Genomic DNA, 143,605 nt, shown 5'->3' with positions numbered 1-143,605 from the left:
CGGCAGCCTCGCCTGGGAGGGAGAGAGAGAGAGAGAGAGAGGTGGGGAGTCATGCGGGCGCCTCGCCGCCGCCGGCCTCCGCTGGCTCCGCTGGCCCTGCTGCTGGGCTTCGTCCTCGGCGTCGTGGCCGAGAGACAGCAGCACTACGGCGGCGACGGCGAGCACCGCCCGGACTACGACCGCGAGGCGCTGCTGGGAGGCCAGGTGGGTCGCCGAGGGGAGGCCTGGCAGGAGGGGAGGCAGGCCGGGGGGGGGGCAGGCCGGGCGAGGCCGGGGGGGGGGGGGGGGGGCGCCCGGTGCCAGAGGGCCTCCCTCGCCGCACAGATGGCGAGGAGGAGGAAGGGGGGGCGGGAAGGAAGGCGCGCTTGCTCCGGGACCGGCCATTCCGCCCCCTCTGCCATCTAGAAGCCCGGGGGGAAGCTGCTAAGCATTTCTAGAGAATCCTCTCCATCATGGGCGCCCGCGGAGAATCAGCCAAGCGAGCGCGCAGCCACAAGGCGCCAGAGCATCCCTTCAGCAGTTGCGAGGCGACTTCCTAAGACATAGATTGCCATGCGTGGTCTTACCTTTTGGAGCGAAGTAGGCAAGCACAGGAGTGCATTCTTAGTCTTTGTCAGCATGCGCTTGCATCATCTAGAGGTGCCGCTGTGTTAAATTTTTGTGGCAAGCCGCCTCCCCTCTACACCCAAAGAAAAACACCCAGACTTGTGGCATAAAGACTATTGACGGTGGCGGCGGGAAGGGTTTGTGGACCAGAGAGCCTCGCTTTCATCAGGTGCACTGGCATCCATGTGCACTACAGAATTGTGCATTCCTTCACAATGTCACCAAAGTCCCTCTGAGTTCAGTGGGGTTTACTTCTAGGTGAGTGGGAATGTGACCCCACATACAAAGATGATGCACCAATCCTCCCCCCCCCCACTCACAAAAGGCAAAAATGAGGACAGTGACCTCCCTCCTTTTGGGATAGGTAACACAAAGAATTGGGACATAGTTGTATATGCTATGGAAAAAGAAACAACCCAGGTACTGTTTGGGGCTTCAAGTTGCTTTTGGAACTCAGCAACACTGTGTTTTCTGTGTGAAGAAATGGATGTTTAGAACGGCTGAAATGAATGCTAGTTATAAACCAGTCTTTCTAGATTGATTAATAAGAAGTCAATAATGTGAATCATTATGATAGTATATAGCATGTCTAAAGTGTTCAAAGTGCTCTTCTTGATATGTTTGCATCAACCTTATAAGGAAGGTGAACATTGTGCTCATGCACAGTTCCTATTCATGACAATGGAGCTTATTCCAGAAAACTTTCCCTTGGGGTCAGATTTGCCTACCTGAGGTGGCTCCTGCATTTTGCCTTGTGGTGGGTCTGCCTCTGCATAAAGATCACTTCACAAATAAATTTAAGTTGCCACCAAATATCCTGTAAGGCACCTATCACTCACACTCCAGATGTTGCTAAATTACATCTCTGATCATCTCTGCCCATTACCCATGCTGGTGGGGGCTGATGGGAATGGGAGTCCTGCAATATCTGGAGGTTCACAGATTCCCCACCCTTGTGGAACAACTCCTTCCCCCTGCAACACACAAACTCCTCATTCAAGTTCACAAATGCATATCAGTTACCTCGGCTGCCATTCAAAATCAGGATGGCAGGGCAATCAAAATATTGCTTTCCCCACACTGCACTGTTTCAGTGTACTGTATGGTTTTATGCAAAGAAGGATTTCTGATATGTGATATGCAGGACCAAGGCATTGGCAATTGCCTATTAATTTGGAATATCCCTGCTGCTCTCTTTCCTTTCTTTTCCATACATGCTGTTTTGGTGATGCTCTTGTTCCAAGCCTTAGTATCTGCTTGATCCTGAAGCACGAAAGAGATTGGTAGTGGCAGGGTGGCAGTTGCCATTGCTGGAGAGCAAAGATTTTTGGACTGCCCCTTATCTGGCACCTCAAAATCAGACCTTCAGATGATGATGATAAAAGAGGGCATGTTTGTGTAACTGTTACTGGTAAGATTTCAGATGGTGAAACAGTTATTTAAACTATTTCTAACCAGTTTGTTGCCTACTTGCTAGAATCTCTCATCTTCTCCCTGTGCAATTATTAGGCTGGATTCTGAGTCTTACAGCAGCTGTAATTTTAGATGAACCAACTGGAATAGAGTGATTTATACCACAGTTTTACTCATGTTTACTGAGAACAGACACCCACGAGATGTGGTGGACTCTCCTTCCTTGGAGGCTTTTAAACAGAGGTTGAATGGCCAGCTGCCATGGATGCTTCAGCTGAGATTCCTGCAGGGGGTTGGACTAGATGACCCTTGGTCCCCTTCTAACTCCAAAGTCTCACTGAGAGCATGGGAGTAGCCAAGCCCCCCTCCCCCATCAAGTAAAACAATAGAAATACTTAACTGACCAATCATGGTGGTTCTGCCCCCCCCCCAACAAAAGCCCTGTCCTTCCTAACAAAAATCATGGCTACGCCCATGGCTGAGAGTCATTCTTACTCCCAAGCACAGGGTTGCAGCCTTAGCAGTCAGGCAACTTTCACCAGTTTTGGAAGGGGCTCAGCTGCCACACAGTTCCTTTTGGTGAGCAGTAGCCGGTCATTTGATGGTAGGAGAGAAGGATCCAAAAATCTAAGATGTTTTGTCTGCTGAAAATACCTGTTTGACAGCACGATAAAAGTGATAAACCCACCCAGATTATGTGCTCGTTTTTAATGATTTCTTGTTCCCTCCAAAGGAAGAAGTGGAAGAGTTTGCCAGACTGAGTCCAGATGAGCAGCAGAAAAGACTGAAGGGTATTATAAAAAAAATTGATGTGGATGCTGATGGCTTTCTCACAGAAGGTATGATGTTATGAAAAGAGTATTTACCAATAATTCATGAGAAAATATAGACATTGTACTGTATATAAATATCTTTATGTCAGCTTGCAGCGGATAGGAATCATAACCAAACCACATAATTCAGCTTATGGGTATCCCAAGGGTGGGCTTCTTTGTGGGCCTGCAGTCTAAGCACAAATGGCAGGTGGACCACTTCACTCTGGCCGGTTAGAATATTTCCCGAACTTCAACAACTGCTCAGCAAACGGCTGAAGGATGAGAAGGGAGAGGACAAACTGGTGGGTGACCTGTGCAATACAGGTGCCTCTGTATGAATGCACTACATAAGTTTGAGTTGGCCCAAATAATATATATGGGGTGGGGGTTTCAAGATGCTCACCGAACTCTGAATCTAATGCATTCACACTAACTGCAACTTACCAGATGAGAAAATCCAGTTGAGAAACCATTGAGAAAACTGCTGGGATACGAGAAGTGCTGGGCTGAGAGAAACGCTGGGTGAGTCAGTGTTTTACCAATAAGGTGAGGAAGAAAAGAAACGAAAGAATTAACTCCCCTCCATTTCGTTGGATGTAACTCTTTGTGGGACGCTGCGCAAGATTAAGACTTGAGGCTTTGGTCCATTCTCTCCCTGAGTGGTTGTACACAAGGAAGGCATGTAAAGGCCTGGGAATCACACCAAACTTTACAAGTAGCTCTCCTGAACCTCGGAGAAGACAAAGTAAAATCACAGTTTTTCCTTCAGGAGAGTAAAAAAGAGTCGAGCAAGCTGATACAAGATGAAGTATCCCCTATACTTCCTGCGTTGGACTGGTCAATAAATCTTAAAGGGGACATGCAGGAACCTAGGAACATAAGTCCCTCAATAAATTTGGGCCCAGAATTGGCATCAGCAGAGAACATAAACAAGGCCAGTTTGAGAAATAAATTGGGGCTAACCAATGAACTTGGGACGCGGGTGGCACTGTGGTCTAAACCACTGAGCCTAGGTTTGAATCCCCACGATGGGGTGAGCTGCCGTTGCTCGGTCCCTGCTCCTGCCTACCTAGCAGTTTGAAAGCACGTCAAAGTGCAAGTAGATAAATAGATACTGCTCTGGCGGGAAGGTAAAAGGTGTTTCTGTGCGCTGCTCTGGTTCGCCAGAAGCGGCTTAGTCATGCTGGCCACATGACCCGGAACCCTCGGCCTATAGAGCGAGATGAGCACCACAACCCCAGAGTCGTCCGCGGCTGGACCTAACGGTCAGGGGTACCTTTACCTTTACCTTTTAACCTACGAACTTATACAGAGGCATTCTTTTGAACTAAGCAAAAGCCCACCCAGACAACAAGCCATTTCTAAATGCACACAGAGGAGAGAGACACTGATTTCCAAGATCAGCTTCGTATGGTTTGCTTAGAATTAACTCTCACGAAAAACTTTCTTACAGTAAGCAATGGGCTGCTTACAACATTGGTGGAAAATATTACAAGAGCTTTAGAGCCAAAAGATACTGAAAGGACATCTAGACAAGGTAATCACTGAATTGACAAAGGAAAATACTAAAGAAATCACCAAAAGACTGTGTAACAAAAAATCTAAAGCACTGAAGAAAAGTAAAAATATTAAAGACTTAAAGAAGAAGAATAAAACTTATTGTGCACGTAAAGATCAATTACCGAAGCTTTACATGTTGATACCAACAGATTCCACTTTGGATACAAATAAGCCTGCATCAAAAGCCCATAGGAAAAAAGGGGAAAGGTAGAAGATAGTAGCAAATCCTGCTAAATCACAGCAAATGCTAGAGAAGGAAAATCCGACAGAGGGAAATAAAACAGATGTCTCAGTTGAGGTCGCTGCTTTAACTCCAGGAGGGAAACAGAGGATACTATCCACAAAATTGAACTTGACCCAACAACCAATTATCCAGAGGCCCAACGTGACTTTTCACCAGGAAAAGGGGTGGGATTTGGTGATGATCCCACAAAAACTAGTCATTGCAAATTATCCAAAACCGAAAGGCCTCCTTACCCAGGCAGAATGTATAACACATCTCCTGCTTATTCTAGATAAGACCTTACCAGGAGCAATGAGGTCCAATGATACTGTCTTCATAGAATATCTATACTATGACAGTGTTAGGGCACAGGCAGTGGTTACTTTCAAGGACCCAGATCTAGCCAACTTTATTTATAAAATCAGGGAGTTTTTTTAAAATAATACGCTAGAAATGATAAGATTTTTCTAAAAAACAGGCACCAGTGGCCTCTTTTCTTGGTGATAATAGCTGTTGAGTGCAAAGACAAGATTCTCCGAAACGAAACAGTGATGAAAACCTTATGGATTTGAATTGGACCCAAGAATCTTTGCTCCTTTATTATAAACAAGAGACATAAAAACCAGAATGGAAGACTCCACCCACAATACTCCGTGATCAAGTGGATAGAAAATTTTACTTCAGAAGAGAAAGCCTTAATGCGTCAATATTGGACCTTGCCAACTATGGCCCAAATAGAAATCTTGGAAAGGCTAGACTTACTGAGGAGCTGTTTAACAGGATCTAAATTGTGCAACACAGAAGAAGAAATGGGCTTACAATTAAAGGAATTTAAGTTGCAAGTGACAAAGGAGATAAAAAATGGGAAAGGGAGAACAAGTCCTGGGAAAGTCAAGCCCAGAGATGTGCTGGACGATGGTACAGTGAACGGACAGATCACTCCCCAAAATGACCCCACATTACAATGGGTTATGGCAGAGATAAATCTGTTGTCAAATAATAATGTACAGAGTAAAATGGAGGAATACTTATTTCCTCCTGCAAAAAAAACAACTCGTAAGATGTCAAATCCTGGGCTCTGGACAGAAATGAGATACCTAGAGGAGGAGGAAATGGGATCAACACAAAAGGAAATTACTCCATTGGCCAATTTAGAAAGGAAAGGCCCAGTGATTACAGATGTGAGTATAATATGTCCAGTGACCAAAACCATTGAATATCCAGATGCTACCTTGAGTAAAGAAACAACGAAAAATAATGATATTGAGCTGCAACAAAAATGGGCAAACCTTAAAAACTCATCGCCCTGGGACTGACAAGGATTAAATCGTCACAAAACTAAAGCTAAATTAAATTGCCTGAAAGATTGTGAGGACTGCATCCTTTCTGCTGCTAAACAGCTAAGAAATGAAGACTTTTACTCACCACAGACTACTATTTTCAACCAGATGACCTAGGCCTGGGTATAAACATGCCATTGGAAAATGAGACCCTGGAAGAAAATGTAAAAAAATCTTCACAGACCCCTTCTGAGCAAGAGCAGCAGAGAATCACAGCAAAACACGACCTGCACAAGGTCACTCTTCTAACTTGGAATGTGGCTGGGTGGTTTGCATCCACCAGAGATCCTTGCTTTAAAGACTTCCTCTCCTATCATGACATCCTAATGATCCAGGAAACACGGACTGTGGATGAACTACTAGGTATCTGAAGAAGTGTGCATGCACACGAAAGCTCATACCAAGAACAAACTTAGTTGGTCTCTAAGGTGCTACTGGAAGGAATTTTTTATTTTATTTTGTTTTGACTATGTCAGACCAACACAGCTACCTACCTGTAACTACTACTCAATGGATTTCATTCATTCTCAGTCGGGGCAGAACCAGGGGTAAAGCACGGAAGAGCAAAAGGGGTCCTGGGGGTCCTAGTCTCCACTATTCTACGTGCCATTTCAAGCCCCCCTCCCCCCCCATTCAAGCCATATGCCATGGCAGTGTTAATCCAAATCGTCCATCATGCCCTGTTGGTAATAAATGCTTATATGCCACCAATGAGGCAGAATCCTCAGATTAGAGTCTTGTGGACTGATCTGGAAACTTATATCACTGACATTATCCTGCTCAACACAAATGCAATTGTAATTCTGGGAGGGGACCTCAACGCCAGATTGGGCCATAATGACCACTCTCTCTATGCACAGCACAAATGTCCTCCTCCCAGCCTTGAAGCCGATGGATTCCTTCTCACTTGCTGCTCAAAAGATCAGAAATTAAACTTCACAGTCCTCTGCTTGGCTCAAACAGCATTTAGGCTAAACCTCTACATTTTAAATGGTGCCCTTGAAAGTGACTACCCAGCTGAATTCACCTACCTATCTGGCTCCATAATGAGTGCTATACACTATATGTTTCTAGGGACCTCCTTCCTTATGTTAAGACCCTAGACGTTATGCCTAAATTTGACAGTGATCACTTCCCAATTCTCCTTCAGTTAACACCCTTCACCCAAGTGATACATACCGAGGACTGCTACCAACCCTTCCTAATGCCAGCAGGAAGAACTTAACGCCAAGCCAAGTGGACCCCTCATCTAAACCAAATGATAACTGAACTACTGGCCTCAGATTGCCTGCAGTGCCTTCAGTCTGCCCTGACATCTGCTGAGGCCCCTGATTCACTCCTGAAGAACTGTAACACCCTTATGCAAGAGCTCCACCAGCACCTAACCTGGAATAATAGCGCACCCTTGAGACAACAACAGCACCACTCCAAGCCATGATTTGACAAGGACTGTGTTAATGCCAAAATGTTATTGCTGCCACTTACAAGGCTTATGTATCCAAGACCAAATCAACAGCTGCAATGGTCCTCCTCCAGCAGGAGAGATACTACAAGCATCTGCTGGCATGCAAGAAAAGGGATGCCATGAAGAACACAACTTATCCAAGCAGCCACAACCAATGATTCAGCCACATTTTGGCATATTACATCCAGCCCACAAAGCAATGGCCCAACCATGGTGGACTGTCACATCCTCCCAGGGACCTGGGAGGCTCACTTTCAGGAACTCTACTCAGACACCTCTGCTAAACGTGGAGGCTCTAATCAAACTATAGAGAATCTGCCTATGTGGGCACCAGTGACGGTGACAAGAGATTAAGAACCTGGAAGCTCAGCTAAGACTGGGGAAGGCCCCAGGGGAAGACCTAATTCCTCCAGAGGCCATTAAAAACAATATTGACTTCTGGGCCCCTATTCTGGCCTCACTCTTCACCTGCATTGACACCCATGGCCGAGCCCCCAAGGACTGGGGGTTTGTAATCATTTCCCTTATATATAAAAAAGGACAAAAGGGTGATCCTGCAAACTACAGACCAATTAGCCTCCTTAACATCATTAGCAAACTTTACGCAAGACACCTAACAATGGAAATTACACGACTGGATGGAACAAGAAAATATACTTGCAGAGGAGCAAGCTGGCTTTAGGGAAGGTCAATCCACTATTGACCAGTGCCTAGTACTCCATCATCTCATTGAGAAGTACTCCTCCCGCAACACAACCTCCCTCTATGCTGCTTCTATAGATTTCAAAGCAGCATTTGATTCCATACCCAGAGCTAAACTGGGGGGGGGGGGGAGAGACTGGAGGCCATCTCAATAGATCCACATCTACTCCATTTAATTTGTATGTTACATGAAGGGACCTCAAAAAGTAAGATGCTGTTGAAACTGAGCAAGGTGTCAAGCAAGACTGCTGTAAGGTTCGCGTGATGGTGCTTCACGAGTAACGGAGCAGGAGCCCAAACAGTCTTTTGCAGTTTTATTGTGCAAACTATTAACAGTGCAGAGCTACAAAAAGCATGTCTGTCTCAGTCACTGGCAGAATCTGGGAGTGGCCCCTTCTGGCTTCTCCCCCAGCATAATAACTTTGTCACCCCAAGTCTCCTCCTACCCTCCTTGCGTTTCACCCCTCTGCACAACTGATGTGCTGGAAATGGCATGCCTCCCTCCTCACCAGCCGGGCGAGGTGAGCGCAGGGTCTCAGCAACATCCCCAAGCCGTCTCCCCGCCAGGCTCCCTGCTTGTGGCTCCTGGCTAGAAGAGGCTCTGGGGCTCTCAGTGGCATCCCTAAGCCCCCTCCCCGCCTGGCTGGTTCCTTTCCTCTCCTCCCCACTGGAGGTGTGGCGGCTTTCCCCGCTGGAAGAGGTGCTGCTACTGAATTGGCGTTGGGGCTCTTTGCATGCTAACGGACCCTCCGTTCCCCTCAGTGGGCCAGGTGGCAGTTTAATTTCTACATCAACTCCATGGTGGGTCACCTCCATAGCTCAAACGTTCACTCCCCAAAACTTGCTGGAAGACACATCCCTGTTCTGCTCTATGCAGACAATGCAGCAATGCTTTCAAGAACACCTATTGACCTCAAAAGAGCACTGAGAGCACGAACACAGTATTGCAAGGAGGACCAGCTAGAACTCAACAACCAGAAAACTAAAATCATGACATTTGCCAAAAGACCAATGAGCCACTCTTGGAGCATAGATGGCCACAAGATTGAGCAGACCTCCTGTTTCAAATACCTGAGGGTAGTTTTTCATTCTGTCGGCAGTAGGAAAGCCCATGGGGATTATGTTGCTGAAATTGCTCAGAGAAACTCATCTGCAATCCTTATTTTTTTTTAAACAAGGTGGTCACTATATACCTGCAGCACTCAAACTATTTGAAGCCAAGCCAATAGCACAACTTCTTTATGGTGCCCAGCCGGGCCCCTTCTCCAATTTTGCACCACTAGAACTTGTACAATCCAAATTTCTAAGATCAGTCTTCAAGTCCCAAAATGCGTCTAATGCCACTCTGAGACTAGAGACAGGCTTCACAAAAGTGGAGGCTAGACTGTGGGTGACCATACTCAACTATTGGCTCAGACTGTCTTTATTTCCCCTTCGCCTTGCCCTGCTAACTATGAATGATGATTTTTAATCCACATGGAAACAGGCAGTGGCAACTAAAATCTCAACCCTGGGCTTCTCTCCAGGTCTTCTACTCAGTATGGGATATGATCAGGCCAAAGCACTCATTAAACAACATGTAGCAGACGCAGAGCGCCAATTGGATCTAGCCAGGACCCCAACTTTTATTGCCAGCGAATCCACCAGGTACTCTGCCTCCCCCATGGCATTTCTAACTAACATCCCTAAGCATCAGAGGACTTTTACCCTGGCATCATGTCACGCCCTCCCCTCGGCTGTCATTGAAGGGCGATATAGGAGGATTGCTTACTCGGAGAGACAATGCCCCTGTGAATAGAAACAATAGGGCATGTGCTTCTCCAGTGCCTATATTATAGAGACATTTGTATTAGCCTCCTCTCCCCACTACTCCATAAGTACCCAGGGTGCACAGGGCAATTCTATACCTCCCTGCTGCTTTCAGATACCAACCCTGCTACAACATACAATGTTTCCAGGTTCTGCATAGCAGTGCTCAAAATTCGTTGGATGAAGACATGTGCAACAAACTAGATTTAATGAACACTCACATCAGAGTGCTCTGTAAATTGATAGCCATAGCCTTTTATATACTAACCTTTTATGCTCTTCTTCCACATCCATTTAATGCTCCCACCCTTCTTTTAGATTCTTTAAGCCTCTTACAGTCTTTTATATATACCTTCCGTTTTAATAATTTTAGTTTTCCAAAACGTTTTACAGATTTTAAATGATTGTTCCGCACCCTACTTATGCTGCTCTATGACTGTAATAAAGATTTGATTCATACATATGGGGTGAAATAGTCTTGCAATATTTATTCAGCAAACTCTGTGTGTGTGCGTTGTCTTTTTTCAGTCCAAGGGCTCATCTGCACCATAATTTAGAGCACTGTTACCACTTCAAACAAAGTTTGTTAAGGGTATTGAGAGTTGTTAGGGTGCCCCTATTCCCCTCACAGAACTACAGTTCACATCTCTGGGATGAGGAATTGATTGTAGAGCCACACTGGGAATTGTAGCTTTGTGTGGGGAATAGGGGCACCCTAACAACTGTCAGCACACTTGGCAAACCGCAGCTCCCAGGATTCTTTGGGGGAAGCCATAGTGGTTGATTCCCTGCCTATTAAGAGCAAGCAGGGGCCTTCCCTGTACTCTTTTCAGCACCTGCTATAACCATTCTTGTTTAGACAAGCCTGCTTAGAAAGTTGAGGCAATTTGAATCTGTTTGTACGTTTTAAAGTATGGTTGTGAATTTTTCTTGAGTTCACTGTTTTACCTTTTTAAAACTGCTTTGAGGGTTTCCCCCTACAATCAAGCAGTGTATAAATTTTATTTTGCCCAATAGTTTTTATTAGTTTTCCAATTTTTTGGTGTATAAATGTTATGAAATTAAAATGAAACATGCTATAATAGTATTTTAAATGTTTACTGCAGGTGGGGCACCATTTGTTATGGAGGTAGCATGAGGGTTGCATCTGTGTTTAAAGCAGTCTAGAAAATGCTGGCTTCCTCTTAATATTTATCCGTTTACCTCCTTATGTTATGGGGAATCTCCACAGGTGAGCTAAGTTCATGGATCCAGCAATCTTTTAAGCATTACGTTGTAGAAGACGCAAAGCAACAGTTTGGTGAATATGACAAAGATGGAGATGGATACGTATCCTGGGAAGAATACAATATTCAGATGTATGATCGTGTAATAGACTTTGAGGATGATACGACTTTGGAAGATGCCGAAGAAGAATCTTTCCGGCAGGTGAGACACCATGTGCTCTCCTGTAGCTCCAGCTTGGAACATCTTTGCTTTGCTTTCTGTTGCCTCCCTTGGTCAAGGCCAGCCCTGTGCATGAGAATGCCACAAGTTCAGAGTATGAGAGGTCCTCTCTAAATTTTCTGGCCATTGCACTAATTCCCCCTTCCTTGCCAGTCAGCTTGACACAAGGAAAGAATAATAATAATAACTTGCATGGAAACATTCGGGTAGATTAATTAATTTTTTAAAAGGTGGTCATTGGTTAATCAAGAGCACCTTTTGATTCAGGCAGCATTTAACACATTTATTTGTAATAGAAACTTGCAGATGGCAAGTGCCATCTTAGAAGAAATATTTCGTCCTTTGTGTAAAAGTACCTCTTCTGAAATGTATGCATCATCTAAAAACATTTTTTCTTTAGGATTGTTGTTGTTCTTTAACAAATGTATGCAGATTTAATCAAGTTTAGAGTTCTTCAGCCAGTTGCAAACCCAGTTTACAACTGATATATGGCCAAAGGGTCAGGCACCACAGCTTATCTTAAAAATGTGGCTAACATAAAATATTTTAATACATGATCAAATTGACATGATATCTCCTTATTTTATATCAATCAGGGTAGTAAAACTTCAGTTCGCCAAGAGGTGGCATATGCAGTCTGTTCTTTGAGTCATACAGTCCCATAAACACGTTGCATTTGTAGCAATTCATAAAGGACCGCAACAACTTGTGTTTTTAAATACTATTATTCTTTATGAGAGTAAGTCACCCATTGTTGGGGATGATTTCTTTCTGAAACTTAGCAACTATGCCCTCAAATTTTTAATGTATTATGCAGGAATACATATAGTTGAAATAATATTTTGAAATAATATTGGGATCCAGGAAAGTACAGCTGATGTGAGCAAACCCAAGAGTTTTCTGACTTGTTTCATTCTCAGCTGCTCACTTCAATTAATTCCCAACATGCTTTTTCAAATCCTAATTTGACATGAAAACTGACTACTTTTGCAGCCATCTAGATAAGTTGTTAATATGTACAGTACTGCAAGCGGCGGCAAAAATAGCTTAATTCTATTTCAAAAAAGGAATCATCATCTGAAATTTGGATTGCTGCTCTCCTGATAGAAGGCTATTTTTTCCTTTTCTATCTTCCAAACTGTTGTCTTTTTAAAGACATTCACAGTACAGTGGTGCCCCGCTAGACGAATGCCTCGCTAGACGAAAAACTCGCTAGACGAAGGCATTCGTCTAGCGGAAGGCTGCCCCGCAAGACAAATTTGTCAATGGGGCTGCCCCGCAAGACGAATTTTTTTTTTTGTCTAGCGAAAACCGCGGTTTGCATTGCCGCTTCGCTTGACGAAAATATTCACAGAACGAATTATTTTCGTCTAGCGGGGCACCACTGTATTTCTGGTTTTAACTCATCTTACAGTCAAAACAAAACAAAAAATAAAAAATTCCTTCCAGTAGCACCTTGTTTTTTATTTTTTATTTTGTTTTGACTATGGCAGACCAACACAGCTACCTACCTGTAACTGCATCTTACAGTATAAACCTACCTGGATCATACCTTTATCACCTGAGGCTCAGTGTGCACCCACAGCCTGACCCACTCATGGGGGGTGGCAGCGGGGGGTGGGGCTGGTGCTGCCTGGCATCGGCTGTGAGACCAGCTTGTGATCCAGCAGATCCTGGGATGGCTCAACCCTGCCTTTGGAAAACCCCATTGGGGGCTTACCTGCCTGGTGTGTGGAACACGGCTGGGCTGCCCATTGAAACATCTGGCAGGCAAGATGGAGAGTTCTTACATGACAAGGGGTCCATAAAAGGTTTTGCCACAATAAATCTGTTAGCCTTTAAAGTGCCTCAGGATTCTTTTGCTGCAACAGACTTGACTTATTTACTCTGGGGAAACAGTTTTTTGTAAAGTTACTCATCTGTGTGAAGCTTTTAAAAAAATTAAGCACTACCGGTATGTATACTAATATGACACATTGCACTTCATTTGTTTCCATGACAGATGTGGCATTTTCTTACATAATTTTGTAGTTTCTGTATTTGCTCATTTTACACCACTAATCACACTCTGACTAGAGCCTTTATCAACCCTCTTTTAGCAAGATTGAAGTTATGATGAACTTATGACTCCTCTCAGTGTATATAAGATTGATCTTGTAATGTGTATTTAAAATAAAAGGAAAAGCAGGTTAAGTTTATGTAGCTTGAAACTAATGAATACAATATGGCTTCTGTTCATGTAACTGTTATTCCCCAAACTGTTTTCTAAGCTCCATTTAAAGGACAAGAAGAGGTTTGAAAAGGCTAATAGGGATGGAAGTTCTGGCCTGAATCTGGATGAATTCATTGCATTTGAACACCCTGAAGAAGCAGAATACATGAAGGCAAGTTTTGAGAGAAAGTGGCTACCACAGGGAATGCTGTTTGTTCATTCTTCAGGTCCTCAGGGAAGCATTTTTGTACATCACTATAGGGATGTATAACATACAGATTTTTCTGAGTGTAAAACAAGCTTCTCCGTAGCATTGAATACACAGGAAAGGTGTTGGCTATGATGTTTCTTAAGACTGCAGTCCAGTGCTCAGCCACTGGGGGGGGGGGGGTTCCACTGAAGCCAGTGAGACTGCTCTCTCTACAGGGGCTGGTGCCCTGCAATGCTGTGTAACAGCTGAGGGCAAGCAATCCTGCATATACCACATTGAAATGAATGGGAGAAATGGAAGAACCCTCATTTCAGTATTTATTTCTGATGCTGTCAAATTAGAAACCCTTATAGCTGCTTCACGTAAAAAAAAAAAGTGTGTGTTCTTGAGTGGCCCTTCCTTTCCCCTCACCTCAACAACTTTTAGCATGGGAGAATATTCAGTATCTTCCACAACATTTGAGCACCTTTTAGTTCTATCTAATGTGCTCTCACACTTGTTTAGGACAAGTTATGCCTACTATGGTTGAACTTCACTAACAAAATTATTTACCTGAGTACACAAGTTCAAACTGTTGTCTTAGTGCAACTTGCTCAGTTATTTGGATGATGATGAAACAAGTTCTAAGGAAAATGCAAATAGCAGCATGAGCCTTGACTGCGTTCCTTCTTGTCTCTTGTATTTGTACTTGGAACTTAGTGCACCTCATCTAAATTAAGAATCCTGTGAATTTCTGCAGGTGCTTTTGCCTATTAAACACTGTTGGTTACCCGACCTTTTCTCTCCCTACTAGGAGTTTGTGATTCAGGAGGCTTTGGACGAACATGATAAGAATGGTGATGGATTTGTGAGCCTTGAAGAGTTCCTTGGTGACTACAGAAGAGATTCAAGTGAGTGGGCAGGGAATTCTTTGCATTGCATTTGCAAAGTACGTCTGTCAAGTCCTTAATATTACACAGGTGTTCTCCATACACTTTCCACTCATCTTCCCTTTGGCAGCTGGTTGTTTTCTGAATAGCAGTGACCTTGTGTGCCTTATAAACGTGGGAAGGAGAAAGGAGATTTAGCTTCTGCAGTTCTATGACTATTGCTGTTCAGTTTGTAAACATTTAAATAGGAATCTGTCCCTCTCCTTTTCTATGGTGGTAATGCTCTTTGGCCCTGAATCTTTGGAGTAATGTGGGGAGTTAATAAAAGTTGTCTAGTTTTTGATATAGCAATATCATCTTTTTCAGAACTGAACTGAACTAACAAGAATATAATTTGGGGGGTTGCCATCAGAAGATGTTCATTCATATTTAACAAAAAACACCCTTGTTGATTCAGTGGGTGGTAACCAGCATTGCACAAGCTCAGCTCCCTTCCTCCGCCCTGCAGCCCCTCCATCTCCTATGAAGGTCCCCCAGTTCTCTACCACGTTTTTTTCAGCGGGGTGTGTGATGCACAGGATGTTCTGAGGAAGTGGAAGTCCTGCTGCACAAGCAGAAATCAGAATCTGTTCCATATTGTCCATACTTGGTAGTTTTGCTTGTCTGCTGTGATTCTGGTTGCTATAAATATTTATGTAACCTGTTCTCAGTTTCCAGTAGGTATGCTGTCATCTGCATAGTTGTTTTTTAATTATTTGCAGATTTAGCAAACTAGAGGAGGAAGAGGAAAAAATAATTAAACCAATAAAATAAGGAGTGTGTACAAGCAGTCCCCGTTTACACGGGGGTTATGTTCTGAGGCACCACGCGCGTTGGTGAAATCCTGTGTAATTGAAACCCATTGAAAAAGCCTGCAAACACCCCATTCTGCCCCCACCCTCATCCCGCCTGTTTTGTGACGTTTCAGTGACTTTATGATGTTTTCGGGTCACTTGTGGGTTTGGCGCGATGCACAATGGCACACACACTGAACGTGCGTAAATGGGGTGGGGTGGGGCTGCCTATATCAATCTGTCTATACACCAATAGTAACCAAACAGTCCCTCATCAATTCACATTATGGATACAATAACATACATAAATGTTTCATAAAAGCTCTCCAAATGTCCAGAAAAGTATCCACAAGGTAATGTCAAAATTCATTCAGATACCACAGTCAGACCCGAAAGTGTGTACACTGGACAGCCTCGCGCCATGTCAGGGAGAATTTGGAGGAGCAAGTGGCAGAGCAGGGGCTCGGGGACAGAGGAAGGGGAAGAGCGGGCGGAGATTAGCCATGAGGAGGAAGGGCAGCTCAGACTCGGAAAGGGAGGGGGCTTTCAAACCAGCACAGACAAGCAGGGAAATGAAACGTAAGGGTCAAAGACGTCTCGCGCGAGTCCCACGCCTATGTTCATGCGGAGGGGAGACACCACCTTTACACGCCTTTTGCCTCAACACGCCTTTCCCAGTGTTAAGCCTCCGATATCTATCTGTAGTAGACAGTGCCTTCCTATGCCAGAGTTGCAGAGTTGAAATAATAATTACCTGTAAGAGCATAAGCAAAAGATCCTATGGGATAGTATATATTTTACTGATACATTTTTAGAGACTTTTTAATCAATGAGGATTACGATTTATTGTTACGTTGCTTTGGTTGCAAATCACTTTGGTCCTCACTGGAATGAAATGTAATATATAAATTGTTTATTTTTAAAAAAATAGAAATAATTCAGATATTTTTATTTAATTAAATTTCCCCACAATGCATTATTATTATTATTATTATTATTATTATTATTATTATTATTATTATTATTATTATTATTACATTCTACCAAATGGTAGCCTTTTTGGCACATCCAACATTTGGAACATAGTTTTCATTTTGTTAATAATTGCCGGTACAGCATTTTTAAAGTTTCTTCTGATACTGTTTCAGAAAGCACGGTTGCTTTTCCAGTTCCTTTATTTTAACTGATGTTGTACAAAAGAAAGAGACTTAATCCATGTAACAAATTGTGTTTAGCTGCCAGTGAAGACCCAGAATGGATACTCGTAGAGAAGGATCGATTTGCAAATGATTACGATAAGGATAAGGATGGGAAACTCAACCCTAAAGAGTTATTGAGCTGGGTAGTACCTAATAATGAAGGTATTGCTCAGGAAGAGGTAAGAGTTTTGAAGAACTTTATGAACTTGATAGCCAAACTTCAATCACATAGTCGCATATGTTCTGAGTCCTCCCTGGAATCCATTAGACCTGAACTCAGCATTGTAATAGCCTACTCTAGCAGTAGTGTGGAAGGTCTCCCCCATTTGGCCTGCAATGCCATTTTGGCCAGCCTGTGCTCATCTGGTGTGGAGCAGTATACCTGAAGGTGTATCTCCACCCCCATCGTTCAACCCGGACACTGAGGTCCAGCTGCCTTCTGGCAGTTCCCTCTTTGCGAGAAGCCAAGTTACAGGGAACCAGGCAGAGGGCCTTCTTGGTAGTGGCACCCACCCTGTGGAATGCCCTCCCATCAGTCGTCAAGGAAATAAACAACTATCTGACTTTTAGAAGACATCTGAAGGCAGCCCTGTTTAGGGAAGTTTTTAATGTTTGATGTTTTATCATGTTTTTAATACAGTCAAACTTTGGATCCCGAACACCTCCATTTTGGAACGTTTTGGCTCCTGAAAGCTGAAAACACGGAAGTAAATGCTCCGGTTTTTTAATGTTTTTCGGAAGCTGAACATCTGACGTGGCTTCTGCTTGAGTGCAGGAAATCTCCTGCAGCCAATCGGAAGCTGTGCCTCAGTTGTTGAGCATTTCAGAAGCTGAACAGGCTTCCAGAACAGATTGTGTTCGACAACCAAGGTTTGACTGTATTCTGTTGGGAGCCACCCAGAGTGGATGGGGAAACCCAGCCACGTGGGTGGGGTATAAATATTATTATTATTATTAAGCAGGTAAAGATGCAATTTCCTGCTGAAAGTGGGTTTATCTGATCCTTGGCCCAAGCAGAACCCTGTGCCTTTGCAACTGCCACTGCACAGGCAACCATCAGATTACAGCCCCCGTGCCTGCAAAACCTTGTGTCATAGCTTGAGTGATAGCAACCCACATAGGCAACAGAAAATGCCTCACCTGACATCAGGTGATTGATGGGTAGGCAGCCATACCCACCTGTTAAGATGGCCTGAAGAGATTGGGGGAAACTAAGCATCTGGGTCTCCGGCAAAAAATAACTCCCCAGCTCGGCACTATAGATTTCTTTACTCTCTGCTGCAATATCTGAGCAGCATAGAGAGACTTTTGGAGGATGAGACTTTAATCTGGCTATCCAACCCCTACCCCTGGCAACACGCCAGTGTTATATGGACCGCCTAAAGAGAATGCAGAAACTACTTGGATGTCTCCTTTCCATCACATGCATTTATAGGGCAGTTGTTAAATGTTTTTATCATATTTACACAGCAGATGATATGTTATTTCTATGAAACTCTTTACTGGTACTGTACAGTCTTTTCAAATAAGAAAGACAGGCAGGCAGACAAGAGATGAATTTGTGAACTAAATTAATGCTTGTTAATTTTATTCTCTAGGCTGTCCACCTCATTGAAGAAATGGACTTGGATGGTAACGGAAGGCTGGCAGAGGCAGAGATTCTTGAGAATCCAGATCTGTTTCTCAACAGTGAAGCCACAGATTATGGCAGGCAGCTGCAAGATGAAAGCTTTTACCATGAAGAACTCTAGTTTCCAAGAGACTCTATTCTTTGTTCCAGAGTTGGATGTTTTTTTAATGTGTTCAGCTTTGAACACAGCAACACAAATTGTGTGTGGCAGTAATATACTGGTGTCTGCAGCACTTTTTGCATCCCTGGGTTTCTTTGTACATTGCCTTAGATGTTTTAGCCTCCATAATTTTGGTACTACAAACCTATTGTACTTCTAAAGGGAGCAGAAGCCTCCTCCAGCATTTCATGTTTTAGTACTGCTTTTTGAAACATACTTGAAAAAATGTAAAGATGTGACTGTGTGATAGGGTAGAGAATACCACTAGTTTGTGTTAGATTTTGGGAAAGAGGAAAAACTATTACGGTGTTTGTTTCATCTTCGTGAGAATCTTTGTGTATGAATATCCAGAAGGACTAAAGCCTTACATATTTGTAAGGTTTCTGTGTATATTAACTTCTGTAGATGGTGTTTATAATCTGAGAATCTTATTTTTGCAGCTAGATAGCAATTATTTTTACTGTAATGATAATCGCTTTAGAAAGTGTATTGTATTTAAGTAAGAAACAAACTTTAAACACTAAAGATTAAAAACTCAAAATGTCCTCATTTTTTCTCGTCATTCTTGCTATGACTCCCTTAACTAGGACTAAATGAATACATTAGACCCACTATTCTCCCAAAAGCACACAACGTGGTTTACATGAAATAAATATAATGCAGGGAAAGATACAGATACAAGCTTTCAAAGCCAGCATCAGTTTGAAACAGCAAATCAAAATACTTTAAAGCCCTGTTAACCACATGCCTCCGAAACCCTTGTTTTCTCCAGCTGCCTAAAAGATAGTGGCGAAGGGACCAGGTGAATCTCTAGGGAGCCCGTTCCATGTCCACAGTAGCACACTGCCATGTATTCTGTGTTATTTGTTAGGATCCTAAATGCTTAACTTGAGGGTATATTTGTATCAAGTCAGGATTGCATTTCCCGGTGATTTATGCTAGATGTATATGCCTTTTAGAAAACTCCACCTGCTAAATACCAGGCAGGTGCAATACCTGTCTTTCCAACACCTATCTAAGATCTTCCCTTTTCCATCAAGCCTTTTAAGTGGCAGATTTTATCCCAGTTTGTATGTGTACTGGATTTGAAAATGTTTTTTTGTTAAAATCGCTTTGGATTGCTTTGTGGGAGACAATAAATGAAATAAATAAGTTCAAAAAGAAAACGTGAATCAACATGGAAGTGCTGTGGAAGTCTGGTGGGCACCAGTCACAAAATGGCTGCCATGGGGGACATGGCATAACACAACCTGGCTGCCGCGGAGACATGGCTATCACAACAACATTGGGCTTACTCAGGGAAGGAAGCTCTGTCCTGCCGGTCCTGATTGTGGAGATACTGGTTCTGTTGCTGTACAGGAAAGAGTGTACTCTTATGCACCCAAAGACCACAGGCACGCATGTCTTTCTCACCCATACATTTATCTCTGCGCAAGAGCACAGATGATGCAGGCAGATGTGTTTTCTCTCTCGCCCAGCCACCCGCACCCTCTCACCCACTACAAGTCTGCACTAATTTCTCACCAAAAAATGAGACAAGTGGCACCCTCAATTTGCTTTGTATCTTAGGTTATAAAAACTTTAGAAACTTAACTTTTTTTCAGTGGAATCTGGAGATTATGGTTGTTACTGGGGGCCTCAGATAAGGTCTCTGTGGTCCCCGACAGTGGAAGGGAAGGGAAAATACATATAGGACAGATCCAAGTACTTGGAGAGCTGTTGAAAGAAATATATAACATATTTGCACAAATAACTCTCAAAGCCCTAATGGTGCAGTGAAGCACCCTGACAAGGAAGTAAGGTCCATTAAATAACTGGAATGACTGCAGAGTAAACCTGCATAGGTTTGTGTTGTAAAAGAGCTTCTGCAGTGAGAATTGGAGCTGACGGCTTCAGTCTTTGGCCAGCCTGAAGGGGAAGGGAGTGGAAGAGAGGAGGGCTCAAAAACCAGTGCTAGAATATGGGGCAGGGGGCAGTCTGTTTGGGGTTATGATGGGAATAAGACCGTAGGAGAGAAGAAGGCACCAGCTTGTTTTTTCTTGTCTCAACTGTTGGAAACCAGAAAAAACCAAAGACAAGTTTAGCTTTTTAGAGTAAATGTGAAAACACTTGTAGTAAATAGATTTGTGGTATAAAACCTCACAAACAGTTTATTATACCTTTCACCCTCCTCTACATAGAGGATGATACCTCCAGTATATAGGTCATATGCAACTACTTTCTACTCAGAGGAAGTCCATTGCAATTTTAATTATTATTATTTTAAATATTTTATTCATTTTATAAGATATAAAACATACAAAACAAATACAAAAAAAAGAAACACAACACAAACAACTCTTATATAATTCTCACATTTTTTTCCTTAACATTTTGGGGCGACTTCCCCCGACCTCTCCTTTCTGGCTTTCATTTCCATTCCATTCTTCTTTAACAGTTTCATAATTTAACCAAATATCCCTTATCTTGTTCAATTACTTATTATTTCATTATCCATTATTAATTCCCTAAATCATTTAAATACATCATTTATACCCAATTTTGTACCAGAAACATGTAATTGCTTCCCTATGATTTCAATAATTTAAACATTACAATTTTTTTTTCAAATAAATTTTAAACTTCTTCCAATCTTCCTGCACCGTTTCCTCCCTCTGGTCGCGCAGTCTTGCTGTCAGTTCAGCAAGTTCCATAAAGTCTATCATTTTCATTTGCCATTCTTCTATTGTTGGTATCTCATGGTTCTTCCAGTTCTTTGCAATTAAAATTCTTGCTGTTGTCATGGCATACAAAAAGAAACTATAGTCCTTTTGGGGGGTTTCTTCCCATAGCTGTCAAGTTTCGGATTTGAAAATAAGGGATCAGCAGTCTCACCTATCCCAGGGACAGTCACATGTCAGTGGTGGGCGGAGCCAGAAGCAAAAGTGGGCGGAGCAGCAATGTAAAATCCAAGCGGGCTCGGGCTCGGAGCGGAGAAAAGAGGAGGGCAGCCATGTGCTCCGCGCGATGGAGCCCCATCGTCTTCTTGTCTGATCCCATCAAAACAGGACAGGAAGCAGGAGCTGCTCAAAGGCAGCCAGGCTCCGCCCGCCAGCTAACCCTATTGGCCGGCTGAGGGGCTCGGCGGCAACGGATAGGGGCTGATGCAGGGGGAGGAATACACCCCCTGTAAGCATGGGAAACGGCTCCCACTTGCTTTGAGGGCTGAGGCTTATCTCTCCAAGTAGGCGAGGCCAGCAGGGGAGGAGCTGCTTCCATTAAAAACGGGAAATTTAAGGGAAATAAAAAATAAAGGAAAGCAGCGGGAAACTGCTTAAAATAAGGGAGAATCCCGGGGAAAACGGGATACTTGACAGCACTGTTTCTTCCCCTACGATTCCCAAAAGAAAGGCTTCGGGTTTCTTTAGGAAGGTGTCTTTTAACACCTTTTTCATTTCATTATAAATCCTTTCCCATAAGTTTTGGGGCATGTCCACCACATATGGAAAAAGGTTCCTTCTTTCTCTTTACATTTCCAACATTTGTTATCTGATGTATGATACATTTTAGCAAGTTTTACCGGAGTTATATACCATCTATACATCATTTTCATCATATTTTCTCTCAGAACAGTACATTCAGTAAATTTTAAACCTTTCTTCCACAACCTCTCCCAATCTTTCAACATTATTTCGTGCCCCACATCTTTAGCCCAATCAATCATGACAGATTTTACTTGTTCATCTTTTGTATGCCACTCCAGCAATAGATTATACATTCTGGAAATATTTTTACTCTTAGAATCCAATAAATCCAATAAATTTTACTCTTAGAATCCGTCTCCAGTCTGGATTTTTCTATCTGAAAACCTGTATTTTCATTGTGTGTTTAAACATTTCATTGATTTGATGGTATTGCAGCCAATCTGTCAATTTGTCTTTAAGTTGATCATATGGTTTTAGCTTATATTTATTATCATCTTCCATCAATAGATCACTGTACCTCAACCATTCTGTTTCCATCTTTAACGGAAGTCCATTGCAATTAATGGACTGTGTGTCTACTGTGAGCATGGCTACCTTTGGATTTAACCCTCTATGCCAAGTGTAAGGAACCCTCCAGATGCGTCTCAACTACAACTCCCATCACCCCTGCCTATTTGCCATGCTTGCTTGGGTTGATTGGAGTTGTAGTTCAGCAGCATCTGGAGGACCAATGATTCTTCGCTGCTACTTTATATGACTCTGAGATGAGCCTTTATTTTGGCTGGCTCAGTATAGTGTGGTAAAGGGTCTTCTGCAGAGGAAATCCAACTTTAGAAGGCTGGTTCTTCAGAGTCCAAGCAGGCCTAGCACTAAGACCAGAATTCGACATGCAACTTCCCTTTATACTGGTACAGCAGTGCTGGGCATAGGGGGCACAGGGGGCTTTAGCCCCCTCAATAGTTTGAGGCAGAGGGACCAGCACCCCCCAATATTCAGGGAGCTGACATCCCCAGCCACCACCGGGTGCCCTCCGTCTACCCCCGCCCCTGCCTGGGACCCCAGGAGCCGGGAGGGGGCTGGGACGAGCAGTGCTGTGGCTGGGCGTGAGGAAGATGCTTCAGCAGCTCGTTTGCACCCCAGAGCCAGGATCTGATGGGAGCCTGTAATAGGGTGCCTAGCCACACCCCCTCCAAAAGATGCACCCGGGGGCCCCCATGCTACACCACTGGTCCCGGTGGCCACTCCCATTCCCCAGTCTAGCTGCTGCAGGCTCTTCCTACCTTATTGCCTTGTCTTAGCTGCCATCCTGCACTGAATTAAAAAGCCCAGGGAACAGCAAAGCAGGTGTGGTCTCTTTGGGGAGCCAGTCTATTGCATGGTCTTGGTAAGCACCTGTGAATGTGGCCTGCTTCTAGGCCAGAGTGAGAGAGCAGCGGCAGCAGCAAGAGGATCCTCAGCAGGGAGTTCTGGTGCTCAGCCTGGCCTCTCCGCAGGTGCCCAGCCACATCTGCGGTGGAGAAGGGACGGGGTGGGAGCAGCGGCAGCAGCTGCTGTTTTATGTGGATCCACTTTGTTACAGCTGTAACATGGGAAGAAACAACTCAGTTCCTTATTTCAGGAGTTGCCAGTAGATAAGGCTTGCAGGCACTGCTGAATGGACTCATTGATTTCATTGGAGTGACACTGGAGGAAGTGGGTTTGCATGACTGGCTGCTAGAGGAATAAGCTCTCTTCTCACCCTTCCATTTGCAGGTGAAGCAACAGAACTTTCAGGCTGGTCTGGAATAGAAAAATATTTGCTACGCCCTAGACCAGCCTTTGCCAGTCCACTGTCCTCCAGATATTCTGGACTAGGACTCCCATCAGCCCAAGCCAGCACACGAACTGCAGTCCAGAACATCTCTGGAGGGTGCAAGGTTGGCAGAGGTTCCCCCAGGCCAAAGCAGCCCAGATCCCCCCCCCCCGGCTTTTCCTGCTTAGGGAATGGGATGGACAATAGGACAGAGTGAGATTAGAAGAATATTGAAGCCAAGGCACAACTTTTCCTGCTGCTTCTCCCACTGCAATTGGCACAAGCAATTTGGGGAATGGGATGTGCTGTGGAAAAGGAGGGTGGCCAGACTTCAAGCTTGTGGAATTGACTTGGTTTTCACTCGAAATCACAAGGCCCACAAATTGCAGTCAGTCAAATTGCAAAGTAGTGGTGTGGAGGCAATTCCTTATTGTACCCCATGACTGATACACAGTTCATGCCAGGGTAGTCAATGCAGTGCACTCCAGTTACTGTTAGATTAGAACAGGCATAGGCAAACTCGGCCCTCCAGATGTTTTGGGACTACAACTCCCATCATCCCCAGCTAACAGGACCAGTGGTCAGGGATGATGGGAGTTGTAGTCCCAAAACATCTGGAGGGCCGAGTTTGCCTATGCCTGGATTAGAATTCCAGCCCGCCCGCCCCGACCATTAGGCTTTGCTGACTGAGGCTGATAGAAATTGTGGTCCATCCACCTCTGGAGGGCACCCCTGAGTCAATCCAGCCTCCACTAGTGAAACTGAGCACTTCGATTGAGAGCAATTTATATGCATATACAGTGGTACCTCGGGTTAAGAACTTAATTCGTTCTGGAGGTCTGTTCTTAACCTGAAACTGTTCTTAACCTGAAGCACCACTTTAGTTAATGGGGACTCCTGCTGCCGCCACGACGCAATTTCTGTTCTCATCCTGGGGCAAAGTTCTTAACCTGAAGCGTTATTTCTGGGTTAGTGGAGTCTGTAACCTGAAGCGTCTGTAACCCGAGGTACCACTGTAATGTGCTTACAAATGGGACGGTGGTCTTGTTAAAGTTCATGAGAGGCAGGGAATAATGGGGCAGGTTTATGTTCTGCTTGGGTTCTTCCCGGCTGTCTTGGGCTAGCTTTAAATGCCACGTATCTGTGATAGTGCTGGGGGGCTCAGCAGTCACTCCTGCTTAGTGAGGAATTCTGGGGTGCAACTTGCAGAGCATGTGATGCACCCACTTCTAGTCACTCTGAAGGAAGCACAGGGGTTGTATCCAGCCAGTCCTTCTCTCCAGCATAACCCAGGCATTGCAAAATGAGGTTTCTGCGCAACACCAAGCCATAACGCGGAGCAGGGCCAAAACTAGGATGAAGCATATGGAGCATCCCTTATTGCCTGCTTGCATTTTTGCCAAAATTTGTGCTCCTTTCTGTTCTTCTCAATTGGATAAGGCTTCCATTATCTAAAGGAAGCCTCCTTGCATCTGATAACATTTTTTACTCAGCTCATTAACCATGCAGGCATCCTCATGGACTGAGCAGTACCTTTCTTGATCTATGGTATACATTAAAATAAATATTTAAATAATATATTCTTGTTGTTTGTCATTGTATTACAGCTGCTGTTAATTTTTTACATTGCAAAATGCAGGCTTGGCTTAGGGACGTGTTTCATGTTGTTTGTCCCAGAGGCAAAGATCTCAAGTTCTGACCCTGATTCTCTGATGGAAGCCACTATAGCTATTTTGACATATGCAGGCACTGCATCTAATTTTGTTCCTGCTCAAGCTGTTCTGGTTTCTAGTGCATTTCTGAGCCCAGTTCAAAGCACTGGCTGTTATATATTACAATAATTACATCATTAACTACTTCAAGAGCTGCTTCTTAATGGGCATGTATTTTGTACATTGAATTAAATTTCCCCTTTAAGATGCTTTGGAAGTTTATTTGTTCTACTGAGCAGCTAACTCTCTTCTGTCCTTTGTTTCCAGCTTAGGAGCAATAAAAATGTTTGCCATTTCGTTTGAATAAAGTGTTTTCCAGCTAAATAGCCAGGCAACAAGCAACCTCTGCTACGTTTTATCTGCAAATGGCGTAACAGAGGAAATGATGGTTCTTGGGTCCATTTGCAAACGGCAACTGAAATGTCACATTTTAAAACTTCTTGCCCTGTGATATTGATGGGAGAAGGCTCTCTATTAGTATTCCAGGGGCATTCCTTGTGTGCTACCACTTCATTCATATTCACAGTTGCAATGAATGAACACAGCACATCCAAAAGCTACGTATTGATCCAAATAGGCTAAGCCGAAGCAAGGGCCATCTACCCATTTCCTTAATTTTTATGAGGATTGGAAAATACTTCTGTTATTGCAGCAACTGCTGAGCCTGCAATGTCACAGATCTGCTTCCTGTGGGTATGATTTGAGCCCAGCACAAAAAATTACCAAAAACACACGCAAACTGCCTTGCATCAAGAAATGCAGCCTCCGTGGTCAACAGAATGGGCCTGCTCTCGGTTTTCTTCCCAGAGTTTGTAGCTTTGTCCATTGATCAGACAACACTTTTGCTTTCTGGGGTGTAGCTAATCTTGCCACTACCCCCCCCCCCAGAAAACCTGCCTCATTTGCACACAGATGATAGGGTGGTTTTTTGCTTCCTCATTTCAATGCTCACCATTTGCCAGAACTGAAGTGAGGTTGATAGCAGAGCATAGGGGTGGGTGGGGCAAGGGGAGGGAAAGAGGAAGGGGAGACCTGTGAGGTTTGGGGTGTGCTTTCTCCTTCAGAGTAGCAAGTCATTTCACACTCAGCTTCCTTAAACCGCCCAGTTTTGCAAGCTGCAAAGTAGAGCATTCCTCTTTCGGCTTCCGTGTGCTTGGCAGCCAGAGCCAACTGGGCTCCTCTCCGTCAAAGTTTTGGTGCTGTGGGGCAAGCCTGCCCAAAGGGGACCTTTTCCAGCAGCTCCTCATGACACACCTGCAGTTCAAAGACGCCTTCTGGGTAAGTGCCAACATCTTTATTTTCACCTTCATGGAGATAAAGAAGCAACACTGGCTGGCTGCGTGGTCTGAATTAACCTGGAGCCGCACTGTCACGATTTTGCCTGCACGTTTGGTTCAGTGCATTAGGAATGTTTTTGGGGCTCGTCTGCAAACTGGTTACCACAGGAAACTGCGGAAGGGGCCTGTTTAGGACACCTGAATCCACACAGTCAAAAGGTTAAGCAAGGACTTCTAGGCTAAGCAAGGAAGAGGGTCCACTTGTACTATAGTTAAAAGAATCACTTATTTCAAACTTTTAATTGCTAAATAAAAAAGGGGGGATATGAACTCTTAAATTTTTAATTTTTTTAAAAAATTGAACGACTAAATTCTTTCTTGGGGATGCTGGCAGAACATGGGTCTAATTTTCATTGCAGTCGACAGCTCATGTTTCTATCTTACGTGGTACTTTTTGTGTTAGATATACAACTTTGCTAGTGCAGCTTTTATCTGGGTGGAGGGGAGGCTCATGCAAAATTTGAATGCTATGCAAAGGTTGCAAAGGTTGCCCCACCCTGGTGCTCAGGTGTCACCCTTGAATATCTTGACCTTTCCCGGTTGGTGGTGGTTGTTTCTGAGAATAAGGGCATGAAGAGCCCTCCTCCATCGGACCAAAGGTCCATCAGATGCAGCCCCCTGTGATGTCCAGTGGTCCAGCCAGATGCCTTAGGAAACCAGCAAATGCATCATGGAGGAAACAGCCCTCTGCTCCTGTTGCTTGCCAGTACTGGCATTCAGTGATATACTGCCTCTGAATCTGGAGTGTGAATCCAGCCCATGGTTCTTCAAGCTTGTGTCCCCAGATGTTGTTGGACTACAGCTCCTATTATCCATAACCATTTGGCTAAGCTGGTGGGGATGATGGAAGCTGTAGTCTGAGAATGTCTGGAAACCCAAGTTTGAGGATGTAGGGGGCTTCAGGCTATGTTTCTACTCCACTTTGCCTACGGATTGGCCTTCACACTCTGCCATCAGAGGAGAAGACTTTTGGTTTGCGGGTGTCCCAGAAGCAGGGACATTTTTCAGAATTTTCCTTCTGGGCTATCGTGTCCAGTTAGGAGCTACAGGTCATGGTGTGTGGACGTACCCTGGCAACTTCCTCATCACAGGGCTGCCCCAAGATATGTTGTTGTGTTAGAACAACAAATGGCAAGGCCCTTGCTGCCCCGATAGCACATAGGGTCCCAAGTGTGGTCATGTCGGGAAATCTCACAAGAACCTCTTTCTCTTCCGCACTCTGTGGCAGTAAAAATGCAACATTTGTCACTATTTGCTGCCCTTCCTTTAGATCCAACAATGGCTGCCTGAGGCCAACGTGGTGTGCTTATTAAAAATGTCAGGCCAGAACCTGGGAGACCAGGGTTCAAATTCTTACCCAGCCATGAAACTCACCGGGGTGACCTTGGCCCAGCCACCACCTCTCTGCCTAATTTACATCACAAGGGTTTTTTCTGGGTTAAAATGTGGTGGTGTGGAGAGATCCATGAACACTGCTGTGAGCTCCATGAAAGAAAAGTGGGGCATATATGTAATTTACAATAAATAAAATGGTAGGGCCAGCCCTGGCTCTTGGACTATGGCAGTGCATTGTTTGTGGGGGCTGCACTTGAAGATGGCTCAGAAACTTCCACCAGTACAGAATTCAGCATCCTCTCTCGTCACACCAATGGCGTCTCACATGCAGTGGCTCCCAGTTAGGTCCTGGGATTCTAATCAAAGCTATTGTGTGTTGACTTGCAAGTAAGTCCCACTGACTGCAGTGGGATTTAGACCATTTTCACTCTGTGCATTTAAACCACATTGCCAAAGAAGCCCAGGAACTGTAGTTTACCCACGGTGGAACTATGGATCCCAGCACCCTGAACAAGCCATTATTCTTTGGCGAAGTTGTGTGCTTTAAACAGATGGTGAGTTTGCAGCCATAGATGAATTGGATAGACCTACCAAGCATATATCCCGTTGGACTGGGGGGGGCAGTCCAAGACCCAAGCTGCAGTAGCTGGGTACATGTCCGCAGAAGAACAAGCAGGGGTGTGGGGGGGGGACACGGGACGGGACAGAATTGCCCCACAGCAGCAGCAACAACAAAAACAGAAGCAAAGGTGGGAGGAGGGGGCATGAGAGAGGTGTGTAAAAATGCAGCATGACATGGAGAAAATCGCCAGAGAGTTGTTTCCCTCCCCCTCTCATATTACTAGAACTCCCTGTAGTCCTTCAGTGGGGCTGAATGTTGGGCTGGGGGTGATTAGGCCTGCCAGAGCCCCTTATTTGGCCTGCCAGGCCGCTGAGGCCAAGCCGCTCTCTCCTGCCCTCAGCCTGGCATTATATGTGTGGGGCAGGTAAATACAGACATTTGTAAGCAGATGGCAAAGGAACCAGATCAGGAGGTCCCAGACTGTGGCCTGTGGACTACCAGTGGTCTGAGAGCTTCATTTGGGTGGTCTGTGGCATGTCTGCATTCAAGAAGCATATTGGTTTTTAACTGTACTCTTATTGCTTCTTTCATTTCTTATATTATACTTCATTGTATTACGATTTGAATGAAGCCATAAGAATGCAATTAAAAATCACACAGCATCTGGCACAGCGCATTGCAATTGCCCCCTCAGGCAGGAAAACCTTAAGTGGTTTGCCAAGGCCAGCAGCATTTTCTTGAATCTGTGAACCACTGAGCTAAACTGTGGGAATATACTTTGCAGGTGCGCTCGCACCTGTGGTTATTTATGTTTATTTGTGGTTTTTTGTACTTATTTTTACTGTGTCCTTCCGCCTTGGAAGGAAAGGTAGCAATAGGACTCACTGCTGGGATCCCTCCACGGGGAAAAAGTGGCTCTAACTTTGAATTAAGCAACGGTCAGTTAATCTTCTTCCCGCCCAATTTAGGGCAGCAACAGAATTGTAGTTGGTTGTTGTATTGATTATGACGTTGGTTACTCCCTTAATAAACAGCTGCCGCTCCCTGTTTGTGGTGTGGAGAAAGCCGAGGAGTAAGCGCAAGAACATCGTTGCGTGACAAGCCCAGTTGCAAACAGAAAGCGAAACCAACCACGCAGGGCAGCGGTAGGCTTCTTCACCAGACTGCAGTCTCCGTTGTTTATTTTCACTTTTATTTAAAAAAGTCTTTTATTTGGCCGTTTAGTTTTGGCCACCTTTTAGATTAGTTTTCCTCTCCGGAACCTTTTTGGACCAGACAGATGCTTGCAGACATCCACGAGGCAGAATCATCACGGACTCACAGACTCAACCCTCAGATTGCAGCCAGCGGATCCCTTTCTTCACGGCGCAGTGGGAGCGGGCTCCAGGATTACCGGCCGTCCCGTCCGCAGGCTGCCCCATAGCTGGTGCCCGGTAGGCCCGGCTATCCCCACACTAAACCATCAGCCTCACTCACCCCAGAGAGCCTGGAGTTCAGCTGCTGCCGCCACTCGCTGTAACGTCCTGCTCAGAAATGGTGAATTAGAGGCTGGCCAGGAGTTATCGGGAGTGCGCTGCTCTGGTTCGCCAGAAGCGGCTTAGTCATGCTGGCCACATGACTCGGAAAAACTGCCTGCGGACAAACGTCAGCTCCCTTAGCCAGTAAAACAGGATGAGCGCCGCAACCCCAGAGTCGTCCGCGACTGGACCTAACAGTCAGGGGTAACTTTACCTTTAAGACTAGAAGTAAATACTAATTGGATTTTCTATCTGTCAGTTAATTAGCACCAGAGAATAGGAGGCCGATAGGGGCTGAAAAAACACTGGTTAGCAGGCTAGAAAATAAACCAAAAGAATTACTGGCGACTTTGAAAGAATACAACTGATAAGATAGCTCTGAATTTGCTTTGAATTTTCAATTTATACAGCCTATAAATCTCTGTCTTGTACAGAGCCAACTTGTGTTGGCTGTGGAAATGAAACAGAGGTTCTTATGAGAAAGGAATGTGCAAGCAGAGACAAGTTCCTGGAAGTGGGGGCTCCCAAGGGGGAGCTTAGCAGAACCCAATGTGGCAAAGCCAACACCAAATGCTTCTCCAATCGTTGATATCCTACAAAGCCTCCTGGATGAACAGCTGACAGGGTTAAGATCCGAGGTGCATAGAACTTTAAGAAAAGTTAGATCCAATCTACATCAGACTAAAGAATGCACAGGAGCTGTGGGTGCGGATTGACTTCTGCCTGAGCAGATCAGGAGTTGGAGTGGATGGGAGGATGGAAACAGGAGAAATGAATGGGTTTAAGAGGCAAGCGGAGATGGCAGAGATGAAGCTGAGAGAGAAAGGGCCGAGGGCAGAAACTGAAGCAAACATGGAAGAAAAAGCCTCTAAGCTCTCAGTGATTGGTTTGGAAAAAGAATGGAAGAAGGATTTTTCCTTTTTTCTTTAAATCAGGATAAAGCAGGACCAACAGGAAATGGGACTGGAATATATGGAACTGAGTATGGTTTGAAGACACAGCAAGCAAATAAGTACTGACTATTACACTATTAAGATTTGTTAGAGCCCCTGGGGAGAAATCCATCATATTGGACCACAGAAGGACTATTTTGGTCACATAATAATAATTGAAGAGCTACTTTTGGAGTTTTTGAGTGGAAAAAGGCAAATTTGAGATCCCTGGGGAACTGGAGACTGAGAAAATAACACCTAGCAGACTGAGAAAAAGCCGGATATTAATGCATCTAGATGGTATCCTGGCATACTTTGAATATTTTGCATAATTGTCATATGCATACTCATCAGCAGAGAATCAGAACAGCCTCTTTTTTCTTTTCTTTCTCTTCTTATTTTGTTTTTCTATTTTCTTTAATTCTTGTTTTCTTTCAGTTAAGTCTATCTATATCTATGTTTCGTTTTTTGAAGTTTCCTATCTTGGATTGATGAAGATGCTTCCAGGAAGGTGGTGGGTGATAGAGAGGCTCTCCCAGGTGAGAGTTCGGATGGCTCACTCTTCTGTCTGTGGAATAAGGGTTAAGGTATAATTGTAATAGTGGACCTGGTTTTTATTTTATTTTATTTTTAGTTTTCGTCTCCTCTTCCTTTTTATTTTCCTCTTTTGCTTATTCTTGCTTCTGTCCTATTTATCTTCTTTAGATTAGTTTGGCTTTAATTGTATTGTATGTTGAAAACTCTTAATATAGAATTGATTTTTAAAAAACCAACTAGGGTGGTTTTTCTCCCCCGGTGATTCAGACTGCATTTCTACACTGCTCAGCTGCCTCACACCTGGGTGAAGATGTCTAGCATTCAACCCCCTACTAACTCTAGAAATTATGGGAGGGGGGGATCTGGCATCCAGGAATTATAGGGGAATCTGCCCCCCCTTCATAACAGGGACTTTAACCATCATTAACTGTAATGAAAATCTGTACTGGCCCGCCTTTCTTGTGCTGCAGATTTGGCTTTGAAAAAACTACTAAAAGCAACAGAACCCCCCCCCCCAAAAAAAGCCTAACTGCTTTACTGTGGTCTTTCTAAGATGCAGGCGCCTGTAATTAAATAAATAAAAACATGATTGCAATGTGCAAGAGACACTGTGGACATCCTGTGCACTGTTTCTTACGGTTAGTTGTTTCTGTACCAGCCCAGCCCCACATCAGGTGACTTGCGTAGCAAGTGCAAGCATTTGGTAAGAAGGAAATGCCTTTTCTTTTAAAAAAGGCTGCTAAACAGGAAAGCTAACTTTCCACCTTTATGATGATCTATTTTCCGTGCTGTGTTCTTTGAACTAGGAGAGTAATCTTTCCGTTTTCGCTGTGGTGGTCTGACTTCTCTGACATCCAGCTGGCAGGGGAAGGGCCATGGTTCAGGGGTAGAGCATTTATTTTGTATGCAGAAGGTCCCAGGTTGATTCCCCAGCATCTCCAGGTAGCTCTGGGAGAGACCCGGAAACCCTAGATGACCACTGCCAGTCAGTGGAGAGGAGACCATGCTGTGTCATGTGAACTAGCAGCTCTGTCTTGGTATAGGTGCCTTTCTGCGTTCCTGTATTATGTGGGCCTGTGCCGCTACCGAGTCCTTTCAATACCTGCGCTGACTATCCAGGCATAGGCAAACTCGGCCCTCCAGATGTTTTGAGGCTACAATTCCCATCATCCCTGACCACTGGTCCTGTTAGCTAGGGATGATGGAGGTTGTAGTCCCAAAACATCTGGAGGACCGAGTTTGCCTATGCCTGGGTTAAGGTAAAGGTAAAGGACCCCTGGATGCTTAAGACCAGTGAAAGGTGACTATGGGGTGCGGCGCTCATCTCACTTTCAGGCTGAGGAAGCCAGCGTTTGTCCACAGACAGGTTTCCGGGTCATGTAGCCAGCAGGACTAAACCGCTTCTGGCACAACAGGACACCGTGACGAGTGCCAAAGTGCACAGAAATGCTGTTTACCTTCCTGCCGCAGCAGTACCTATTCATCTACTTGCACTGGTGTGCTTTCAAACGGCTAGGTTGGCAAAAGCTGGGACAGAGCAACAGGAGCTCACCACCATCATGGGAATTCGAACTGCCAACCTTCTGATCGGCAAGCCCAAGTGGCTCAGTTGTTTAGACCACAGCGCCACCCACTTCCTATATGTTCTTATGACCCTGTGCTAATTAGCCAATTATCTGACCTGTTGCAATGCACTTTTTCATCTTCCTGTATTCTAAAATCCAGTGTAATTTCCCTGGGGGGAAAACCTGACAGTGCCTGAGCCCTGTCTTGAATCTGATGATTCAAAGGCAGCCTCAGAAGGGGACGGGCGACAACGGGGCTGTGACCGTTTGGCACACCAGCGCCAGCAGCAGCAGCAGCAGCACCAGCAGCGGCTCCCTCCAGCAGCCTGTTCCAGAAGGCTCAGAGCCCTCGAGGCTGTCCGTCTCCAGCCGTGTGGCAGGACACCTAGGGATGGCGAACACAACTGTAGGTTTGCTTATTCAGTTATTGGGGGGGGGGGGTTGAAAAAAGTTGCTCTGAAAGGCATTTTACACCATGGCGCAATCCACTTTCTTTTTAAATGTTGGCTGGGAAATATCCACTGTGCCAGTGTGGATATCCACTGTGCCACTGTACCAGTGTGTTGTCATTATATCTACAGCACAAAATCTGGAAGTGGCAGCACAAATCCTACGTATATTTATTCAGAAGCAGGCCCTATGAATTCCCTGGCGCTTCCTCTCAGGGAAGTGTGCTTAGTAGAGGATGGTGGCTGCTGGAGACACAGCCTTACCTTCGGTGGCCCCTCTCTAGGGATCTTTTGCACAAGGAAGCCTGGAAGGTGTCTCTCCCCCCCCCCATCCTTTTGGAGACAAGTTAGGATGTATTCCATTTTTTTAAAGAAAGCCTTAAAGGAAGAGTTGTATATGCCTTAGGCAGTTGTTCTCTTCCCCACCCACACCAGTTGCTGATGCTCCACTTGATATGGTTATAACACTTTTTTTTTTCCTTTTTTGCTTTCCTTTCCTTACAGCCAGCTGCCTTATGTGACATACTATCTCTTTCGGCTAATTGGGTCCTTGCGCGACCTGACTTTTCTCCTTGCTTGCTTCAGCCAAGTTGGAAACCTTTGTCTCTGCTTTTAAGAAGAGTCGGCATGTGTGGCATGTCAGACTAGGCTAGGGAGACCCAGGTTCAAATCTCCACTCATCCACAAGACATAGGGCCAAACAAGAAGCGACATTAAAAGTGCTAGGACAATTAATAGGCATTTTTAAAAAATGTATTTTTATTAAAGATTTTCTTGGTTTACAAAAGTATGTGTAATGTCTCTTCTTTTCAAAACAAAATAAAAAATTCTTTCCAGTAGCACCTTAGAGACCAACTAAGTTTGTTCTTGGTATGAGCTTTCGTGTGCATGCACACTTCTTCTTTTCAAGTAACATTTTTTACAGATCAGTTTCATTTGTTGAGACATTAGTGTTACATTAGGAAGAAAAGGGGGAAACAGGGGGAGGGGGCCATGGTGGGTGGGGGTGGGGTCGGGTGGCGATGTTTCTATATTACTTAATGTATGTGTGGGGTTTTGTGGGGTTTGGTGTCAACGTCGCTTGTGAAGGTTCTCTGCTATTCGCTTGAGTCCCTTTGGTGGTGAGAGAGGTTGGGTTTGGCCTAGGGTGTGGTTGTTCATTTGTGATTGGCTGTGGTGAGCTTTGTCTTCGTGTGTGGGGGTGTGTGTTTTGGATCAGGTTAGCCATATTGATTCGTATGCTGTTGATGGATTCTTGTCGTTGTCTTGTTGGGCTGTGTATGTGATAAAGGGGAGCCGTAAGGGGTGAAGGCGTCTTCTTCTATTTGTCCCTGTGTCAGTTTCAGTTTATTTGTTAATTTATACTATTTGGTACCATTGGTCCATGCTTACTCCTGACATGTCCCTCCAGTTTCTGGCTATGGTGTTTCTTTCTGCTGAAAGTAGGTGGGTTATGAGTTCTTTGTGATGTAAATGGGCATTATTTTCTTGGAAGATATTTAGTAGGGCCAGTTCTGGAGTGATTTCTAATACTTGCTCAGTTTCTCGTATGGCTGTTGTCCAGAATAGTTGGATTTTGGGGCATTCCCACCACATGTGGAGGTATGTGCCTGTGGAGGTGCACCCTCTCCAGCATTTTGGTGAGGTTCCTGTGCATATTAGCGCTAATTTTCTTGTTGTTAGGTACCACCTGTAGGTGAGTTTCAGGGTGAGTTCTTTCCTTTTCATTGATATGAATTTAAAGGGGGGTTTAGACCATATTATGTAGTCGCATGAGCACTGTTCCAGAGTATTTTTCATTCTCATGTATATTATATCAATTCGAAAAAAGATTGGTTAATGAAGAAATTACACATCTTTCTACTTACAAGTGTTTGTTGAACTAGTTGGCTGATGAAGAACTGAATGAAACAGTAGTTGCTATCCGGAAACACTGTTCAGCAGAGTTCAGAGTTGGACATCAGAATTGGACATTTGCTGATTATACAAAGCTTTACAAGCTTGATCTCCGCTGGGTAAAGTCTCTCACCGTGACTTATTCAAGGACTTTCAGAGACTTCAGTTTGATAGTTTTTATGTTTTGCATTATTTCATAAAGTTTTCTATACTGTAATTGTTTCTAGCCATCGTGTTGCTTTCGATATTGCTGGATTATTTAAGAGGGCATGTAATTGGTGATATGTTAACCAGGGCATTAGGGGACCCAGGTGGCGCTGTGGGTTAAACCACAGAGTCTAGGGCTTGCCGATCAGAAGGTCGGCGGTTCGAATCCCTGCAACGGAGTGAGCTCCTGTTGTTCGGCCCTAGCTCCTGCCCACCTAGCAGTTCGAAAGCACGTCAAAAGTGCAAGTAGATAAATAGGGGCCGCTCCAGCGGGAAGGTAAACGGCGTTTCCGTGTGCTGCTCTGGTTAGCCAGAAGCGGCTTTGTCATGCTGGCCACATGACCCGGAAGCTGTCTGCGGACAAACGCCGGCTCCCTCGGCCTATAGAGTGAGATGAGCGCCGCAACCCCAGAGTCGGACACGACTGGACCTGATGGTCAGGGGTCCCTTTACCTTTACCTAACCAGGGCATTTAGGTGTCTTCTAGTTTGTCCTGTATTTCTTGTGTTGACAAAGGTTTGTTATTTTTATAGAAGTCTATTAGGCAATATAAGTCTTTGGTTTGTCAGGTTTTTATCTGGACGTTTTGTGCTGTATGGTGGAATAATGGGTGGTACACCAGGGGAATTAGTGGGGATGGGGTTGGGGATAGTTTGCCTATTTCTACTTTCCATGCTTTGAGCATGGTCTGTGTGTAGTACCTGTTAAGTGTTGTGGGAATTTTCCTTAGTTTGTTTGGGAGGAAAGGGTATGCTGTGGTGCAGGTATTTTCAATTGTGTCCCTCTCTAGGTGTATCCATTGTTTTGTCTCTTTAATGTGCATTTTTTTTAAAAAAGGAAATAGGCACCATGGGAGGCCCAAACAGGATTAGGAATAAGGTGGGCAAAGAGGAAGAGTTTCACCTCTCTCCCTACGGTAATCCCAATAAATCCCTTCCATGCTGCTTTTTGCAAATGAAGGAAATCTCCCGCTGGGGGCAGTGGAAAGGGTTGAACTCCTGCTCCTTTTCAACCATACATCCCATCCCATCCCATCCCATCCCATCCCATCCCATCCCATCCCATCCCATGTGTGTTTGTGTCCTGCAGCAGCTGTTTCTGTATTTTAGACCTGTAAGGTCATGTAAGATTGTCTGGGGAAATTTCCTCCCCTGGAAGTGATTATTTGCTTTTGGGTCACCCCAGGAACAGGCGCGTTTTCCCCAAACCCCTTCACCTGCCAATGGTGGTTCGTGGCGGATGGTGGCTGTGGAAGCTCAGGCTCAGTGACCTGGGTCTGCCCTAAGAGACAGGCAAGATGGTCTCTGGCCTCTTTAGCAGCCTCAGCTTTTGCAGCTAGAGTCAGTCAGGGCCCTGCCCTGCAAAGCAGGGAGTAGTTCTGCCAGGACTCACAGCCAAGAGCATCCGTATTCTCTTGCCTGCGCGACACTGCAACCCCCAGGGAAGTGGATGAAACCTAGTGGGATACACGGAGTGCTATACTTGATGAAGCGTAGAACATCAGTTGTGAATTTGCATCATGATACTGATTGATTTTATTTAATTCCTCTGTTTCAAGCCAAAAGAATCCCCTTGGCTGTTTGCATAAAAGAACACAGTGCAACCACATTTGTAGAGATGCTTCCATGCTCTCTTGGCACATGGCGTAGCTCTGGGGTACAGCATGATCACATCTTACATGGGGATTTGGTGCCAAGAATTCTTCAACCCGCCCCCTTAGAACCACCTCTGCTCAAGACCCCCAGCCTCCTCGACCTTTGCTGCCCGCCCAACGGAGGCAGAACACTTAAGCTCTCTGCCTTGCTTGCATTCTATGTATGTATTTTTTTATTTCATGAAATTTAGATACTGCGTGATTGCAGAAGAAACCCTCAAAACGGCTTACGAAAAAGATGAATCAATAAAATGATCATTAAAAAAATTTACAACCATAATTTAAAACCACAATAAGTTAAAACCACAATAAAATAGACCAAAACAAATTAAATTCATCTGAAACTTTTAAACTTGCATTTAACTTGCGGCATTTCAACCAGCTGGCCTTCAACCGCGTATGGCTGGAATTGTACAAGTTAAACATGCATGAGATGTGTTCTTTCTTTGCTCTGTCCTCCTTTCCCCCAGGACGGTGGGTCTTTTCACTGTCCAGAGCAGCAAGGGAGCAACGAAGGGCAGCGCCTGGTGAGCTGCTGAGGGATAGCAACTTACATTGGAAATGTCTGTGCAGCGCTAAGATCCCCCACCTCTAAGTCTGGAAAAGGAGACCTGATTCCTAAAGATGGACTAATCTGGTTGTTTATGTGGTGAGAATGGTTTTAGCTAATTGGAATTCAAACTTTTCATTTCCTAGTGTAAAGAATTCACTGTCCATGCTGGTTATGATGCGCTTCTACAGCGACTACTGGATGGGAGGAAGATGTGCAAGGATGTGGAGGACCTCATCAAGCAAAGGTAACTGAAAAGGGGAATTAAGGAGGAACACTGGCTGCCCTGCCCCCTGTTGGGGCCCTGGGCGCACCGTGGACCAAGATGGAGCAAGCCAATGGACGACCCAAACCAGTAGATTCAAATTGTAAGGAAGGAGATTCCAACTGAACATTAGGAAGAACTTGCCAGTGGTAACCTTCATTCAGTGGTGGGATGGACACCCTCAGAAGGTGGTGGACTCTCCTCCACTGCATTGCAGGGGGTGGACTAGATGACCCTTGGGATCTCTTCCAGCTCAATGGTGGGTAGTAATGGGTGTCTCTCCTGCAGCAGCTCACTTGGTTTCTGGGCTGGCTGCAGAGAGACCTCTTCCTTTCTAGCCAGCTCAGAAGCAGAGCAAGTTGCTGGAGGAAGGACAGACTAAGAAGTTCCTCCTCCACCTGCTGTTCCTTGCTGAATAGGGAGGAAGGAGAGAGAGATTGCAAACAAGCAAAGACACTGAGCTGGAGAGATCTAGTGTGGGGGTAGAGATTAAAAGTGCCAGACTAGGACCTGGGAGGCCAGAGTTCAAATCCCCACTCAGCCAGTGAGAAAACATGCAACAGTAATGGTTAATGATCCAGCTCCCAGTTAGGTTTTTAGCCAGGCCCAGCGGGAGGCCCCCGAAGCAAGCGGCAGCAGCGGCAGGGCCCATCGCCCTCCCGCGCCGCCGGCCATCAATTGGCCGCCGAGCGGCCCGATCCCGGGGGCTCCCGCTGCGCCCCAGGCCCAGCGGGAAGCCCCCACAGCAGCAGCAGCGGCGGCAGGGCCCAGCGCATCGCGCCCCGCCGCCATCCCTTCGGCCGCCACGTGGCCCGATCCTGGGGCTCCCGTAGCCTGCCAGGCCCAGCGGGAGGCCCCTGAAACCAGCAGCGGCGGCGGGAGGGGAGCCGTGCTCCCCCAAGGCAAGCGGCGGGGGAGGGGAGCAGTGCTCTGTGCCCTCCCGTGCCGCCAGCAACGCTTCGGCCGCCAGGCGGCCTGATCCTGGGGCTCTCCCTGTGCCATCAGGCCCGATCCAGGAATACATACCTGAAATGTGGAGCTCCTGGATCCTGGACGTTCCTGAACCTGCGGGAGAGAAACGAAAAGGGGGAAAATCTGGGCGGCTCTGCCGCTTTTACCTGGCCCTTGACCCCGCCCCCGGCCTCTGTCCTTTGTCCCATCCTGGCCAGAGGCAGGTCAAGGGCTGACCTGAGCCGGGGGGAGTGGAACCTGACCAGGTGATCCCGCCCGGTGCCGCAAACACCGCCCACCTGGGAAGGGAGGGCGGGAATTAATTCAAGGTGCTAGTCCTGCTGGTGCAGAGGGCCACAGTGGACCCTCCCTCACAGGGAAGGGAAGAAGGGAAAGAAAATGGGGGAGCGGGGAACCACATATGCCACCTTGCACTCCTCTGAGTGGGGATGAAATTTGGTATCTGTCCTTGCTGAAACAATGCCATCCTTCAAAATGTGCACTTCTTTGAATTATATAGCACAGTTCTTGGCTGAAGTAGTAAGTCCAGGGGCTAAGTGACTGTTATTAAAAAGGAACGTGCAAAGGTGCATTGTATTAGGTGAGAGCTGCTTGGCAGAAATGTGGATATTAGGCAAAATTGCAGAGAAATACTGTCTAAGTATGCATTAGGAAAAAATCACACTAAGATTCTGATGAATTTTCGTGAGGACTTGGAAGAGAAGAGAACAATGGAAGCCTGGTGGACCAGGCCAGTGGCACATCATCGTGTTCTCACAGCGGCTGACCAGATGCGCCAAAGTGAAACCCTCAACCAGGATTGGAGCACAAGAGCCCCATCTCCCCTCCTGCCTCTGACTGTGGAGACAGAGCTGAGCCATCCTGGCTAGCAGCCGTTGGTCACCTTCTCCAGTCTTCTCTAAAGCCATCCAAGCTGGGGCCCTCCCTGCCTCCTGGGGGAGGGAGTTTCATAGTTCAACTATGTGCTGCATGAAGAAGTCTTTCAGCTGCCCTGAAGTTTCCAACATTCAGCTTCAGGAAAGCAGTGTGGTCTCCCCACCCAGCGCTCCCTTCCGTCCCACCCACCACCACTGTGTGGCCCCCATAGGAGCACAGCCCCTGAGAGTAAAATGTGCTCTCCCATTGTCCTGCTAATGAATCATTATACACTCACAAGTGACACAGACCCCTGTCGTCTCTCCAGAGCTATTTTAAAACATGTGAGCAAAGTTTTCTTCCTCCTGATGGAAACAGTGGCTTCGCATAGGCGCCAGAGTGGTTAACCTGCTGTGGGTGGAGGCAGAGTGAGAAGCGCAGGTGGGGTTGAATTGCTCTGGGCCCCTGGAACTAATTTGGGGGGTGGCTGACTTGGGTTGTTTAAGGGATGCCCTCCCCCATCGTCATTCTAGTGCCTCCTGACTGGAGCTGTAATCTAAAATATATGGGAGGCATTCAGTTTGGGGACATGGTTTTTTTTTGGGGGGGTGACCTCCAGGACATGAAGCAGGTCAAATGAGACGACGCTGTGGGATGGTGAAGGGGTGAGGTCAGTCTTCTTAACCTGGTGACCTCCATGTTTTGGACCACAGTTCCCATCAGACTTAGCCAGAATGGCCAGTGGCCAGGGATGATGGGACTTGTAGTCCACTGTACAACATCTGGATGGTGCCAGGTTGGAGAAAGTGAGTAGGGATGGGTCATTTTCAGTCTCTCTCAATTTCTCATTTTCTCAGTTAAATTTGATTCAGATTCTACATTATGTGGCCATAGACCTGAAAAAGCATAACAAACAACCATACAAGTGAAATAAGCAAACTACTGGTTAGCTGGCTTGCTCCTCACCAAGCAGTTACAGTTGTGCAGACACTCTCCTCTGACTGCCATGGCATGCAAAACATACGGTGATTGTTTGGGTTTCCAAGTTCTAAGTCCAGAGGTAGAAAAGAGAGCTGTCACCAGGCAAGGGACATGGCAATTATGGGATGCGGACACGTGACCTTGCTTTGCAGTCTGCCTTCAGTGCTGTTTGGGTTTTGCAGTTCCTGCACACAGCGGACAGTGCAATTGCTTTTGCCATTCTGGGCACAAGAAAAGAAAGAAAGAAAGAAAGAAAGAAAGAAAGAAAGAAAGAAAGAAAGAAATTTATTACGGTCACAAGAAAAGAATGCCACCATGTGGGACTTGGCAGTGCATTGGATTAGGAAACGTTGCAACCAGTGTGGCTTTGCATCTCTATCCTGCCATTGTATCCATGAGGAAAAACTATTTCTTTGAGCATATGAACTGAATTCCTTTGATTTGGGGAAGATTGCTGTTTCTGGGGCTCTCTCTGCAAACTGGGAATATTAGTGACTTGCTTCTTCAGGGTTGCTGTGAAGATGACAACAGAATGTTGCTTGAGCTATTAGAATTGTTTCCGTGGCCTTGGAACTTTTATTATTTTGTACCTCTCTTGCAACAGATTTTGTTCCTCCAGTAGTTCTAACCAGAAATTGCAATTGTCAGAGTAAAGCAAATCAATCAGTGACTGTGGAGCAGGGGTCCCCAAACTAAGGCCCGGGGGCCTGATGCAGCGCAGTCGCCTTCTCAATCTGGCCCGTGGATGACCTGGGAATCAGTGTGTTTTTATATGAGGGGAATGTGTGCTTTGATTTAAAATGCATCTCTGGGTTATTTGTTGGGCATAGGAATTTGTTCATATTTTTTTCCAAAATATAGTCCGCCCCCCATAAGGTCTGAGGGACAGTGGACCGGCCCCCTGCAGAAAAAGTTTGCTGACCCCTGCTGTGGTGTGTCACTTTGCCGTGCAACTGTTGCACAATGCCCACATCACAATGCTTATGTCCACTGCATGTCTTCAACTCTGCAAAGGGTGAGACTTTCGCAGCTGTGCAGCACAAGTGCCCATGTGGCCTTTTTGGAAAATTCCACCTATTCCTCCCTCCCAGCAGCAGTTCTTAATCATTGCAAGAATCCCATTCAGTTTTGTCTTCATTTATGGGGTGTGCACCTGTCCCTTTCCAATACTTGCTTGCACCATCTCCCTTTTCTTACTTTGAGAGGCTTGTTTTCAAATGCACCCCAATAGTGACCAGTTCAAGGCCTGTCAGGGCAAGAGACCCCAAAATATATGGGCGTTGGTACTCTTTCAACTTCAAATAATGAGGTTTTTTCTTCTCTTTTTGCAGGGCACAAGCAGAAGAGCGTTACGGGAAGGAGCTAGTTCAAATTGCTCGGAAGGCAGGAGGCCAAACAGAAATCAAGTAAGTCCTTTTGAATGTAACATGATAGCAATGACTGCAAAGTACCTCTGATTTGAATTAATAGTGGGTGCTACCTACAATCAGTGGTTACACAAACAAGGTGCAAAATTTGGACGATTATGTGACTTTTTCACACCAATGTACAGTCGAACCTCTACTTACCACCGCCTCTTATGGTTGTTCCAAGTCGCGACCACGGCAAACCCAGAAGTAACCGGTGGGTTTGCCGCCGTTCAAGCATGCGCAGAAGCGAGCAATCGCCACCATGCCTGCGCACAACGGCGCCTCTCCCAACGACCCGTTTTGACCTCTGGACGGACCTCCGGAACGGATTATGGTCGCAAATAGAGGTTCTATTGTATTGTCATAGATTTGGGAGGGGGATCCCCTCCCTAAATCCTATAAATTAATAAATGGTAGGATTTGGATCATTTGGGATGTAAAGGGAGAAATAACGGCTGCAGAAGAATTCCTGGACTAGCCTCTGCCAAATGGCCTGGCCAAGCGAGGGCCATTAAGAAACAATAGAGGGCCACTGACTTCCGGCGGCGACGACATCGCGGAGCGGTCGTGGGTTGCCTCGGCTGCGAGGCGACCCAGTCCGTCCCGGGGGTTGGAGCCCCGCTACCGCAAAGCGGGGCTCCGATGGGGTGCGGGAAGAGCGTCCCGCACCCTGGGCTCCCCGGCTATGCCCACTATGGCTCCGAACCCTTCCCTCGCTCCCCCTGTAAAGGGGGAGTGGGGGTGAAGGGAAAACGGAGCCGGGCTTCAGGGGACATGCCCCAACCGGGACGCGAAGCGGCGGTTGCCCCCGCGATGAGCGTTAACGTTCTACCTGTCAAAGTTGGAGTTTAAGAATCCCGGTGTCGTGAGTATTGGATTGGATCTGTTTTTGTGCTTTGTTGACGACCTGGGGGACATTTGGAAAGGGAGCCTGCCTTTTTCCCCTCGGGAGATAGAAAATAACCAGCTTAAGAGACTGCTGTTACAGCGATGGCTACAAAGTATTTAAAATTTGACAAGTGAGACTTTTGGATTTCCCTTTGGGGATTAAACAGGAGGACAGTATCTTTTTTTAAAATTTTCGATTCTTGCGCCCTGGATTCAGGGAAAATGGCCGTGAAAGACTTGGACTGAATGGAAAGTTACTGGCAAGATGGAGAAGTCTGAGAACCGAAACTGCAATTTGACACCTATGCCCGCTTCTGCCATGCTCGGCTTTGTTTTTGACTTGGTTATGAACTGTGAAAGGACCCATGAAGAAAGGACTATTTTATTGAGACTGGAACTGCTCAACCGAAAATTGGAAATATTGAACTGTCATATGTCAAAAAAGCTATATCCCACAGAGGAGACTGTACAGGAAATGGCTGTATTGGAGGAGAGCCTTGGCACAGAACTGAAGGGGCTGATTGAACAACAGGATGAAAAGGTATGGCTACTCCGGATTAATGGATCGTCTTTTGGGGGTGGCAGACCCAGGACGGAGAAAATTGTTATATCTAACTCCCAAGGTGAGAGCTTGGGAGCGAAGGTGAGAACTTTATGTTTATGTCTACAAATAAAAGAAGAATGTGATGATGAACCGGAGAGGCTGGGAGAAAAGGTGCGCACCCTGATGTTCTATGCAAGGACTATTTTGGATTCAGTCTGGATCTGTGGTTATGTAAAGAAAAAGGTTACTTCGAGGAGCAGCCCTGGAGCAAGACGACCAAAGAAAATGGACAGAAGGGGGATAGGGTGAACGATATTAAGGTATAAAGGCAAAGAATGTATTATGGTAACCTGAAACCGGTGTGTCAAGACTTTAAGCTTTTAGAGAAAGAAAAGAGGTATTTTAAATTTTTGTTATTAACAGCAGTTATAGTGAATGAAGATATTTGTTATGATGCATATTGAAAATAAGGGGATAAGAACTAGAATCTTGTGTGGAATTAATATGAAGTTATAACATGTTTTGATTTATGTTAAGTTAAGAATGGGAAAATATTGTTTATTACGAAACAGGATTTGTTAAAAAGAAGCTTTTGAATTTTAATTTTTAGATATTTGGATTTTTTAAGATTATGATGGTATAAGATGTTATTAAAGTAATATTTGGGATTGGAACCGAAGGTGAAAAGGCAGGGGAAGTCTGTACCAAGATTCGATCAAGAATTTTTTTTTTTACAGCATAAGAAGAAGAATTATTGGTATTTGTGTATTTGTTTACTTCTAGTTGGGGGTGGGTTAATGTGGGTGTTATATTTGTATGTTGTTTGTTGTAAAACCAATAAATTCTTATAATAAAAAAAAGAAACAATAGAGGGCCACAGAGGGCCATTGGTAATGCAAGAGAAATGTCCTCCCTTCTTGCCCTGAGGTGTGAACAGAGACTGGGAGCTTGGAAGGTTGCGAGGGTAACTGGGTGTGAGATGTTCAGGGGAAAAGAATGGGAGAAGAAAGAGTGGGATCCATCTTGGGCTGGCTGGCTGGCTGCAGGCTGGCTGGCTGGGAGAGATGCCTTGGGCTGCAGGGCTGCGCTGCTAAGGGGAAAAGCCCCTCTTGAAATGACCCTGCTGTACATGACTTTTGTAACAGTATTTTTTCTCTTTGTTTGCTTGATTCGGTGCATTTTATATATGCTGCTTCCAGTGCAGTTAAGGTGGCTTTGTTTTAAATGGTGGCCTTCATCCCTTCACATTACAAAAGGCCTGGGGCAGAAATAAATAAGCAAAATCGCAGCGGAAAGTTCCCAGAGGGAAGGAGCTAGTTCAAGCTGGCCGGGGCAGGAGGTCTCTCAGCTCACGTCTCCCTGGGAGGAAGGGAACCTGTTTGTTGCCCCTGTGCAGATGGGGGCCTTTTTCTCTGTTGGAGCAGCTGGAGAGAATGCAGATGGCACCTATTGCCTCCCCCCCCCCCCCATGGCATGAAGATAATGGAATGGTTGAGCCGTCAATCCCCTTTCTCAAGGAATTCTGGGAATAGTAGTTCTCCTAGCAACTCTCTGCACCCTTAAGAAACTGCAACTCCCAGAATTGTTTTAGGTGAAGCCGTGGCTGTTTAAAGTGGTCTCATAGAGCTTTAAACTTATGGTGTGAATGTGCCCTAAGTTCTACTCAGGAGACCCGGTGGAATCAATGTGCCTCAGTTAGTCATGTCCATTAAATTCGATGGGTCTCTTCTGAGTAGGACTACCAGTAAAAATCATTTGAAGAATCTAAGAAGAGCTCTGGTGGATCAGACCACGGCACGTGTGAAGGTGATTTTTAAGGGGCAGGAGGAGGTGGGATTCTTCACATGAAAATCCATATGCCTTAGAGTCTCAGGGTGGAATTAATGTCATGCCAAAGACATTGTTCTGTCAGGCGGAAGCATTTTGGCTTGCCTGGTGGGGCCATCTCCCCTCTCCTCCACCCCACATGCTGCTCTGGGGTTTCTTCTGACCCTCCAGTGCAGATTTGGGGGCAGGGGGCACAGGGAGGAGGGAATGGGGTGGGTAGTCCTTGCAAAACACAAAATGAGAAAAGACCAACAGCTGTTGAGAGCAAGGGAGGGGAACTTGGTGGGGGCCAAAGTGGACCGAGCAATAGCTGTATTCCAGCCACAGAAAAAATGAAGGTTTTTATATGCACATACCCACACTCCTCTCCATTGTTATTTCTGTTATATAATGGAATTGTTATACCATTTAACTACAAATTTTATTTTATTGTATTTATTTATTAGATTTATATACTGCCTTTCGTCACAGGGTGATCCACAGAATAAAATACAAGACAAAAACACAAGTAAATAATTAAAACAAAACCATAATGCCCCCTCCCTGCAAACACATTTAAAAGGCTGTAGAATATTAATCAGGAGGAGGAGAACATTCCACAGATGGGGAGCCACTGCAGAAAAGGCCCCGTTCTCGTGCTGCCACCCTCCGGACCTCTCATGGAGGAGGCACACAAAGAAGGGCCTTAGAAGATGAACGCTGAGTCTGGGCAGGTTCATATGGGGAGAGGCGGTCCTTGAGGTATTGTGGTGCTGAGCCATTTAAGGCCAGTGCAGTCAGGGCAGGATCGGTGCAATATGCTCAAACCATCTTGCCCCAGTGAGCAACCTGGCCTCTGAATTCTGCACCAGGTGAAGTTTTTGAACCGTCTTCAGAGGCAGCCCTACGTATAACGCATTGCAGTAATCTAACCTTGAGGTTACCAGAGCATAGACAACAGTAGTTAGGCTATCCCTGTCCAGATAGGGGCATAGCTGGGCCACCAGCAGAAGATGATGGAAGGCACTCCAGGCCACTGAGGCCACCTGAGCCTCGAGCGACAGCAAAGGATACAGGAGGACCCGCAGGCTACGAACCTGCTCCTTCAGAGGGAGCGCAACCCCTTCAAGAGCAGGCCATCTCTCACCCATCTGGTCCAGGGCACCACCCACTAACAGTGCCTCAGTCTGATCTGGATTGAGCTTCAGTTTGTTGGCTCCCATCCAGTCTATTACCGAGGCAAGACACTGGTCCAGCACAGCTGCTATGCCTGCAGATGAAAAGGGGAGGTAGAGCTGTTTGTCATGAGCTGAAATAGTATAGGAGATAAAATTGAGCCCTGAGGAACCCCACACTGAAGGTGCCACAGATCTGAAAAGCACTCCCCAAGCATCACCCCCTGGGAACGCCCATCCCAGTAGGATGAGAACAGTCCTCTAAGTGGGTTACATAAAATATACATTAGAATTGTCAATAAAATGACAGGCGTTAAAAGCCAACTTTAAATATTCATATACAATCAAAGTGAAAAATATATAGGCATTCCCCCACTTATGTGCACAATCACATATATACTGTACGCTGTGCTGAGAAATAAATAAATAATTCGATTCAAACCCAGAATGGCTGAAGAGAGCTGGAAAGTCATTGCAGCTCTCAAGGTGACCCTCCCCAGAGGAGCTCTTGCTGCTGCGCCACCCCACACAATGGCTGATGGGAGGAAGCTGTATGTATTGCAGTGGACACCCCACTTATGTGCATGGGGCCCCGAAATGCTACTCCTGCATACAGTAAGTGGCAAGTCACCTGTACATTATCATTATTAGTTAAATGGCATATTAAATGACATACATGTTTACATATCTGGGTAGGCTTGACTAAATAAGAATGTTTTGCCAAAAACATCCTCAATCCATCCTCAGTTGAGGCAAGGTAGAGGCATGGTCCCAGTTCAAGGACACATGCCAGCTGGGTAAAAGCCTAGGGGTCGGGGCCAGTAGAGGAGAGTGTGGCTTGGGGAGGGGGTATGCCCAGTGGAGAGTCCTGAGGGCCACACAGAAATACCTGGAGGTTCTCCACTGCAGATCCAGGGCCTCCTTTGCTTGTCTTCTGCCCCATTGAAGCAAAGGTGCCTTGGCTCAAACTCACACTGTCAATACAGTGGTACCTTCGTTTGCGAACTTAATCCGTTCCAGAAGTCTGTTCTTAAACCAAAGCGTTCTTAAACCAAGGCGTGCTTCCCCATAGTAGTGGGGGACTCAATTTACAAATGGAACACACTCAACATGTTCTGCTTCCAAGGCAACGTTCACAAACCAAAACACCTACTTTTGGATGTTTTCCAAGTTGTTCATAAACTAAGCTGTTCTTAAACCAAGGTAGCCCTGTAGATGTAGGTCTAAACTTGTAATTACACTTTGTCACAACACGTGTTCATGTATTCCCATGTGCAGAATCAGAAAAGGTAGCCAAGCATATCAGTCTTTGTGGATGTCACAACTGTGCCAAAGTCCTTAAGAAATGCAATCAGAATGCAAAACCCAGTACATGTTAGAAGTTCTGACTCATGTTAGCAGGAAAAATAGCTATGCTTTGTAGAGACTTCCTGTGTTAGGCTTTATATAGAATCATAGTTGCAGATGGAGGAGCAAAAATGTACTCTTGAGCCAGCTAGTGTGTTTCCTGTTTGTTGCAAAGAAATCCTGGGGAGATATCGATTCAGTTTGCACTCAAAGGTGAAGCTACCAAATATGCACTTTCTGGAATAAGAGAAGAGCTGAAACACAGCCATCCCTTGGAATTAGCACACCTCTGAATGTTGCAGTGCAGTTCTCTAGCCAAGGAGTGTGAATGATCATGATAATGATTTTACTTGTACCCCGCCCATCTGACTGGGTTGCTCCAGCCTTTCTGGATGACTTCCAACAAATATTAAAGCATTATACATGCATATACTAGGGTGAAGTGTGTATAAAATGCACATGTTAGAGAAAATGATATACCGAAATGCATTATGTTAGACAAAATTGCATACAAAAAGTATATATTAGGAAAAATTTGTGCTAAAATGTTGATAAATTTTCATATGACTCTTTTTTTTTAATTGCAAACTGGTCTGGAGAACTGAACTTAAATACAGTACAGGAAAAAAAGAAAGTGAAATTGGCAGATTTGGCAATCCCTGGTTGCACATCTGATCCCTGCAATGTCTGGATTAACCATTATCCACTTATGCACGGGAAGCCACAACTAAGTATGCCTGTCCTATTCCCTGTGTTGAGCTTGTTTAATATTCCTGCAGATGAGCATATAAGGTGGGGTGCTTTCACAACACAAGCTGATTTGAATGCAATGCAAAGCCAAAACATAGAAGCAAAGAATTGTAGTGTTGGGAGGGTCATAAAGGGTCATAGAATCATAGAATCATAGAGTTGGAAGAGACCACAAGGGCCATCCAGTCCAACCCCCTGCCAAGCAGGGTCATCTGCTCCTCCCCATGCAATGCAGGAATCGCAGCTAATTTGGCTTAATTTGAATATGCAGAGTGTACAGGTTTCTGGAGATGAGCTTCTTGCTTTTCCTGCTTCAGATTCTTCCTCTCCAGATATTGGTAGAATCTGGTGCTTTTAGAATTTGGCACTTTTTTTCCTTTTGCCCTGCAGCAACAGAAAATAGAGCCAAATTCAAAATGCACTCACTTACAGTTGGAAAGGAAGAATCAAGAGTTGCAGGCACATCTTGAAGGAGAGCCACACCTTCAAAGGAAGAAAGGAAGACTCACCCGACATCATATGACATCAGGTGATTGACAAGTGGGCATTCTGAAAGCCCTTGAGTTAGCTTTATTGCCATTTTTTTTCTGGAGACGAGGCAAAACGTTATATATCAGGACTTAATCTTGTTTTTGCTTGTGGCTGATTGTATAGAAATTGTGCAACACAGGAGATATTATACACTGCATTTCAGGGCTGGTGGAACAGTGTTGGGGCTTTGGCTATACAGAAAAGGTGACTTAGCATATTAGACTGGATAGAGAAGATCTAGGAAATCTTTTACTGTTAGCTGGTACCCTTCCATGTCATATCTAACGCAACAGGAGGGCCAGGTTCCTCTTTCAGACTCTCACTCTTATCTGCCATAATTCCTAACCAATTTTGGCCTTCAGCTTGATTCTCCCATGGTTTCCCTTTTATTGTCCCACTCACTTAGGAGGGACCTTGTGGCCCCCTCTCTCTGGCATCTGCTGCCCCAATTTCAGAAAAGTCAGAGTCAGTTCCTGTTAAGAGATGGGTCTTTAGAGAGAAGTTGATGATATTTCCCCAGGCAACTGGAAAACAAACAGTCCCCAAAGAGTGAGTGACGTTGTTCAACATCTTCAATGTTCACTTCCTGTCTTTCAAATGGGGAGGTTTCAGTATCTATACTCCCCACAATTGCACTCTGCAAAGTATGAAGATTCAGTCTTGCAAGGAGAAATGGCATGGAGAATGCAGAGAGGGCAAGGGTCACAGGGCTCACAGATGTGCTGTAAGACTTGTGCAATCAGTCTGTGGCCTGGGACATCAAGTCTCCTGCAGCTTCTGCTCTGACTCCAAAACAGACGTCCAGAACGTCCAGATCTTTATCATGTTTTAAAAAAAACCCCCCAAAACACCTTCCCCTCCTCTTCACACTTCATGGTTTGGGTAGCTATAGTTCCTTTAACATCCTAGCATAATCTCACTTCTATTTCGTTTGCACACATCTACTGCATTAGCACACTTCTGTTTGTGCTGCATCACATGTAGCAAAAGGAGATTCTTGCAAAACCATTACAGATGGAAGAAATTAGGAATGTCATTCGTAAAACAAGCACTGAGAAAGTGCTGGGGACCAGATTTCTTTTCTGCAGAATGGTATGAGACACATCCAGATCGTTTGACCTCTAAGCTTCTCGGTGTTTATCAAAAGGGCTTTGGATTAGGCACTTTGTCCCTTTCAATGTATGGTGCTTATAGTCCTACTAAATCTAAGCCTGGCCAAGACCGCACCAACTGTGTAAATTATAGATATTGAAATACCTTGGGTTGCAAACACTTTGGGTTACAAACTCCACTATGCTAACCCGGAAGTACTACCTCGGGTTACAAACTTTGCCCCAGGATGAGAACGAAAATCGCACACCGGTGGCGCACTGGTAGTGGGAGGCCCCATTAGCGAAAGCACGCCTCAGGTTAACAATGGTTTCGCGTTAAGAACATGGGAGTACCCAGGGGGGGCAGGGGGCAACTGCCCCTCCCTAAAAGCAAAAAAGAAATTAAATGGTTATCGGCAGCCTAAAAGGGAAAAAAAAGCTCTTCTCCTGAAAAAAAGCTCAACGACTGGTCTTTCTCCCCCTCCCAAAATCTCAATAACAATTGAGCTCTTGCCCTCTTGCCGAGGCACAGTTGGCCACTGTGTGTGTGTGTGTGTGTGTGTGTGTGTTGCGCCAGCTATTTCCCCCTCCCTCATGCCGACAAAGAGCTGGCGTGCCTATCAGAGACCAGATCCTAGCCTGCACCCTGCTTGGTCAAATGGGGATGCAGGCTGAGACTTGGGCAGTGTTAGGGGTAAATCCGAGAGCTGGCCATGGTCTTAGCCTGGGTTCTCATCCTTCCTCGTCTGCCTGCTTTTTGTATCCACGCTACATCGTGCTGGCAAGAAAGGAACAGTTTCAGAATTTGCCGGGATTCATCGTTGCAAGGGAACTTGGGAAACTGAGTTCCCTTGCATGGTTCCTTTGCGAGGACTGAGGATCCTGGGAAACTGAGTTTTTCAGCCATTTAGGGCTTTCTGTTTTGGGGGGAAAATGTTTTCTGTTTTTTGAAGCTGTTTTTGTTTTTGAACTTGAACGACCATGGCTCCCCCCCCCCATTTTTGATCCTGGGTACGCCCCTGGTTGTCTTTGTCCATGGAGTTTTCTTGGCAGGGATACTGGAGTGGCTTGCCAGTACCTTCTCCAGGTGGATCACATTTAGTCTAAACTCTCCGCTATGACCTGTCCATCTTGGGTGGCCCTGCATGGCATAGCTCATAGCTTCCCTGAGTTATTCAAGCCCCTTCGCCGCGACAAGGCAGTGATCCATGAAGGATTGGGAAAGGAGTACAACAAGGCTGTATATTGTCTCCCTGCTTATTTAACTTATATGCAGAATTCATCATGCGAAAGGCTGGACTGGATGAATCCCAAGCCGGAATTAAGATTGCCGGAAGAAATATCAACAACCTCAGATATGCTGATGACACAACCTTGATGGCAGAAAGTGAGGAGGAATTAAAGAACCTTTTAATGAGGGTGAAAGAGGAGAGCGCAAAACATGGTCTGAAGCTCAACATCAAAAAAACTAAGATCATGGCCACTGGTCCCATCACCTCCTGGCAAATAGAAGGGGAAGAAATGGAGGCAGTGAGAGATTTCACTTTCTTGGGCTCCATGATCACTGCAGATGGTGACAGCAGTCAGGAAATTAAAAGACACCCGCTTCTTGGGAGGAAAGCAATGACATACCTAGACAGCATCTTCAAAAGCAGAGACATCACCTTGCCGACAAAGGTCCGTATAATTAAAGCTATGGTTTTTCCAGTAGTGATGTATGGAAGTGAGAGCTGGACCATAAAGAAGGCTGATTGCCGAAGAATTGATGCTTTTCAATTATGGTGCTGGAGGAGACTCTTGAGAGTCCCATGGACTGCAAAAAGATCAAACTTATCCATCCTTAAAGAAATCAGCCCTGAGTGCCCACTGGAAGGACAGATCCTGAAGTTGAGGCTCCAGTACTTTGGCCACCTCATGAGAAGAGAAGACTCCCTAGAAAAGACCCTGATGTTGGGAAAGATGGAGGGCACAAGGAGAAGGGGACAACAGAGGATGAGATGGTTGGACAGTGTTCTCGAAGCTACTAACATGAGTCTGACCAAACTGCGGGAGGCAGTGAAGGATAGGCGTGCCTGGCGTGCTCTGGTCCATGGGGTCATGAAGAGTCGGACACGACTGAACGACTGAACAACAACAACAACAACAACAACAACAACAACAAAGTATGTGGCAGCTTGCTGTGTCCCATAAAACTCAAACATACTACAGATTACATCAAAAGAAGAAAATGAAGTTCCAAGGAGCACAAGCTACAATAATAAGATAACAGAGTTTAGAAGAAGGATTCTTAACTGTCACAATTTTTACGCCTCTTTTATATGGGCTGGCTTTCAGCCAGCCAGGAATACAAGTGATCCAAAACTAATCTAAAGAACAAAATCAGCAATCCCGTCCCCCTGCCCTGGATGAAAATCTACAGAACAGATCATGACAATCCTCAAATGGCATTGCTGTATGATAGCCAATGAAACAACTTTAAAAATTGGCCAGCTCTTTGTGAGTAGATTTTCTCTTGATCAAGATAAACACCACATAATCTGCTGGCTCCTTTGGTAGCTCAGGGAACTCTAAGGAAGCTCCCCAATGAGCTTTGTATCCAACAAAGTGACTGGAAGGACAGATCCTGAAGTTGAGGCTCCAATACTTTGGCCATCTCATGAGAAGAAAAGACTCCCTAGAAAAGACCCTGATGTTGGGAAAGATGGCGGGCACAAGGAGAAGGAGACGACAGAGGATGAGATGGTTGGACAGTGTTCTCGAAGCGACTGGCATGAGTTTGGCCAAACTGCAGGAGGCAGTGGAGGATAGGCGTGCCTGGCGTGCTCTGGTCCATGGGGTCACAAAGAGTCGGACACGACTGAACAACAACAATAACAACAACAACGCCCCTGGTTAAGAATCGACCTCTGGAACGAATTAAGTTCATAACCTGAGGTATCACTGTACTAGCTGTGATTTTGGCTAGTAGAGCTCAGGCAGTAACACACAGGGATCAAGTGGGTTTTATTTAGCATAGTCAGGCACTGATCACCTAACACTGGTAACTGATCTGGTAGCCTTAAACAATAACAGAAAGGATACAGCTGCACCTATTTCCTTAGATGTTGAAAAAACATTTGACAAAGTATATTAGGAGGTTATGTTTATTGCTTTGGGAAAAGGTGGATTTCCTCAAGAATTTATGAAGTTCTCATGGACTGGATGGATGTGGGGAGGAATGAGCTAGGGAACCCCCAAGGGAGGAAGGCTCAGAGCCTGGGGGTGGGATGACAATGAGAGGAAGAAGACTGGGAGGAGGAGGTGTCGGAAGCTGAAAATGTATCAGGGCTTAATGAGCAGGGGGAGTCTGTGGCAGAGGCAGAAGCTGAAGCAGGAGAGGAGGGAGGCCACAAAGCAGAGATGAGTCTGGCTGGGGGAAAGACTCCCTCCCCCCATCTCCCAGAACCAGGAGAGCCATGAAGAGAGCAGAGGAGAAGTTAGTTTCACACAGGCACAATCTCAGAATGCTTGGGGAGAAGTCTCTTGGAGAGGAGGGGACTTGGGCATCTGTGAGGAGGCAGGGACCTTCAGTCTCAGCAACTGTTTCATGGGGACAAGATCTGCTGGAGATGCGTTGTTGTGCTCACTAGGCCTGACACTCCTCTGTAGATCCTGTTTTTGTTAATAAAGAATTAACTTCAACCTGCTTGGTGTGATTTATGGCTGGCTCGCTCCTGTCAGATTATAACTTTGTACCTCTATCCTAAATTGCAAATTAGGACAAATGGGATTCTTTGGTATCTCTTTGGTCTGGAGAGAAATATAAGGTGGGGGCTGTTCTCTGTCTCCATAGATGTTTGGAGCCATTGTCATGTGCAGTCAGACAGAATAGAGAGGTGTATGATTTTGTTTAGAAATTAGAATTTAAAATTAGCTTTGTATGTGGATTTATTATTTATTAGTAGACTTGGAACATCCATATCGGAATTAATCAAAATATTTAATCATGTTGATAGAATTTCAGGGTATACAATTAATTTGTCAAAATCTAAATTAGTGCCAGTGGGCAATTTTAGATCACCTGCGTTGTACACTAATGTTGTAACATATCTAGGCATTTTAGTTCCGCTAGATATTTCTCAAATGATTAAAATGATTTTTAACCAGATGTTTAAGGAGATTAGTAGTGATTTGGAAATATGTGCACTACTTAAATTTAGTATTTGGGATAAGGTTAATACACTGGACTACAGTTCCCAGCGTCCCCTCCTTGGGGCCTCTCCTCTCAGAAATGGTGGGAGACTTTCCTACCTTTCTCTTCCTCTAATCCCCTCTGCCTCCTGGCCACCTTTGCTCAGCAGACCAAGAGTTGCTGGTGCTGCCATTGGTCCAACTCGAGGGGTGGTTGGGCAACCGAGGAGGCACTAGGCAGGCAGCGGTGGCAGACCTCCGCTCCACCTGGAAGTGGTCCAAGGCCCCTTGGTTGGAGAAGTGCTGATCCAGAGGACTTAGGGAACCTTAAGCAGAAGGTGGAATGATGCCACAAGAGGGCGGCCAAGAAACATCGTCATGGACTCTGTTATGGGCTACCTGTTTTCGTTTGAAGGTAGCTGGAGAAGCGAAGGAAAATTAAGATATAGGAGTTCAATGACCAGTAATTGGCTCTGGTTTCTTTTCAGGCACTAAAAAAGGCAGATCAATTATCACAGTTGCTTTTGTAACATTCCAGCACACTGATATGGATCAGAAAATTGCTATGCGCACACACAAATCCCAGTAAACATGATAAGAAATGGAGCTGTTTGGTGATAACAGTAAGTAAGGTTGGATTGATAAGAAAGGCACATAAAGCTCAAAGGAATCTTTAGCTCACTGCTCCACTAAGCATTTAATTGCTTTCACCAACCCTCTCTCTCTCTCTCTCTATAAATGCTAGTGATTTATACTGAATACAGTTAGCTTTTAGGTTAGGACAGTTAGCAGATAGGTAGAATATTTGTTCCTGGGGTTATGAGATATTCTGAGATCGATTTCACACATCTTTTCTCCGTGAGGCGGTCTACAGTATCTGTCTGACTTGTTCTAGTTACAGGTAGGTAGCCGTGTTGGTCTGCCGTAGTCGAAACAAATTTTTTTAAAAAAAAATTCCTTCCAGTAGCACCTTAGAGACCAACTAGGTTTTTTTATTGGTATGAGCTTTCGTGTGCATGCACACTTCTTCAGACTTGTGGTTGCTGCGTGTGTAGAAATTAAGAGGCTTGATCAGGTTGTAGAATCATGGAATTAAAGAGTTGGAAGGGACTCCAAGGGTCATCTAGTGCAAGCCCCTGCAATGCTGGAATCTCAGCTAAAGGTCTCACAAAAGATATGCCTAGCAATGGCTAAATGTAAAGGTAAAGGGACCCCTGACCATTAGGTCCAGTCGCGGACGACACTGGGGTTGCGGCGCTCATCTCGCTTTAATGGCTGAGGGAGCCGGCGTTTGTCCACAGACAGTTTTTCCGGGTCATGTGGCCAGCATGACTAAGCCGATTCTGACAAACCAGAGCAACGCATGGAAACGCCGTTTACCTTCCTGCCGGAGTGGTACCTATTTATCTACTTGCACTTGACATGCTTTCGAACTGCTAGGTTGGCAGAAGCTGGGACCGAGCAACGGGAGCTCGTCCCATCATGGGGATTCAAACCGCCAACCTCCTGTTTGGCAAGCCCTAGGATCTGTGGTTTAGACCACAGCGCCACCCACGTCATGGCTACTAGCCATGGGAAGGATGTTCTACCTCCACTGCTAGATGCAGCAGGCCTCTGAATACCCCACGGAGGCTGGCCAAAGACACTCTGCCTCCAGCCAGCCCTCATCTGCCTGGCCTTGCAGAACTTGGCAGGGAGGAGGAGGAGAGGGCAAAACTAGAGTCGGTTGGCTCTGCTTGCCATAGGCTCTGGCGCCACCTTCTGTTGGGGTCCCAGCTTGCTGCCCGACCAGTCCCAGAGGGCACCAGCCACCACTGTGAGCTCCAGTTGCTGGGAATCGCAAGCGGGGAGAAAGTCAGTCTATTGCGCTCAGGTTCTTCGTTGTGTTCAAGAGGCTCACTTACTTGCTGTGCCTGTGAAGAACTTATATTGTTGATGTATCATGTTGAGTATATAGTATTATGAACTGAAGAAGCTGTAGCGAAACCTGATTAACATCCGGAATACAGGTCTTCTGATCCATTCCGCCAAGGGATGGTGAGGAGGTGCCTGTCTGAGACCCCCACCACGAATGACCCCTGCTGCCTCTACATATGGCTATGTGATGAAGCCTTTCTTGCCACCGTTCCCACTTACATGACTTTGCGCATCCAGTTGAGAACTATCTGCCGCACTTTTTGCGTATTTGCACTGCGCTATGAGACTATTATTATATACATTATTGGCAGTGACTGTTGTGTTGGCAGCCTGGATGATGAAGCAAGGGGCTGTGGACTTCTGTTTTGATATTTCTATCTGTAAGAAAAATAACTGCCCTTTTATCTCTTCCTCCTCAGCACTCTGAAAGCTTCATTTGAAATCCTAAAGCAACGTAAGTATAGTAGGAAACTCCTCTCACTGCCCTTTTCCACTTGGAGAGTAATTTGTGGAAGGGCAAAACATCTCAGGTTTACTCAGGGGAAGAGGCCGGCCAGTCTGCAGGTTAACAGAGCAGGTTTTACACATCTCCCACCAGAAAGAAGTTTACTTTCACTGCACATGGGTGTTTTTATCCCTTTGATTGCAGTATTAGTTTATGTTAACTGTTTTTATTGCAGCTCATATGTTAATGGATTGTTTTGTGGGGGGTCAGTCTGGATGGGGCCCTGGGGACCCTCCCAAACCTGGGATCCTGTATCTGAGAAAGCAGCAGCTTGCCAAACCAGTTCCTTTGTTAAGGTGATGACTTGGGCTGGTTAAAGTTAAAGTCCACAATTTAGCATATCCCTAAGAAGTTGTGCTGTGTCTTTCCCCCAGGCCCCTACCTTGGTTGGCAGGTAGAACAATGGACATAATTGTGGGTGGGGACACAGAGAAGCATGTCTTGCCTTATGCTGAGCCTGTGCTGGACTTGGGGGGCTCCCCTGGAACCCTAATGAGGAAGTAAGATTTTTCAGGGTGTTAACGCTGCAAGCCCCTCCATCCTACGCCCAGGTGGGGTATGTGTTTAAACAAAACCACATAGCCTAAAGACACTGCAGTGTCCCTTGACCCTCTTTCTAAGGAACCTGAAACCTGAAAAAGAGCTTGGAATCCCTAGAGTCTCTCACCACTTGGAGTGTAACAACACACACTACAATTCGCTCAGCAGCGAGAATCTCCAGCCGCAAAGCACTTTCCTAGGCTTGGTTTCTCCTGAAAGAGGTTCCCTGGTGCTTTGTATGTGCTTAGTTACAAATACTTGTGCTTCAAGCTGACCTGTTTACAGATCATCCATCCTGATTCATTTGTGGGGTGATAGGAGGACAATGGCAGCTTTTTAATGAGCATTCACCCCGATTTGTCTGTAGGGAGGTTAGAGAGTGCTGTTGAAGGAAGTATGATTTCACCCTTTCCTGTATTTCCTCATCACTTTTGTTACTGCAAAAAAACTGAATCTGTTTTGGGGAAGAGGGTTTGTTGCGCAAGACCTCTCAATCCACACTAATTGTGTGACTTTTCCAAGATGTGATAGTGGCAGGTTGAAAGTGCCCCACCAGGCACCAGTTTTGAAGTGTGTTTGTGCAGCCTGCTCACTTTTAAAAACTTTACTGACTGGGAATAAAGGATGCTGTCAGTTTGTATGCAAAGACCAGCAATGCTGAGCAGACACACCAACAGTGAGCATCCTCATGCTTGCTAGGGACAGTTGCACTGTAACTGTGAAGGAAAGGTCACCTTCAAAGGTGGGATTGCTCAGCTCCTGTGTAGAAGATTCATCTGGACAAACTCTGCATTCTGATTTTCTGCAGAAATTGAAAGTATTGGGAACTCTCACATCCAGCTGGCCATAATGATGAAGGAGGAACTGAAGGGCCTGGAAGAATTCAGAGAAAGGCAGAAGGAGCAGAGGAGAAAGGTGAGGCAGAAAATAAATGGTCACACCAGGAGGAGTGAAGAGTTGGGTCCCCAACTAGATAGCAAAGGCATAGAGCAGCAGAAAAGACGTTGATGGATTATATTATTGATTATGAAGATGTTTATATCACCATCATTAATAATGAAAATGAATATTAATCATAAATAATATGAATGGTGATAATTACCATAACCATAATGTAGTGGTTAAGAGCGGTTGACTCATAATCTGGTGAACTGGGTTCACTTCCCTGCTCGTCCACATGCAGCTGCTGGGTGAATTTGGGCTAGTCATACTTCTCTGAAGTCTCTCAGCCCCACTCACCCCACAGAGTGTTTGTTGATCAGGGAGGAAGGGAAAGGAGAATGTGAGCCACTTTGAGACTCCATATGGTAGCGATAAAGCAGGATATCAAATCCAAACTCTTCTTCTTCTTCTTAGTTGATTAACTGCATTTCAGTTGATTAAGTCTGCATTATTCTTCAAGTGGGAAAAGGACAATAGTTCTAAAGAGAGAGAATTTTTCTTTGTTTTCAGAGGATGCATCCAGGCATCTCAGGCAGACCTTGTCATTAAAGAAGCCTTCCCCGTTCCCTTCTCTCCAGAATCATTTGTCTCAGAGAACAGAAACTCGAATCAATTGTGGAGCAAGAGAGTTAGCTGCTGTCTGTTTGATGCAGCCAGGCCCAGCTGGGTGGGGTGGCCTTATTTTTCTCCAAGCAAAAGAGACAGGAGCACTTTTCTTGTCCAGCCAGCATGGCTAGTGGCCAGAGGTGCAACCAAGTTTGAAAGGCCAGGTTCCCTATTCCTGCCTGAGATTCATTCTGAGGACCGAGGATGAACGTGGCAGCACAGAGGAAGACGCTGGAGGGCCTCTTTTGAGTCACCTCACAGAATCTCAAGTCTGCTTGGGAAATAGCAAAGGATCTCTTTCTCCTTTGGCTACTCTGTTTTCCACTGACGTCTCAATTAACTTGAAAATATACGTGAGACTTAAGGGACAGATGCATAATTGAAAGGGGCAAAGGCACTAGAAATCTCATTTGTTCCTCTTGCTCATCTATTTTATACGCATCTGTGTATTATTTAAAAGGCTAAACCAGCCCGGGCAATGTAGAAATATATATTTAAAACAAAACAAGAACCCTGCAGGGCCTGATGCACCTAAAATTGTTGCTGCTCAATCCCAGTGAAAGCAGTTTGTCTCTTGTGCTTTCAGTCAGACTGAGAGCCAAACTTCACATGACAGGCACTGCTGTGATTCTTGGAAGGGCAGATCCACCCCATACGTTTGAAGACCTTCAGCATTTACATTTAAAGCATGTGACTTCACCCAAAGAATCCTGGGAACTGTAGTTTAAGGATGCTGGGAATTGTAGCTCTTTCTTCCAAATGAAAAATCTGAAGGAGGCTGTAATCAGAAGTAGAGAAAACAGGCAGAACAGTTTGGCCTCCCCCCTTCCTGTTTCCCTTTGGTTGCTTGCATTCCTCTCTAAGCTGCTTTTCTCATTCAGAAGGAAGAGATATGGAGTTCTCCCCATCTCATTTATTCCTGCAGGTGGAAAAACAGTGATTTGGGACTAGGTGGGGAAATTTTGGCAGAACTGCAGGGAGGGAAATGGTTAAACAATCGCCTCCCCCAACAGTCCGTGCCTTCCAATTCCAGCTTTCTTTGGCTATTTTTCATTTTAAAAGAAAACTTTAGGGAGAAGAAAGAAAGAAAGAATCTGTCCATCGTGTGCACTTTGACCTTCCATGAAGCCTAACTTGCATCAGATATTGAGGGACTTCTTTTCAAAGATGTGCTGCCATTTCTCCAGTTTGTGAATTCCAGGCTGCAGAATAGAGTACGAAGGGACTTAACTTTGCCCAATGACTTAGGGACAGCATCCCTGTCTGCCAAAAGAAGTAGGGATGTAAATGGTTCTCTGAATTATTGATGTTTGAGAGACATTAATATATTGGATGTGATTGACAGACAGGCTGTAGCCTAACTTTCTGCTTTTCCTGAATGGAGGTGTTAAGTGCCGCTGGAGGGAGGGAGGGCTTTCTGAGGATGTTGCAGTATTGGCTCTACTGACAAACAGGCAGCCAGAGCACAGGGAGAAAGAAGCGCTGTGTCGGGTCAGATCCCCAAAGGGAGACGAGACACCTTCAAGGCTTCCTCCCTAATGTTTACTTTGTATGCTTTGGTTTTTTACTTGTTTGGTGGTGGGTCGGGTGTTGCCTGCTTTTTTTTTTACCTGTGTTCTGTTTTGAGGTGTGCATAGGTGTTTTCTGCTGTTTGAGGTGTTGTTTCAAGGTTCACCAGTCACCTGGAATTGTGTGAATGCAGCAAGAATGCACCTGATGTGCGTTTAACTTGCACTATTTCAGCTCTGCACAGTTGAAGGCAGGTTCGTTGAAATCACACAAATTTAATCCAAACAAGGCAGAGAGCTTAAAATTGGGTTGCCCAATTTCAAAAAGTGAAACTCCAAAGTTTTTTTTTATGTGGGGGGGGAGGGGGAGAGACATAGTTGTCGAGCTATTTTTAAGGAATTTTGCCAAAATATAGACTTCCAACATGGGTTGCATACGTCTGGATTTTCCTGGGCATTTCAGCAATTTCTGCCCCAAATCCCAGTTCTGTCCAGGAAGTTCCAGGCGTAGGGCAGCCCTAGCTTAAAAGCTCCTGTGCTGGGGGGTGAGCAGGGGGTCAAGAGTTGTAAATCTTCTGTGTTTCCTGCAGTATGAAAGTACAATGGAGCGAGTGCACAAGAACAAGCTCTCGATGTACAAGAAGACCATGGAGGTAAGAAATGAGTTTAAAGAGCACACATATTTCCCCACAGGCTAAATAATTGCTTTAATCCAGCTGAGGATGGGGCCACGTTACCATGTGGGTCTCCTCTGAGTGAGAGAGTTGCCCTCCAAACATGGGATTGTGGGATTCCCAGAGGCACTTGGTTGGCCACCACGGGAAAGAGGAGGCTGAACTAGATAGGCCCTTGGCAGTGGCAGACTTTAAAATTCCAGTGGTGCCCTGAGTGAGCCCAGAATTGGGCACCCCACCTTCTCCTTCCATTCTGCTCAGTGCACTTCTGCATTATAGTTGTGTTGCCCTGTTGATGCCCAGTGCAGAGATTCCGGTCACCCTGCCCAAAATCCACCTTTGCCCTTGGTATGATCCATTGAGGTGCGTAGATTTTTATGATGCTACTCAGAGTAGACCCTTTGAAGTTAATAGACAGGACTAACTTAGGCTCTGCTCTAAGTAGCACTTGGACCACATTCAGCCCATGCATTCAAAGCACTATTATACCCCTTGAAAGAGGTCTAGCTTCTCGCAAAGAATTCTGGGAGCTGTATTTGTTCAGTGTGCTGAGCATTCTTTGGAGATCCCTATTCCCCTTCCAGGACTTCCGTTCCCAGAGTTCCCTGTGAAGAGCGATTGACTGTTAGACTGCACTATGAATTATAGCTCTGTGAGGGCAATAGGGGTCTCCCTACAACTCTTAGCTCTCTTAACAAACTACACTTCTCATAATCCTTTTGGGGGAAGCCCAGGGGCGGTGGGGGCGGTCTGCCCTGGGTGTCTTTGCTGAAGGGGGTGACATTTGGCAGTCACGGGCGGGCAGTAGACCAAATGTCCACCATTGGTGACTCGCTCCGCCCCCGGCCACAGGGCGCACGCGCCATTCCATGCACCTGAGCGGCTATCCTGCCCCTGGGAGGGCACCCTCCGTGCCCTGCCCCCCTCGGGAGCACACCCGCCCTGGGCAGCGTGGGCATATGCTCTGCCACCGGGGAAGCCATGACTAAAGTGGTATCATAGTGAATCCTAGAATCACAGAGTTGGAAGGGATCCCAAGGGTCATCTGATCCAATCCCCGCAATGCAGGCTTTTAATGTGAATGTCCATAGGAATTAACGAGCCCAAGTTCGTCAGTGAGTCCATTCCGAGTAGGACTAGCCTAGGACGCCACCCTAGAATGGCCTTCAGCTTCTGGGGATTCCCTGCTGTTGTGGCGCCAGCTCCCTCCCTCCCTCTCCCCTCCAATCTAATTTTTTATTCATTTTATTTATTGAATTTATACTGCCGTATACCCATTGCTCTCAAGGGGGTTCACAGCACACCAATGGTATTGATATCTTTGTCTGCAGTCAAAGAAGTCTTATGAGCAGAAGTGCAAAGACACTGATGAGGCTGAACAGACCTTGGAGAGGATAAGTGCCGTGGGCAACCCAAAGCAAACAGAAAAGGTACCCTAAAATCTCAGTGGTCTTTCAAGGGAGGAGCTGGCGGTTGGGCCTGCTTCTCGCTGTGGTGGTCTCCCTGGTTCCTGGGTTGTCCCATTTGACTTAGCTGATGAAATATTCCTACACAGTGGGAAAACTAGGGTGTCCTTTCTCCCTTAGCTAGAGGTGGAGGAGAAATTTGGTTTGGTCTGTATTTTAATGAAACACAGTTATCCTCCAAAATTCACAGTTCCCAAGGATTGCTTTGTTAGAGAAACTTGTGTGCGTGGTCAACAGGAAAATGACCCATTTGTATTTATCTGGTACCCTTTTATTGAATTCACTAACACAAAAAGAATAATAGATCTGTTCCTGTTCAGTGCAGATCGGGTAGGCTATTTTAGTCGGTTGGTTTGTATGCTAAAGATGGTATGATATATTTATTTCTTATATGGGCTGGCTTTTGATAGTGTTGTATATTGTGCTGATGGGGAGAATTTTGGTAACTACTGAGGGTGGCTGGGTGGGGTCTGGAGGTGATTTGAGCTGTAACTCTGATATATGTATTCTGTATGTGTTGCATATTGTTATAGATTTGGGGGACCCCTCCAAACCCTAGAAATTAATAAATGGCAGGATTTGGGTTATTTGGGATGTGAAGGGAGAAATGGCAGCTGCAGAGGAATTCCTGGGCCAGCCTCGGCCAAATGGGCAGGGATGTCCAGCGACCGAGATGGAGGAGGGGTCTCTCAATGGCCGGGAGCCAGGAGGGCTCTGCTCTGTCTCCACAGTTGGAGGCGGCAATGCTAGTTTCTGGAAACCGCAGGAGCGGAGCGGATTGCTCTTGCGCTTGAGTCCTGCTTGCAGGTTTTCCATCTAGGTATTTGGTTGGACATTGTGAGAACAGGACTAGAGAGGCCATTTTGGCTTGATCCCACTGTCCCTTCTTGTGTTGGCAAGGAGATCCAGTATTTACAACGATTAGCACCCCTTCTCTTTCTTCTGCAGAGCCATGACAGTCTTCTCTTTTTATATTTCAGAGTCAGAGCAAAGCAAAGCAGTGCAAAGAGGCAGCAACTGAAGCAGGTACTGTTTTGAATATCCAGAAAACCTTCCGTAGGTCACATGTGCCCCACACTGCTGGGGCAGGCACAGGTCCTGGCAACGCAGCCACCCAGGAGGGTCTTCCTGTTCTTTTAAGTCTTGGGTATTTTGTCCTAGAGGATTCCTAATCATGGGATGGGGCTACACAAAGAGAGACTTGTACCTCATTGGTGAACACCTCTCATTTGTTTTTCTGCTGCTGCTGCAGAAAGAGTGTACAAGCAGAACATAGAATTGTTGGATCAGGCCCGGACTGCCTGGGAGCAGGAGCATATCAGCACTTGCGAGGTAAGATGTTTGCATTTGGAAAGCACTTTATATCCACGGCTCAATATGAGCCGTAGCTTTCGCGGTCCACTGATGCCTATGCATTCTCAGTGTTGACATGTGGGACTTCTGCATGCCATGTTGGAATGGGGAGCAGGGGCGGGTCCGTGTTTTGCAAAGCCCTTCCGTGGGGGCCCTTAGCTGTGGCTCCCCTCCTGAGTGTGGCCCCTTGCCAAATGCCCAAGCTGCCGCCCTTTGACAGAGAACACCATGGAGCCAACGGAGCCCTCCTTTGTCCTTCATGGATATAGGCCTTCCAGCTCCAGGAATGCGACCGAATCACCATTCTCCGGAATTCCCTGTGGGTCCATTGCAACCAGCTCTCCATGCAGTGCGTGAAGGATGATGAGGTAAGGGAAATGCACACCAGCGGTGGTGTAGTGGTTAGAATGTCAGCCTAGGACCTGGGAGGCCAGGGTTCGAATCCCCCCCCCTTTGCCATGAAGCTCTCGTCAGATGTGACTCTTGGGCCAGCGACTTGGGCCAGCTCGCAGCTTAACTGTCAGGGTCGAGTCAGATGAGGAGGAGTGGTGGCAAGTCCCCCCCTGACAAGCCAGCACCCACAGAGGAATCTGAGGAATTCGTACCTGCAGAAGACTGGTGGCGGCATTCCTCAGAAGAGGAGGAATCCGACAGGGAGGAGGAGGAAAGACCAGAGCTAGAGGAAGAAGTGGAGCCAGAAGCAGGTCCCAGTCAGGAGGGGAATCAGCCGATCCCCTCTCCTCCTCCCTTCTCAGCTGTAGAACGCCGAGCTGAGAAGTGAAGGCGGCAATTAGAGACAGCTGGAGCTCATAAGAAGCATGGGAGTGAACCGGCTTCTTAGGAAGGCTGGCTGACCCACTCGGGAGCGTCTGCAACTGCTGTGCTGAGCGCGTGGTTGCTTTTGCTCGCCCTGTTCCTGTGTTCCTGGCTTGTTCCTGACTTGGACTGTTTCTGACTTCGACTTCTCCTGACCCCAGTACTGATACCTGACTTCGGCCGGCTTCTGACCTGGACTCTTTGACCTTGGCTTATCTCACTCTGACTGCTGCGCTTCAGCACGCCAACTTGTTGGTGCCCTAACATTAACCTACCTTACAGGGTTGTGGCTGTGAAGATTCAATGGTGGGGGAGGAGGGCTATCTACCACCACCTTGAGCTCCTTGGAGGAAAGGTGGGATAGAAATGAAATAAATAAAACTGAGGCTAAAGTGGAAGGGAATCCCAGAAAATCAGAGGAGATCCAAGGGGTTCCTAGTAACCATTAAACAACAAAATGGCCCAGAGCACTGAGGAAGAGCGCAACACTTTCAACTGCAGCTTAACTCCTAAAAAACATGTTTTTGTTCTGTTTATTTATGAAGCATCTGAAGGTGCTCGGCAACCTTACCAAAATTATGGCTGCAACAGGCTCTGCCCAGTCTTAGAATCTTAGCCTCGGAAAAATCCATTTTCAAGGAAGGAACTAAGCTGACTGGTGTCAAAGGAGGCAAAACTTTTTGGTTCATAAAATGTGCTGAGCCAACCCACTTCTTCCCTTTCTCGGTCTGCCAGCTGTATGAGGAGGTCCGAGTGAGCCTGGAGAACTGCAACATAGACTCGGATATGAATCACTTCGTTCAGAATAAGATGACTGGGATGGAACCACCAGGTAACCCAGCTGAGGGTTTTTATTTAGCGTTTTTGGTTGTCTAATGGTCACCTCTGAACTCCAGAAAGGAGGGGTGGAAATAAGGATGACTGGAAGGCCCTTCCGAGGCAGCTAGTCCAACCCCCGGCTGCTGCTGCTGCTGCTGCTGCTGCAGGAGACTTGCTTGCAGGTGGTGACCACCCAGCCTCTGCTTATAAGCAGCGTTCAAAATTCACTAGGCGCATGTGGCACCTGGCTGTAATCCACTTGCGACCAAGTGAAGATGCCCGGGTGCTAGAATGTCGCCTCCACCATCTGGAGGTGCATCCCTGGGGCTTTCACACACCAAGACCACAGCCTGTAAAATTATATCCATTATATTTTATCTACGCAATCAGAATGAATTTCAGGAACCAAAAAGTTGTATTGAAAAATATGACTTTCGAGCCGTTGGGGGGTGGGGGGGGGATGGCAACTAGGCATTCCATTTTGGTGACTGTAACTTTGCTTAAGGAGCCATTTGACACCGAGCTTATAGATCGGAATTTCTAACACTGCTTACAAGCCTCTAAAGAGAGTCCACCATCTTTCCTAAGTAGCCTGTTCCACTCTTGAATGGCCCACACGGCCAGGAAGTTCCCATACTTAGCCAAGATCCCTTTTTGTGGAATTTGAACGTGTTTTGTTTGGATTACACATTCTGCTGCAGCAGGAATGGGGAACTTCCTATCTGGCCCTTGGGACTTTTCCAAGCCCCCCCCCCCCGACCCACCTTGTGCCCTTTTCAAAGGGGGGTGTCTGGAAGACCCTTTGCTTCCCATTCCACTCCCTAGCCACCACCAGTAGGATTGTGCTGCCAGACCATTAGAAACGTGCCGTTCTTGACATATTGTGAAAGGTTTTAAATGTGAGCTGCAGAGGAGACCTTGGCAATGACCATGCGGTAGTGGGGGGGGGGGGGAGAGAGAGAGAGAGAGGGAGAGATGGTGCAATGATGCTGAGCTGTTTTTCCCCATGCCTTCCACCCCTTCCCCAATGCAGCTGCCATTGGCTACGAAAACTATTACGACAGAGTCGTGGCGGCTAAGACCTGCAGCAGCCCAGTCCCGACATGCGGGATGATGAAGAGGTAAAGCAGGCCCATTGGGGCAACTTGAATACAGGGGACTGTCCCAAGAGACTTTGGGAAAGCTTTCTCTGCACAGGTGTAGAGTCATGTATTGGGGGGGGGGGCTGCCTTGGGGAATATGCCATCACCAGGCTCCCCTCTGTGAGTTAGGACATCTCTGCTATCTTTAAAAAATAAAATAAAATTGAATAGCAAAATAATGTGAGATTGACACACAGAGCTTTTGTTCAAGTCAAAAGAAAAATAAAAAGTCAGGAGGGAATAAAACAGATACAATTATTATATTATTAAAATTGGGTATGAAAACACAGCAGTTTAAGAGACAGAAGACAGTGAGGAGGGTCTTGTCTGTTTACAAATGCTGCCAAATAAAATCCTATTTCTTTTTGTAAATTGCATTGAGGTTCTTCTGCAATCAAAGCGTATATAAATTTTATTAAATAAATAATAAAGGGAAGGAGTTGGGAAGGAGTTTGCCACCCACCCACGCGGCTGCATTGCCATATGTGTAATAAATAACCCCCAAACAGAAGTGGGAGCAGAGGGATCGGCCTCATCCCTGGCTGCAGGGGAAGTTCCTCTGAAATACCAATGCACATAACTCTCTTGAACCAGTGATCTCGGGTGTCGCATGAGATGTCTCTCCAGGCCTGAGTGATGACACTGTGCCATCCTAATGGCTGGCCATGCACTGGGCCCAATCCACCCAGCAGGAAAGGGCAAGGGGACTGGCTTTTGCCACTGCTTGCACACTTGGGAAGGTCAGGTGTCCAGGCAGCAAGGGTGAGGCGGGGGCAAGAGTTAGCCTGTGGGATTCATTGCCCCTTCAAGCACTGCATTCTGGCTTCGAGAAGCATTGATGTTTTTCATGGAGGATGGGGCTGCCCATTGATACTAACCAGGATGGCAACATGGAGCCACCATGTTCAGCGGCAGTCTACCCCTGCACAGCAGCCTGTTGCCCTTTTGTCCTGCTTCTGGGCTTCCCAGAGGCATCTGGTGAAGCAGGCAGGCCTTGGGTCTGATCTAGCAGGGCTCCTCTCACGTTCCTAAGAGGGGAGCATGGCCAGGAGGCTATGGAAGTCTGCTGTGGGGGCCCTGATGGGGTCTGGGCGCTGGCAGGTGCCCACTGAGGGTGACCCTCAACGGTGGCCATGAGTGCAGGAGCCATGATAAATAAGAGAGGAGGGGGCAAGGGTTAGCACTGGGTGGCTGACGGGGGTTTGGCAAGGCTCTTGCTCTGAAGCTCATCCTGGGTTCTGATGGCTCCACAGATTCTCCGGATTGCTCCACGGAAACAATCGAAACACCTCTGACAGTATTATTCCCACAGCTCCACCAGCTGGTATGTTTGTTCAACTGATGTTCTTTTTAGGAAGTGAGCCCACATCACATTTTTAAAGGGCCATTGGGACCTTCTCAGGATTAAACAAAATCCACCCCCTTCACTCTTTTGGGCATCGCTGTGTTAATCTGTTTAAAGGGATTCAAAGCTTGCAATGGATGGGTGTTTTTTCCCATTCCCCCAAGAGCGCTTGATGGAGAAAGGGGGAGCCCAGCAGGGGAGGGGGGGTCTGCTTGCTGTTCATCTCCCGTCATGCTCTGCTTGCCTCTGTGTAAGATGGGGGGGCAGGGGAGAGGGAGAGGAACAGTGGCACCAGGCGATCTGTTTTTGCCCAAGCAATCAATGGCATCAGCAAAAGCATCACACAGAGCCCATCATCAGCTGGTGGTTGGGGCTTGGGCGCTTTGTGCACAGAGCTATGCAGTCCCTGGAGAGCAGCTGATGATTGCCCCTGGCAAAACCTGGCGCCCCTTTGCAGCTGTGCCTGCAGAGGCCCTTGGGTCCCCCTGCGTGGGACAGTGGGCGTGGCTTGGTCAAACCGTGTTTGTGGGGCACATGGGGAGGCCTGGTGCACAGAGCGCAGTTATTGCAGCTATGCTGTCAGGACTCTGTCTTGCAAAGGAAGTGAAATCTCAAGTCATACCAGCCCCAGAGGAAGCAGGAGCAGGCAGAAAGATTACCTGAGTACTTTGGGTTTGCCACAGAACGAAGAGGCATTTTGCAAAGCTGCCTGCCTCCCTCCCTCCCTCCTGCTGCTGCTGCTCACTGCAGTGTGGTGGTGGTGGTGATGATGATAAATAAACTTTGTGTTTAGTTAATAAGATTTCTACACACTTGAATGTAAAAGAAACCCCTCAACGATAAAAAAATTACAACATACCAAAGTTAACATGCATATTAAAATTACCTCAACTTTCTAAGCATCTGTGTGGGCTTGTCTAAGCAAGAATGTTTTTAGCAGGTGCCGAAATGAATGAGTCCAGTGAAGGCGCCTGCTTGATTTCAATAGGCATGGAGTTCCAAAGTTGAGGTGCTGCCACACTTAGGGCCTCCCCTTCCAAGTTACCCCCACTCAGGCATCCTTCGAGCCCTCCATGCTCTGAGACCTCCCCCAATATCAGCTGCTGTGAACATGGATATTGGTGGAATGCCCTCCCTGCGGAGGGGGATCTCTCTCGCCCACGTCTGGAGGAATTTCAAGACACTTCTGTTCACACTGGCTTTAATGGCTGAAATATAGTTATTGGCGACCATGAAAAAAGTAGCTGTGTGATTCATTGTTTTTGTTTTACAATTTTTGTAGAGTGTTTGCTGCCCTTTGGGAGGATAGAAATAAAATAAATGATCTCTAATAGTTATCCACCCCGGAGAATTAATCTGATTTGGTGTTGCTAGTTTGTTCTGTATAATTTTATGATGTTTTAATGATTTTATTGTACACTGCCATGACAGTCTTTTAATGAGCTGGTGGTTAATAAATACTCATGATAAACAATACCCCCCCCCCTAAAAAAAAAAAAACCCAGCCTTTGAGGTTTCAAAACAGCACAGGTACTTGAAAACAATTGCTGAGGCCAAAATATTTTCTTTGTGCTATGAATGCATCATGGCATTAATGTGGTTATTAAGGTTAAATCTAGACAGACGGCTCCAATTGCATCTGCTGAGGCTGCCGCCTTGGAATGTACTCTCCTTTCTGCGCACATGCGCAGGATCCTTTGCCTCTCAAAGCAGTTAACCCCTTTGTTCCCACAGCTGAGAAAGCAGATGGCGTTTATGCAGCAATTCACGTGGCCCAAGAAGAGGAGTTTTCTACATCCGAGGACTACAGAGTCCTCTATGATTACACAGCCCAGGTAAGCACCAAATCCCTCTAGGTGCAGAGTCTGCTTAAACAAAATCAAACACAAACTCCAGGCGGTAAATGTGGTTTTATTGTTATTGGCTGCAGAGCCGTCTTAAGGGGATCTGCCGCCCTGGCGCGGCTATCCCTCCGGCGCCCCCGCCATGCCGCCTCTCCGCCGCCTCCCTCCCGCGCTTGCCGCCCCTTGGGAGGGGGGTGGGCGAGCGGGGGGTGAGGGGCGTGGCGCTGGAGCGGCGCGGGGCTCTGCGCGCCCTTCCAGCGCTTCCGGGATGGGAGGCGAGGGCGGCCGGCTCTGGACGGCGCGGCGCTGCTGGGCAGCTCGCGCTGCATTGGGCGGGCGGCCGGCTGCGCGCGGGACCGCGAGCCGGCCGCCCTCGCCTCCCAGAGCCCCAGCTGGAGTGCTGGAAGGTCGCGCAAAGCCCCGCGCCGCTCCAGCTGGGGCTCTGGGAGGCGAGGGCGGGCGGCTTACAGCCCGCCCGCCGGTGCGCGAGTGCCCGCCTGCCCGTGGGGGCGGGGGCGGGTTGGGGAGGAGGAGCCCGGTATGCCGGCGGGCTCGCGGGGGCGCCCCTGGGGCGCCCAGCGCCCTGGCGCACCGCGCCACCGGCTTCTATGGATGAGACGGCTCTGATTGGCTGATTGATTGAATGAATTGCCTTTAAGTGGAGGCCATGCACAGCTGACATGCTCCCTCACAGGCCACTTTCGTGATCCCAAAAACAAGGATAAAAACCCTTAAACACAAAGCCACAAAGCAGTTCCAATTAAACAGTCCCAAGAAATGGGAGCTGCACAGAGAGCGCTTCCCCTGATCTCTCTGCATGTAGTAGTAGTAATTTTATTATTTATACCCTGCCCATCTGGCTGGGTTTCCCAAGCCACTCTGGGCGGCTTACAGCACATAAAAATTTGTAAAACATTAGACATTAACAATTTCCTGATACAGGGTTGTCTTTAGATGTCTTCTAAAAGTCAGATAGTTGTTTATCTCCTTGACATCTGGTGGGAGGGATTCCACAGGGCGGGTGCCACTACCGAAAAGGCCCTCTGCCTGGTTCCCTGTAACTTCACATCTCACAGGGAGGGAACAACCAGAAGGCCCTCAGAGCTGGACCTCAGTATCTGGGCTGAACAACACCTTCAGGTATACTGGGCCAAGGCCATTTAGGGCTTTCAAGGGCAACAACAACACTTGGAATTGTGCTCAGAAATGTACCAGGAGCCAATGTAGGCCCTGAAGAAAAATCAGCGACAGCAGACATCAGCTGAAGCCCAGGAGCACAGCAGGACTACCTCTAGAACACTTACTCTACACTCCAAGGCAAAGAGCTGGCAGGTAGGATTTCCTAAAGCCCCACTGCTATCAGAGCTGGTTCCTGGGCAAAGTGACAAGCCCCTGCCCTCATAGGGTTGCACTATTAGACTTGGCTGGGAGCAGGGCTGTTGGGTCCTGCTGTCCTCCACTATGCTGCAGATGGTCTTCATGTTGGGAAGTTGAATGGCAGCTCCATCAGCTGCTAGAGCTCCAGGGTAAGGCAACACTTTGTGGGTGCCAAAGTCACAAGTCAGCAATGAGCTCCGTCTGGATGCCTGGTACCCATAGCAGCTTTGGCTGCTGTGCATGTTCACAATTTGATTTGGGTATGATAACCAGATTATAGAGTTTAGCATACATTAACAAAATGAAGGCCATCACCTGGTTAAAGAAACGTGTTGCTCTATCAACTAAGCTATAACTAATTGGTCAGTCAGTCACTTAATTTTGCTTAAGGTTATGCTTGTTACTAAAACTAGCATTCTGAAAAAGGGGGAAGGGGCTGGAGGGGCTCCTTGGCCCTTTATGGCATGCGGGGCTGGGGTGGCCTTCAAGGCTACAGGCTGATTGGAGGGCGAGGTAAAGAGACCTGGAGGGCCACAAACTCTTCCCAGGCAACACTCCACTTCCCAGCCACTAGCTCTGCTTCAAACCCAGAATGTTTTTGCCTGGCATGAATGTGTCCTTGATATCTGATAACCTACCTTGCTTGTCTGTTTGTGTGTGTGTGTTCATGTGTGCAGAAGCCTGCCTAATGTGCAAAGGAAAACTTTAGTCATGTTACTCCACTCACCAGAGCACCTGTAGCAGCGTCTGGGTGGGACTGGGCAGCTCCACTCCCAACTACAGGTGTGGGAAAAGCATGTACCAACAGCAGCAAAAGGCTGTCTCCACCTGTAGAACTAGGGAGTTGGGCAGAAGGGATTTGGCCTAGCCTTCTAACTGGGATGGTGATGGAGAAGCCTGGGACCTTCCAGCTACTGCTGGAGCAAACCTCTATTCAGTCCTCCATCTGTTCTCTTTTTCTAGAATGAGGATGAACTGGATATCCAAGCAGGTGATGTTATCTCCATCATCGAAGTAGGCGATGATGGCTGGTGGACTGCAGAACAGAACGGAAAGCAAGGATTTGTGCCTGGGTCTTATCTGGAAAAACTTTGATGAGAGGAGCAACCTGGAGCATTTTGATTTTCCCTTCTCCGACCCCCCCCCCTCTAGAAATGCCTTTTAAAAATACATCTTTGTGAATGTCATTAAGTGAAGAGCTATGGGTCTACACTTAAATTTAACAGAGATTGCTGCCTAGTGTCCCATGTTGCTAAAAACAGAACAGCACAACTACAAGATACATCCTTATCTACTTTAGCAGAATTTGGTAACTTGTAGTCTTCCTGCTGTTGCTGAACTGCAACTCTTTGTCATCCCTGATGATTGTTTGGGTCTGATGGGAGTTCGGAGTGGTGCAGGTTAGCAACCACAGGTTTATGATTTCTAAGATGATGGCCCCATAAGGGATCCACAGAGGACCTCTCTAGAAGACCCTTTTGTTGCAACGCAGCCCAACTGGGCAGCAACACAACCGTTTCAAGTGCCGCTTTGGAGGTACGGTATGTCTTGGTGCAGGTGTCGTTCCTTTTCTCTCCAATGGACGGAACTCAAAGCACATAGATCAAACCAGCCATTTCCTGGCTCTGCAGCTGGCCCCTGGAAATGAAGGTGGGGGAGCTGTCATTGGAGCTGCACTCAGCGATCATTCAAATTCTCAGCTGCCTGGGATCAAAAGCTCCTTTGGAAGGGGATGAAATGCACTTGCAGTTGTTCCACTGGGGTGCCAACACTAGCTTCTGCCACAACTAGAGTTTAGGGTTCCAACAGCTGAGAATTTGAATACAATGGTACCTTGGTTTTCGAACGTAATCTGTTCTGGAAGACCTTTCGAGTTCTGAAACGTTCGAAAACTGAAAACTCAACAGTCGACAGCTAGGCCTCAGGATCTTGCACTCAGCGGAAGCCGTGTGGCATGTTCCACTTCCGAGGCGTGTTCAAAAACCAAAGCATCTACTTCCGGGTTTACGATGTTCAAAAACCAAAATGTTTGTCAACGGAGATGTTCAAAAACCGAGGTACCACTGTACAAGTGGCAAGCAGCAAGTGGAAGGCCTGAGAAATACTCCTGTGATCTGTTCCGGGGACCCCTCTTGCAATGACACACCAGACCGTTTCTTTCATTAGAAAGAAACCCATCCTGTAAATTCTTTCAACTTGCTGATCCCTTCAGGCGTCCTAAGGCTACTGGCGTCCCCATCTCCCAATGGAAGCCAACTGAAATGAGAGGCAGCAACTATGTATGTCTCATGAAGTCTACTATGAAGTCTCATGCCCTCCACAAACTTGCTCACGGGTTGGACAGACTGAGCAAGGGCCTTTTTGAGCCCCTTCTGAGCCATCCACACCAAATTATGCCAGCATTTATTTGCCGGCCAGTTGCACCGCATGCAGGAGCTACACGAAGCGAGAGCACAGAAACAAGTCACCTGGGAACTCAATCCCCCTTTGCTCTGGAGGCAGAGGGAGGCGGGGGAGCATCTCCTGTGCTTTGGGGTTGACGCTGAAGGTATAGAAAAGAAGCAGGTGCCTTTAATAAATGAAAAAGGAAGGAGACAAGAATGGTCTTGTAACCTCAGGCTTGTGTGAGATGGCAAGTGATGTGAATACTGAGTTATTTAATATATGATTTAGACAAAAAAGTCATTGGATTTTCCTTGTTTCATTGATGAAAGTTATGTTACAAGTAAAACATTAACAATTCATCAGTGATGTTATATTTTTAATAATGTAGTCTAAAGTATTTAATTGCAGACATCATTTAACAGCATATTCAGAAGTTTAAAAATAATAAAAAATGGATTGGAATGAGCAGAATGGTGTAATTTTCTGTTAAGCTCTCTTAGCTTGTCATTTTACAGACTGAGTTTGGACAAGTCTTTTTGCTGTTCCAAGACCACCTAATACTACCATAGCTGCCTAATTTCCCATTGCTAAATTACCACACCACAACATCCATTTCATGCAAACCATGTATCATGTGTCTTTCAGCTACATTTATCTCTTGTCCATCTGAAGATAGCTGCACAATGCCAAGTGCTCAGATCAGAGGAACAGAAATGTTAGGAGTAACAGGGGCTTCCTTCTCCCTAACGCTGTCTTCAGATTAATGTGTGGAGCAGCACCTTAACAGTGGCAGGCCCCACAGCTGAAACCGTAACCCTCTGGCCAGAGAAAACACAGTTCTGTGGGCACCTTTAAGCCTAGACAAGTTTATCACGGCATATTCTGTGAACCGCCCCGAGACCCCTGGGTATAGGGCGGTATATAAATTCAATTAATAAAATCATCACCATCATCTGAAGTGGCTAATCTTCAAGATGCCACAAGGCTCTGTTGCTTTTGTTACAACAGACTAACAAAGCTCCATCTCTGAAAACCTTATTCCCAGGACTAGACAAGCGCTCATATACTGAATGATGTTCTTGCCCCACATTCCTTGTCCAGATCACTTCATAACTGCTAGTGGAAGAACACACCTGAAGCACTTTTTGTAGAGATGTTTTGCAGGAAATTCCAATAGACTAAATTTCTTCCTCTTCCCGCAGAATTCCATTAGCAGGGATTATAGAGAACGTTATTAAAATGTTAAGAGTCAGTCTTTCTCCTATTTTCTTCTTCCTCGGGTGAGTCTGCCACTGTCTTCACTTGCAGTTATGGGTAAATCTTTTAAGATACATGCACTTCTTTCAATAGAAAAGGACATGACAATAGGCTTATTTCCTTTGAAATAACATGGGTGTTTATTAGCTGATGAGCTTGGAAAGTAAGGTCTGTCACTGGTGCAGCTTAATCCCTCCTTCAGTCAAAACAAAAGCCTCTGGTGAAAGTTCCTTTGCAGCTGGAGAGCTGGACCCAGAGGAAAGCTGGTTCATTTGGCGCCCTTGTCAGGATTAGTAATTTGATTTGACGGATGGTGTGCAGGGGAGGTGCTGCATGACTAAAGGCTTGTGCTCAGGGTGACTTCAGCCAGTGGCATTCAGGAAGGGAGGATTTGGCTGCAGGGAGCAGAGAGAGGCCAGTGGAGGAGCTGCTTGGGAAAGTGGTGATCTTTCACCCTTCTCCCAGTCAGAAGTGGGATCAGACAATGGGGCTGGGAGATGTGAGAAAAGTGTTGCTTTTGAATAGAAAATGGCAGGTGCCTCAGATCTCGGCACTGCAAGTGACACTAAATGGCCACCGTAGGCTTATGATATTCAGTACTAAGCTGAGCAAGGAGGCAGTGGGGGACAGAGGGGGCAAAATGTGGGATCCAAGCGGCACTCAAGAAAGGGACTACCTTTAATCGATACTGGCTCATAGCTGGCTTCTCCTTGAAACTCACTGCTGTTAGGAGTTCCACATTCCAGATATTGAGACGTATTTCTTAATCTAATAATTTGAATGTGTAAACCCCCAATTGCTACAAGCTCAGGGAGGACAGATTAACCCCAAGTGTTCTGGAGAAAAATAAATCAATTAAGTCATTATCAAAGATCCCTTCGCATCTTCCAATCTGATGATGTGTGCCAGCAATATCCTGCTGCTGTTTATATATAATAAGTTGCAGGGGAATAAACAAATCAGACATTAAAAATGTTAATAGTGGGAGCATTTTGGTCTTGTTGGACATTCAGTAACAGAATTGGAAGTTGCCATGCTTTCACTGAAAAGTATCCAATGTGGGACTCCAGAAAGAAGCCGCTGAATTAGAATTCTTAGGAAGACGCCATCATTATCCGTTCTGGGGCTAAATGGAGTCTGGTAGGGACTAGAACAGTTCTTCTTGTTTTGCCTATTCATTTAAGAGCTGGAAGTGGGTCACTACCCCTGCAATCTTCTGCCCTTTCCAGTTGACTCTGTTTATTTGCCTGTAGCTCCTGGCCTGACTTTGCAATAGCAACCCCCATGCTCTACACCTGTCTAAAAAGAGAGAGGCACCTGCCAATCGGAGGTAACACTTCAGACTGAAGTAGGCTCTGGCTACCATAATATTTGGACTGAAAAAATGTGGAAAGGTGAAGAGCACACAGCAAATAGTTTGCTGTAGCCAGATAGACTGTTGTGCTGAACATCCCAAAAAGCACCACCAGTCCCGTTACAAATGCTTAATTATGGTTATACATCAGAGGAGGAGGAGTTTCTTTCTGTCTATCCACAGCCGCGTTCCCTCGGGGGAACCTGTCCAGGGGCCACACAGTGGTGGAGGAGGCGGCTGAAGGAAGCACTGGGTGGGTGGGAGGGTGGGCCAGAGCACAAAGCAGAGCAGCCCACCCCGCTTCTCCAAAGGCTGTAGGGGGAGGGAGGTTTGAGCTGGCAGGATCCAGGGGGCTTTTAATATTATCCCAACAGGTACAAGTTGCTCCATCTTTTACATAAACCAAACGTGTAAATATCTTAAGAGTGAGGCATTGATCAAAAAATGGTTAAGCATGATTTAGTTTGGAGAGGGATGTACAGACAATTTATTTAATCAGGTTTCCTATTTACATTTAACTTTCACATACTATTTTCCTACTCTATGATAACAATTCACTCAACACATCAACAGCCTTTTCATAGAAAAAAATGAAATATTCATTATAGAACAGTAGTGCATACATTATACTCCTGAAAAGCCAGCCTGTACTTTAACACACTAAAAGTTTGGAAGATTTGTTCATTTGAATTTAAGGTCAAGAGATGCACTCGTGTGATTCTAAAATTTTGGTTAGTAGTCATTTTGTAGTGTTCTGGACTTGACGTAATGCTCAACAAACACTGGTGAAAGGCAAGCAGCAGAAAGGGGGGGGTGGGGGTGGGAAAGAAGGGGTGTTGCAAAATGAAGGTACCAGACTTTCCTCATATAAACTCTGGCCAATTGCTCAGTGATTCTTGCATGTGGAGTCCTTCTGATGAAAGACTCCACATGCAAGAATCAAATCAGTACCACTTCTAGCAGTAACTTACCAAGGTTACCTTTAGCTTTTGTGCCAAGCTGCTCTCTTCCCCTAATAAATGGTCTCAAAATAGTGTTTACTTGGTTGCTATGATGTCTAGATATGTGGAAAGCTGGCTAAGGTAGTAGGGGGTCACAGTAATAGGGAGGTACTGAAAGCCAAGCCTTTGCCCATCACCAGTGAATGTTCCTGCCGTCCCAGTTTATGAAAAATGGACTTTCATCCAGTCAAAGCCAGCGAAGGAACTGCTGCAGCTGACTCAAGCAAACCACTGGAGTGGAGAAAATGGTGTTCAAGCTTAGGTTTGCAGCAGCTTCTATGCGTAGGTTCCTCCTGTGATGAGCAACTCGTAAGCAGGGTCCCGACTCCTCCTGCAGAGCACGATGCAGGCACACAGCATACCCAGCAGCTGCAGAGAAGAGGAGAAGGAAACTGAGAACACAGCAGCATTATTTGTACCAGGTATTGGCCTTCTGAAAGCTGCCCAGACACCACACAAACGCAATTCAAGCCATTCTGTTTCAGGAGGGTATTGCCAGCCACCGTATTTTTCACTCCATAAGACGCACTCCCCCCCCCCCCCCCCGCTAAAAAGTAAGGGGAACTGTCTGTGCGTCTTATGGAGCAAATGCATGGTCCCTGGAGCCGAATTGCCCAGGGGCCAAAAGCAGATCGTGCTTTTTTTAATACAAAGAGAGAAGGGGGTGTTGAAAGGAAGCCGCTGATCAGCAAGCGATTGGGAGAGATAAGGGTCACTGGCGCCCTTTCCAGCCCCTCCCCCTTGCCCAGGCCTCCATTGTTGAATGTTCTGCAGAAGGAGGCTGTTTGTTTCCCCAGCGACATGTGACTGGCTGATTAGATTATCTGTCTGGAAACTGTAGCAATGGCTCCCTTTCCTTTGCAAAAAGCTGCAGAACTGTGAGTTGAACCCCATAAAAACAGATTTTTCCCCTTTGCAAAGTAAGCTCAACAACTTTAAGCTGATCCTCAAAAAAGGGGCTTTCCCCCTTTGCAAAAGAAGCTGCACTACTTTGAGCTGATCCCCGCCCCAAAATGGGGCTTTCCCCCTTACCTCCTGTAAAAACTAGGTGCGTCTTATGGTGCGAAAAATAAGGTGCTTTCTGTTGTGCGATCCCTCATTTGTTCTGTGTTTCATTCAGAATCAGAAGTGCTTGCTATTTGCAACTCCCCTTAGCACCAGAGGTTTTAGGAATCACCCCACCATGGGGGCTGCCATGAGGTGAAGAGGCAGGGTGGGTGCCCCCTGGCACATACAGGAAGCTGCACACATATCTGGTTCTGGTACTCAGCAGGAACAGTTCAAATCTGTGGCTGTGACATGCAGAACTTGGCACATGCACACCAGGCATGTTTATCAATCACACAAGTGCCCTGACTCACAACAGGAGAAATGACATGGGGGAAAGCACTGCCCTTGGTTGCCATGTATTCTCTGTAGGGAAAGTTCAAGTGTTTGGCACCCTGACTACAGCTTTTATAAAATCTGACAATTTCGCTGAAGATCAGTTTCCTCTCAAACACAACATGCTAAAAATGATACAATTAAAACACTTGCGGAGATAAAATTATCGCAAAGAGGGTAAAGGTTCAAACAACTGATTTGTGTTGATGCCTTTTCAGCATGAACCACCACCAGGTAAATTTGACTCAAGAAAAGTGCTTATCTAGTTGATAAGCCAGATTCAAAATTCTCCCTCTGGGTCATTTGAACATGTGGGCGGAGCTGCTCACTTGTCAATTACCTGATGTCAGGTAACTCTTCCGTTGCAGCCCCACCTGAATTGAAGCAGAGGCTGCAAAGAAAAATCTTTTAAAGAATCTCTCTTGCAAAGGAAAAATAAAGACTGCAATGTACTTGGTGTGGTTGCGATTCTCCGTGCCCACACCCAGATGTGGTTTAATGAAAACCAGGCCACATGGGAAGGCCTGGTGGGAGGAGAATCACCTGCAAGCACCCTTTCCCTGCCTAGCTTCACCCAGGTGAGAGAATAATCCTCCTTCTGGCATCTTACTCCCCCCAGCCAGCAGGGATGGGACTGTGCCAACAGGCAAAGCCTCTTTGCTTGCCGGCATACCTCAATCTGTTCCAGAATTGGATGTTTAACCAGGAAGGGCACACTGCATAGTCCCATGTGTAATATCACTTATGTCAATACTTCAGGACTAGCTGTTCTGTGCAGATGTTTGCGTGCTTAGTTCAACACACTGCTTAAACAGTCTTTGAGGAAACAGTGTTGGCAATTCTAGAAATGCCCATATTGAGATGAGGCCATTTAAGAACCGTCATGTATGGAGACAGAAGGACATTTGAAGTTTTTTTGCCTGGTAAACCTGGTCAAAACAATACAGAAAAAATGGGAAAGCTTTGTAAAAATCTCTGCAGGAGATGGAGAACACACACATTAAAAGTTACATATTTTAAGTCTTACCTGAATGGCAGCAAATGCCAGAGCTGCCCAGATAACATACATCATGATCTCTTGTAGTTTCTTTACAACCAAAGCCTCACATCCCTTGAGGAAAAAGAACAAGCCAGTGGGGGTGCTGTTAACGGTAGTATTTCTCTTCTAAAATGCTTGTGCTACATTCAGGGACACTCCTCTCCCCAATCCAAACCCTTTGCCGTCTGTTAAATTTATGGAGCTTAGAAAACTGCAGGTTGTGTGTATTGCTCTGCGTCCTCTGTACTCTTGCCAGGCAAAAGGGAACCCTTGGCTGCTCTAAGCATTAACCAGAAAGGCAAGAAACAAACAAACCGCTGTCCTCAAGCCCTTGCTTACAGTTGCTGCCTTAGAAGAGGGCTGAGAGATGCACTGCCTGCAGCAGCAAGTCTTGGCACCTGTGCTTCTCCGTGGAACTCTTTCAACGATGGTGCTCCTGGTGTCATCCTTTTCTACAATGTGATAACCTGGGTTTTATAGCATTTTGTTTTAGCATATGAGGACTCATATACAAAGCACTTGGGTGAAAATACATTTAGGTATTTGCTAGTCGATATGTAATAGTCAGCAGGGTATGGCAGAAAAAATACCAGACTTAGACCAGGGAACCATTTAGGTTCAGAGCCACCTTTGCCTTGCTGGCTGGGTGGCCTTGCATCAGGTCCACCTGCGCTCCCCCCCCCCAGCCTAGCCTCCCTCACAGAGTGGCTCCTTTTCCTTGCAAATTTTGCAGCTTAAGCAAAAGAGCTATTCACCTCGGCATAAAGGTCTGTGGGGTGAGCCAAACTTCCTGTGCAGTTGCTGCTGGTGGCTTTGCAGCAGCTGAGAGGGACACTGTTGTTTTTCGTTTCTTTGAACCAGTTTGTGGTCTCCCAGTCACTGTAGTTGTGGATTCCACAGCAGCGCAGCTACAAAGAGAGAGAGAAAGGGTGAAGAATGCCTGCAGTGAATCAAATTGTGCTCACTAAAAAGAAATACATATTTAGCAAAGCATTAAGGTCTGTGGGGCGAGGCAGCATGTTCCAGGATTCCTCTGCCTACTTTAGAAAGAAAGACTTCTTCCTATCTCAAAAGATGAGCAGCAATTGGGTATCTTCCAACTAACGTATTGGAAGCATGTGTGAACAATACACCTGCACCCTTCTACGTGAGCAACATCATGCACAGAGTGCCTCCAGCTGCTTCTAGGCCAGAGACTTAGGCCACTTCTCACTGAGGCGGTAAGCCTGGGCTTCCCCAAAACAGGCTACAGGCAGGAGCTTGTGATGAAATGCTGCTCCGCACTCAAAATTTCCTTCTGCACAGAAAGCAAAATGCCTGCAAGAACTAATAAAACAGAAGACCCCTTCTGACAGCATCATTCCTAGCATTGTTGGCAAGGGAAAAGAGGAATACTATCTTAAAGAAAGCAACAAGCCAGGAGTGGACTTCTTCCCTTTTCCGTAAGCAGTACAGTGCTTGCCTTGACAGTGTTTACATTGGCTCTCACCTGCCTCTGCACATAATCAATAGCACGGCTCGCAGCATCCGGGTTAGTTCCATTGTATGTGTCATACACCTTCTTAATACTGTGATTGACTTCAGCCTCCACCTATTAAAACAAACAAGTGCAAGTTCTTTTCTAAAGTTATTCCATTTGGAGGCCTGCTGAGCCCCCATTCCCTTTATGAGTCTCTTGATCAGTGTGTTCAGTTACAGTTCCCTGATGTATCGCTTAGAGTGCCTCACCTTCTGAAGCAAGGCAGGTGGTGACTTTGGGCTTTTCTCACTCACAAGACGGCTATTGCCATAGGGAGAGCACAAGCAAGGCTGCTGTACCTTGAATGCAAGACCCAAGCTGGAAGCAACTGCATTTGCTTGTATTGCTCTGGCTCACCATTTGAAAATGGTGGCCTCTCCCAGCCTTGCCCAACCTGGGTATGATCAGATGCTTTGCACAACTCTGACGATCCTGGTCCATTGAGCCATGCCCGGGGGGGGGGAGGGGCTGAATGGATTTCAAAATAGCTGGAGGGCAAGGGCTTCAAACTGATTGGCTGGCTGGTTCTCACTACTTGGTCAAAGCTTGATCTAAATGGGGCCCCCAAATGGGGCAAAGATGGGTTGAAGACTAATGGATGGGGTGAAGGCAAACAGCAGCCTTCTAGTGTGGAAGCTGGTATGTCTGCAACCCTTGTGTATTTTCTGGTCTCCTTCGCTTCTACCCTCCCTCAATCAAGGGAAAAGCTTTGGGAAATTTCTTTTAACTGAAATCTACATATTAACTGAGGTGGTCCCTTTCAACTGAACAACTCCATGATTTTATGATTTACTTAAAAGCATTTATAAACACTTAACATTGAAAAAATATCTAAGTGGTTTAGAATAACAAACAAACAATACCAGCATACAAAAACACAACTGAAACTCATAAAACAGTGCACAAACATATTAAAACTGTAAGCATCTGATGATAAAAAACTGGAGAGACCAGTAAGAGTTTGAGGGCCCGCAACAAGCAACAAATGATGTATGATGTTAAAAAACACATTTTAATACTGTACATTTGTTTAAAATTCATCCAACTATTTGAAATTAGTGAAATTTCTGTGGGTCTAGTTCAGTGTTAACTCTAGGGGTTTTGTTTTTAGAAATTTCTACAAAGGCAGGATAGAATGCCATAAGAACAGCAGCTAGGCATACAGTAGTAACTTCCCGGATAGCTCAGCAGGTTAGAGCGTGGTGCTGATAACACCAAGTTTGCAGGTTCGATCCCCACATGGGACAGCTGCATCCTCAGGGTCCCTTCCAGCTCTACAGTTTTTTGATTCTGTTAGCTACAGTCATCCAACTTCTTTGCTTGCTACCTTATTTTTCTCTAGCTCTTTATCTCTTTGAAATTTTAAAATACTTTTCTTAGCATGTGCCCACTTTATTTTTACATCTATAATCCCATTCCGATAGCCTCCAGCAATTTTATTTATCAGAAATACAATGCTACAGAATCCTAAGCACAATTCACCACAACACTCAGCACTTAAGAAGAGACAACTACCTTTGCTCTGTAGATATAGCCCAGAACAACCACCACAACTTCAGTGATAAAAACCAACAGAAGGATGATCACAAACTGCAAGAAAAAAACATGTTATGTTGGCAGCTTACAGTTTTGTGAAGATATAACTATTCTATTTATAGGTTACACCAAGATATTCTAATAAAGTCCTTCGGTAATGGTGAATGCACTCAATACTCATTGTGTTTAGAGTCTCAACTCTACCGGTAATTTGAGGAAGCAAATGCACCATTTCAAAAAGATCAAAATAGTCGTCAAGTTCAGCATACAGGTTCTTTAGACAAGGTACACTAAGCTTAGGATTGCTGACTCAGCATTCCAAATGGTGCATTTCAAGAAGCAATTATTTTATGATGAAGACAGGTAGCATTTACAGCAACTACTAGGCTCCAAAACACACTGGCAGTTCTGAGGAAACGCTTGCCAGTGTGTCAAAAGAAAACCCTTTCCAAACATCAGACTTACTATAGCGAGTCCACAGCGGCTTTCCCGGATCGTGGCACAACAGCCAATCAAACCAATGATAAAGAGAAGTGTCCCCACCGCTATGATAACCACTGCAGGGATGAGTGTATAAACATCTTCAAAGAAGTGGTCGTAGTCATCGTATGTGATGAAGACATAGGCTCCCACATAGCACAATATGCCAGCTGCCGCCTGCAAAAACAAAGGGAGGGAAATGGCAAGATCAGAATTCCTTTTAGCCTAACACTTGGGTTGTGTGTATTTGTGCAAACACACACAGGTTTTCAGGCTTCTGCTCAACAAATATACAAATATTTTATGGGGTGATTTCTTTATAGGTTATGCTGTAGCTCAGTAATACCAAACTAAATGCAGCATTATGCAAATCTATGGTTGCAATCATCACCACTTAGTACAAGCTACTGGTTAAGCATGAACCGCAGCAAACTTCAGCAGGAGATGCTATTAACTGCCTCACACAAAGCTTCTACTAAGGATTGAGGTGCTAAGCATTTCATCCCTGACAATTAACGACCTACTTTCTAGCAGATGGCAAATGCACCAACTCCTTCCCCTCTCAACTTGAGGAACTGATATTCTTCAATCCCAGGAACCAGAAATGCTACCTTATATATTACTCATTGTGACTGCACCAAAAGTCATTGCCAGCTTAAGCCCCATTGCCCAAACCCAGCAAACTTCCAACTCAAGCTGCTGATTGTGCTAATCGTGCAAAATTATTTCCGCTTCCAACTGTGGGAATGTTCAGGGTGCCAGGAGAGGATATATTGTTTATTAATATCTTTCCTGATTTGCACTAGCAAGTTCCTTTACACAGCAGAAAACTTGTTGTAAACCTGTGTGTTTCTTAAGACAATACACAATTCAACCTGCCTTGTTCAGATTGAAATGTGTTCTAATATTTTCCTGGTAAGACCCCTTGAATCCCTCTTAAAAGAATAAAGACACCACAGTCTTATTCATAAGTAACAAAAAGAAAGTTTACTTATGATCAGGCAGAGTACACGGAATAATAATAATAATAATAATAATAATAATAATAATAATAATAATTCCACAGCAAAAAGGGTGCCTAGACATAGTCTAGGGCTAAAGTTCCTAACAATGAGTGTGGGGAATTCTAAGCAAAAGTGCAAGATGAAGGGCTGTCCCCCAATATGGAGAATGGATGTTCCGCACTGGTGCCCATTTGCAAGGGAGACCATAAGTTCTTGGGACACACATCTGTCTTTACATCTGTCCCATGAACTTAATTCCCTCCACCATCTTGGCTCTCCTGCAAACTACCCTGTAGTCCCCTAGATGCTGGCTTCTCCAGGCCACTGAAAACTCAGCTGTTGCTGATGCTGTTTGCTTCCAAGTGTCAAGTTCTCTGCATTGCCACTACAGATTACTGCAATGCTGCTCCAGAAAAGAAGTACTGGTACAAGGGCTATTGGAACTTCCCAACACTTGCATCCTGCCATCAGAGAGAAGCTGCCCAAGTCTCCCCAAAATGTAAACTAGGCAGGCAAAAGGTTCGTTTAAATCTCCAGTCTAATTTATTAAAACAGATGGGGACACCATTGTGTTGAGTGATAAAAACCAAATGAAACCACAAGCCTGAAATCTTATTATGCTAATGTTTTTATGTGGCAGAAGCACTATAATCTTATTGTAAGACACTACCCTTGCGTCATGCGAAAGGCTGGACTGGATGAATCCCAAACCAGAATTAAGATTGCTGGAAAAAATATCAACAACCTCAGATATGCTGATGATACTACCTTGATGGCAGAAAGTGAGGAGGAATTAAAGAACCTTTTAATGAGGGTGAAAGAGGAGAGCGCAAAATATGGTCTGAAGCTCAGCATCAAAAAAACTAAGATCATGGCCACTGGTCCCATCACCTCCTGGCAAATAGAAGGGGAAGAAATGGAGGCAGTGAGAGACTTCATTTTCTTAGGTTCCATGATCACTGCAGATGGTGACAGCAGTCACGAAATTAGAAGACGCCTGCTTCTTGGGAGGAAAGCAATGACAAACCTAGGCAGCATCTTAAAAAGCAGAGACATCACCTTGCCGACAAAGGTCCGTATAGTTAAAGCTATGGTTTTCCCAGTAGTGATGTACGGAAGTGAGAGCTGGACCATAAAGAAGGGTGATCGCCGAAGAATGGATGCTTTTGAATTATGGTGCTGGAGGAGACTCTTGAGAGTCCCATGGACTGCAAGAAGATCAAACCTATCCATGGTGGATTTGTTTTAAATCAAACTGATTTAAATCATGATTTAAATCACTAGTCAGTAAGGCTCAGGGTGGATTTAAAATAAAAAAAATCTTTTTAAATTAAAAAAACAGATTTTTTAAAATTTAAATCGGATTCTTTTTATTTAAATCCACCCTGAGCCTTACTGACTAGTGATTTAAATCAGTTTGATTTAAATCAAATCCACCCTGAATCTATCCATTCTTAAGGAAATCAGCCCCGAGTGCTCACCTCGAAGGACAGATCCTGAAGCTGAGGCTCCAATACATTGGCCACCTCGAGAAGAGAAGACTCCCTGGAAAAGACCCTAGAATCATAGAATCATAGAGATGGAAGAGACCACAAGGGCCATCCAGTCTAACCCCCTGCCAAGCAGGACCCCGATGTTGGGAAATATGTAGGGCACAAGGAGAAGGGGACGACAGTGGACAAGATGGTTGGACAGTGTTCTTGAAGCTACCAACATGAGTCTGACCAAACTGCGGGAGGCAGTGGGAGACAGGAGTACCTGGCGTGCTCTGGTCCATGGGGTCACGAAGAGTCGGACACGACTGAATGACTGAACGACAACAATCCTTGCATGATGTGAATCTGAATTAACACTGCTCAGTATGTGCTACACCTTAGCTGTACCGAATAGTACTTAATTTCAAAAAACATTGACTAGATGACCTTTGTGGTACCTTCCAATCAGTGACAGAGCGAAACTGAGATATGAAAGCTATGAACTAAATGGCACCTTAAACCGAGGTTATGAGCACAACAACAGAATGTCTAGGTACATTTTTTAAATAACAAGAATACAAAGCTGAAAATGAATGAACTGCAGCTAAAATATTATGTTCCTTTTTCACATGTCTTCCCCTGCCCACCCCCCATATATTCTTAAGAGGGTCTCTTCTCCAGTCTTCAGAGAGTAGCTGGAAGTGGGGAGGCAGAAAAAGGTCCTCCTTTCCTTCCACTCTGCAGCTTTTAATTTGAAATCATAGGCGCAGTACTGCACCCAGAGCTCAGAAACGGCTTGCATCAATGAAATTCCATGTCACAAAACACACCTAGAACAAGGGAGTTTTGAACACTGCTGGTGATTCTATCTCAGCCAGTATGCTTCTGATTTGACACAGGCAGATTTGTACAATTTCACACGAAACATTTTTACCAGGTTGTAATCGCACATCCAGACCGCTTAAAAACAGGAAACTGAGAACCAAATTCACATATAGAGAGGAACATTTTTCAGTTGGACAGCACAGGCTTTGCATTCAAAGATTTCCAGGTTCAATCACCTCCATTTCCCACTTAGAAATCGCAGGTCATGGATGATGGGAAGGACCTCTGCCTCAGACCCTGGAAAGATGCTGCCATGTGGAGCAAATAACAGCTGACTTGGTATAAGGATCTTACTATAAGCTTACGTAAACTAACCCCCCTTTTTTTACTCTCCCACATGAAAGAACTATTTAATAGCAGGCTCTTGGAATGCAGCTGAATTGTCTGGAGAGCCACCCATAGATGCTAATGGGCAGGAGACTCTGCACAGGGAATGGCATGCCAAGGTACGTGGGGCCAAGACCATGTAGGGGTTTGCAGGCAGCAGCCTGCATCTCAAACTGAGCCTGGAAAATGACTGGCAGCCAAAAATATACCAGCGCTAACACTTTTGCGATATTGGCAACAATCCAAATCTTAAAATAGGTAAAGAAGATTATGGCACAGCAGCATCTACGTAGGCCATTTTGGAGCATGTACCAGTTTACAATTCAACCAGCTGCCTCCTTTAAATTTTGCATGAGTAAAACTATCTTCCATCAACATCAACTGTTTTCACACACTAGCAACACATCCTGTAGAATTCTATCCATTACATTTTATCTGCACAATCTGAGTGAATTTTAGGAACAAAAAAAGTTATATTGAAAAATAAAGACTTTCGAGTCATCTGCCCCCAAAATGGCAACTAGGCATTCCATTTTGGCGACTGGTTTAAGGAGCATATATATCTGAGTTTCTAACACTGCCAGGCCCCATGATGCCAATCAGATGGTTGAGTTTGCACAAGAAAGATCAAGCATTTTGAAGACTTCAGAGAACCCACTGAACACTGCAGGGCACACACAGGGCAAGACACTGCCTGTCCCACCAACATACGGCAGCTTCCTATGTGTGGTGTAGCTGTTAAGTGTTGAGCTAGGACTAGGAAGATCCCGGTTGACATTTCCAGGCAGCCATGAAGCTCATCATGGGGGATTGGGGCCACTCATAACTGCAGTTTACTCACAGGATTGTGAGAAAAGAAGGCATGGGAGTGGAGACTAGGAAAGAGAGGGCGAGAACCATGGAGCTATCCTGGGATCCTTGGAGAAAGGGCAGTCATGTTGCCCTCTAGAATAGAGTCAAAATATAAGGTGATATCCAATACTGGTCACCCTCAGAACAGTTCCACTGATTTTGACAAGTCTACTCCATGACAAACACATGGAATATCACCCAAAGACTAGTTTTGAAGCCCAACTGGAATGGATCAAGATAATCCACCTCAGCCTGGAATACCAAGAGCAGAGTGGCAAAGGCAATCTTGAAAACAGAGTCCTGATGAATCTGACCCAAAGGGTGCATCGGCTCCCCCTCTCCCTTTTCATAGCAACCAGCACTTCTGGGACACTCAGAAAACTAAGGAACCAGCTCTCCCCTCCTGTCTAATATTCAGAGGTTCCATTTGGCCATCATAGTTAATGCAGGTGAAACTCGAAAAATTAGAATATTGTGGAAAAGTTCATTCATTTCAGAAATTCAACTTAAAAGATGAAACTAACATATGAGATAGACTCATGACATGCAAAGTGAGATATGCCAAGCCTTTGTTATAATTGTGATGATTATGGCGTACAGCTGATGAAAACCCCAAATTCACAATCTCAGAAAATTAGAATATTAAATGAAATCAACAAAATAAGGATTGCAAATAGAACAATAGTGCACCTCTGAAAAGTAGAAGCATGCATGCATATGTACTCAGTACTTGGTTTGGGCCCCTTTCGCATCAATTACTGCCACAATGCGGTGGGCATGGATGTTATCAGCCTGTGGCACTGCTGAGGTGTTATGGAAGATCAGGATGCTTCAATAGTGGCCTTCAGCTCTTCTGTATTGCTCGGTCTCATGTCTCTCATCTTTCTCTTGGCAATGCCCCATAGATTCTCTATGGGGTTCAGGTCAGGCGAGTTTGCTGGCCAATCAAGCACAGTAATCCCATGGGCACTGAACCAGGTTTTGGTACTTTTGGCAGTGTGGGCAGGTGCCAAGTCCTGCTGGAAAATGAAGTCAGCATCCCCATAAACCTCATCTGCAGAAGGAGGCATGAAGTGTTCCAAAATCTCCTGGTAGACGGCTGCGTTGACCCTGGACTTAATGAAGCACATTGGACCAACACCAGCAGATGACATGGCTCCCCAAGTCAACACAGACTGTGGAAACTTCACACTGGACTTCAAGCATCTGGCATTGTGTGCCTCCCCATTCTTCCTCCAGACTCTGGGTCCTTGGTTTCCAAATGAGATGCAAAAGTTGCTCTCATCAGAGAAGAGGACTTGGGACCACTGAGCAACAGACCAGTTCTTTTTTTCTTTAGCCCAGGTAAGAAGCTTCTGACATTGTTTCTCGATCAGGAGTGACTTGACAAGAGGAATACGACATCTGAAGCCCATCTCCAGGATCCATCTGTGTATGGTGGCTCTTGATGCACTAACTCCAGCCTCAGTCCACTCCTTGTGAAAGTCCCCAACACGTTTGAATGGTCCTTTCCTGACAATCCTCTCCAGGATGAAGTCATCCCTGCTGCTTGTGCACCTTTTTCTTCCACACTTTCCCCTTCTGCATAACTGTCCATTAATGTGCTTTGATACAGCACTTTGGGAACATCCAACTTCTTCTGCAATTACCTTTTGAGGTTTTCCCTCCTTATGGAGGGTCTCAAAGATGGTTTTCTGCACAACTGTCAGGTCAGCAGCCTTTCCCACGATTGTGATTCCTACTGAACCAAACTGAGAGACCATTTAAAGGCTCAGGAACCCTTTGCAGGTGTTATGGATTGAGTACTGCACCTTTTCACAATATTCTAATTTTCTGAGATTGTGAATTTGGCGTTTTCATCAGCTGTATGCCATAACCATCACAATTATAACAAATAAAGGCTTGACATATCTCACTTTGCATGTCATGAGTCTATCTCATATATTAGTTCCACCTTTTAAGTTAAATTCCAGAAATAAATGAACTTTTCCACGATATTCTAATTTTTCGAGTTTTACCTGTAGTTACTGATGTATCCACAGTGTTCTCGAAGCTACTAACATGAGTTTGGCCAAACTGCGAGAGGCAGTGAAGGATAGGCGTGCCTGGCGTGCTCTGGTCCATGGGTTCACGAAGATTCGGACACGACTGAACGACTGAACAACAACTGATGTATCCATGCTTCTTTAATGTGCTCCTAAAAAAACCCCTACATAAACCAGCCTATTCTGTGGCACATTCTATGGCAGCATATGCCACAAGTTATTAAGCAATGTGTAAAGAGCCTAAAGAGCCTATAGGGACCCAGGTGGCGCTGTGGGTTAAACCACAGAGTCTAGGGCTTGCCAATCAGAAGGTCGGCGGTTCAAATCCCTGCGACGGGGTGAGCTCCTGTTGCTTGGTCCCAGCTCCTGCCCACCTAGCAGTTCGAAAGCACATCAAAGTGCAAGTAGATAAATAGGGACCACTCCCGCGGGAAGGTAAACAGCGTTTCCGTGTGCTGCTCTGGTTTGCCAGAAGTGGCTTTGTCATGCTGGCCACATGATCCGGAAGCTGTCTGTGGACAAACACCAGCTCCCTTGGCCTATAGAGCGAGATGAGCACCGCAACCCCAGAGTCGGACACGACTGGACCTAATGGTCAGAGGTCCCTTTACCTTTCAAGAGCCTATAATTGCCTGTGGTTCTCTGAAGTCTAGCAAGTGTTCTAAGAAGAAGCCTAGGTTACAGTCGCAACAACGCAATGTCTAGGCACCCTTTGTTTTTTTTAAAAAAATAAAAACAAGATCACAGAGCTGAAAATGAATTGTGAATATTGCCAGCACAATAAAATTTTAAAAGCGTAAAGTGGTGTTTTCCCACTTTTTTGCTGCTGTTTTGATTCCCTTGGGTTATTTCAGGTATGGCCTTTTGAAAAATGGAAGCAAACAGCCATTCCAAAATCATACAGCACTTCAAGGAAAGTTTAGCAAACATAGCTATTCCTGTCCCAACATCAGGAGCAGAAATAAGCAAAAAGCGACTAGGCCTGTCAAATATCGTACATCAGTCTTTTAAAAAAATAAATACGGTAAAATCCATTCAAATCTGTTTAAGAATAGTTAACACAATCTCTTACAATACTATTTTGCTGGGCGCTACTTCCCAACACTGTACAAACTTCAAATAACTTTTAAGTTTCCTTAGCAGCTGCTCACCCCCCAAGCAAGAACAGCAGCAATAGCAGCCACACACCCAATGCATTTATTTATTTAATTCAGACATGCATATCTAGCTTTTTTAATCCAACGGGTTCATGTTAGTTTACAACTGAAGTGAACCAAAACATCCAGCAAAACTACCAAATAAACAAGTATCAATAAAACCAGGACCACAAAACAGGTGCAGCAAAGCATCTTGTTGTTGATTAAAAACCAAGGTAAAGAATGTCATCTTAGCACAGTGCTAACATATAACACACACACACACACACACACACCCCACATATAGAGAGAAAGAACAAACTTAGTTGGTCTCTAAGGTGCTACTCCCTAGAAAAGACCCTGATGTTGGGAAAGATGGAGGGCACAAGGAGAAGGGGACGACAGAGGATGAGATGGTTGGACAGTGTTCTCGAAGCTACTAACATGAGTTTGGCCAAACTGTGAGAGGCAGTGAAGGATAGGCGTGCCTGGCGTGCTCTGGTCCATGGGGTCACGAAGAGTCGGACACGACTGAACGACTGAACAACAACAACAAGGTGCTACTGGAAGGAATTTTTTATTTTGTTTTGACTATGGCAGACCAACATGGCTACCTACCTGTAAATATAACACATAGCTTAGTCCTGCTGGCCACATGACCCGGAAGCTGTACGCCGGCTCCCTCGGCCACTAAAGCGAGATGAGCGCTGCAACCCCAGAGTCATCCGCAACTGGACCTAACGGTCAGGGGTCCCTTTACCTTTACCATGTTAAAATGAAGGGTGCCAGACAAGCCTTTCTGAGGAGGGAATTCTAAAGATGGGAAGCAACCCATGATAACAACAGAAAGGAAAAGTCGCTCCTTAAGGGAAGAGTATTTATTGTATTCATGGACTATATAACTCCCAGTCACAGAACAGGCAGCCAATTGACTGGTATTCCAACCCTACATTGAGCTACCTGCCAAAGCCCCACCATAGTTATTTTAGATTAGGTCCATACATGGCTATGGAAGTTGTTTAACAAATGCCAGAGTCATAATGCCAGTCAAGTATGTGTAATGCAACTGTGCAATGTATGTGGAAATCATTTAGAATGCATTAATTTTTTAAAATCAGTATGGCAAAATCAGTGTCACACCACACTGTTCTGCTCTATCCCACACCAGCTTAAAGAAATACGTAATCACACTTGCCAGAAATCAGGGAATGAGGCACCCAAACATGCAGAATTAAAGGGCTTTTATTTAAAGAAAAAAAGTAATACCTCTTCCAAGTAGAGCAGATGTTAGAAACAAAGTTGTCAAAAGACATTTGGGGAGTCTTTCACGTTATCTCCTAAGAAGTCAAACGCTAATCTGAAGTCCATTAAAATACTACATACTGCAAAACACAATATATTATTTCCAATCCAAGAGAGAAGACTCATGTCTTCGAAATACAATGGTACCACTGGTTACAAACTTAATTCATTACGGAGGTCCGTTCTTAACCTGAAACTGTTCTTAACCTGAGGTACCACTTTAGCTAATGCCGCCACGCGATTTCTGTTCTCATCCTGGGGCAAAGTTCTTAACCCAGGTACTACTTCCAGGTTAGCAGAGTTCATAACCCGAAATGTTTGTAATCCGAGGTGTTTGTAACCCAAGGTACCACTGTACCACCATTCCTTTTGATTACAGTGGTACCTCTGGTTACATACTTAATTCGTTCCGGAGATCTGTTCTTAAGCTGAGGCACCACTTCAGCTAATGGGACCTCCAGCTGCCGCTGCACCGCCAGAGCATGATTTCTGTTCTTATCCTGAAGCTAAGTTCTTAACCTGAAGCGTTATTTCTGTGTTGGCGGAGTCTGTAACCTGAAGCGTATGTTAACCAAGGTACCACTGTATTAGCAATCATAGGCTAACTATGGCTTGAGCAAAGGAATCTACTTTCTCCCATTCACAGAAACCTCAATGTCCCTGAACTACCAGGAGAGAACTCGATCTCTGCACTCATCGCCCAGAAGCACTCGCCCATCCATCAAACCTGATCATAGTTATTAATGGTTCTTCAAGGGTAACAATGTTAAGTGTGTTTGCATGAGGAAATCCCAAGCGAGTGTTTAGCTGCACCTTCATTAAACATGCAGGGATTCAGTTGCCAGTACAAATACTAGTGTCCACGGAGATTCCCTTAAGTATCTGAAAGAGAGGCCCGCTTCTAGACTGACTGCGCGGAAGGAAAAGAAAGGGCAGCTCACCAGGAGATCACAGAACCATTTGTAAGACAGCTGCAAAACTTGCAGAGCACACAGGGTCTATCCCAGCACAACATCTCTGCTCTTCAGAAAAAAATGCATGCCCAGCATCACTGAAACACAGTTGTGTTAGAGAGAACACAGGGATATTGTCATGCTTTTTAATTTTAAATTTACAAATCAAGTAGGTAATGAAGGTGGCTGCAGTATACAAATATTTGCTTCATTTATGCCACTGTAGCACAAGTCTGACATCTTGTTTTTTATTGTGATGAATCTCTAATAATGGGGTCCCATTAGCTGCATTTACACAAGGAAACACTCTTGAGAGGACATGGCCCCCATGAAGGGGGAGGGTTGTGCTAACATTAATCTTTCAATGTTTTAAGAGATTCTCAAATTGTGGGTATTAAAAGGAAGGTCTGCAAAATGAATTAACATTTACAGAGTTATTTTGCCACAGTAATTGTGGCATCTCAGGTATGCCCAACCTTTCATGTAGCAGGATTTTGAAGACTCAGCTATACAGGCAGACCTGCAAAAAAATGGTATCTTGAGAAAGGAGTGTTCATAAGCATGTTGCTGGAGAGGTACTATTCAAAAATAATGAATTAGGTTGCAATCCCAATCCCATATGCCTGAGAGTAAGCCCTTTTGATTTCAGTAGGATTTATTTCTGTGTAGAAATGGTTAGGATTGTGCTGTTAGGCCTGTTCTGCCAAGAATTTTGATATAATAAGACATTTAACTGTGGCTGCCGTACTTGCTGAAAATGAAACATAACATATTTGGCAGAGAAAGAGAGAGATTGAGATTGTGTGTGTGTGTATATATATACAGCCACACACCCCAGTATTTACAAATACTTATGGTTGGTCACTATTGCTGAGGCTGAACCCCATTTATTTTTGTGGTGTCCAATTAACAATTGCTATTAAATTACTATTACAAATGTGATATTACAAATGTGTCACTGATGTGAACAGAGCCGTCTTAAGGGGATCTGCCGCCCTGGCGCGGCTATCCCTCCGGCGCCCCCGCCATGCCGCCTCTCCGCCGCCTCCCTCCCGCGCTTGCCGCCCCTTGGGAGGGGGGTGGGCGAGCGGGGGGTGAGGGGCGTGGCGCTGGAGCGGCGCGGGGCTCTGCGCGCCCTTCCAGCGCTTCCAGGATGGGAGGCGAGGGCGGCCGGCTCGCGCTCCCGCGCAGCTCGCGCTCCGCGCGCAGCTGGACGGCGCGGCGCTGCTGGGCAGCTCGCGCTGCATCGGGCGGGCGGCCGGCTGCGCGCGGAGCGCGAGCTGCGCGGGAGCGCGAGCCGGCCGCCCTCGCCTCCCATCCCGGAAGCGCTGGAAGGGCGCGCAGAGCCCCGCGCCGCTCCAGCGCCACGCCCCTCACCCCCCGCTCGCCTCACCCCCCGCTCGCCCACCCCCTCCCAGAGCCCCAGCTGGAGTGCTGGAAGGTCGCGCAAAGCCCCGCGCCGCTCCAGCTGGGGCTCTGGGAGGCGAGGGCGGGCGGCTTACAGCCCGCCCGCCGGCGCGCGAGTGCCCGCCTGCCCGTGGGGGCGGGGGCGGGTTGGGGAGGAGGAGCCCGGTATGCCGGCGGGCTCGCGGGGGCGCCCCTGGGGCGCCCAGCGCCCTGGCGCACCGCGCCACCGGCTTCTATGGATGAGACGGCTCTGGATGTGAACTGTGTATTAGTTCACGTGGTTTTTTTAAAAAAAAGACTACTGTAATTGGTAAAATGTGTGACTGAATTGTAAAATATATTAACGTCGACAATATACAAAAAGCATTTTTTTTGCTTTGTAATCTTAAAGGGAAAAAAGACATTTCAATGTTGCGCCTGTAATGTAGGTTTAAGGGGCACCTGGTCAATAGCACTGCTGACCACTGATGGTCCATGGAAAGCAGTTTGGGAATGCCTGTTGAAGGCATTGCAACCACTGATGCAGCCTGGGGTTCAAATTATGTCCACGCATGTACCGTACACTGAATACGTTTCTCATCAAACATATAAAGGTTGTCAGTACTGGGAGACAACCCCCATTCCCATCTCTTGACTGAAATGCAGTTCAAAACTATAGCAGTTGTTGTTTTGTAAAAAGCATCACAAAACAGAGAAATGGCCCTGCTGGAACATTGTCCAGCGTGCCATTTCCACTAATAAGTCAACCAGATGTCATAGGCAGGATATAAAGGCAAAAGCCCTCTTCTGCTATTATGTCCCAATAACTGGTATTCAGGGTCATACAGTCTCTGACCCCAGATTACCAGAATCAGATGCAACAGATTGCCCTCTAAAGAACTGCTTTCTCCACAGACAAAATGTAGCTGGTCAAGGGAGCCAGGAACTCAAAAAGGTTGAAAACCTCTGGCTTAGTACAGTATTGAAAAAACTCCCAATGTGTGGCAACAGGAAATGGGGGGAGGGAGGGAGGGAGAGAGAAAGAGAGACAGAGAGAGAGAGAGAGAGAATATAACGGGGAAAGAAAGGTATGAAGGACAACAATGGCCTCATTCTCTTCTGTGCACTTTGTAACCTGAGCTGGCTCTTCAGCACTACCATCTTCCTTGATCTGTGTAAGAGCAATGAAGCCCACAGCAAGCTTCTTCCAAGATGAAGTTACATGCAATTTGAGGCTGCCGTGAAAGAAAAGGTGCCCAGAGAGATCCCAAGAGAAACAGCATGCTGCTCCAGGTCAACAGAAACCGATGCATGTCTAAGCCACTGTGAGCCACTTGTTCTGCCTTAGGAGCTCACTGCTCTCAAATGGTGTTCACGTTACACTTGTTCGGTTTTGAAGAGGAGGATAGAACATTAGCTGCAGTTCTCAAGTTTCAATCTTAGTAATAATTCATAGGCTCAGGTACTAATCAATCTTATTTGGTGCACCTAGGCATCACTAAGCTGAACCCAGACAGGAGCCAAGCTAAACTAGTATACATCCAACAGCTATTAAGGAATGTGCTGCAATTGTTCTGTACAACGCAACACCTTTGAGAGCTGTATGATAGAAAAGCCGCCAAGAAAACCATTTTTTAAAATCTACAGAGAACTTCCAACTCTCTGTTCTGTAATGCTCTGGTGTGTTTTTACACTTCTTAAATCAAGTTTGTTAAATAGCAAGATCTTAAGAGCTACACATATTAAACCATGGTGAGACAGATATCTAAGGATGCACTGGCTGACCAAGGGTTAGGGGAGTAAATATGTCCCTTGTTGTTGTTGTTGTTCAGTCGTGTCCGACTCTTCGTGACCCCATGGAACAGAGCACGCCAGGCACGCCTATCCTTCACTGCCTCCCGCAGTGTCCCTATTCTGTACTAAATGCGCTCCATGTGAAAATTTAGTAAGAACGTAAAAAGCAGGGTATCTAGCAGGGTATCTAGCTTGATCAGACCAGAAGTCCATCTAGTCCAGCGTCCTCTTTGTCAGATAGGCCAACCACAAACTGGGCATGAAGGCAATCAATCGCCCTTTCTTACTTTTGCCCACCCCTCCTCTGGCAAACTGTATCCTGCACACCTGCCTCTAAACAAGGGGGCTCCATTTGCCTCCAGTGCAGAGTGCTCTCTCCTCCACTCATTTGCCAAATCACCTTCTATCATCATGCTGTGGTAATAAATTCCATATGAATTGTGGGAAGTGTTTTTCTATTGTCTTTACTAACCCAACTCTGCTGCCTGTTAATTTGACAAGCTCCAATTCTTGTATATCCTCATAAAAGAGGCACCTTCTCCAGTTAAAATAGCAGATGAATTTCCTAATTTCCCCTAGCCTGTGATGAAAAAACCTAGCATGTTTCCACTGTCATTTTAAAGAGTACAGTAGTTTCTCCTAGTTGCAGGGAAAAATGGATTTGAATACCAGAAACCCTCCTGAAATATACAGTGACCTTTTTGTCAATATTGGAGCTGTTACTCCAAGGCAGCTCAGGCTCGCCTCTGCCTCCCCGGAGTCTTAGAATACCTGTTGACAACAGCTTTAACTCAAATGCTTTTATACAACAGTAGGTAGTTTGAAATGCAACATTTCCCACTAGCTCTAAATTGATACAGGCCAACTTATTTGCATCCTTTGCTTACAGATTTTCTGAAACTGCCAGAGAACTGAACTATTCCCCCATCTCAGCAGCAATATTGCCTTCAGAGCAACACTAACTTGGAAACAGTGGATGAGCCTTCTCATCTCAGCGCAAAAGAAAAGCTGACCACCATATTATAGTGTTCACTGTATCCCATACATCTTCCACCCTCCTGCCTTCTAGAGAAGCACATTGCTTGGCACTTTAAGCATACAATGGTCTGGCTGAAATCTTTTATAAGGCACTGCTTTTAAAAAGCCTTGCATTTGCTTCAGTGTTCGAAACTAACCAGGCGCCTTTGGCAACTCAGGAAAGCCCCCATGGAACCAAGCGGAGATTTCCTGCTGCAAGGTTTCTGCGGCTGAGCACCTGGCATTCCCTCCCCAGAAGCCTTTTTACATGCTGAAGAGACTCCATTGTGGTACTCTTGTGTAAGTAAGCAAACCGCAAAGCCCTCTGCCACCCCCACCTCTCTCTTGGCCTTTGCTCTGCTGCTAAGGAGGCATGCATGTGTTTTTGTATGGGAGTGCTTTTTAACTGTGACTGCAGTACTTGCTGAAGCTGAGACGTAACACAATTGGCTGTGTGTGTCTGTCTGTGTGTGTGTACATACATATACATATACATACACACACACACACACACCCTCAGCCCAGTATTTATAAACACTTATGGTGGGCTACTATTGCTGAGACTGAGCCCCATTTATGTTTGTGGCGTCCGATTAAGAATTGCTATTAAAGATGTGATATTAACAATGTGTCACTGAATTGTGTATTAGTTCAGGTGTTTCAAAAAAACAGAAAGTGCTCCCACATTTTGGGGGGGGGGGGATGGCAACTAGCCATTCTGTTTTTGCTCCTGTAACCCAGGTTCCAGGAGGCAAATAGCTTTTCTGTTCCAGTTTCTAACACTGGTTTGCTTACTTTTGTAGTCTTTAAATTATAACTTGGTTTATTTTTACTTTTTACTTCTATCTCTTTAATTCTACTTTTCCCTTGTATACAAAATCACCTCTATGATCTAAAAACAGCTGTGGCACAAATGTTTCCATCTGCAGCTATATTTCTGTTGCTGCAAACTACTGTACCCTAATCTTATCTGGGACGTTTGATGAAGGAGGATCATTGCCCAGTGGCAGGGCGCCCAATTTTCATGCACAGTGTCCCAGCAGACACCTAGGAATTATACCAAAGACATGATGGTCAAAAGCAGCACCAGTGCTTATTGAAAATGTTCCAAAGCTAATAACTCTATGCAAATTAGTGCAAATAGCACAGTATATTTTTCTTTGAACTGGAAAATGTTCTGATGTCCTAAAGTGTGATCTAACATAGTATGTTTATTTTACTTTTATTTGGTAAACAAAACTAAAAACTTTGAAACTGCCTAATGTTGTATTTGTAATTGGCATCTATTCATACTGCCATACCAAAACAATTTGAGGAAAATCAAGAGAAGCTTACTGGGAGCTGCCAAACAAACATGCCACATAACACTGAAAGGTCTAGAAGTTAGTAACAACTGAACTGTAGAAGTACTATTTATAGCAATGTTATTTTTGCTTATTAATATAGTATTACTGCATTCCAGAGCCTTTTTTTTTCAAACAGCTGGCATAATGAATCTGGCATTACAGTAATTTGAACTCCAGCCCACTGGCGCTTGAAGGTTATACTGTACATGCCATCATGTTCTTCAATTGTATTCCCTTAAATTAGGTTATGCTGATCTCATGTGTTCCTTCCCATCTCTCCATCTTCTAGAGAATTTTTTTTTCTAAACTGCTGTTCTACTAACCTGCATACATCACCTTAATATTGACAACAGCCCCTCCTCCCCAAAAAAGTCTGAGCTCATCTAGCTATAAATTTAAATATGAGGGGGAATAAAAATTTGGCACAAACCATTTATGTAACACAGGGCCAATCTTGAAAATTGTGCACACTTTGTGCCCGACCCAATCTTAAATACCACCTCTGCCCCCCATGTACATTTTCGTAGTTTGGGGCAGACCCAATTCCCACATTTCCCTGTAGTTGCTAAGAACAGCGCCGGGTTTTATGTTCCCTTCTCTCTCCAAACTATTGGGAAGGATGCCGTTGTGGAGCAAAAGGGGCAGGACCTCAACTGGCTCCACAAAAGCCTCTTCCTCCGGCGCCACGGCCGACGAGGCCCCGGCAGATGCGGCCGCTGGATTTCTTCCCTAATCAAACAACTCTTCTAAGAGCGGAAACCGTGTGAATGTCCTTTGAGGCACAGCGAACCACTCCCGACCCCTAAGGGCAGGACGGGCTCCAAAGCGAAAAGCAGGGGGCCCCCCCGGGGCAGCTCTTTCCCCTTCCCATCCCACAAGGCAGGGAGGGTCCAGGGAGCAGAGATCCCGCCGGCCCTCTCTTCCCACCGGGGGGGGGGGATCCGCTTTCGGATTAAGCCACACGCGACCCCAGAGGCAGGGCGGCCTCCCCCCCCCCCGGGTCAGCGGGAGACGCCGAGGGAGGGTCGCCCTTCACGGGATGAGATCCCCTCCCGCGGAGGCGCCTCCGTTTCCCAGCCCCGCGAGGCCGAGAGAGGCCGCGTCCCCAGGGGAGACCCGTCGCCATTCAGGCCTCGCTTCCTTCTGCTCTTCCTCGGGGCGGGTCTGTCCCGCGTGTGCGGAGTACACACGTGCGGTTTATATCCGTGTCTGAACAGGGAGGGAAGCGGGAGGGGCCCGGGAGGGGCGCCTTCTTCCTCCTCCCCTCCCCCCCCTCCGCTCGCGCGGCGCCTCACCCAGAAAATGAGGTTGAGGAAGACGAGGACCGTCTTGGAGGACGTGATCCCGCACTGCCCCATGGCCGACGCCCCTTCCTCCTCCTCTCCTTCTGCCTCGGCTCTCGCGACTGGAATCCCTCAGCCGCCCTGCGCCTCGTGACACCGCCCCTTTGTGACGCCGCCCCTTTGTGACGCCATAGTGGCGGCGGGAGGGGCGGCGAGGAGGGCGAGGCTGGCCGTGGCTTAAGATGGCGCCGCCCGCGTCACGTGATGCCGGAGGACGCGCTCGGGCGGCGGAAGGGCCTCTAAGATGGCCGCCGGCCTGCTTCGTTCGGGGGCGGGGGGAGAGAGAGAGGAGGAGAGGGATTCCCAGGAGGAGGAGGAGGAGGAGGAGGAGGAGGAGGAAGGCGGCGGCGAGGGGCGGGGGGCCGCGAGAGGATCGCCTGCCCACCCCCTCGCAGCCAGAATTGAGGTTGCAGGGAACCAGGCAGAGGCCTCCTCGGTGGTGGCGCCGCCCTGTGGACCGCCTTCCCATCAGATGTCAAGGAAATAAACAACTACCTGACTTCCAGAAGACATCTGAAGTCAGCCCTGTTTAGGGAAGTGTTTAATGACTGGTGTTTTATCCTGTTTTTAATACAGTATTCTGTTGGGAGCCACCCAGAATGGCTGGGGAGACCCAGCCAGATGGGCGGGGTATAAATAAGTATTATTATTACAGTCATACCTTGGGTTGCGCTCACTGTAGGTTGTACATTTTGGGGATATGGACGCGCCAAACATGGAAGTACCGGAACGGGTTACTTCTGGGTTTCAGTGCATGTGCAGAAGTACTAAATCGCACTTTGCGCAGAAGCAGCACTGTGGGTTGCGAATGTGCCTCCCGCACGGATCACGTTCACATCCCGAGCGTCCGCTGTATTATTATGGCAACGTCCTGACACTTGCAGCCCCACTGTTGATTGACAGGTCAAGTTGAATTACATGGGACCTGTGGAAGTTTTCCTTTGTGGTTTTTTTTTAGGGCCTGTTTTCTGCAGAGGCCTTTATGGAATGCCTCCAAAGTCATACCAAACTCATTCTCTTCCTTATGTGACAAAAAACCGAAAAAGGCATGTATTGTCTAGTCACAAGAGGGAGGTCTGCTTAGGGTGGGGGAAGCCCTTAGGTGTGCAGAATAACATAAAAGTTTTAGGCAAGATTCTGAGGTGGAAGGATGACTGAGCATATGCCAAGGCCACAGGAGCTGCAGCTGGGGAGTGGGGGAAGAAAGTGGTATTTGTGTGCAATAGACTATCCTGGAAAAGGGCATGACTGTCTGGCTGCCCTATACAGGAGTGGTCCATACTACAACATTTTGATGTAGTTAGGCCCCACTTGTATTTCATGAACACATGTCTACCAATTTGTGCCTAAAGCAAGGGTGAAATCATAATGTCTGCAACTAATGAATGTAATTTGTGATGGTCCTTTTTGCTCATTGTTTAGCACAGGGGTCAGCAAACTTTTTCAGCAGGGGGCCAGTCCACTGTCCCTCAGACCTTGTGGGGTGCCCAGACTATATTTTTTTTGGCGGAGAAATGAACAAATTTCTATGCCACACAAATAACCCAGAGATGCATTTTAAATAAAAGCACACATTCTACTCATGTAAAAACACACTAATTCCCGGACTGCCCGTGGGCTGGATTTAGAAGGCGATTGGGCGGGATCTGGCCCCCGGGCCTTAGTTTGCCTACCCATGTTCTAGCATCTCTCAGCCCCAAGAGTATCCCCACCCTGCTTTTGGATTAACTGACCTGGTGGGGTTTACCATCTTAGAACATCTTATCCCATCATCTCATTAGCCCATTAAACTAGCCCCAAATGAACAGGTCTAGAAATACCTAACAATTTCCCCATCTCAATCAAGTTTGCTGTTTCTGGTTAGCTTTGTCCCAGATTTTCTTGGGCAGACTAAATATAGGCACAGTTAGGAACTGATTTGGTCTTTCTGCTGCTCTGCCTCATTTTTCTTGGCTTAGAAGGGTTCAAACTCTTAATGTGGTTCACCACAAAAACAAGGTCAATTAAAAAGGGGAACAGCAGAATGATAAACAGTGCTTGTGAAGTTCATTTTAAAAAAACTAGCTAGTTAAGCTGCAGTTCATCCTTAGCCACCCCACCCCCAGCCCCGGGTTCAGAATGTTATAAGCTGTTGTGCCAAAGTACAGGATCCAAGTGTTATTCAGGGCCACACAAGTAATAAGATGTCTGCCGGAGAGTCTGACAATTTCCCAATAATTGTATTCTTCTAAAAAAAAGTTTTGCTCTCCTTAATTTGTGCTAGCCCACTACTGTTAAAGGTGTAATGCATCACATCCTTTCTTGTACCTGTTGTTCTCACTGCAAGCTGCTTCTGTTGGAAGAGAGTCAATCTCTTCAGCAAGGAAGATAAAGGAAATGCCTCAGATTCCTTCCAATTGCTTAGCAATAGTGATTAAATGACTGAGCAGCCTCAACAACAGTGGTGTCTCTGTATCTCCCTGGGCGGAGCCCCAACATGGAGGCGAGGGACGGGCCAGCTGGCCCGGGGGGGGGTGACACTTGCTGGTCCGCCCCTTGCCTCCACGCCGCATCTCCGAAGGCCAGCTGAGTGGCGGAAAAAGCCGCTGAATGGTTTTTTTTCGCCACTCGGCTCCCTGGGCAGAGCCGGCGCGGCATGGAGGCAAGTGGCGGGCCAGCAAGCGTCAGCCCCCCTGCCCCCTTGCTCCGCCCCTGCATAAAGTTTTGTACTAGGCAAACCTCCCTGGGAAGGGTATCACATGCAGAGTGCCACAATGGAACAGGCTCTCTGATTCTTGGGGATCGCATTGTGTCCATTGTTATATGCTGATGACCTAGTTTTGCTTTCTGTGAACAAAATTGGACTTAGCAGGTCCCAATAATATCAGTAGCCTGCTTCTTAGTAACTTGGAGCAGAGTTTTCAGGGAGGAGGTCCCTGTTTTGTGGAACAGCAGTATTCCTGTTGAGATACGGTGGTCAGGTACTCTGTGTACTTACTGGAAACTGGACCATGACGCCAGCCAAGAACAAGCATCCATTATCACCGCCTGTTGTTCTATTTCATCCCCTCAAATCAAGGACAACAATTCAGGGCCTCGCTACCTTGAGATGCTGGCTTTTCCACAATTACGTTGAGCCCTTGTTGTTGGTCTCTAAGGAATTTTTTTATTTTGTTTAGGTTTCAACAGATGCCCTCAGCATACTTGGAATAGCACACATGGAATGGAAATGCATTTATGGGTGTAATCAGGTTGAGGATGCATTATTTGTAAATTTGCCCTTTACATATGGTGTCCAGAGAAATTTTTAAATCTATTCTCTATTGGTTCTCAGATTGATCTTCCCAGGAAGTGATAGTTGAATTCTTAGCCGATAAATACACATCTGGTACCCGAATTTGCTCTGGTAGCTAAGAAGCTTCATTCAAGTTATGTTAGTGCTTTGTAATTTTCAATTTTTATGCTGTAAATCATAGACTTAGGTTGTGTGATTTTAGATGAATGTTTTGCTTTTTATCCTCTTTGCTCATTGTGAAGGCCTTTGGTGATATACAATAAATGGAAATGAATGATATTGTTACCTGTGAAATGTTGGGGACATGGATTTTGCTCTACACAGCTTTCTGAAAAATATTTAATGTGTTTTTGGATGCTTTCCGAAATGCTTCCTTGTTGGGAAATAATCATTTGAGTATTTTAGGATGCAGTGGTTTGTAAACTGATAAAGAGAGATGCTAGGAAAGTTACACAACATAAGCTTGTGTGGCTGTTTCTTGCCTGTGGATTTGAATAGATGCCTGGTGACCTACTTTTCTAAGAGAGCCTGAAAATACTGAGCCTAGGAATTGCGAGTCTGGTGCCTGCCTGGAATCATATTCAAATCAAAATGGAATTTTGGACTGGTGACTCAGGGCTTCAGTAGGAAGCATGGGAGCCAACTCCTAGGGGCTGATGTCCCTTTGCCCCTCTCCCAATAAAACATTGGAGGGGGCCAGCATCCCCCCCCCCATGTTGATGGGCATTGCCATTAAAATGGTGTGGGTGTGTGCTGTCATATGATCAATTATGCAGGGTGGAGCTTACATGCCCCCCCCCCATTTTTTAAATTCAAGGTGGAACCCCTGGTTGGAAGGCGTTACAGCCTAGGTTTGCTACTACTGTATTTGTGTAACTGGAGAAGTACATTTCTTTTGAGAGTTCCTCATCCTGTTTTATATTGTGTCTGGTTACTGAGCCAGGATTTGGGGGTAGCCCATTCACTTACAGCCCTGGGATGTTGGGCTCTCGTGAGCAGGGCCAGTGGTCAGGGATGGCATGTGAGAATGCATTTCCTTAAGCGCGTGACTGATGCTAAATGAATCTTAGCTCCAGTGAAGAACAAATTATGCTTTTCTCCCCTAAAAAAAGCTATTGGTTTGGTCACGCACAGTCTTAATCAATTGATTGAAACTCCTTTGATTAACTGATATTTTTAAAATCAGATGGCAGTCCTAGTAATAAGTAAAGCTTGGGTAGCTCATTTGGGAACAAATGTGAAGTAAATAGCAGTAATTTCTTGAATTTCTCTCTCTGATTTCCTGCATCACCAGTGATTTTTGACCAGATGGAATTTAAATTCCTTTCCAGCTTTCTGATTTTATTTATTTAAAGTATTTTTACCCTGCTCTTCAGCCAAAAAAGAGGCTCCCAGAGCAGCTTACAAAGATCAGTAAAAAGGTGGGCCCTGTCTCAGGCTTAGACACCCCAGAAAAGGAAGCCAGGAGGGGATAAGAGCAAACTCAGGCATCCACCGTAAATGGTCTTTCTGTCACACTACAAAACTGCACAAGTTCTTCAGTGGTTTGCTTCCTTGGAAATATAAAATGTGTAGCAGCTGTCTTTGTATCCAAAGGTCAAAAAGTCCCCATTTAATTGGCTAACTTTGCAACAGGACTTGCAAGCTCCGGACTCGCATTCCAAATCCCTAAATTCAGGATTCAGGCATTCCTTTCAAGTAAACGGTTTTCCACAAATTTGATCCTAGCTGCAGGCTATGAGAAAACAAGGTCTTGTAGGGAGCTGGTCATCTGTATGTTGTGATGCACAGATCCAGATACAACAGGACAAAAAGGAGCATCGTACTCCTGGAATCTGTTTCTGAGTCATTTTCTGTGGGAGGCACTGACTAATGGCCCAGGTGATCCCCTGGCGCAATGTCCCATCAGGAATGCCTGTGGAGACCAGCTAGTACTACCAGAAAAATGCCCATGGAACTCTCCCCCTTTTTATCTCTGTACATTTATTTTGCGTCACCCTGTGCCCCACATGTCCCCAGGATGCACATAAAATAAGTACATCCTTGTGTTGCCCCAAAGCACCACACGGCACATGCTCCCCAGGGAATGCTCTCTTCCCCCCCCCCCTCGTGTTTGCCTGGTTCTAATGGAGGCATGTACCCCAATCTTCCTTCATCCTTCACGCTAGCATGTTAAAACAAGGAAAACACGTGTTTCCCTATGAAACAGTATAAAATTGTGTTTAAATGTATAATTCTTGCTTTTGAAACTTGTTGGTCATGTGTGCCTCTTTGTGTTGTACATCCCCCACAATCCCCTTTCCTGAGACCATGGAGGCTGCTGCCCAGGTGTGTCGCCTGAAAGGATCTCCAGGTTCATCCAGACGTTCTGATTCCTGCATCAATGAATCCCTAGGAGAACCTATTCCCAACTCTGCCTAACCTCTGTCTGGAACTATGTAAATTTTACTAATCCTGAGGAATGTGATACACCTTGACCTGCCTGAGCAACTGTAATCCCACTTTATGTGTGAGGTATTTCTGACGCTGTACCCTTGTGCCTTGCCAAAATGCTAACCTTTAAAAGTTGTGACAAACTTTGTTCTTCGTCCCTGCCTCCTATGAACCTGTTGCAACACAACAATAAAGAATCTGCCTTGCTTTCACTGGATCCAGCCTCAGTTCATTTGTCTCTGAGCCCCTCAAAAGGGGAGTTAGGCTGTTGCAGGCAGCCCCTCTTTTCTGGCAACACCAGTTACTCAGCCTTGCACTTAGGCACATGTCTGGTCAGCATAGGCAAGAAGGAATTGTGTGCAGGTGAGGGAATGAACAAGGGGGCAGATGAGAGGCTGAGGCTTGTTATCCTGCTCTTTTCAAGCACAGGTCTGTGCTTTAAAGCTCCATGCCTGGGCACTATTTTGGAGGCCCCGGAGCTTTCTCTGCAAAACCCTGCTCTTTAAAGCTGAAGCACAACAAATGGCACTTCAGGTTTTCTGTGGATTGCCATTTTAAAGAGCAGACTTGCACAGGGAAAGCTCTGGAGCAAACCAAAAGGGTGGTTAGGCATGGAGCTTTAAAGTGCAGACTGTGCCTGGAAAGTGTGGAGGATCAGCATTCAGGGCTCCGTCCTCCCTCCCCAGCACCAAACAGAAATGCAGCAGGTGGTGGCAGGAGGGACAGAGCTCTACATCCTGCCTGCCTGCTCCAGCAGGCTTGCCTGTACAGTGGTACCTCGGTTTAAGAACAGCCCTGTTTACGAACTATTCGGTTTACAAACTCTGCAAAACCGGAAGTAGTGAGTGTTCTGCTTAGCAAACTTTACCTCGGTCTGGCGCTGTGGGTTAAACCACAGAGTCTAGGGCTTGCCGATCAGAAAGTCGGCGGTTTGAATCCCTGCCACGGGGTGAGCTCCTGTTGCTCGGTCCCAGCTCCTGCCCACCTAGCAGTTCAAAAGCACATCAAAGTGCGAGTAGATAAATAGGGACCGCTCCAGCGGGAAGGTAAACGGCGTTTCCGTGTGCTGCTCTGGTTCGCCAGAAGTGGCTTTGTCATGCTGGCCACATGACCCGGAAGCTGTCTGCGGACAAACGCCGGCTCCCTCGGCCTATAGAGCGAGATGAGCGCCGCAACCCCAGAGTCGGACACGACTGGACCTGATGGTCAGGGGTCCCTTTACCTTTACCAACGGAGGCCTTGTTAGGGAAAGCTGAATATTCTGCTTTTGCTGCCTCCCCTTCCTCCCTAATTCTGAGAACAATCACCTACTGAGGATAGTGGGGAATGATTGGTGGAATGACCAGTAAGCCATTTTTCTTGGAAGGTTGTTAAAATACTTGCCACGGGTAGAGAATAAAGAACTTTTAGATCTGGAAGGACACAATAACAGATATGGGTGGCATGTCTATTTATGGCAAAATAAAGTGGAAGTACAGAGCATTCCAAAATCATATAATCAGGAAATCACTCTTGAAAGTATGGTAGAAAAATAAAGATTCATTTGAACAAAGATGGAAAATTGAAACTTAAAGATTTTGATGAAATTAGACAATATGTTCACGATTGGCTACAAAATCAACAATTAAATGAGGTGTTCAAAGAAGATGATAAGAAAGGCTTTAGTGATTTGGAGTACCTTCCCGTGTGCTGGGTTTCAGGGTGCAAAGTCCTTATTTTCCCCTGCTTCCAAAATCTTAGTTAATCCAATTGCATTCAGTCCTGATCTTAGTCCTTTATCCATAGCTACAGAGTTCTTGACTTCCATTCGTGCTGAGATATTTAATAAAAAGATTCCCCCCCAAGAGAGTTCTGTATCCCAGGGGTAGGCAACCTAAGGCCCAGGGGCTGGATGTGGCCCATTCGCCTCTCAATCTGGCCCGCGGATGGTCCAGGAATCAGCATGTTTCTACATGTTATTTAAAATGCACCTCTGGGTTATTTGTGGGGTATAGGAATTCATTCATTTTTTCTTCTTCAAAATATAGTCTGGCCCACCACATGGTCTGAGGGACAGTGGACCGGTTCATGGCTGAAAAAGTTTGCTGACCCCTGCTGTATCCTGTGAATTCCCTGTGTGAGATGTTTAGTTTCCCATTTGTTTCTTGATTGTTCTAATCATGTCCTGCAGCAGCATCTCTGCTTCTGCTTTTCCGATCTTTCTCTTCTTCTGCTGAAATGCAAGCTGCGTCATTACGCCATCTTTGTTGGTTGTGACTGAGTAAGGGAGTGATCTGGTGTCCCACCATGGCTCTGGGCGAGTTTCCAGTTCTCCTTCCAATTCCTAGATCCCACCAGATCTTCAAAGGCCATAATCCGAATTGCCGTCCAGTGGAAGTTAGATGCTTTAAATCATTTCAGTGTTCTCACACAGTTCTATTTTCATATTAATCCATAAATATAATTCCATTCTCTTTTTCTCTTCTTGCTTTTTATCAATTTGTTATCGTTTAGGGGAAGGTTTGCCAAATCATTTATGTAGCAAATATAGTATATGTAAAAAAGGGTAAAAGATCCCCTCCCCCCTCATATACCGTATTTTTCAATGAAGGAAATCTTTCCAGTTCGAAATGTTGCAACCCAGTAATGGGATTCACTTGGCAGTTTATAATCTTGTCCCCTTCATCCTGTTGTTGTTGTTCAGTCATTCAGTCGTGTCCGACTCTTCGTGACCCCATGGACCAGAGCACGCCAGGCACCCCTATCCTCCACTGCCTCTCGCAGTTTGGCCAAACTCATGTTAGTCAGAAAAAATACAAAACCGTGTATATCACTGGAAGAATAGCATAAACATGAAACTAAACTGACAATATCTTAATGCAAAGGGCATTTATAAATATTTCATCAGAGGCAAACCTATATATGCTTTGAATCATCAAAGTGCTAATACAAAGTGCAATTACAAAGTGCAAAAATACAAAGTGCCATAAATGTTCAGTATAATGATGAAGATGGTATAGCAAATGTCTATCAGACGCGTAGGTCCATCCTCACAATGTTGGGGAAGGTTATTCAGAGTCCCTCCAACATGTGGGTGTGTTCTCCCGACGGGTGGCTAGCTTCAAACTTCCCGTTTCACCAACGGTTTCTTCAAGGTCTGGACTTTTCTTTGGTAACAACAATACAAACCATCAACTTCACTACAGATATAAATTCAATTATACAATAAAAATTCAATTATACAGTAAAAATTCATGTACTCACCATCAAATCAGAACAAAGAAAGAAAACATAACTCAGCTATTCACAGTGCCTCAGACTCCCATCCTTCCAATACAGCTAATAAGGACTCAAAGTATCTCCAAGTTAAATACTTGCAGGCAGGCTAACATTTAAAGGAACAGATTACTATTTGTGCTTGATGTAAATATTTAAAGATATAGCTCCATTCAAAGATCTAAATTCATTGACAACATCAGTACATGATATACAGACTTTAACCACTTCTTAAGAAGGCTATAAAGAAACTTATAAAAATTCTATAAGAATTCTTATATGGTCCGAGCATCAACATTGCTGTCAGGGACTATATGAATATATGATAGATTTATACAATTGTCAGAAAACTAGTATGCAAAAGTTTCCCCAGCTTATAAATAAGGACTGAAATCAATACTGAGATTTAAACCTGTGGGGGCTAAGGACCCAAACCTGTATATCCAATAGGATTCCTTCTGACTCATGTTAGTAGCTTCGAGAACACTGTCCAACCATCTCATCCTCTTTCGTCCCCTTCTCCTTGTGCCCTCCATCCTTCCCAACACCAGGGTCTTTTCTAGGGAGTCTTCTCTTCTCATGAAGTGGCCAAAGTACCTGTCTATAAATTAGAGCCAATATCATCTTAATAAACAGAAGCACCTCTGCTCTTCATGGCTGCGTTTGGGGGGGCGGGTTACTGAAATGCGAAGCGCTTTTACACTCAGCGTCTCCTGCCTCTCGGGTTCTATACCAGAGTGAGAGCCACTTATCAAGACGATCTGTGAGTGGCACTCACTCTCCCTGGGCCCTGCGGGGAGCTTGCAAGGACAGTTACTCCCAAATCATCCTTGTTTTCCTCCGCAAACAATCTCCACTAGCATGGGAGCAGCATCCATTAAGACAGGAAGCACCAGAAGTGCCCAAGCTGTGTTTTTAGCAGTGTTCCCCAGTGTGGGGCTGGGAGGAAAAGTCAGAAAATGAATAGAAACACGTTGCTCTGGGCAAGGTTTTGGGTCCCGTTTTCTGGATGGCGACTTGCAGCGATCTTTGTAATTTGCAGCAGCCTCCTTGGGCCTGCCCTTTGGCACCAGGCCCACCTCTCTGGAGCCATCCTCAGGAACACCCAACACTATCCAAATTCAGTCCTGTAGAGCTACTGTGAGCACATGTCTTTTATGATGCATTGGGGAATGGTTGTTGGGCACTGGAACAACAACCTTTTCACAGGGGACACTGCCCAGACATGATGCCCAAACAGGAAATACCTATCTCCCAGTGTTGAGACGTTGTGGTCATATGTGCCGGCAGCCCTGACTCCTCTGAACTTGATGTTTCCATTCTCAGCAAGGAGATTAAAAGGGGGTTATTTCATTATTTTGTATTTATTAATATTGTATAACACCCTTCACCCAAAGATCTCAGGGCAGTTCATAGCATATCTACTTTGTGCTTGCTTGAAGGTCTCTGTGCAGTTGGTGACTGTGACAAAGCAATGCCACAGTTCAGTGATTCTATCTAAGGCAATTGGTGCTGCCAAGATGCCAGGAACTGATGAGGCTCACACCAGGCGCCATGTTCCACTTGCGCCTTCCAGTTGAGGAGCAACAGAGCTCTGGCATGACCCTCTCTCTTTTGCTTGGCCCAGTCTTCTGGTTGCTCTTTGATCCTGCCTCCCAGTTTGTCTGTGGTCCTGATTTGCTTCTCAGTCCTCTTCTTGGCAGCTTTGCTCCACGACTCCTGGCTTCCCAGTTCACATCAGACCACTGCCCCAAATCTCACCCAGACACAATGCAACAACAGTCTCCTGCCTGGGATGAATAGCAGCTTGGAGGATGGGGAGGGGGGAAGAGGGGGGTTTGGGCAGGACTGCGATGGAGGGGAGAATTTGGCTCTCTCTCTGCATGCCACAGTCCTGGTTCTGCCCCCTCTCAGCTCCTATTGTGAAAAGAAAATGCTCAAGTGAAATGCACAGATGCCTTCAATGCCCACATCTGTCTTGGCCCTAAGGTGCAGACAGGAAAGAAATAAAATGCAGAGGGGCTGGGGAGTGGGCTCAGCTTCTCTCTGCCCTTGCATAGGATCAGGTTGAAAAAACCGACCTACATTTTTCCTCTCCCTATTGCCGCTCTGATTTGCCCAATAATGGATTTTGCTTTTGCTTTCCCCAAGTCATCTGAGCAGAGGAGGATTTGTGTTCTAGGACGATACAATTTCTCCTCGCCTGCTTTGTTCTTGCAGCATCCATCAGATCAGAAATAAATGAATGAAGACTGTTCCCCCTGCTGGGAGAATTCTCCCCTGCTGGAGAGGGGATGAGGCATCAAGTTAGAGCAGCAAAGGAGAAAATCAGGTCACGCTGTGTTGCAGTGCCAAGATTTCCCTCTTGCTTTGCTTACTGCTTTTTCAGGGCACTTGACTGAATTTGAAATGTCCCAAAGGGAATAATCCACTCTCTGCACTTTGCTGAATTATTCTTCAAGCACAAAGCAATATTTTTAAATGCAATTTTTATGCATGTTGGGAAGCAGCCAGATAGCTATAAGGAAAGAAGGGAGGGAGGAACCAATCTGCTTTGTTATGTAATTAACATCTATCACAAAGAGGAAACACACAAAACAGCCAAACAGGCCAGCCTGTCAAGCTCTCCAACAACCCAAAACCCTTAAATTTGGGCCTGCAAACTAATGAGGGTTTTTGCTTTTACACAAGCAGGTTCTATCCTACGGTACATGGCTAAAACAAAACGAATCAGATCAAATCAGAATTTCCAGGTGAATGAGAAATGGCTATTCTCCAGCCATGCTAGCTAAATAGAACCTCCCTATCCAAAGGCAGTGTATCTCTGAATGCCAGTTGCTAGAGGGGGCAGTATTTATTTATTTATTTATTGAATTTATATACTGCCCTATACCCAGGGGTCTCAATAATGGTACCGGAAACAGGTTGGTGGAGCTCAGCTGACCTGACGTGGCTAATGGTCAGGAAAAAATGGGAGGTGCAGTCCAGCCATGTCTAACTCCAAAATTTGGGACCCTTTGCAAACCTGTGCCAAAGTTTTGCAGGTTATGAAAACTTCCCGCGGGGGCAGGCTGAGAGACTGACCCCCAAGGCGGACGAAGCCTCCGTGCCCTCTGGCTTCAGGAGTCCAGGGGCACGTTTGTAATATGCGGTTGTTCCCAGCTTGAAAACAACACACACAAGCCAGTAAGGCTAAAACCTACTTTATTGTAGATAAAGAGCAGAATGTCTCTGCGTAGCCAGCTCAGATATTCAGAGCTGTCTGTAAAAGCGTCTGCATCTCCTGATGCAGAACTGAAAGTAAAATACATCCGTACATTACAATGACATCACATGTGTGGGAAGATTGGTAGGACCGGTGTCTTTCCCACAGGGTGAAACATGACTCTTAAGTCTTGTGACCTTGCTGCTGCAGCGTTCGCAGCTCGTCATGTCATAATATCACAACATTTTGCAGCAGTTTTGCAGCAACCCCCCTGTGTTTTGCAGTGCCCCACAAACCGAGTAATTGATACTGTACATCAACTCAGGGTTCGTACTTAACATTAACTACAAACCCAAACATTTAGTATCCCCTCTAAACCGATGCCAAATTGTTGCAGTCTTTTTGCAGCGTTTGGCAGCGAAAACCCCACATTTTGAAGCACCCTACCAACTGAGCAATTCTACTCAAACCTGAGGTGATAGCTATCACCCCCAAAATCCCACGTTGTCTGCTTCACTCCAAACCAGTGCCAAAGTGTGGCAACAGTTTAGCAGCATTCTGCAGGGCCCCACCAACTGGGCAACTGCTGCCCAAACTGGGGTCATAGTTATCGCCCCCAAACCCAAAGTTTGGCAGTGAAAATACCAACATAGGTTTGAGTAGCAATTGTTCAGTTGCTGGGACACTGCAAAACGTGGGTTTTTTATTTTTATTTTTGCTGCAAAACACTGCAAAATTGTTGCCACACTTTGGCACTGGTTTGGAGTGAAGCAGACAACATTGGGTTCATAGTTAATTCAACTTCCATGGAGCATAATGTGGGTGGGCTGCAGCTGGACTTGGTGGACCCTTAGTCTGATCTCAGAGGGCTTGTCTTTCAGCTGCTCTTGGGGTGGGTTTTACAAAGGGGAGCCTGGCATGCTGCAACACGCAGCCTTCTGTGCACCATGCTCTTATCATCATTACAAGATCCCTGCTCAGTCGTCTTTTATCACAATGGCACGTGATCTGGCACTTGTTTTATCCATCCTTTAGGGACTTTCCATTTCACATGCAGAAGAATTATTTTATTTTATTATGTTGAAGAAGCTTCTGATTTCCTTTTAAGTTCCCAGTAACAATGCCAGCCTATGTCTGGGATATGGGTTGCTTTGTTAAAGATACTGCTTCTGATTTGATTAATTCATGCAACAATTTGATCTCGAATTTATTTCAGTCCAAGCCTCAGGAATCAAATGATTCATAGTGAAAAGGAATCATATGGTGGCCAGACTTTTATTTTAATCAGTTCTGACTTCTTTGAGCAGGTATTATTGTATAATCTGATTACAGGCAACAGGAAGTTGACATTTAATTAAGGGGCATAGCCTTATTCAAAGGATGTGGGGAGGGGGACACTCTGAGCTTAGCAAAGGTGCAGAGCATCCAAGGAAGACCCTGGGGCTTGTGGTGCCATTAAGACAGGACTTTGGGGCAGAGACCCAGGGCCCCACCCTGCAGAGTGAGCCTGAAGGGGTCCCCAGTGCAACCCGGTCTGCTTGTCACATTTCGAAATCTCTAATGATGGGGTCTCCATCCCCTTTGGGGCCTGGAGGCAGATTTGGGAATCTAAGAAACTGCAGTGGGTACTACAAAACAAGCATTTCAAAGAAGAAAATGTACACCTTCCAAAGCAACAGGCAAACCAGCTATTCCCTCATACAAAAAAATCAGGCAATGCCCCCCACTGCAACCCCCCCCCCCGATTATTATTATTTTAAATCAACTGGGGGGGGCAGAAGGCCTTGGCTGGCGCCAAAAGTGCTGTGCTGTCTGAGGGCACTCTGCCCACAGACACTGTCTTGGGAACCCCAGGTGGAAATACTGACATCAGCTGATGGTTGGGGCAGGCTTATTTATTTAGTTAGTTAGTTGCATTTACATCCCACTTTTGTCTCCAAAGAGCTCATGGTTCTCTCCCTCCTCATCTAATCCCAGCAACCCTGTGAGGTAGGTGAGGCTGAGGGGCAGTGGATGGCCCAAGGTCACCCAAAGAGGTTCAAGGCTGAGTGGGGGTTTGAACCCTGGTCTGACACTCTAACCACTCCACTCCACTGGTGCTGCCAGGGACATGCTGGTGAAACAGAACCCCACAGGGAGCAGGATTGGATCCTCACTCGTCTGCTGGACCCTGGGACTTCTGCAAGCAACACAGATGCTCCGCTGACCCCCTGCCTGACTTGAAGGATGCTAGCTGTGAAGAACAGAGGAACTACATTTTGTCATTACAAAAAGTTGCTGGTCTGCTCCTCCCAGGACGACTTCAAGTCTGAGATGATTCCAACTCTACAATTCTGTGATTCTATGAAGGGTGGAAGAAAAAAATAGCAGACAAAATCCCTCTACTGCTTGAGGAAAAGAACAAGCTGAAAACCTTGGTGCTTAGAGATTCTCTTACCATGAAGCAGTGCATTCATTTTGTTAGAACTAATAATGTCAGGCTCCCTCCTTCCATTGTTATTTATCCTTTCTCTCTCTCCTTTCTCTCTTGGGCACTAGGGACGCTGCTGCTGCAAAGTGAGTCATGCTCCAGTCCCAGGAGAAGCAGACTTTCCCCCTTGCACCAAACCTCCCCCTCCCCTCTCCCCCCTTATGTCCACAAAATGATCTGGCTTCTGGAAGAGCCATAGGGGGATTTATGCCTGTTATTTGGACAGCAGTCTGTACAGATTAAAATATGAAAACATTGCTTTTCTTAAAGTGTCCTCTAGATGGCAAGCTAATGATGCATTTGGAACGGAAGGTGATGATTTTTTTTTGGGGGGGAAACCCACCCACAATGGGTACAATGCAAAACAGTTGGAGTATGCAACCGGCTTTAGCATGTCTATGTCTGTGTTGGATTGTGGCCACAAGGACCGTCATCCTCTACAATGTGGAGAAAATGGATAGCATGTTCTCTCCCCCCCCCTCTTAATGCTAGAATTTGGGGTCACACATTCAAGCATCTGGTCAGCTGCAAGAGAGGATGCTGGACTGGATGGGCCACTTGCCTGATCAAGCTGGGCTCTTTTTGAGCTTCTTTCCGGAAAGGCAGGATAGAACTGTCATAACCTAAGCAGGAAATGTATATCTCAATTGCTGTGGACTACATTTCCTAAACAAAGCCTCTCTGTGTGATGGCAGTAGACCACTCCAAGCTGCTTCATGAGGCCAGCAGAATGGAAGGGGGGCTGTCTTCTTGTCTTGCCTGTGCCTGGCTCCCTACCAGAAAGAGGCTGCTGGACTACATGAACCTGTGGTCTCATCCAGCAAGGCTCCTCTTCAGGCCAGATGCACACAGATGCATGGGACGCTGTCAGTTCCTAGAGAAATAGCACACCAGACCACGTCCCAGACCAAGTAAGCGTTGGCAGTCCATTTTTGGTCCTGTCATTAGTCAAAAAATATATGTTGCCTTCACTGAGTACTGACCCGCCTCTTGCTCCTGAGTGGGGTTTTCCTCCCCTTGTGTAATTGTGTAAAGAACCGGACCACCGTGAATCAAAAGTGGGCACAACCTATTTATGTCAGGACGAAAAGAGATGTTGTTCTGTCTCGGGAACAGGAGATTCTGCACCCTTTCCTTTGATTTCCTTGGCTAATTTCTCATTCAGCACCTTTCATCACTTTTCAGTGCTGTTTTATAGTTTAGAGGTGCCAGGAACATCATCCGGAAGCAAAGGACTCATATTTGGTGTATTAGAATTTGGATGAGGAGATGCATCTTCCACAACTCGTGTTCTAAAGCAAAATAGCATTTGGGCTTCTGCTAGCTAAGCTATCAGGTGGCTATTGCAACATCTTGTGGTACTGAGTTCCACATGCATGCGTGGATCTAGAATATATTCCACTCCTTAACCCTGGGAGGATCTCAGAGCAACTGACAAAAAATATTCTCACAAGAAGGGGGCAGCGCTTCTCTTGCACTTGATCCAAAGGCTGCAGTGAGTGTAGAAGTACCAGTTGCTGGAAGCCACAGGAGGAGGAGCGTGCTCCTGAGCTCAAATCCTGCTTACAGGCTTCCCAACGATGTTTGTGATGCATGTGCAGGCTTCAGGGAAGGCATGTCTAATGTTGGGAGGAGTGTGTGCCCTTTTTCCATACAGGAGCAGAAAATACCTGAACAGAGCTAAACTGGTTTCTCCCTCTATGAAACTGGTGCCTCTCCTGTGAGTAACAAAGCTCGAGAGCTTGCCTGTTATTTCTCCTGCGTGGAATGCTCTAAGCATCACTGCCAGGCTGCATGATCCCATAAAGCAGCCCCCTGCATGGTGCCCGACAGTTTATTTTCTTAGCATCATAGAATGATATAATTGTAGACTTGGAAGGGACTCGAAGGGTCATCTAGTCCATCCCTGCAATGCAGGAATCTCAACTAAAGCATTCATTTCCCCCAGGATGACAAGGAACCATTAATGAGTACTCTTTGATCAGTCAACCAGCTACAAAGCCACTTAACAGCTACCTTGTTCAACCCCAATTTTATCAACAGTTACCTCATTCAACCCATATTTTTTAGGTTTTCCTATTTTATCTATGTTAACTTCCTTGAGTCCTAGAATGGGAAAATGGTGGGATATTAATTAAATAATAATAATAATAATAATAATAATAATAATAATAATAATAATAATAATGCTTTTGTATGGTAGAAGTAACAAAGTGAGACTCGCACTATCCCCCTGGACAGCAACCAAGGAATGCTGGACTCCTTCCCTACCCAAAGTGCCTCCACTAGCAAGAAATTTCTCTTGGCTGCAGAGGAGGGAAAGGGGAGGCTGCCTCTTCACCCACCCACTCTCTCCTGGGTCAAAGGACAAGTTGGCTCCTCTCCTCCCACAGTGTCAATGAAAGTCCGTGAAGTGTTGCACAAGAATTTTTCCTGTCTGCCCATTACTTTCCCCTTGTTTTGTGTCTTTGAGACTGCATGCTATCACTTAAAAGTATTTTCATAGTTAACAAGGGTACATTAAACGTCTCTGCTTTCCATTCATGGAGTCCTTTCTACAGGTCAGTTCCATCTGGTTGTGAGACGCTGCTGCTGTCATGGGCATCTTCTGCAGGGGAAGCACCACAGATGTTGGCATCCGGAGTGCAGCTGGAGAGGGTCATTGGCCTTAAAACTGCTATCCGTTTCTGCCAGGTATCCTCAAGAAAGATCCTTAGATCCTTCCTCCCTCCCTCCCTCCCCCCAAGCTGCACCTGTTTGCATCTGTCACAAAAGAGTCATACTCAGGCCGCTTTATTGTCAGCAACACTCCCAGTAGGGGAAGAAGTGAAGGCTACAGCACACCTGGATTCTCAGTGTAATAAAACTAGTTTATTTACACAGTAACATGTATGCCACAGAGTATACAGCAAAGTACCACAGCAAACCAGAGTGTTATTGCCCTCTGATCACAAAGGTAGCCTAGGAGTTATATCTATAAAAATGTGTAAATATAGATATGAAACAACGGATACAGCGATTCTGTGAACTCCAAACACAGATTACCCAGGAGAATGGAGTCTTTCAACAGAGAAGATTATTTCCCACCTGGAGGTATTTGCAAAGAAATACCACTGCCTTTGTGTAGAACTTTTTATTTTTTTTTAATAAAAACATAGGGATTGTTCCTTAATATTTTACATGCTCTGCATAATTCAATTTAAAAGAAAATATCCCTCGGGGCAAAAGCTATAAAACTTTCTAAGCCTGAGCAAGTTCAGGTTAACTACTTGTATCCTGAAAATTGTATTTTGGAAAAAAAGAATTTTTAAAATTCAAGCACATTGTGTGCGTATAAGCTATGTATATAATATATAGACAGGGCACAGAAAAACAAAAAGGCAAAGTGGGTTGTTCTTGTAGTTAGTAAAATTCATTTATAAAAATATGGATAGATGCATTTCTTCCTTGTTTAAAAATATTTCAATCTTTTCTGAATTAAAGGGATAATCAAGGAGTTGGAAGCAAGGTATTGGTGGGAGTAAAGGGAAGCACTTCCATACAAGTGAGCTGGCAATTTTGGGAACTACCATCTGTCTAGGCTCAGTTGTCTGCTTTGCAGCCAAGAGCTTTCCCACAAGAAACGGGAAGGTGTAGCAACTTCTGTAGAGGTTTTCTCGGGAGGTGAGTGTTTTTAATTGATCTCCCAAGTATAAAGGCTGCAGTTAAGGGGAGCCAAACCCACTGAAACAAATAGTTAGGTGCCGTTAACTTAGTGCAGGGCTGGCACTGTGCATCTAGGCTCTTTCTATTTTGTTGGCTGTCATTTTCAAATTACACATTCCTTTAATCAGAATTCCAAAAACAGCTGGAAAGAGCTACTTTAGCAGTTGCAGCAATTTTACAGAGTGAATATTCTTCAATATGTCCTTTGTAAAATTGATTTTGATTGAATAGCTTTCAAAATGCTTGTCATGATGATGGACCTAGGGCTGCACGTCTAAGCTTGTAAATGGCAAGGAAACCCTGGACAGTGCAATTCTGCAGAATCCTTCCTAGAGAGAGCCAGGGAGACTTTGCCTCCGCTGCAGTATTGTCACCAACTACCTTAGTATTCCCTGGGGTTTGTGAAGGGTGCTTCCTGTGTAAGTTCTAATACTATGAAGCAGTAAGTCAGTAAAACTTCACGAGCTGTATTTATTTGTGAGCAAAGGATGAGCAGTTCAGCGCAGCACCAAAGACTTGCCACACAGGTAAGACTCAAGTTCCAAGTACTTCCAAGCTATGGAGGGATCCCACACCCAACCAGGGCAGGGAGGGGTTTCTGTTACAAACCAAGCATAGAGGTCACACACAAGTGCAACTCTTTTCTTCTTGCCCTGATTAAATGACAACCATTCATTTATATGGAAGAAGGTAAAAGGTGTACTTGGGGACTGTGGCCTGGTTCACACATCACCAGAGAATGACTTATTGTGACCATGCAAACATGTGGCTCCTAGAGAGAAGCTTGCAACCACTTGCTTCCCCCCCCCCCGGGGGGGGGGTCTTTAGTTCAATGCAAGTTTGGCTTAGTGCATTTTCCAAACTTGGAATCATGCATTATCATCCTTAGCCACAAACTGTCACCACAGGGCAAAACTTGGCTACAGATTGTGCTTTTAAGGCGAGACCTTAACCATAATCCTGGGCTTGGACGGCTTACGAAGCCAAACCTAGTTGGTAATGTAAGAGGGGCCAGACTGGATCAAAGCTGCATCTGAAGGCTGCCTGGTGTTCATCTTATATGTTACCTCAGTTCTCTCTCTATGAAGAATCTTATTTATGGGGTACTTTCGATTCCTATTTTGGTGGTTCGGGATTTAAGTAATCATAAAAGTGACATCAGCCCCAAAATCATTGTGCAATCAATTAATGTACAAAACAGGAGAATTCATATTCATGAAACAGGAACATTGAGCCCTTATCAGTGGAATGTGGGCATTCCTTCCCATTAGAGGTACATTTATCTCCCTCTCTGATGGCTTTCTGACACCTGCTAAATACACCTGTTTTGTCTGGCTTTTGAGGACCAAATAGGTGGCTAGCCAGTTTCTGTTCACTTCACTTCTGCATTGAATAAATTTTGTAATTCAATTATTAACTATATTTCTATACTGTCCTTCACTCAATGATCACAGGTAAACAACAAAAACAATACCAGCTCCAGTTTAATTAAATAATAATTAATAATTTTATTGTTGGCTTTATGTTTAATTTACTATATTCTTTGTATACTGCCCTGAGAATTTTGGTTGAAGGGTAGTATAAAATATGAGAACATAAAATGATAACAAGTGAAAAAGATGAGGATGCTTTGATGGGCTCTAGGTGTTCCCTAATAAAAACTTGCCCCAAAGGCAGAATTCCTCTTAACTTTATTGGATAGTTGACCAGATCCTATTCGAATAGTTGTAAAACAGAGTTCAAAAGGGAACAATGTATCACGGTGCTTCCTGGCTTGAATTTGCAGAAAGGAGAGAGGGAGTAAGTTGTAAACTTCAGGCACTGTCCCATTTTGCTCCAGTTATACCAGTTCCCTTAGCAACATTTGTTTCTTCTCTAGCCAAACTCAACATGCAGGATGGTCCTGTAAGAAGTCTGCAACTTTCCCCTTTCTTGTTTCCCATGTGCTCCGAGTTCCACACTACTGTAATGGACAGGTTGGGTATAGTCTTCTTTGATATTACTAACTAGTATTAGATTTTGTAACAAGAGTGCAGGTGGTTTATGTGTACAATTTTGTTGCTGGAGTCTGAAAAATGATTGTCAGAGCAACAGGTTTTCCAATTCCACATTGTCTAAGCTGCTATTTAAAAATCTTCTTTTTTAAATACCCTATACAAATTGCAGACCTGAATAATATGTTTGACTTTTAGTTTGGTTTTTCAATAGTATCAAACGAGTCTGAATCCAAGCCACCAGATAAGAGTTCCCTTCTGGCAGAATTGCCAACTAAACTTTCTTAGACTCCACCCCCTTCAAAATATGGGCAATATTGTTTTTTAAGCTGGTAGGTAGCAGCGGGCGATTCCCACTGCAAAATTCTCTCCCTGTTAGCTTTAATTCTGCGACAAGGCACTGTTGCTAGTGCAATTAATCAATGACACCAAAAGCTCTGAGAAGTACACATTCAAATTCTTTTAACCCACAATTAATTTCCCAGAACTTTTTTGTGGTTAGGTTTATTTTGATAAAATAAGCCTGAGTGTCAGCTTTCTAAAAATATATATATTTACAATAAGTAAATATATACATTTATGCTCAATATGGCTATTTGAGAATCACAATCCTATGAATTGTGGTGAGCTCAACTCAAAAGTCTCTAAAATGCAAACCCTACAAATGTGTGCCTGTGTATTTAAGGTTTCATTCTTGATGCTTGCAGAAGCAAATTATGAGGGCAACAATGGCTTTTGTTTAAATGTTGCGCTGTAACAATATTTTGTTCCAGTGTCTTGGTTTGAAATCTGCTTGGTTTGGGCCCAACTCTTAAATGGCAAACCCTCAACAAATCAATGAGGCTTCGATAGGATGTTTGCAAAGGTACTACCAGGCACAACCAAGAATGGAAATGCTTGCCTGGTTGCACCTCTGTCTCCCTCATGTACCCTCTCTTACACACAATTCCTATTACCATCCTTCATTACCAAATTTACTCAGTGCTACAAAATAAGGAGATGGCAGTGAGTGTATATCCCATGCTCACCTAGAGTACACAATGCTAATACTGGTTGAAATCTGCTATCAAAATGCAAAATAAAATCACAAAGCTACTAAAAGACAAGCTAAAAAGTTTTGGGATCTGCTGCATAAAACACACAAGGTCATGTAACATTCAATAGTCTACTTTGCACATCAACATGAAACTGACACAAAGCACACACCTCTATGCACAAAAGTAGAGCAGTGGTCTAAAGGAATGTGCCCTGCTGCAATGGTCAGTAGTCCATGTTCCACTAGGATGAGCATGCTGGTTAAGCGAGAACTTATGTGCACACAGATATCAGCTAGAAGCATATATCAAACTTGGGAAGGAGGTGTTCTCTACCTGTCCAGTGCACAGGGCAGGTGATTTGCTGTGAGCAACGTGGACTCATACAGGCAAGCATTGTCCCCCTTACCTGTGTGATGTAGGGCTGCATGGGATATTTGTGCAAGGCTCTCTAAAGAATCTGGCCATAGGTCTGTACTAAATGCCCCATTCAGGGGGCATCATGGAGCAAACCACCTCTTACATTCTGGGCTGCATTACATTACATTTGGATCTTTGGCCTTCCAGATATCCTTTTGACTATGCCTCCATGATTCGTGCTCATGATGATATTGTGGTGGTTATGCAGAACCCCACTTTCAATACTGTTTGCAAATGTTTTGTGGTCAGCATTGCTTCATTTCCATTCAGTGCATAGCCCGCAACTTCTTGCTGAAATCCTGTAATCTTTTACACCATGGATGTTCATGTTTATTTTTTGTCTGGCTTTTGTTGTGCTACAGTACAAGAGTGCCCTTCCAGGTGGCAATCAGGCAATAACAGGGAATGACTGCAGAACAGCCAATAAAGTGGAATGAGGTGTGGACAGTGCAGAATAATTCTACCACTAATGCACTATTATTGTGTCAATGACATGCTGCATAATACACTCGCCATTCCCCTCACACCACCCAGTCTGGGGGGGCCTTTTGTGTGCCAGGACAGCTGCCTGCCTACAAATTTTGCACTTTTATTTTAAAGCAATACAGGACACATTCACACACTTTATCCTTAGCTTTGTCTGGTCTTTCTCTGATAATCAGTAAGTACTAAAGCAAGAAGATTCATAGCATTTAAAGAGGCCATCACATATTTTATGCTGGGGTCAGATTTTCATGAACTAGAATTTTGGCATCAGTGAGAAATCCACACCCTGCTCCAAGACCACAGAGCTGACTTTGCTGACATAATTTCTGCAGGTCTGCCTTTCAGTTTCTGGTCCAAACATGCATGCACTGTTCAAAGTGGCTATTTGTCTCTAAGGCTGAAGTAAACAGGTTAGTCACAGTTTAACAATAAAGAAAGGAAACATCAATCTGGAGAAAGAGGACACATAAGTTTGTGCATCTATGTGCCATGAAAAGGAAAGGGGCAGATCTAACATATGGTTAAGTCTGTTAAGCAACGTAAACACTAACACAGCTTTCTCATATAATACATCAAAAAATTGCACATATATCCATAGGAGGAGGAGCAACAGCAGCAGCATGGGCTCAACACAAGAGCTGTCCACATTTCAAAATCCATCCCCAACTGTGGGAATTAAATACTGGGCTGCAGTTCCATCAGTTCAGAGCTACTCAAACAAGTCCAACCAATACTGAGCAGAGAGATCAGGCGCAGCAGGACTGTACTGTAATGCATCCACAGGAAAAGGCCAGTGTGCCAGGGAAGGAGCGCAAACATTTCTACAGGCCACTGGACTTGTTTAACCTTTCCTTAGTAGGCAGCAATTGCTTCTGAGCAAATGATGCTTAAACAGCTAAAATGTCCAAAAACTAGATACTGACAGCAGTTGGATAGCCAGATTCTACATAAACTAAAACTGCTAAACGTAACTGTTTTGTGATAGCTGCACAACATCTTTTGCCCCCAAGAGAACCACACCTGTAGAAAACCCATCTCTATTTACATAGCTTATTTGTTACATAAAGATGAGCTCTGAGCAACTTTATACCCTGCTTCCTTGTTGCTTTGCAAAGAAGACATGGAAGCCTGGCATTTTAACCCTTGGTTTTGGGGTAAAACACCAGCCTGACAGCAGAAGGGGAATAGCTGCTCCTAATACATATTTGCTTCAAACCGTCCCTTTGCTCTTGGTACTGCTCTGTTAACATTATAATTAACAGACCATCAATAATCTCTAGCAAAACTACTGTATCAAATGTGCTGGCAAAAAGAGAAAAACACATCTGCTGCTGCTATTGGAAATATTCTAGATTGATACATCAGAATTCAGGGTTAAGAAGACAAAGGCACGAAAAAGCAACACACAAGAAGGGTAAACTTGCACCTGGAACTCTGTGGGGGGAGGGGAAGCAGTGCAGGCAGGAAATCTGAATGGGAAAATGACCTGTAAGGAGAAGGGATGAGCCCATCTTCCCTGCCACACTTCCACTCAAAATCACTAGTTTGTGTTTTTATTTTTTAAAAACACGCCACAAATATTGGGGCTTTCCATGTAATGTGTCCTTTGACCCCAGCAAGAATAAAAGAAACAGGGAAACTTGTTCAGTCTGCAGCGGACTGTAAGTCACTCAGTGGCCACCTGTTGTGGTCCAGGGTTGTCTCATGGGGAAGGAACAATCAAATAAAAGACTGCATCTGCAGGAAGTATGACTGGTATGGCCAAGTCACCCCTGAGATGGGGCCAGAAGGACAAAGGCGTGGAGCAGAGGCCATGTCTTTGTGAAGAGTGGTGTACATTCTGGTGGCTCATTCACAGCTGACTCAATTCTGTTTGCAGTTATTACTGGATGCTGCCATTTGCAGCACTCACTCCACACTCTTACACCTCCAAACAGCAATGTAATAAATAGTGGTTTCCTTAATAAATTTACACACCTCCTTGTCCAAACAAACCATCAGCTAAACTAGGCTTCAGACCTCTCCCTGGCACCTACGACAGGAAACAGAGCTTCCTGGCAAGATCAGTTTGCTCACTATTGGTGACCTTGAGTTCTAGGTTAGAATTTTAAAACTTGCACATAGATTGAGGCTGGGGATGAAGAGAGGATTGTGGGGCATCCAAGTGAAAGCAGCGGCTACAAACTAATGTTGCTGCATGATTTTCACTATGCGGCTGAGGGAGTCCGTAGTGGCAAAAGCCAGATACTGGCAACAAAGCCAGTCTTCGAGGCTGACTTTGCATTCCCTGTCCAAAGACTTCTCAGCAAACTTGATCATCATCAGCGTCCGTTTGATGTCCAGCCAGTTTTGGAGCACAGTATCTCTTTGTGCTGGTCTGGAAGAGGCATTGAGAGTCTGAAACAAATCATCCCGGGGACCCCACAGCAAACACTGAAGGACTCCCTTGGCCTCAGATATAAGGATTCTCTCCGATGGATTAGGGTTTAGCAGGCAGTTAGCAAGTTGCTGAAGCCCCAGGGAATAAAGGGAACGACAAGGGATACTGGGCAGGTCAGCACAAGTATACTCTTTCTCCTTCAGCTCTGGATTTTCATCAAAGGGATTGCGCAGGTGTAACATTTCATAGATGAGGATGCCGGTTTGGAACTCGTCACATTTCTTATACTGTGTTGCTGTGATGATCTCTGGGGCAAGGCGGGACTGGTCTCTTAGGACTTCGGAGTCCACCAGGTGGCTCTTTTGTTTTGCTTGAGAGAAATTGCTCACTATAAGCCTGGCAGGGCAAGCAGCACTGGGAGAGGGCTCCACACTCTCATCGTTCAGAAGGCTTCCCCCTGCCCTATACTCCACCAACAAAAGGTTCTCCAAACGCAGATCACAATGAGTGATGTGATACGGTTTCAGGTGTTCTAGACCAGAACACAACTGTAAGAGGAGGAGGCATACCTGCCTTTCATACAAGTCTGGGCTGCTGGCATGGCGGTCTGAGGAATCCAGCACAAAATCTGCCACAGTTAGGTAGGGAACCTCTCGAGTGATGACTACAACTCTGCTGCGCTGCTTGCTTGTGGCTCCTGGCAGATTTGAGCTGTCTTTCTGTGAAACGTCCACAGTGTTCTTCTGCCTGTCATCTTCCTGCTCTTCCTCCTCCTCGTCTGGTGAATGGAGATCTTCCCATGGAAGCAGACGAACAGGCACATCAGCTAGGAAATGACCACAGTCCTGCTGTATGTTGAAGTGGATGGCCAAGCTCTGGCGGATGGCCAGGCTGTGGTAATACTGTTGCGATTCTTTAGCTTTGCTCTTACAGATCTGAAGGGATGAAAGAAAAATAGATCAATTATCACCCCTGACTACATCCTCCCATTCCAGATACAGAGCAAGGGGAAGAGCATTCCTGGAATACCTGGCATTCTGATGAGCTTTATGGGGATTGCTGACTTCATTTTCCAGCAGGACTTGGCACCCACCCACACTGCAAAAAGTACCAAAACCTGGTTCAATGCCCATGGGATTACTGTGCTTGATTGGCCAGCAAACTCGCCTGACCTGAACCCCATAGAGAATCTATGGGGCATTGTCAGGAGAAAGATGAGAGATATGAGACCGAGCAATGCAGAAGAGCTGAAGGCCACTATTGAAGCATCCTGGTCCTCCATAACACCTCAGCAGTGCCACAGCCTGATAGCATCCATGCCACGCTGCATTGAGGCAGTAATTGATGCAAAAGGGGCCCAAACCAAGTACTGAGTACATATGCATGCTTCTACTTTTCAGAGGTCCACTATTGTTCTATTTGCAATCCTTGTTTTGATGATTTCATTTAATATTCTAATTTTCTTAGACTGTGAATTTGGGGTTTTCATCAGCTGTACGCCACAGTCATCACAATTATGACACATAAAGGCTTGACATCTCTTGCTTTGCATGTCATGAGTCTATCTCATATGTTAGTTTCACCTTTTAAATTGAATTCCTGAAATAAGAAGAAGAGTTTGGATTTGATAACATTCTCCTTTCCCTTCCTCCCCCACAACAAACACTCTGTGAGGTGAGTGGGGCTGAGAGACTTCAAAGAAGTGTGACTAGGCTTCCGGCGGCTGGCGCCATTATGGACGGTCCTGGGTTGCTTCGGCTGCGAAGCACCCAGTTCATTCCGGGGGTTAGGAGCCCTGCAGCCGCATAGCGGGGCTTCGGTGGGGGCACGGGAAGAGCGTCCCGTGCCCTGGGCTCCCCGGCTGTGCCCGTTGTGCTCCGAACCCTTCCCCCGCTCCCCCTGTAAAGGGGGAGTGGGGGTGAAGGGACCACGGAGCCGGGCTCTAGGGGAAATGCCCCAACCGGGATGTTTACATGCGGCGGCAAAGTCCGTGATGAGCGTCTCTGTTCTACCTGTCATTAAGGAGTTGCTAAGAAACCAGAAGCTGTGAGTAATTAACTGACTCTTTGTATTCCGGGAAAGCTCTGGGATTAAGAAGAAGAAAGGCAGCCCGCCTCTCTCCCTTCGGGTGGTGAAAGAAATTAACTCTTTAAGTGACTGCTGTTACAACAATCAATAGAAAGTATTTGGAATTTGAGAACTGAGTCTGTTGAGATCTCCTTTTGGGGGTTAACTGAGGAAAAAAGATCTCCATTTGAAGTTTTGATCTTTATACTCCGGGATCGGAAGAAATGGCGGCGATTTGGACTTGCGTAGGAAAAAATTGAGACAAAGGAAGGAAAAGACAGGAAACGCAACTTGATACCCACCTCCCCCCCGAAGATGTTGGGCTTCGCGCTTACGTTGGCATTGAGGGACTGGGAGGAGGAGGAAAAACTCACTGTCTTTCAACTGGAACTGCTTGATCGAAAACTACAAGTCTTGAGTGGAATTGTAAATGGAAAGAATATGTTTTCCACAGAGGAGGCTTTTCGAAAGTTTTATTCAATGGAAACAGACTTCTGCAAAGAGTTGGAAGATGTGTTGGAACGATGGTTGGAGATGGCTGAGCAAATCCGAATGGAACAGGGACTGATTTCAGGGGGTGGCAGTAGCCCTGGAACGGAAAGATTTTTAATATCCAGACTCCGAGGTGGCAGCTCGGGGTCGAGGGACATAGAATTAAGATTTCTACAGGAAGAAGAAGCATGGCACAAAGGCACGGAGAAACTCAGAATGGAGAGGACGAACATCTTGGAGCTCGATGCAGGGTTTGTTGTGGTTGCAACCTGGATCTGTGGATATTTAGAAGAATATAATTGGAGATCTGGTTCTGGTGAAGGACAGGAGAAGATAATGGACAGAAGGGGAGTGGGCTGAACTAATTAATGTATAATATAGATGGTCTGCCATGGTATCCGAAATCGGAGTGTGAAGTTTGTTAATTATAAGTCTATGTTAAATAAGTAAGGAGATATTGAGCCTAAGTTAAAAGCAGCATGATAAATGATAGAAGAAATAAGTTTAGCTGTAAGAATATTTGGTTAAGTTTTAGGTTATAATGCAAAGAATAAGACAAAGGTGTTTTTTTTCTTTTTTAAGTAAAGTTAAATTTTCATAGAGAAAAGCTGTTAAGGAAATAGTGTATTGTTTTAAAACCGAAGGTGTACAGGCGGGGGAAGTCAAACGTCAAGATTTGGAACTAGAATTTTTTTTTTTAATAAGGTATACAGATAAGAAGAAGAATCCTGACATTATGTGTATTTGTATTTGTTTTGATATTTGTAGGTGTGGGTTGGGTTTGTGTTATTTTGTGAAAATGTCAATAAATTCTGATAAAAAAAAAACAAAGAAGTGTGACTAGCCCAAGGTCACCCAGCAGCTGCATGTGGAGGAGTGGAGACGCGAACCCGGTTCCCCAGATAACGAGTCTACCGCTCTTAACCACTACACCACACTGGCGTAAATGAACTTTTCCACGATATTCTAATTTTTCGAATATTACCTGTGCAAGTGTTTGAAAACCAAAATTGGAGATCAAAAGCAAAGCCCTTTCTCTCAAATGCTGCTTATGGTTTGAGCTGATTTTCAGATGGAAATATAAGCAGATTGTAAACAGATCTAGTCAATTAGAGACTATTCTTCAGAGTAAGAAATGTGGTGATAGCAGAACTACTATATTATTTGCATATGTGGTACTTCCCTTGCACCTGAAGTTAGTGCTGCAGCACAATTGCTGGAGGGACTGAGGACTTGTCTGCATATCAAACCTGTGCTCAGAGATTAGCTCCACACAGATAACTTCTGAACTGTGAAGAAGTCCCCTGTTAGAATCCCAACAATGTTTATAACCTTTCCCCCGTTCCCCATAAAAACATACAATGAAATCAAATTAACTATAACAAGATGGAAGACAGACTGAATCTGAATCCAAATTCCCATTTCAAGTCTGCATTCAAGACTGAGTCTGGTTCTGCTTTCAATTTAAGAAGCAAGATTTAAGAAACAGTGTGCTTTCAGTGCAAAACCAAATAGACGGGGTGCAGCAGAGGACATGCATTATTACAGACTCCACCAATGCTTTGCTCTGGATCTGCCTGCAGCCAGCACCCCCATCTCCGCCCCACAACAGATCATCCCCAAGGGGCCCCTGGCATCGCATGTGGTACTACCCCAAGCTGATCCTCAGAAGTTCCCCAAAACATTCAGCTTCCTGTCCAAGCTGTCCAGGACTGCTGCTTTTGTGGTTTCTGACTCCTATCAAGTGCAACCTGAGTCTGTAAAAGCAAAGAGTTGGCTTGAAAAACCCACCCTAGCTCTGTTTCAGCTCTAAAGACCAAACTTCTCAACCAGAGAAAGAGGAGCTTTGCACTGAAGAGGCAAAAATGGAATGCTCCATTAAAATAAAAAAGATTCTAGTCCTGATGGTTCTGAACAAAGGGCTGATTTCAATAGGAAGCTGTCTTATGTTTATCATCACCAGCAAACGTTATATGGTCGCAGATAAAAACATGCAAATAAAATAAAGCACATAAAACTTGAAGAGGAAAGGGATAAAAGCGAATAGTTAAAAGTGATTATAACTCACATAAAACAAAAACAAAAGACAAGCAGTTAAAAGTGACCATAAGGGAGGGAACGTGAAGCAGCACAGGTCTTGCATTATGGGCCTCCAGTTTAGGCCTGGTTTGTGTCACAAATGTCCATCATGGCAGCGCAAAATCTTGCAACTGAGTATGTGACGTCTGGGTTTGGGATGTCTTCTGTTGAGTCCTTCTAGCTCAGTATTATCTACACTGACTGGCAGTGGCTCTCTAGGGTTTCAGGAAGGGGGCAATTCCCAGCCCTACATGGAGATGGAACCTGGAAACTTCCGCATGCCAAGCTGATGTTCCACCACTGAGCTATGATCCTTGTCAAAATAGTTGGAAAGAGGGACAACACCCAATACTAGAGCAGCAGTAAAGGCTGTCTGTTTATCTGATGTTTTGATGATTTTAATAGATTGTATCCAGTGTTACTCAAACTCACAGTAGACCATTGAAATGAACAGGGTGGTATCCAAGTAGGTTCCACTCAAAGTAGGCCATGCATCCATTCATTTCAATGGGTCTGCCCCAAGCATGGCTCAGCTTGGATGCAAATTCATGGTTCAGCTCTGAGTAAGTACTTAGTTGGATTCAGCCCATTATATTTACTGTTTTTATTGCTTTTTAACATTTTATACTATGTTATGCACACTGCTTACAAATGTTAATAATACTTCCTAATGTCTCAACAACAAAAACTGATTTGTAAAAATGTTATACGGAAAAATATGAGAGAGACATTGCACTACCTTTGTAAATCAAGAAAATCTTTAATAAAAAATATTTTAAAAAGAAATGTTAATAATAATAATAATAATAATAATAATAATCAGTATGTCAATCTTGTTGAATAAAAATAAGTAAATATTAGCTCCTGCTCCAAAGCAAACACACAATTGAGCTCAAAGGACACAAAAAGTCAAATTTTTGCAGGCTTAGAGCAGTGAGGTTTTGATACTGCAACCAGCTTTTTATTTTAATGGGACGGACACCCATGAGAGGTGGTGGATTCTCCTTTCTTGGAGGTTTTTAAGCAGAGTTTGGCTGGCCATCTGTCATGGATGCTTTAGTTGAGATTCCTGCATTGTAAGGGCTTGGATTAGATGACCCCCAGGGTCCCTTCCAACTCCAAGATTCTATGATATGCATTCTGGCTCCTTGAGCCAAGGCAAACTATCCTGGGGTAAAATCTCTCATTCAGAAGTTAACTGTCTATATAATCCTTCAAACCACAGGTGCAGAAGTGGTAAAATTGGTTGCCTATACTCTTTCTGTATCTGAAAATAGGGCACCATTAATTGAAACAGCTACTGTTTAGTTATTCTTACATCCATAGGGAATTTCTGTCATCACAATTGATAAACTGAGGTGGAGAACGGGTTGTCAGAGGATGGACTGTCTGGGTAATAAAGGAAACATCTTACAGCACCCCTATCTTTTGTATTCCAACACTCCCTCATCATTATAGGATGCAGATTATAATTATGTATAACACAGCAGTGTAGGTTTGTTATAACAACAAATTTTATTATGCAAGTCAGAAGCTTTATGAGAAAAGGATGCTTCCTTTGAGAGTACAGTGGTACCTCTGGTTATGAACTTAATTCGTTCTGTAGGTCTGTTCTTATCCTGAAACTGTTCTTAACATGAGGCACCATTAGTGAAAGTGCGACTCCCGCTCTGCGTGTGCCTTTGGCGCGTGATTTCCACTCACATCCCGGGGCAAAGTTCGCATCCAGGAGCAACAACTTATGGGTTAGCACAGCTCGTAACCCGGCGCGTGCACAACCAGAAGCGTTTGTATCCAGAGTTACCACTGTAGTATTTTAAAGTTTCACATTCTCTCACAAAGTATTACAGTAATTCCTGTGCTATTGTGGCTGAAAAGGAGCTAGGATGTGAGCAATTATAGTTAATCTATACCACCCTACAACTTGACCTACTTAGCAAAAAGAGGGTAAGATGCTGTGGAGATTTATTTTTGCCATACCTGAGAAAAGCTTTGTTATTGTACTTAATCAGAATAAATGGCACACTCACGAACAAATACACTCACGGTGTATTTTGACAGGACATCAATGTGTAATATTTAGGAATGGTTTTAAAACTAATCCATGGTTCATTTTATTTCTATAAAGTAATCATGGTAAGTTAAATAAAAATCACACTATCAGTTTCTCAAGGAGATCAATTAAACTTGTTCTTATCAAGATGAAATGAGAACCATGCCTCCAATTAGTTGAGCTGGGCTCCATGTCATAGAAATAAACCAATACGGCTGCATCTGCTGAATATGCGGCCTATAGGGCATAATTTCTTTATCTTAGTGGGATCCTTTGTACACGCTTTGCCACTTGTGAATATTTGTAAATCTAGTAGGCAGCCCTGTGTAATGGGTTCACAGCAAGATTGGGTAATTTTTGACCTCAATGAATTGGACAATTTAAATAATCTATTTTCAATACAAGTACATTGAATGTGATTTTATATTACAGATGTATGTAATAGAATCTACAGAATAAAATTAACACTTGAACTAAACTAAAGGTCTGTGTTAAACAGTTTTTATTCCCTTTATAAAGTTTATGACAAACCTGATTAACATCTTGTAAAAAAGCACTTGGCATGGAACCAAATATTATGGAACATTTATATGGTACATTCCTTTCTGTATGACTAGCAACTGCTGAACCTTACACGGTGGTGGTTGGCTTGAACAGAGACTTGGGGCTCAACTACACGTCTACTTGTCCCATGATTTCTAGGTGTGGGTCCGAGAGGTTCATCTTTGGTCTCGCTGCTTTTCCCAGGAAAATCTGCTGTATACTGCTGAATTAGAACAAAGGTAAATTGGGTTTTCTGTGGATTAATGCTTGTTCTGAATCAACAGTAAACTACAGATTATCCTGGGGTAAGCAGTGATACAAAAGAAAAGCCTCTTGGACCCATGCCTAAAAATCACGGGACAAATGGAAGTGTGGATGAACCCACAGATAAGAAACTGTATTGGGTCATATGACCTTGCATCTCCAATGATTATCTTAGGCTGCTGTCCAGTTCAGAGCATTTTGGTGCACTAGGCTTTGGTATACTGATATCTTACCCCCACCCCACCCCTAGTACACCGGCAAATATTTGGTAGATGACTTCAAGAGATCTAGCTCACACTGTAATCTGGAGACAAACTCCACAGCTAGCTAATGCCTTGTTTCTAAACTTCTGTTTCTGGCAAAGGCTGTGGAGCAGGAGTACAATTTCTCAATTTGGTTTGGTTTTGAATTCCTGTCAGTCTAGATTTTAGCTTGGGCATAGTACTGAAACCATGGTTGCGGCTTTGTTTGACAGTTATCTTTCAAAGAACAAAGGGTGCCTTTGAAAAGCACTGTCAAAGTCACCTCCATTGGTGAGATCTGCATAATTATTTTGGACAATACTCTTCAACGTGTCAGATCCAATTCCCAGCTTCAACACCTGTAATTCTGCAATGCTTTCTCTTTCTCTCATCCCCTCCCCTTCCTGCTGGTTGCCACATCCTGCACACCCTCTGCAACCAAAACTGCTAATGTGAAAGCACTCAGCAGCAGTCATGTTGGGTACTCCCTCCCACTGTGCACTGTTCCAGAATGTGTATCTGATTAGAGCCTTGCACATGTTTTGTACTGAAAACTGCCCCCACCTGGCTGCTTTTCATTCCTGTAAGTGTTGTTTACTGCAAACAGTGGTATCAGGGAAAACAAAAACCAGGTAGGCAGTGATTTTCAGCAGAAAACCTGTGCAGGGTCCCAACTGAGAGCACATTTTCAGACTGGGACCCTGCGGCTAACTTTTCTTCAAATTAAAAGTGACCAGGAGAAGCACACTTGTTTAAATACCTGACTAATATCAAATGCAATTTGGTCCTTAGGTGGTGAAATCATAGTTCTGTAAGTCCTTGCCATAAAAAGTCTGCATCCAATTGCAATCTGTAATCTATTTTTTACAAATATTATATTTTTCTGTAAAATTATGTATTGTATTATTCTAATTTCTACATTGTAAACCACTTTAACTTTAATAAAATAATGTACACTTTTTAAAATAGAAACAAAGTAATTTAAGTTGCTCCTCTGTATAAATAATGAAAAAGTGTAGCTCCTCATTTAATTCATTATAACAGCAGTATGCTAAATAGGCAAGAATAGTTTTTTTTGTTTTAAAAGTCAGAAGGGTAAAAAAACAAACAAAGGGGAGGCCAATAAATTCACTTTAAAGAAAGAAGGAATTTGGGGCACTAACATCCTCAGGTTTTGTTTACTCAATGCATTTCTGAAGGGTCATTGGAGGGCATTTTCCCAGGACCATCCTGGAAACATATGGAATGGAATGTATGAGAAAGGGCTTAAAGAATGATGCTAAAAATTGCTGTTCTAGCAAATAAAAGTTTATAACAGGATATACAAGCATGTAAACCCAAATATGGCCCTAAGCTAATAATAAAATCCTGTTATTCTGCTGCATTTATTTATTTATTTATTTATTTATTTATTTATTTATTTATTTGATTTATATACAACCCTCCATCAAGAGATCTCAGGCTGGTTCACAAGATAAAAATACAATTATTTAGGATCAGGATGAAATTACTGTTTTGAGGTTGTAGGTGTAGTTTATTGTTTTAACTGTATTGCATTTTTATATGCTGCCATAAATGTAATATTTCACTATTTAAAAATTCACTAGCTATCACAAAAGAGCATGTTTCTTTGTAACCGCTAAGCACAAAGACAGTCAATAGTCATGAAGTGCAATAGACACTAAGGAAAGTTCTGGAATTTGATTAGTGGAGCGACTGTTTTTAATTATCTTCTTACCTTGACTGCATAGTTGTTGAATGGATCTTTTGCATAAGAAGCTGGGTAGTAGACAGCATCACCAGCCTCACAGCATGGCTTGTCACTGGTTAATCTGAAGTCTGACCAGCTGTCTAGCCCAAATCGAAGCTGATCTTTCTGCCCAGACATGAAAAGGTCTTCACATTTGGCAGACAGCTTCTTCAGGGTATCAGTGTGAAGGCTTCTGATTCTGCTCACCACCTCCCCTCGGTTTTCGATTCCTCTATAAAGTGCTTGTCTCTGTGGTTTCTGGACAGTCTTGCCATGTTTGCTGTGGGTAGCAGGTCTACCTGACAGAAACTCCATACTACTGGAACACCTGTCTTTCACACCGATAGCAGTTAGGCTGGAAAAACCATTGGCTGCTGATGAGATTGCCAGTCCCTTTTCTGGAGGCCTGTCCAAGGAATCTCCTGACTCATGGTCCACTGCCTTGAATTCAGAGCTGACAGAAGAGCAGGCACTGTTTGCTTCCCAGTTGGTGTCAATGTCATAAGTGGGATTGGCCATCACACACAGGCCACTTTCAAGGGCCTGATTCTGGTGTTCCTTTGGAAGTGGTTCCGTGTGAGCTCTTATAATGGTTTTCTTTGGCAATGGAGGTGGTGTGGGATGTAAGGTAGCTGTCATGTCTGGGTCAGATATTCCCCCAAAAGCAATGGCATCATCCAAAGCCCCCTTTGGTTGCCGCGGTTGCTTTGGAGGTATCATAGCTGCTCTGGATTGCCCTATGTAACAATAGAAAACAGTCATTATATTTTTTTTACTTAGAAAGATATATATGCACAAGGCATTTTCACTGAGAGAATGAAGAGGAGCATGAGTATCCCAGGTTAAGTCTGGACAGGAAGTAATTCTTTAGTGGGAAGACTAAAACTTCAGAACCTAAACCAGTATCACTATACTGTAACAGAGAATATAGAGAGACTGCAATTATTTGTTAGGTGTTAGTCATTGCCTTGAAGACCTAAATAAAAATCTGTATTTATAAAAACATAGTTGGAATACAGTATATAGAAGGCAAATGTTGTTATCTTCAGTTAGAACTATGTTCAGTAGAACATTTGAAGCCCCATAGCATTGTAGAACAGAGGGATCTTTTAAAAAGTGCAATGACCGAGACTTCCTTAAACCTTTCACATCTCTTTCTACATATACTCATTTGGCACCTATCAAACATGTTCTTAAAGTCATCTACATTTTTATAGTATAACTATTTGCTGAGGTCATCGCACATGGGGTGCTGGAGTTTTCATTAAAATGGGTTTCAAATAAAATTTAACTCAAAGAGTACGTAGAACATTTAAAAATTAAATCTTTACTTCAAATGTTTAGGAGGCACAAAAAGTTAAGCAACAATATTTATTTTTATGAGTTCTGAACACATATAAAGGTCTGTTTGTTCCCGTAAGAACATTAAACCATTGCATATTCTCATAACCAGTTTCTCAAGTAAGCGTGAAAAACTCAAACAACACATAAAGAAAGAAGCAATATATTTCTGTGCTGATGCAAGGTGCTTACCTAAGTTACTATATGTAGCGCTGCAGGCACTCACATCAGAAGAATCTGACATTTCCTCCCTTTCCTCTTGTTCTTGTGGTATTTCGGGAGGGGACAGTGGAACAAGGGACGCATTACTGCCACCACCCTGCTTTTCAATTGCAGATCTTGGAATCCGAGGGGAACCATTTCCCACAGTTTGTTCATCAGGCACTTGACTAAAACAAAAGCAAAAAACAAAGTTCCAAGTGGACACCAGCAATGTAAATTCTTTAGAGGACTTCAGTCTCAGTTTTACTGAACTGACTCATGGTGCCGCAAAAAGCTGTTGTTTTGATTTCTTTTCAGTTTCTAGCTTAAAAGCTCCTGAATATTCAAAGATGTATCCATGTTCACTACCACATTAATGGTGGTTGGATTTAATAGTATATATTGCTACCATTAACCAGTAAAAAAAAAAAAAGGTTAGGCCTAGTATTTAACACTGGAGAGGTAAGCATTCAAAACTCCATAAAATGCATCCTATCACTCAAGGAGAAAAGATAAAACAGTTTCAGATTTCAGCCAAGAAAACGGAAAACACTGGCTCATTGTCATTTAGCACATCTGCAGTATTCAGCACAATGTATTAAACTAAACTAATCATGCAAAACAATAACATCATTTATTCCAATCAGAGAAAGGCTGCAATCTTATTTAAAAATCTATATACCAACGGTTCTAAATTATTGTCCAAAACAGTGCAAAACAGGACATGGAAGTATACAGGGCTTATGCTGTACCTATGTGAAGGAATGATTTCCCATATGAGAACTGGAAGGCAAGGTTTTATCATTAGAGAGTTGTCAATGTCAACATAAAATTGCAGCCTAAAAGTGGTTGATCAAAGCACAAAATGCAGCTCACAAGCAATCAACAAATTAGGGCAACCAAAGTTTACATATTACTGAAACCACCTGTACATGCTGGCATAAATCATCCACTAAAGTTAGCAAACCTAGACAAAAAAGTGTTCCCCCAAAATTGTCAGGTTACTGAGCCTTTCATTACTGATGTCTGTTTTATTAACATGCGAAAACCGGTGTAAAGCACAACATATTAACTGCAAAACAGTGCATACAGCAAAGGGTTAGTCTATGTAACTCCACACATTAGGACACATTCAAAAACCAAATCTGAGAAGCTGTAAATTCACTTTGGGAACTAGAGGCATGGAGGAGACAGTGTTTATCAAACCTTATAACCCCCCCCCCTTTTACTCACCAATAGATAGAACTACCGTAATATTTCAAAACAGCCTTCCTCTGATAGCTGTGCTATTTTGAAACAAGGGTTCCTGTTACAGGATAGTGTCTCTGAAAACTTTTTTTATTGATTGGTGAAGTACAGAACAGGCTCCTTTCTAGCCCCCCAGATATGTGAATTTTTTCTACATATACTTTTGAGAAACATGCTGCCAAAGTAAATCAACAACTAGTAAGGAAGAAAATTAAAAAAGAAAGAAGAGGCACTCACCCACTATATTCACTCACACAGTTCCCCATTAAAGGCAATTCTCTCAGAGCTTTCTTGAGCCTTTTAATCATGTCTCGAAACTCTGGTGAAGCATTTATTCCACTGGGGTCAGGTGAGCTACAAGTTGTGCAAAGCTGTGAGCAACCAGGACTGAACTCTGCATAGGAATGATCTCACCTAGTGCACCTTGATGTTTACCTCCAGGGGATGGTCTGGGGAATGTGCCAGAACACCTCAGGAAAACCAGCAGAAGCCAAGCCAAAGCCGTGCCCTCTTAACCCTCTCCTGACTACAGCACACAGCTTACATTGTTTCAGAATGGTTTCTTTGGCCAAGTCACTTAACAGGCTGACATGGTCACAGAAACTAAACAGGGACACACATCTATTTTAGAACTGCAATCATGAGGCAACAGTCTTGACGGAAGGAGGAAACGTCTTCCATTCCCTGGCCAAAGTTGTAAAAAAAAGGGGAGGGGTTCTGGGAGAGCCTCTGTGGGTAATGTACAGAATGTGAGATTTTCAATTCACCACTCAGCTATATAGACTATACCCTTCGTATCTCAAACTAACATACCTAGTCCAACCCCCGGGCATGCCTGTTATGAGCATGTGTGCGTGTGTCTGAGGGAGAGAGAAATTATGGTTCAAGCCCCACATTGGGCAAAATATTCCTGCATTGCGGGGGGGTTGGACTAAATGATCCTGGTGGTCCCTTCCAACTCGAAAAATTAGAATATTGTGGAAAGGTTCACTTCAGTAATTCAACTTAAAAGGTGAAACTAATATATGAGATAGACTCATGACATGCAAAGTAAGATATGTCAAGCCTTCATTTGTTATAATTGTGATGATTATGGTGTACAGCTGATGAGAACCTCAAATTAACAATCTCAACTTTGGGGTTTTCATCAGCTGAACACCAAAATCATCACAATTATAACAAATAAAGGCTTGAGATATCTCACTTTGCATGTCATGAGTCTATCTCATATATTAAACTCCAGTAGCTAATAAAAACAATTGCTTACATAAATGAACTTTCCCACGATATTCTAATTTTTCGAGTTTCACCTGTAAATCACAAGATTTATACAGGAAGCTGCTTTAGCTACGGGGGTGGGGCTAGCCAGCTTTTTTTGCCCCAGGTAAAGCCTCCAGAGGGGTGCCAGCCTGTGTGTGTGTGTGTGTGTGTACATTCTTAAATCCACCTAGAGATGCCAGAAATTGAACCTAGGCTCTTTGCATGCAAAGCTGGGAAGTGGGAAGCAGCAGGGACTGAAGAAGGAATGAAGAGTCTCCTCTTTCTTTCTTTCAGAAACAAAAAAACCACAATTCTTTATTATTTTCCAGCAACTCAGGACCAACAGTCCAGAACAACAAAGTTTAAGGGCCTCTCATTTATATTCTCTTTCAAACCATAAGAAATGTCAATCTGACATGCAAACTTCTCTCACTAGAAGTAGCAAAGACCTGTATCTACTAAACCTAAACTCAACATAAGACAATGGCAACTGACGGTGACTTGATAAACCACAACCAATGTTCTATCCTGATCTAGAGTGCTTTCCCCCAAATCTGCTACAATGTACAAAGGTTTTGTGACAATTGTCACAGGTTTCTAAGCAGACTAAGCAAAAGGATTTCCAGAAGGGAGAAAGTTTTAAAAGGTCTTTTACAGTCTTAGTACTACATCACTCCAGCCACCCCTGGTCCCAAGTCAAGGACTCTTTTACTATCTGACTGCTAAATTCTAAATTTTCTAGTTCTTGTGCAAAGAGCCAGAACACCTCTGACAAAAGGAAAAATGCATTGAGTAAAGGTCATGAGGTATCTATCACAGGGAGCAACTGTGTGTGGGTACACTGCTGTCCCTCAAAATGAGTTGCTAATTGGTTCAGTTTAGAGGGCATCAATGTTATCAAACATTGTTATCAAACATTTTCTCAAACACCTGGCAGGGCTGCATAAAATGAGTCACCAGTGAATTCTAGCTTGGTGGCTCCAAATTGTTAGGACGTTTTTGATGGGGGGCGGGGCAAGCTGGGTGGTGGTGGTTCTCACATCACCTTTTGTTATAATTCTAGCAGCTTGATGGAAACTTTGTGATATAACTAATGCTAAGCACAGCATGCATTTTGATATTTAATTATTCTAGATTAGGACTAGCCAATGTAGCAGTCTACATTTGTTGTTGGATTACAGTTCCTTTCATTCTTGACCATTGGTCATGCAGGGTGAGACTGATGGGCTTGTAGTCCAAAACTAGCAGGAGGTACCAGTTACCTACCCTTATTCCAGATCTTAAGTGGGATGGCCTTTTCTTTAAAGTTAACTCATGAATGTAAAGTGACCAAGGGCTCTGCTACATCACAATATTTTGCAGCCATATGGGAGCCTTGGGTTTTATTTTATTTTTTTACTTATATGAACATTCACATCTTGTTCCAGGTAAATACAATTGCATTTGGAATAATTATTGAACTTCTTTGGCCCGTTGTTTTCTCCTCATGACCTCAGAATGTTTTCTTTCTTTGCTGTCCCGCTAGTGTTAGTTGTATGTGTGGTTTTGCTTCTTAATGAATTCGTGTTCTATGTTTTTCTATGGTTTTTTTCAGGGTGGTTTTTTGTGTGTGTCTTGATGCCTGTACATGCTATACAATTTTTAAAAAATATATATATATATTTGTGGATGCTAAGCTAACCAGCAAGGTTGAATAGAAGAGAGCAGTGTAAAACACTTTATTTAGGATTGCTCTTTATTGCTATATTTATTGTTGATATTTTTTAAAAGGGCTTCCAAACCTTGAAAATCACCTTTTCCCATGTGCTCCCCTCCTGTATGTTTGCAACAAGAACTTGAAAGCTTTGAATCCCCTTAAAGTAACAGGTCTAATTAGCCATATGGGTTACACAGGCACAGATTTTGCTTAAAACAGAATGGCAAATCCTAAATCACAGTCTAAAACAGAACATGAACACCATCTAAATCTGCATTTTGTTTCCCCAAAATGTAAACATGATTAAAAGGGCACTTTGGGGTATGTGTGTGGATTCTGAGTTCATGGATGAAGGGAGGATGCAAGAGAGATGCAGGGAATTTCTCTTGCAATTGCTCAGAGGAGGGTAGTTGCAAAAACCCTTGAGAAGAAAATACAGTGGTACCTCGGTTAACATACACTTCAGGTTACATACGCTTCAGGTTACAGACTCTGCTAACCCAGAAATAACACTTCAGGTTAAGAACTTTCCTTCAGGATAAGAACAGAAATCGTGCTCTGGCGGTGCAGCGGCAGCTGGAGGTCCCATTAGCTAAAGTAGTGCTTCAGATCAAGAACAGTTTCAGGTTAAGAACGGACCTCCAGAACGAATTAAGTACTTAACCAGAGGTACCACTGTAATATGTGGAAACTGTCTACTCCGCTCTTTAAAAATCCCATCGCAGCAGAAATCTGCATCTTTCCAAACCTTCAATTAACAGTTGAATAGTCTCCAACAGCTTTTGTCCACATCATGTCAGTTGGGGTGCCTTTTCACTTTAGCCCAATTGTCTGAAATCAAAGGAGATCCACAGCAAACATGGTTGCTGACCGAGGCTTTCTCAAGAATGGAGTCGCAATAAAATCCAGCATCCTGACTCTCCTTTCCTGGCAAAGTATTCCATCTACTTAGTACTCCATCTAAGACCAAAGCAGGCATTTAAAGATGTCTGCTGGTTCATACTACCCCCCCAACTTCATCAGAGGGATTAACTGGAATGCTAGCCCCCACTGTCCCCCCATATCTCCATTTGAGCCCCCCAGGGCTCCAGAAAGCCCAGGGGAACGATTTTCTGTGCTCGCTATCAGAAACGGAAGCCCAATTTGATATGCTATCTAACGAACTGTCAGGTATTTCTAAAACAGCAAATTATGCACACAATCTTGCTCTAACCAACCTGTCTGAGATCCAGGTTTTATAACTGAAGATTTACCCATGAAGCTGGAGGAACAATCAGAAAGGGATAGGAGGCAAAGATTTTTGTCTACGAGGCCGACTGGAGAATCAGGAAGATGGGGACATGGTTCAATTCATTACTGACTGGCTATTCTCCCTGAATTGTAAAATACCACTGTCCTCCAATGACAAAGAAAGAGCACATGGGGGAGGCAGAAGCAGAACTATGGTAATTTGAACACTATAGGCTCAAAGACTCAATTTTCAGAGCACTACAGAATGTTAGAAACCTAAAATATGTTGAAGCTACTCTGGTTCGCCAGAAGCGGCTTAGTCATGCTGGCCACATGACCCGGAAGCTGTCTGCGGACAAACGCTGGCTCCCTCGGCCTATAGAGTGAGATGAGCGCCGCAACCCCAGTCGTCTGCGACTGGACCTAATGGTCAGGGGTACCTTTACTTTTACCACTGAAATATTCCAGGATATCAGCCTGGCCACAGCTCTCCACCTTTACACACGCAGTATGAGTCAGCATCATGAGTGGTGGGGCTTTGACTGATATATAGGGTATCTTGGTTCCCAAACTTAATCTGTTCCAGAAGTCTGTTCTAAAACCAAAGCATTCTAAAACCAAGGCACGCTTTCCCATAGAAAGTAATACAAAATGGATTAATCCGTTCCAGACTTTTAAAAACAACCCCTAAAACAGCAATTTAACATGAATTTTACTATCTAACAAGACCATTTCTGGGTTAGGGTTAATTTTAGGATTGGGTTGGTGTTAGGGTAAGGATTAGAATTAGGGTTAGGGTCAGTGTTGTTTTATTTTTCTTGTGATTTTGATTCACTTGTGGTTGGTTTGCTTTTTTCAATTTGTTGTGTTGCTGCTTTTTCATGAGTTGCAAATTTGTTGGCTTTGTGGTTTTCTGGATAGTTTCAGTTTTAATTTTGAATGCCAGCTGGGGAGCATGAAGCCTCCACTTCCCAGCTGAGAGATCCCTGCCCCCACTCCTGCTTGCACGGGAGGAGCTGGATGGGGCCAGCGGCGGAGGGAGCCACTCGGGCACCTGGGGTGGTGCGCCTAGGGGTGGGGCGCACCATGGGTCTGCCTGCCTCCTCCCACTCAGCCGCCCTACAGCTGGGGGGGGGAGGCAGTGGGTAGACCATCTGGGCAGCACAGAGCCTGCGTGTGCCCAAGCCACCGTGTCACTCCAAGGAGAGACATGTGGCTCGGATGCGTTGCAGGCCCTGCGGTGAGTGCCGCCTGGCGTTTTGTCACCCCCCTCAGTGGTGACACCCGGGGCGGTCCGCACCTACCGCACCCCCTTCCTCCGCCCCTGAATGGGGCACCTCAGCTGGGGAGCGCCTCCGCTTCCCAGCTGAGAGATCCCCACCGCCACTTGCACGGGAGTAGGAGCTGGATCGGGGCAGCTCAGCTGGGGAGGTGCAGGCTCTGTCACTTTTCCATTGAGGGGTGTGTGGCTGCGTTTACCTCAATAGAGATGTTTAAAGGAGCATCATATGGCAATGTGGAGACAGCTTGACAGCTGCTTCAGCAGCAGTTTAGGGTCTCTCAGATGCAGCTGCTGGGCTGCCTCCACTGTTGCCACCCCAGCAACTATTCCGCCTGGCTGCCTTCAGGTGGTGCAGGGGCCCTGCTGCTGAGGTGGGGACAAGTTTAACGGAGCCCCCAGCCGAGAACCCCTCGATGGAAAGTGTGATGGAGCTTGCACCTCCCCAGCTGAGCAGTCTGATCCAGCTCCTACTCCTGTGCAAACAGGAGTGGGGGCAGGGATCTCTCAGCTGGGAAGTGGAGGTTTTGCGCTCCCCAGCTGAGCTACCCCATCCAGCTCCTACTCTCGTGCAAGCAGGAGCGGGGGCACTCAAAACGGAAGTGTGGCACTAAAAAAGAAAGTGTAACACTCAAAACGCAACAGTTTGGATTCCAAAAAAAGTTTGCAAACCGGAACACCCACTTCTGGGTTTGCGGCGTTCAATTTCCAAGTTGTTTGTGAACTAAGCTGTTCAAAAACCGAG

General features: G+C 45.1%; 4 protein-coding genes across 6 annotated transcripts in view; 2 read left to right on the top strand and 2 right to left on the bottom strand.

Annotated features, from left to right (window-relative positions):
* Positions 1-28: 28 nt before the first annotated feature.
* On the top strand, positions 29-19,042 carry RCN2 (reticulocalbin 2). The gene is made up of 7 exons (XM_033159866.1): positions 29-204; positions 2,753-2,858; positions 11,165-11,361; positions 13,650-13,763; positions 14,596-14,692; positions 16,740-16,882; positions 18,302-19,042. The coding sequence occupies exons 1-7, from the start codon at positions 52-54 to the stop codon at positions 18,452-18,454; spliced, it is 963 nt and encodes a 320-aa protein (XP_033015757.1). The 5' UTR covers positions 29-51; the 3' UTR covers positions 18,455-19,042.
* Positions 19,043-26,572: 7,530 nt separating this feature from the next.
* On the top strand, positions 26,573-73,172 carry PSTPIP1 (proline-serine-threonine phosphatase interacting protein 1). The gene is made up of 15 exons (XM_033160943.1): positions 26,573-26,739; positions 38,149-38,249; positions 42,407-42,481; positions 57,123-57,157; positions 58,557-58,663; positions 61,395-61,457; positions 62,810-62,908; positions 63,925-63,970; positions 64,197-64,276; positions 64,567-64,665; positions 65,849-65,945; positions 66,966-67,053; positions 68,328-68,398; positions 70,154-70,254; positions 72,604-73,172. The coding sequence occupies exons 1-15, from the start codon at positions 26,707-26,709 to the stop codon at positions 72,733-72,735; spliced, it is 1,227 nt and encodes a 408-aa protein (XP_033016834.1). The 5' UTR covers positions 26,573-26,706; the 3' UTR covers positions 72,736-73,172.
* A 4,699-nt stretch (positions 73,173-77,871) lies between these two features.
* Positions 77,872-100,518, bottom strand: TSPAN3 (tetraspanin 3). The gene is made up of 7 exons (XM_033159955.1): positions 100,412-100,518; positions 83,580-83,771; positions 83,094-83,168; positions 81,549-81,650; positions 80,815-80,967; positions 80,048-80,131; positions 77,872-78,006 (listed from the first exon to the last, which is right to left on the bottom strand). Exons 1-7 carry the CDS (start codon positions 100,472-100,474, stop codon positions 77,914-77,916), a joined length of 762 nt encoding a protein of 253 aa, XP_033015846.1. The 5' UTR covers positions 100,475-100,518; the 3' UTR covers positions 77,872-77,913.
* A 22,409-nt stretch (positions 100,519-122,927) lies between these two features.
* Positions 122,928-143,605, bottom strand: part of PEAK1 (pseudopodium enriched atypical kinase 1) — a 24,882-nt gene continuing 4,204 nt past the window's right edge. Inside the window, exons 1-4 of one of the 3 annotated variants that reach the window (XM_033160921.1) lie at positions 137,633-137,931; positions 136,139-136,335; positions 134,594-135,342; positions 122,928-126,050 (exon numbers count right to left, since the gene is read on the bottom strand). In XM_033160921.1, coding sequence (XP_033016812.1) covers positions 124,920-126,050; positions 134,594-135,342; positions 136,139-136,335; positions 137,633-137,703 — 2,148 coding nt within the window. In that variant the 5' untranslated portion in view covers positions 137,704-137,931 and the 3' untranslated portion in view covers positions 122,928-124,919. Of the gene's footprint in view, positions 126,051-133,558; positions 133,706-134,593; positions 135,343-136,138; positions 136,336-137,632; positions 137,932-143,605 lie in introns of those variants that run through there. The other 2 variants (XM_033160919.1, XM_033160920.1) reach the window with 2 other exon arrangements.

Source organism: Lacerta agilis, chromosome 9 (assembly GCF_009819535.1).
Source record: "Lacerta agilis isolate rLacAgi1 chromosome 9, rLacAgi1.pri, whole genome shotgun sequence".
Classification (NCBI taxonomy): domain Eukaryota; kingdom Metazoa; phylum Chordata; class Lepidosauria; order Squamata; family Lacertidae; genus Lacerta; species Lacerta agilis.
This window is presented reverse-complemented; position numbering and strand designations above follow the sequence as displayed.

Coding starts and splice junctions, on each gene's coding strand:
- TSPAN3 (XM_033159955.1), bottom strand. CDS start 100,474: ATGGGGCAGTGCGGGATCACGTCCTCCAAGACGGTCCTCGTCTTCCTC. Junction 83,169..83,579: donor GCCGCTGTGGACTCGCTATA/GTAAGTCTGATG, acceptor TTTTTCTTGCAG/TTTGTGATCATCCTTCTGTT. Junction 80,968..81,548: donor TTGATTATGTGCAGAGGCAG/GTGAGAGCCAAT, acceptor CTCTCTTTGTAG/CTGCGCTGCTGTGGAATCCA.
- PSTPIP1 (XM_033160943.1), top strand. CDS start 26,707: ATGACACACCTGCAGTTCAAAGACGCCTTCTGG. Junction 42,482..57,122: donor GGAGGCCAAACAGAAATCAA/GTAAGTCCTTTT, acceptor CTTCCTCCTCAG/CACTCTGAAAGCTTCATTTG. Junction 65,946..66,965: donor GACTGGGATGGAACCACCAG/GTAACCCAGCTG, acceptor TCCCCAATGCAG/CTGCCATTGGCTACGAAAAC.
- RCN2 (XM_033159866.1), top strand. CDS start 52: ATGCGGGCGCCTCGCCGCCGCCGGCCTCCGCTGGCTCCGCTGGCCCTG. Junction 2,859..11,164: donor TGATGGCTTTCTCACAGAAG/GTATGATGTTAT, acceptor GAATCTCCACAG/GTGAGCTAAGTTCATGGATC. Junction 11,362..13,649: donor AAGAAGAATCTTTCCGGCAG/GTGAGACACCAT, acceptor CTGTTTTCTAAG/CTCCATTTAAAGGACAAGAA.